This window comes from Ascaphus truei, unplaced genomic scaffold, assembly GCF_040206685.1.
Source record: "Ascaphus truei isolate aAscTru1 unplaced genomic scaffold, aAscTru1.hap1 HAP1_SCAFFOLD_1190, whole genome shotgun sequence".
Taxonomy (NCBI): Eukaryota; Metazoa; Chordata; class Amphibia; order Anura; family Ascaphidae; genus Ascaphus; species Ascaphus truei.
Window position 1 is genome coordinate 1 of NW_027454060.1, and position 106,316 is coordinate 106,316.

Sequence of the window (106,316 nt, forward strand, 5' to 3'; positions counted from 1 at the left end):
TCAGGCCCATCTGACATCACATGATCAGTGACCAATTAGAGAATTTGTAGCAGACAAAAAAACTACAGTGCCCATGAAGCTTTGCTGCAAACTCATCCTGGAGTTCAAGAGTTTACAATGATTGATGTCTTACAACTGGGAGTGAGACAAATTGTAACAAAAACTAAATGTATCTATTCTGCTTATTGTAATGTCAGTGTGTGTGTCTGAGGTCCAGGGATATGTCATTTAATTGTGTGTGTGTGTGTGTGTGTGTGTGTGTGTATGTGTGTGTGTCATCTTAAATCAATCTATTCTTAACAAATAAAAATATTTTACATGTACTAATTCTCTAATTTCTTTTAATTCACTATGAATTGACTGAATTATTTTAGTATTTTTCTCTCCGCTCTTAATTATTGCTTAATTATATATTTTTTCATGTTTGTGGTTCTGAATCCACACATTAGGAAGTATAGACAGTTGCTTTCTTTCTTTCTTGCTTTCTTGCTCTCTTGCACTCTTGCACTCTTGCACTCTTGCACTCTTGCACTCTTGTGGAGAGGGAGTGGCTCAGTGAGTAAAAGACACTGAGTGGCACTGAGAGTTTGAAGCCTGGGGCCTGGTTCAATTCCTGGTGTCAGATCCTTGTGACCTTGGGCAAGTCACTTTATCTCCCTGTGCCTCAGGCACCAAAAACATAGATTGTAAGCTCCATGGGGCAGGGACCTATATTATATTATTATAAATTATATTATTGAGCATTTCCCATTTTAAATGCAAAATTACTAACTAATATGTTTTTCTCCTTGTGCTATGAAATGCCTTATTTGAATCCAAAACTCATTGTATGAGGATAGACGCCATTGATTTTTCTTTCATTATTGCACATATGAATGTACAGCTGCAGCAGCAGCGGCCTTTATTCGAACACTTCACGCTGTGTATACTTCAGAATACCCATGTAGTGGCACGTGATCTCTTCCAACCTTCCCGCCTTATCACCCACTATCACTGCTTACTGAATAGCAGTAGGCATTAAGTGCTTGATAAGTGGCTTATGAACGCTTACTGCATAGGCGTGTGTGTGTGTCTGTGTCTATCTGAGGTACTGAGATACAGTAGGTCATTTAATTGTGTGTGTGTGCATGTACAAACTAAAAAAAAGTAACAGTGTTATTATAGCAATTACCAGTGTTACAAATATAGAAGTGCAAATAGCTAAAATGTAAGGAATCTACCGTTTTTTTTAAAAAAGGGGGGGACTATTCCATTGTGCATTTCACTTAATGTGACTTATTACCTTGCAATTAGATTTCTAGATATCTCTTGTATTTTCTAGGGTTACTCTTTGGGAGTATGTGTGAGAGCAAGAGACGGGTTGAGTGAAAGAAATAGAGTGGGAGTCAGGGTGAAAAAATGGAGAGAAGGGAAAGTGAGAGAGAAGGGAATGTGAGATAGAAGGGAAAATGAGAGAGAAGGGAGAGGGAGAGAGAAGGGAGAGGGAGAGAGAGCAGAGGTAAAGAGTGGTGTTTAAAGCGGGGGCAGTTTTAGTCGGGGAAGTAAGGCAAGGGTCATATCGAGAGAGATAAAGGGGGAGTGAGTGATAAAGGGAGAGAGAAAGGGGGAGAGAATGAGCTCTTAAAACAGGACTGCTTTAATGTTTTTAAAGCCTAAGAAATCAGATCAACATACACTGAAAATGAAGGATTTTTTAAAACCGATCGAATTGGCAGAACCAGACTGAAACAGCTTCGTACAAAGCCTTTTTAGATACAGATTGGACATGCGAGAAGGGCTTGCAGCATAGCAAACCATGCCAATTCGCATCTAGAGTGCTCTTTCGAAGTGATTTGTCTCACTTCAGAGTTTCTAGACTAGGCCGCAAAATCCTTTACGGTGTACAGGAAAAAAGAGACATAAAATACCAAGTCTATTTCAAAACAATGAATGCAACTTAAAGACTCAACATATCTGGCTGATGAATGCAAGGGTTAAACCTGGGAATACTATATTTTCAGTGTGACATGACCCTATTAAGATGCATTTCTCAAGGTTTACAAGTTACTGTATGGTTATTTTGCTGTTTAAAGTTTTTCTACCTTTTTTTGTTTAATTTCTTGAAATTACCTATGTACTGGTAGGAAGATAAATGTTTGAACAGGGGTTCTCAACTCCAGTACTCAAGCCTGTCCAACAGGTCAGGTTTTCAGGATATCCCACCTTAAGCACATGTGGTTCCATCAGGGGCTCAGTTTTCAACCAAGCCTCTGATTGAGCCAAGATATATGACACATATTACTAATGCAGGAATAAGTCATCAGAAATAGGCCCCTTGTTCAAAACAATATAACCATTTTCTCCTGGGATGTTGGAAGCATTAATATGCCTGATGACGCCATATGCTGGGCACAATGACCGAGATAGCAGCTGAGAGAAAGAGCAGAGAATGTAATAGTGTTTAAAATTGTTTCCCAATAGCTCAGATATAGCGATCAGTGAAAGAACAGTGTCCCATCAGCAGTGGCTGGACTGGATGTCTTGCTCACAAGTGCTATGTAATGTGGAAAAATGTTGCACACCAAAAATCAAAATAAATCTGAGATACTAATACCAGTGGGAGTCCGAGTGAAAAAATGGAGAGAAGGGAGAGTGAGAGAGAAGGGAGCGAGAAGGGAGTGGGAGAGGGAGAAGAGGTAGAGAGAGGTGATTAAAGATTGATTAGTTTGAGTCAGGGGAAGTGAGGCAAGGGTCATATAGAAGGAGATAAAGGGGGAGTGAGTGATAAAGGGAGAGAGAAAAGTTGAGAGATAAAGGGGGAGAGAATGAGCACTAAAAACAGGACTGCTATAACGTCTTGAAAGCCTAAGAAATCAGATCAACATACATAGACCTGAAAATGGAGGATTTTTTAAACCGATCGAATTGGCAGAACCAGACTGAAACAGCTTCTTATCAGCCGTCTACCACTGAGATGTATATTCTTTCAGTGGTAGAGAATGTATCATACCCTCCATTAGCAGTGTCTGATTACAATGGCTGCAGTGAAAGAAGTTAGGGTTAGGGTATCCTGAAAACCTGGCCTGTTTGCGGCTCTCGAGGACTGGAACTGTGCAGGCCTGGCTTACAGCATAGCAAAGTAGGCCAATTCACATAAAGAGAGCTATTTAGAAGTGGTTTGCCTCACTTCAGAGTTACTAGAATAGGCCACAAAATCCTTTGCGGTGTACTGGAAAAAAGAGGCATAACATACCAAGGCTGCCATCTTTTAATATTACAAGGTTACTAGATGCTCTGCAGAATTTTATAAATGCAGTAATTAATTGAAGCCAACTAAAGTGTCACTAATTTTAAATATCTTGGCATTTGGTTTCACTCCCATTTAAAATTTGAGTTGCATATTGATAATCTGACATCCAAAATCATTGCCAAACTGGGTGTACTTTATAGGAACAAATCCTCCCTAGGCCAAGGTGCATGATGGGTTAACTTTTGTATCTTACAGACATGCTTAAATGTAGTTAGTACTGCATTGCTGTGAACAGGACACATAGTGGAAAGTTACCTTAATTAAGAGAAACTCTCCAGAGTTGTATGGGAGTCTCCTGGGCCCTCCCCTAGGTCATGCTTATAGTGCCAGCAACGCGACTGGCGAAGTGACGGGTGACGTCACCTGCGAAAGTTATAATTTAACTTTCGGGGATGTCGCTGGCGACATGGGCATTGATTGGTTCAGAGGCTGTCACATGTGGCGACAGCCTCTGAAAAATCTGATTTCCCCAGCTCCAAATTTTGAGTCGCCAGCGTTACTCCCGTCGCGTCGCACTTACTATAAGCGCTGCCTAACTGGGATGTATACTGAATGCCTGGATGTGTTCTCTGACACATTTGTACAGCAGAGAAATGTGCCAGACTCTCAACTGTGGCAAAGCTGATAGTATACTCAGGACTGCGTGCAGTAAAAATTGATCACATAATAGCAACTATTGGGAGTCCCCTGGTTGTTGATGACATCATGAGCGCTATCCTGAGTGCTATCCTGAGTGTCATAGAATGCTGAAATATATCCAAAGCTATGTATCCAATAAATTGAGCAGAAAGAGATAGGGGAAACTGTCCAAGCATTGCTGGAGTCAGAGGTAATATGGACCGCAGCCAGTTTGTTCAACTATCTGGGCTGTGGAAATACCAGATGGGTAGTGTAGGGTGGCTGTGCACTGTAGAACCCTAAACACAGTTGTGCCACTGTTGTTCGCTGACATCGCTGACGTAGTTACTTTGGTGGAACATATGCTGTGAAGTATGTATATACAATTATACCAAGGTACAAAAATAGGAGAATGAGAAAAGGAACATAGAGTAGTACGTCTTTGGCTAAGAGAAGAAGAAACCACTTGATTGTCTCTCTCTCTCTCTCTCTCTTTTTATATATATATAAAAATATAAAAAAGTGTAAAATGGGGGGGTTTGCGAGGTGTGAAATAGGCCTTGCAACACTACCATTTGAGTAAAAGTTGTGCCCTAAAAAAAATGTCATGGTAGGTGTGCTATGGGGTAGGGAGGGGGGCCTGATCCTTGCATTTGTCCTGGGCCCCAAGATTTCTGCTGGCGGCCCTACTGACAAGGGATTCCTCAAATTGGGCCCAGCAGAAGCTACTTCCCAAGCAAGCAATTGCCTTTTTATATTATTTGTTCTGCTTTTTACTATTACCAGTATATATATGTAACATCGCCAAAAGAAGGGTCGTGCGGTCACTGCTGTATTTCATCTCCTGTCTGCACCGCTGATAAGAGGCATAGAGGAATTTGTGAGGGCGGACCCTCGCTCTCGCAGAGGGGAGGGGTTTGATGTCTGTCTGTGTGTGTGTGTGTGTGTGTGAGAGGGAGAGAGAGAGTGTGTGTGTAAGAGGGAGAGTGTGTGTGTGTGTGTGTGTGTGTGTGTGTCACCCACCCTGTTTCCCTCTGTCTCACTTTCTGTCGCCCTCTGTCTCACTTTCTGTCACCCTCTGTCTCACTTTCTGTCACCCTCTGTTTCCCCCTGTCACCCTCTGTCTCACCCTGTCACCCTCTGTCTCACCCTGTCACCCTGTGTCACACCATGTCACCCATTTTCTCCCTGTCAACCTCTGTATCTCTCGGTATCACCCTGTCATTCTCTGTCTCACCCTGTCACCCTCTGCCTCACCCTGTCACCCTCTGCCTCACCCTGTCACCCTCTGCCTCACCCTATCTCACACACTCTCTGTGTCTCACACACTCTCTGTGTCTCACACACTCTCTGTGTCACACACACACGCACACTCTCTCTGTTTCACACACACACTCTTAACAAGGACTAATTGTAGTATAATGTAATACAATAAATAAACATGTCAAAAACGAATGTTGTTCTTACTAGGAATTTATTCAATTTTTTTTAAAGCGGGCCTGGGGCGGGGCTAGGTGATGAGTAGATTTTTTTGTTCAGCGAGTAGATTTTTGGGTGATTTGTCAACCACAATATATATATATATATATATATATATATATATACAGTGCTCGACAAACCCGGTCGCCCACTCGCCAGGTGCGAACGGAAATTGGCCCGTGGCCAGCTACTTTTCCCCCCTGCTCTGCGCAAATTTTAAAAAAATTAAAAAAAAAAAATAACAAAAAAAATATCCTCCTGGCTGATTGGCCAATTGGTCGTGACGCGGAATGGAGCCCTTCTCTGCAGGGGTAATGGCTTCTCCTCGCGCGCGCGGTCCGTCTCCGTCTCCTGCCCGCGCTTCCCTCCTCATCCCCTCCAGTCTCCGCTCCTGTCGGGCAAGAGATGACAGCAGGGGATTTCTCCCCCCATCTCCCCCCCCCCCCCCTGCCCCGCTTGCCCTCCGGTTCTGCTCCTGTCCCTGTGGCTGCTCGCGCGGGGCAGGAGATGACAGTGGGCGATGTTCCCCCGTCCCGGTTGCCCTACGGTCCCCGCTTTCCCCCAGTGCCAGTGGCTGCTCCCGATGCCAGCAGGGGTGTTCCCCTCAGTCCCCGTGGCTGTCTCCGCTTCCCCACCCCCCCACAAATTTAAAAAAATAAATAAATAACAAAACAAAATATTTTCCTGGCTGATTGGCCGTGACGCGGTCGTGACGCGGAATGGAGCCCTTCTCTGCAGGGGTAAGTAATGGCTGCTCCTCGCGTGCGCGGTCCCTGTCTCCTGCTCGCGCTTCCCTTCTCATCCCCTCAGTCTCCGCTCCTGTCCCCGTGGCTGCTCGCGCGGGGCAGGAGATGACGGCAGGGGATTTCCCCCCCACCCGGGGATTTCCCCCCCACCCGGGGATTTCCCCCCCACCCACTCCCCGGTCCCGCTTGCCCTCCGGTTCCACTCCTGTCCCCGTGGCTGCTCGCGTGGGGCAGGAGATGACAGCGGGGAATGTTCCTCCCCCCAAACCTGCTTCCCCTTTGGTCTCCGCTCCTGTCCCCGTGGCTGCTCGCGCGGGGCAGGGGATTTCCCCCCCCTGTCCCGCTTGCCCTCCGGTTCCACAGAGTGTGTGTGTATGAGAGTGTGTGTGTGTGTGTGTGTGTGTATGTATGAGAGAGAGTGGTGTGTGTGTGTGTGTGTGTGTATGTATGAGAGAGAGTGGTGTGTGTGTGTGTGTGTGTGTGTGTGTGTGTGTGTGTGTGTGTGTGTGTGTGTGAACGTGTAGGACACCAAAGGTACCCCCCACCCCACCCAGTCAGTCATCCCCCCACCCAGTCAGTCATCCCCCCACCCCACTCAGTCAGTCATCCCCCCATCCCACCCAGTCAGTCATCCCCCCATCCCACCCAGTCATCCCCCCATCCCACCCAGTCAGTCATCCCCCCACCCCACCCAGTCAGTCATACTCCCCCCCACCCAGTCAGTCATACTCCCCCCCACCCAGTCAGTCATACCCCCCCCAGTCAGTCATACCCCCCCACCCAGTAAGTCATACCCCCCCCACCCAGTCAGTCATACCCCCTCAGTCAGTCATACCCCCCACCCAGTCAGTCATACCCCCCCAACCAGTCAGTCATAACCCCCCCCACCCAGTCAGTCATACCCCGCCCACCCAGTCAATCATACCCCCCCCACCCAGTCAAACATACCCCCCCACCCAGTCAGTCATACCCCCCCAGTCAGTCATACCCCCCCACCCAGTAAGTCCCCCACCCAGTCAGTCATACCCCCTCAGTCAGTCAGTCATACCCCCCCAACCAGTCAGTCATACCCCCCCAACCAGTCAGTCATACCCCGCCCACCCAGTCAATCATACCCCCCCCACCCAGTCAATCATACCCCCCCCACCCAGTCAAACATACCCCCCCACCCAGTCAGTCATACCCCCCCAGTCAGTCATACCCCCCCACCCAGTAAGTCCCCCACCCAGTCAGTCATACCCCCTCAGTCAGTCAGTCATACCCCCCCAACCAGTCAGTCATACCCCCCCAACCAGTCAGTCATACCCCCCCAACCAGTCAGTCATAACCCCCCCCACCCAGTCAGTCATACCCCGCCCACCCAGTCAATCATACCCCCCCCACCCAGTCAATCATACCCCCCCCACCCAGTCAAACATACCCCCCCACCCAGTCAGTCATACCCCCCCAGTCAGTCATACCCCCCCACCCAGTAAGTCCCCCACCCAGTCAGTCATACCCCCCACCCAGTCAGTCATACCCCCCCACCCAGTAAGTCATACCCCCCCCACCCAGTCAGTCATACCCCCTCAGTCAGTCATACCCCCCACCCAGTCAGTCATACCCCCCACCCAGTCAGTCATACCCCCCACCCAGTCAGTCATACCCCCCCACCCAGTCAGTCATAACCCCCCCACCCAGTCAGTCATAACCCCCACCCAGTCATACCCCCCCACCCAGTCAATCATACCCCCCCCCACCAAGTCAAACATACCCCCCCACCCAGTCAGTCATAACCCCCCCCACCCAGTCAGTCATAACCCCCCCCACCCAGTCAGTCATACCCCCACCCAGTCATACCCCCCCACCCAGTCAATCATACCCCCCCCCACCAAGTCAAACATACCCCCCCACCCAGTCAGTCATAACCCCCCCCACCCAGTCAGTCATAACCCCCCCACCCAGTCAGTCAGTCATACCCCCCCACCCAGTCAGTCACCCCCCACCCAGTCAGTCATCCCACCCCCCTGCCCAGTCACCCCACCCAGTCAGACAGTCAGTAATCCCCACCCAGTCAGTCAGTAATCCCCACCCAATCACCCACCCAGTCACCCCACCCAATCACCCACCCAGTCACCCCACCCAATCACCCACCCAGTCACCCCACCCAATCACCCACCCAGTCACCCCATCACCCCACCCAGTCACCCCATCACCCCACCCAGTCACCCCATCACCCCACCCAGTCTCCCATCACCCCACCCAGTCACCCCATCCCCCCACAGTCACCCTCTCTCCGTCTCTCACCCTCTCTCTCTCCCTCTGTCTCTCCCTCTCTCTCTCCCTCTCACCCTCTCTCTCACCCTCTCTCCGTCTCTCTCTCACCCTCTCTCGGTCTCTCTCTCACCCTCTCTCCGTCCTCTCTCACCCTCTCTCCGTCTCTCTCTCACCCTCTCTCCGTCTCTCTCTCACCCTCTCTCCGTCTCTCTCTCACCCTCTCTCCGTCTCTCTCTCACCCTCTCTCCGTCTCTCTCTCACCCTCTCTCCGTCTCTCTCTCACCCTCTCTCCGTCTCTCTCTCCGTCTCTCTCTCACCCTCTCTCCGTCTCTCTCTGTCTCACCCTCTCTCTGTCTCACCCTCTCTCTGTCTCACCCTCTCTCTGTCTCACCCTCTCTCTGTCTCACCCTCTCTCTGTCTCACCCTCTCTCTGTCTCACCCTCTCTCTGTCTCACCCTCTCTCTGTCTCACCCTCTCTCTGTCTCACCCTCTCTCTGTCTCAAAATCTGGATCTGGATATTTTATTTACCCTGTATATCTTAACTGCCTATACTACACCGAAATAACCTATACTGCTTTCTTCCAGATCTGACTCAAGCTTCACACAGAAGACATTGGAATCCCCCGTAACCCAGAAGACAGGTAGGGAACACATCCCCTCCAATGTATAACATTGCGGGAATGAGATACCTGGACATTGAGGGTCTGCGGATCAGGTAAGATCCCAGGTGGGATTGCTGCTTTAAACATTCTGAAGCGGGGGCATCCAGGCACTAGTTAAGGGGTGCAGGAAACTAGTCATTCACATCTGGCTTTTTTTTCTAGATTCGACATTTATACACACACATACACACACACAAAACAAGGACTAATTGTAGTATAATGTAATACAATAAATAAACTTATGTCAAAAACGAATGTTCTTACTAGAAATGTATTAAATTTATTTCATTTATGGTTTTTTTTAAATGCGGGGCTGGGGGCGGGATTAGAGGCGGGGTTGGGGGCGGGACTAGAGGCGGGACTAGGTGGCGAGTAGATTTTTTGGTTCGGCGAGTAGATTTTTGGGTGATTTGTCAAGCACTGTATATATATATATATATATATATATATATATATATATATATATATGTAAGGGGGCCACTCCCGGCTTCCCTGATGTTCCTTTGCCCCTTGCCTTACCCCTGTGGCAGTGGGGGAAGGGGATGGCGACTTTTCCCAGTTGGCGCCGCTATCTGTGCCGGCGCCGTCGGGGGCCCTGATGCTCGAGCATGCGCAGATAGCCACAGCGGCCATGTTGTGTTTGGTGCGAGGTTCGTGCAATACGCAGAGGTTGGCAAGGGTAGTGGTGGCCATTACAAGTGTACAGGAGATCTGGTAGGTTGCGCAGGTGCAGTTATGTGTAGCGGTGGCCACTACAGCTTTGCACAGGTGCAGTAGAGACCGCGCACACAGTCCCCATAGGAAAGAGGTTCTGAGTGGACTACATCCCCCAGCAGCCTCTGGTGAATGCCCTATGTTCCCTGTCACCTGCAACCAACCAGCCACTGAGACTTGCAGATTCTCTGCAGCAGGGAATTTGATACATTGTTTTGTGCAGTCAGGAAGCAGACTGGGAAGCACGTGAGTGAGTGAGACTTAGGGGACAAAGGGGGAAAGAAGGTGGGCAGAGAGCTGCGAGATTCTGCCCTAGGCCAGAAATCCCCAGGCTAGAGTTGAGGCCCTGACTTCCCACTAGTGAGGGTGGGTGGTCACAGGGACAGGCCCTAGTACAGGAACCTGTCACTTTAGAGAGAGAGAGAAGTGAAGGAAGCAGAGACTGTCGCAGCACCATTACAGAGGTTTAGGATCAGACCTCTTCAAGCACAGCAGCAACCAACCGGGTGGGATCGCCCTGGAAGGTAACCCTGACGTATCTTCACCGTCGGATCCTTTGCGAAGTCTGTTTGCAGGTCCTAGCGCTGGAGCGCTCGGCAGGTAACATCCATAAGTGCACCAACTATAAATCAGTACATAGTGGCTGTGCAGTCACACACACACATACCTTATTTTGGGGGTGGGGTTGTGGTGTGGGGAGTTGGACATGGTGTGGGTACACGGTGAGGGGTTGCATCCTGCGAGACACGTGAGTTACTGTGTCTCCTAGAAGAGAGACACTTAATGTATGACATGCATAGTTATGTTACTGTTAGAAAAGTCACTGTTCTTTTATATGCTGTGTGCGTGATATTATATTATTGTCCTGTGAGGAACAACTCCCGCTCTGCTTGGAGCCATCACAGGTGGAGGCGCTGCACCATATAGTATTGTTCAGGAGGATACACCCCAGGCTCTCATTGGCGGAGGCTCAGGCCTCCTGTGAGCCTCACAGGTAAAGCACCACACTGGGTAATACATATAGCTCCCCTCACATGCACCCTATCTGCGATTGGGTGGGGGAATATGGGTTACATACAGTACCGACATATCTTATTGCAACAAATACCGGCGGCATGCCGGGATCTGCCCCAGCTGCCGCCAGTAATGCACGCGCGCCGCCGCGTTCCCCCACTCACCCCCCCTCCTCATCGCGCGCAATTTGCACACCCTTCCGGACCCCTGTACCCCTTCTGCTCTGCCCCTCTGCTTCCCCGTACCCCCGCTTACCTTAATTTGATGTCCAGGGGTGTCGGGGAAGCCTGGGGAAGCCGGGGAAGACGGGGAAGCCGGGCGCGCATGTGACTGTGACGTCACAGTGCGCCGCCACGCGCCGCGGCTACCCGCTTCCCAGCCTCATACAGCCAGCGGCATTTGCTCGAATAAGAGCTGCCGCTGCTGTATATATATTATATATATATAGTTCCGACACACTTTATTCGAGTGTGGCCGGTACCGCAAGCCGGGAGATTTCCCGGCTTGCTAGTGGCCGCCCCTCGGCGTGCCGCGCGTCATAGACGCGCGGTCACACGTCTTCGGGAGCGTGCGCCCCCTGCACGCGCGTCCAGGGGCTCCCCGAGGGAGCCCTGGTGTCCCGCGATCGCGGGACAGCGGCAGGGGGTTCCGGGGGACCCGGCGGACCCGGCAGCGGTAGGGAGAGCGCCCCGATCGGAGGGCGCTCTTCCGCTGCTTCGGCGCGCGCCCGTCACTCTCGGGCGCGCGCCAGGCTACTGCTGCGGCCAAGAACGGGCAAATGCTCGATTAAACTTGGCCGCAGCAGTATATATATATATATATATATATATATATATATATATATATATATATATATATATACTTATTATTAGGCTATAACTGCAGCACTGATTATTGTGCTACCTAGTTCTTGTTGGTTCTTAATAGATTGCTATGAGGGATATTGTTATATGCACTTATGATATAATACACCTCATTTAGCAATCAGGACGCCACACTCCATATATTTTAGCACCCTCCCCATCAGTTACATATGTTGCTGGTACCATGGTTTTTTACCTCACTACTTCTTATTGGGACTCACACTGGTACTGTCATTTAGCGCATGAATATTTATTTTGTTCTAACAAAATTAACACAGTATAGGAAAATATGCATTTGTCAGAGGGAAAGGCCAATAATCTGGAGTCAGGTCACCCTAATGTATATTAAAAATAAACACAGGCCTGTCTGATACTCCCTGATATTATAAAGTAAAGAGGCCACTCTATAATAAATATTTACACAGGCCTTTTTAAGTCTGTCCCTAATAATCTGTAATCAGGAGGTCATTATAAGTGTTAAAACAGTAGTGGTACTGTGATATTAAAGTGACAATCCCATACAAGTTTAATTCAGCCCAAATCCACACAATAATGTTAATAAATGCATTATAAATATCACATGACCATATGTATACTGGCTTAGTTCATGGCTGTGTTATTACATCATTACATGTGTAATTAAATCCGTGACATTCTCAGGCTCCCCCCTTCTGTGACAATCATACAGCCGGGCCGTTACATTGCAACACACTAATCCCGCCCCTAGTGACATCACGTGATCAGTAACCAGTCAGAGAAGCTAGCAGGCAAAGAACTACATTTCCCACAATGCACCTCGTGGAGTGTGGCTAGCAGCTACACCTTCTCTCACTAGTTTGTCTCCTGCGAGCTTCCGTACACAGCGTCTTGTTAGAGTGGGGCGTGGACATGTGTAAACTTCAATGGTGGGAAAATGAGACAGTTTTAGCTGCTAGCTGAGCAGTGGTACAGCGCTCTGTAGAAGGCGCTCTCAGTCGGGTGAGTGATTTTTCAATGTGTGTGTTTATTTTATTTCATTTCTCATTTTACTTTCACTTTAAGTACTGCTGTGAGCCGATTCCTCCATTGAAGGAGGAGCTATGAGGCCAACCTATCACAGCTACTGTACCATCTTCAGTTGCTTTCAGTATACTGATTAATCCACGGCACAGAATATGCAACTTCAAATACATCTATCAACTGTCTATATGTTAAGCCCCCGGACAAGCAAGTGGTGAAACATGCATGTCAGGACTTGTCTGTCTCATCTAGGATGTGGTGGTGATCTCAGCTGTTTCTCCTTCTCTCCGCTGAATCTTGCAGTCTGTGCTCCAAGCAACCCTGGGAGCATGTGCTGAGACTCACTCTCCCTGAACCTACGAGCAGTTAAGCTGTGGATATCTGCTACCACTCTGCTGGACACTTTGCTGTACACTCAGGACTGGTCTAAGTACTTTTGCTACCTATTTTGGCTTGTTAGTTATATCTGCCAATTTTTTGCTCATCTGTGTGTTTCATATCTATAGGCTTGGATCATATTACTAACTTATATAATTAACTTATTCATTTCCTTGCTTGTTAGTTATACACTAGTTTCATACAAGCACTTCACACAGGGGGCTTCAACTTAGGTAGTACTTGACCGGCCGGTCTGAGTGTTCTCATTTCCATATATTTCTTGCCTCTACACTTTATTTACACACTTTGTACTTATTACTGCAGTGTAGCATTTTTCCCCACACCTTAAGGTTCAGTTTATAACAGCTTTGTAGGTCACCACTGCTCCTCATTTTAACCATTTATGTGTATGTGATTAATAAACCTTTATTGATACAATTTGTGTATGTTAGAGTGCTATTCAGGGGATTATTTTTTTCTGTGTTAGTTTTCATATATATGTGTGTGTGTGTGTGTGTGTGTATATATGTATATATTTATGTATATATATTTGTGTGTGTGTGACCTTGGGCAAGTCACTTCATATCCTCTGTGCCTCAGGCACCAATGTCATAGATTGTAAGCTCTATGGGGCAGGGACTTGTGTCTGCAAAATGTCTCTGTATAGCGCTACGTAAAACTAGCAGCGCTTTAAAAGAACATGCTGTTATTATTATTATATATAAATGTGTATGTATTTATTTATATAGCACTATTAATGTATATAGCGTTTCACAGTAGTAATACATGTGAAAATCCTATAAATAACAAATACAAATATCAGGTCATGGGAATAAGTGATTTGGACATAAAAGTAACATTTCGGAAGTGTGGACAACTAATACATCTTGTAGATTGCCTTTACAGTGTGATGTCATTGATTCAGTAGATTGTGTGCAGACCAGGACTGCAGTACAGTGTCACTCACATGGATGACTTGCGTGGTAGAAGCTCAAGAACAAGGATGTCAAACTCCAGTCCTCGAGGGCAGCAAACAGGCCAGGTTTTCAGGATATCCCTACTGAAAACCTGGCCTGTTTGGGACCCTCGAGGACTGGAGTTTGACATGCATGCTCTAGACGGAGCACAGCTGTGGGTGGGAGGTGGATTTGCTTTGCATCAAATGGTTTGGAGCAAGGTTTATTGTATGTATTATCATAATAACAATGCAATGCTTAACTTTTATTTCAGGAGGGATGACTGCAGAACAGAAGTGAATATTGAAGCCATGTGTTCCTTTTCTTGCAAAAGAGAAAATTTGAAGGACAGTTGAACAGAATGAAAATTACTACACAGAGACAGATAAGCAATGTGTATATTTCTCATTTACCATTTAGTATTTGTCGTTTTATTGACTCCACACAATCCGGCTGCTACGGGTTTCACATTGAACATTTTCATCTCTACTCTACCCCTTCCTGTGATCTGAACCATGCAAGTTTTCATTGATTCAATACATCATGAGTAGAGTGTGGCTACAGTATGAAGTAAAGACCCAAGGACCACATCTACTACCATTCATAACAAGAACATGTGCAGTAGCGCACAGCTGCAGTTCTATGTGATTGTTATGAAAGGTTGAGGTGGTTCAATTCTATGAATCTGGAGTGGGATGGATCCTGTTTGCATCACATGGTTTCATCTAGGCCAGTAGATTATATAACTCTCAGTACAGGTTACACATGGCATCAGTATTAGTGATGTAAAGAGGAGGAAAGCTTCAATGTGGAGAACAATGCCAAGTAATGTTGAAGTTACTCCTTTTACCATTTACTTGGTCAGTCTGTACTGTCTACTCCCCACACAGCTGCTAAGGATCTTCCATTTTAAATACTTTCACCTCCTATTCTGCACTGCTTTGCTGCCCATTATTCAGAGATGCGTTCCAGTCATGTTTACCACTCTGAATCTCTCTGCAGTCATTGGTTCAGCACATCATGGGTAGAGCATGGCTACAGATACAGTCCATAGTCCATAATATTGCATTAAAACATAGAATATCACTTAATTTCCAAAAGATTCAGTGATGCTGATAATGCAGAATCTCACAACATTTCCCATCATAATGCCATAATGCACCAGAGGAAGAAATAATCCTTGCTATATCTGTACATTGTGTGACGTATTACCTCCATGACCATTGATAGCAAGTACATCTTCTGTATAGAGCGGCTGTGTTATGATGCAGTTATTGATCATCATTGACATAATCACAAGAATCTTATGCAAAGGGAAATTGTCCGCAGCGAAGTGAGATGTGTGCCTGTTTTAAGTCCTCCAGCTTAACGCCCCTACACCTCCCACTACACAGACATACTTACTTATGCATACACTGACATCTGGCATACCTACACACACCCCAGGGCCACTTCCTTCCCCTGATGTCAGGGAGAGGATGGGCATGCAGAGTGCAGTAAGTCTCCACGTTACTCTGGCCAACAGTCTTGGCCTACCCCCAGCATCTGTCACCCACAACATCTGTTCCCTCCTTGTAAAGTGCTGAACTATCTCACCTGGGTCAGTGCTATAGCTGATCACAGTGCCCGATCATGATGTCACTGTGACAGGCAGCAGTGCAGATTGACCGGTCAATCAATGCAGTGCCGCACCATATGCACTAAATGAGATTTTCGTGCCCCCTGTCAGGTTACTCCCTGGGCAGTGACCCTGCTCACCCCCTCCCCTAGTTCCACCTCTGACCACAATTATCTCTCTTGGAGAGTGTAGCAAATTGGTGTTGGTGGAATCTCACCTCTGCCATGCATGGTCACAATCTGGGCACAGGACCCAAATAGTGGGCAATGTGGCACTTCTTACAGTAGAGAATAAGTAACTATATTCTTTACTTGTGTATTGAGGACCTTATTTGCATTAAAATTCAGTCCCCATGGGACCAAGACTTTCTGGCTTACTGAACAAAGTGGAATTGTTTCGTAGAGGGTGGAGAATTGTATTTTATCTGAAATTACCCCCTCTGCACAAAATACAAACAATTATACACATACATGTACCTTGTGGAAGTTGTTGCCCTCTATCTTCCTGTGGTCTCTCCCTGTTTCTCACCGTGCCTCCTCCCATTTCCTTGCACCTCTGCGTCTCCGCATATATCCCTATACTCAGAGCCGGCTCCGGTCAGTGACATGGGATGCCCAAATATGAGCATATCCATACATGGGCATCCATGCCACTGACCGGAGCCCACTCTGTTGCGGATATGGAGAGAGACTGGGAGATTTACATCCCCTTATAATTCATATGGTGCATAGTACCGGCACGTATTGTTTTACCGTTACTGTGTACCTTCCTACTTTCACACTGGTACAGTATGTGCTGCAGTGGGACTGAGAGGGATATATTGGTAACACATAGTTATTGTTGGGGGAATTCAATCCATTTTGAAAATAGTAATGCAATGTTTTATACTTTTTTTTTTGCAGTAATGAAGAATGAAAAAGTTCTGTTAAAATTGAATTGGAGGTGAACTGGAATCATCATCAACTCTGCACCAGTGTGAATTGATGTTCTTTAATGTTCTGATAAGGTACATGCAACATCTCTTCCTCAACCCCTGCACCACTCTCTGCCTCTTGCCTCTCTCTCTCCACCTCCCTGCTAAGCGTATTAACCTATCTAATGTAATCCACATTCCATGTCTCACTTTACTCTTCACTTCTCACGTGCCCTCTGGAATGTCTGCTCTCTGACTAACAAGGTCTATTTGTACATGACCTCTTCTGCTCTCATCATCCACCACTTCTCATTCCCCTCACCCCTGTCCTACTCGATACCTCAGCTTAATTGAACTCTCTCCTCTGACATCTACCCTTATCTCTAACCTCTCCTCACTTTCTGCTTAAACTAACTATCTTGTTAACTTTTACAATGCTATCATCTCCTCCTCCTCCCTCCTCCCTCCTCCATTATATATTTATATGCCCCTTCTAGGCTCTGACACACTCATCCCTCTAAGGCCATGATTATCATGGGCACATGCTTGGTCATCCACAGTGCGTGCGAGCGATGCAGAGCCGCCTCGGACCTCAGTGCAGGGATTGCTGCATACCCCAGCATCTGTCACCCACAAACAATACACACACTAATACTCCCCACAATACACACTATAATACCTCCTCAATACTAATCTCCCCAATAATATTATAGCTCCAAACACAATATACACAACACCCTTACACAAGATACACAATCTAGTACTCTCCTCTGCACCTCTACACACAATATAATACTCCCACACACACAATATACACACTACCCTCCTACCCCCATAAAATACAACCAATAATACACACACACTTTGTGGATGTTGGGACCAGCTCCCGGCATGCACCAGTGAAAGAGAGAGGCCAGCAGAAGCTCGGAAGAACTCCCTCTCTCCATCCGTGCCTCCCTCCGTTTCCCATCTTCTCCCTGTCTGTTTCCCTCCCTTTCCTTGCATCTCCCTGCGTCTTTACGTATACCCAGTCAGTGACGGCTCTGGTCACGTGATGCCTTAATATGGGCTTATCCATATATGTTCATCCACGTCACTAATGTGATGCCCGCACTGTTGCGGAGCTGGTACTTACGACGCGCACTTATTGTTTTATCAGTACTGCGTACCTGACTCTACCGGCCTACTTTCAACACTAGTACAATAAGTGCTTCACTACGAGTGAGTGGGGAATATTGGCATCACACAGTCACTGTTGAATATGCCATTCAATCCATTTTGAAAATAGTAATGCAATGTGGTTTTGTTTTGTTTGCTTTTTGCAGTAATGAAGAATGGATAAGTTATATTAAAATTAAATTGGAGGGGAACTGGATTCAGCATTTCATCATGAACTCTGCACTTTTGAGAATTTACCTTCTTGAATGCCCTGAGAGGTACACGCAACTTTAAGACTATAATCTGCTGTGCAAGCTTTCGTGCTATACCTCCCCCTCAGGTTTTGATTTATACATTTGCTCCCTCAAGTCATGTCCTCTAATATTTGAAAGCTCTCTCCTAGCATTTTCTCTCTACCACAGAACGTCATCCCAATGTAACCTCTCTCTTGTTCTCTCTGCTTGCTGTTTCCTCACTTTTCTGTTAAACTTTTCTAATTTCTCTAACTTCCACACTCCTGCTTTTATCCACATGTTCTCCTCTTTCCTTCCCCTACCTTTGCATGTGTCTACACACTGCACCATTTGTACAGACCTCTATTGCAGCTATTTCTGCACTGCTCAATGAAAAGCACTCATGTACATCCTATTCTCTGCGCCCCCTCTCTCTGCGCCCCCTCTCTCTCTGCGCCCCCTCTCTCTCTGCGCCCCCTCTCTCTCTGCGCCCCCTCTCTCTCTGCGCCCCCTCTCTCTCTGCGCCCCCTCTCTCTCTGCGCCCCCTCTCTCTCTGCGCCCCCTCTCTCTCTGCGCCCCCTCTCTCTCTGCGCCCCCTCTCTCTCTGCGCCCCCTCTCTCTCTGCGCCCCCTCTCTCTCTGCGCCCCCTCTCTCTCTGCGCCCCCTCTCTCTCTGCACCCCCTCTCTCTCTGCACCCCCTCTCTCTGCGCCTATCTTTCTCATTCTCTCTACGTCCCTCTCTCTCTACATAGAGCTATCTCTGTCTCTCTCTACACCTATCTCTGTGTCTCCTTCTATGTTTGCTGATGTGTGGGATATCTCTTATAATCTTGAACCTGCTCATATACACATCGGGTCTCCCTGCCTCTGCCTCCCTGCTAAGAGTGTTAACCTATCTAATGTAATCCACATTCCTTTCCTTACTTTTCTCTTCCCTTCTCCTATGCCATCTGGAATGCCCGTTCTCTGACTAACAAGGCTCTAGTTGTACATGACCTCTTCTGCTCTCATCATTCACAATCAGTCATTCCCCTCACCCCATCTTACCTGTCCCACTGATTTTCCTCTGCTTAATTAAACTCTCCTCTGACATCTACTCTAACCTCTCTGCTCTCTCTCTCTCTTTCTGCTTAAACTGACAATCTTATTAACTCTTACAATGCTATCCTCTATATGCCCCTTCAAGCTCTGACACACACGTCCCTCTAACCCACACCCTTGGCTAAATTCCCAAACATGTTCATCACACTTCCACTCACTGTTCTTAATGCCTATGAAGGAAATCTCACACTTGATGTTTGATTTTTCTACAGTAAAAATGTCTCCAGTCCTGTATAAAGCTGCTCTCTGGGGCCAAACCACACTACTTTTTTTTCCACATTCATCAACACACAAATTTAATTTACGCTGTCTTTTTTCCCCTGTATTTGACTCCCTCCACTAACCTTCTTCTCACACTTGCCATCCTTCCTTCACTTCTCCTCAAGCATTTGACTACTTCAGAGGCAAGGTGGATGCCACCCACAAGGAGATTCCTTCTGTCCCTTCCCCCTTCTCTCCTTCTACCTAATTCTCCTTCTGCATTTGACTCCTTTTCTTCTCTTACAGAGCTGGAAGCTAATCATCTTCTCTTCTCCCTCTACCACATGCCCTCTAGATCGTATCCCCTCACACCTTACTGCATCTCTTAGTCCCCACTCTCACCCACATCTTCAAGTCCTCGCTATTCTCTGGCTCTTTACCCTCTTACTTTAAGCCTGTAGTGGTCACCCTTTTCTCAGAAACAACCTACACCCTATGTGCCTTACTAACTACCGCCCTATATCCCTCCTGCTGTTTGTCTCCTAATTGCTAGAATGTCAACATTCTTAAATCACATGCCCTCCTGGATCCTTTACAACCTGCCTTTCGTACAGCTCGTTCTACAGACTGTGCTTAAAGCAAATTCCCAAGGTCACTTTTCCCTACTAATCCTACTTGATCTATCTGCTGCGTTTGATGCTCTCAATCACTCTCCTCCTTCATATTCTAAACTCTCTCTTGGTATCCGTAACACAGTTCTATCCTGGTTTTCATCATAACTTTCCTGTCACACATTCTCCATCTCTGTTGCTAACATGTCTTCGTCTTCTATTGATCTGTCTGTGGGTATACATCAGGGCTCTGTTCTGAGATCTCTCTTTCTCTCTACATACTATCATTTGGTGACCTCATCAACTCTTTGTGACAATCCTATAAATAACAAATACAAATATCAGGTCATGGGAATAAGTGATTTGGACATAAAAGTAACATTTCGGAAGTGTGGACAACTAATACATCTTGTAGATTGCCTTTACAGTGTGATGTCATTGATTCAGTAGATTGTGTGCAGACCAGGACTGCAGTACAGTGTCACTCACATGGATGACTTGCGTGGTAGAAGCTCAAGAACAAGGATGTCAAACTCCAGTCCTCGAGGGCAGCAAACAGGCCAGGTTTTCAGGATATCCCTACTGAAAACCTGGCCTGTTTGGGACCCTCGAGGACTGGAGTTTGACATGCATGCTCTAGAAGGAGCACAGCTGTGGGTGGGAGGTGGATTTGCTTTGCATCAAATGGTTTGGAGCAAGGTTTATTGTATGTATTATCATAATAACAATGCAATGCTTAACTTTTATTTCAGGAGGGATGACTGCAGAACAGAAGTGAATATTGAAGCCATGTGTTCCTTTTCTTGCAAAAGAGAAAATTTGAAGGACAGTTGAAGAGAAGGAAAATTACTACACAGAGACAGATAAGCAATGTGTATATTTCTCATTTACCATTTAGTATTTGTCGTTTTATTGACTCCACACAATCCGGCTGCTACGGGTTTCACATTGAATATTTTCATCTCTACTCTACCCCTTCCTGTGATCTGAACCATGCAAGTTTTCGTTGATTCAATACATCATGAGTAGAGGGTGGCTACAGTATGAAGTAAAGACCCAAGGACCACATCTACTACCATTCATAACAAGAACATGTGCAGTAGCGCACAGCTGCAGTTCTATGTGATTGTTATGAAAGGTTGAGGTGGTTCAATTCTATGAATCTGGAGTGGGATGGATCCTGTTTGCATCATATGGTTTCATCTAGGCCAGTAGATTATATAACTCTCAGTACAGGTTACACATGGCATCAGTATTAGTGATTTAAAGAGGAGGAAAGCTTCAATGTGGAGAACAAAGCCAAGTAATGTTGAAGTTACTCCTTTTACCATTTACTTGGTCAGTCTGTACTGTCTACTCCCCACACAGCTGCTAAGGATCTTCCATTTTAAATACTTTCACCTCCTATTCTGCACTGCTTTGCTGCCCATTATTCAGAGATGCGTTCCAGTCATGTTTAGCACTCTGAATCTCTCTGCAGTCATTGGTTCAGCACATCATGGGTAGAGCATGGCTACAGATACAGCAAGCTATTATTATTTTACCGGCTGATCATCCATAATATTGCATTAAAACATAGAATATCACTTAATTTCCAAAAGATTCAGTGATGCTGATAATGCAGAATCTCACAACATTTCCCATCATAATGCCATAATGCACCAGTGGGAGAAATAATCCTTGCTATATCTGTACATTGTGTGACGTATTACCTCCATGACCATTGAGAGCAAGTACATCTTCTGTATAGAGCGGCTGTGTTATGATGCAGTTATTGATCATCATTGACATAATCACAAGAATCTTATGCAAAGGGAAATTGTCCGCAGCGAAGTGAGATTTCAGCCCCCAAACGTCTGTAATATTAATGCAATGTCTTACTTTTGTTGCAGTGAACACTGAAGAGACGGATCTACTACAACACTGTACAGGATGAGCATACGCTACAAGCAGCAAAATGATCTTGCAGTTGACAGTATGTTGTTCTGGTAATGTGCACAATTATTATTTATGGGCTACACACCACAGTGCTGGACATATTCTGTTAACTTCAACTCTACTCCTAACATGGAGATGTCTTCCTGGTGTTACTGATTCAGTACATCATATGCACAGTGTGGTTATGATATGATGGATTGATTTAATGAACCCACCAACCAATGATGACATCTGCATCATCTTCTGTAAAGTGCAGCTACAGCATGATATTATCAGCATTTGGTGCGGTATAATCAGAGGTATCTATGTGCTTTTGTGCCTGTTTTAAGTCCTCCAGCTTAACGCCCCTACACCTCCCACTACACAGGCATACTTACTTATGCATACACTGACATCTGGCATACCTACACACACCCCAGGGCCACTTCCTTCCCCTGATGTCAGGGAGAGGATGGGCATGCAGAGTGCAGTAAGTCTCCACGTTACTCTGGCCAACAGTCTTGGCCTACCTCCAGCATCTGTCACCCACAACATCTGTTCCCTCCTTGTAAAGTGCTGAACTATCTCACCTGGGTCAGTGCTATAGCTGATCACAGTGCCCGATCAGGATGTCACTGTGACAGGCAGCAGTGCAGATTGACCGGTCAATCAATGCAGTGCCGCAACATATGCACTAAATGAGATTTCCGTGCCCCCAGTCAGGTTACTCCCTGGGCAGTGACCCTGCTCACACCCTCCCCTAGTTCCACCTCTGATCACAATTATCTCTCTTGGAGAGTGTAGCAAATTGGAGTTGGGGGAATCTCACCTCTGCCATGCATGGTCACAATCTGGGCACAGGACCCAAATAGTGGGCAATGTGGCACTTCTTACAGTAGAGAATAAGTAACTTTATTCTTTACTTGTGTATTAAGGACCTTATTTGCATTAAATTCAGTCCACATGGGACCAAGACTTTCTGGCTTACTGAACAAAGTGGAATTGTTTCGTAGAGGGTGGAGAATTGTATTTTATCTGAAATTACCCCCTCTGCACAAAATACAAACAATTATACCCATACAAGTACCTTGTGGAAGTTGTTGCCCTCTATCTTCCTGTGGTCTCTCCCTGTTTCTCACCGTGCCTCCTCCCATTTCCTTGCACCTCTGCGTCTCCGCATATATCCCTATACTCAGAGCCGGCTCCGGTCAGTGACATGGGATGCCAAATATGAGCATACCCATATATGGGCATCCATGCCACTGACCGGAGCCCGCTCTGTTGCGGATATGGAGAGAGACTGGGAGATTTACATCCCCTTATAATTCATATGGTGCATAGTACCGGCACGTATTGTTTTACCGGTACTGTGTACCTTCCTACTTTCACACTGGTACAGTATATGCTGCAGTGGGACTGAGAGGGATATATTGGTAACACATAGTCATTGTTGGGGGAATTCAATCCATTTTGAAAATAGTAATGAAATGTTTTTTACTTTTCTTTTTTTTCAGTAATGAAGAATGAAACATTTCTGTTAAAATTGAATTGGAGGTGAACTGGATTCATCATCAACTCTGCACCAGTGTGAATTGATGTTCTTTAATGTTCTGATAAGGTACATGCAACATCTCTTCCTCAACCCCTGCACCACTCTCTGCCTCTTGCCTCTCTCTCTCCACCTCCCTGCTAAGCGTATTAACCCATCTAATGTAATCCACATTCCATGTCTCACTTTACTCTTCACTTCTCACGTGCCCTCTGGAATGACTGCTCTCTGACTAACAAGGTCTATTTGTACATGACCTCTTCTGCTCTCATCCACCACCTCTCATTCCCCTCACCCCTGTCCTACTCGATACCTCAGCTTAATTGAACTCTCTCCTCTGACATCTACCCTTATCTCTAACCTCTCCTCACTTTCTGCTTAAACTAACTATCTTGTTAACTTTTACAATGCTATCATCTCCTCCTCCCTCCTCCTCCTTCCTCCTCCCTCCTCCATTATATATATACCCCTTCTAGGCTCTGACACACTCATCCCTCTAAGGCCATGATTATCATGGGCACATGCTTGGTCGTCCACAGTGCGTGCGAGCGATGCAGAGCCGCCTCGGACCTCAGTGCAGGGATTGCTGCATACCCCCAGCATCTGTCACCCACAAACAATACACACACTAATACTCCCCACAATACACACTATAATACCTCCTCAATACTAATCTCCCCAATAATATTATAGCTCCAAACACAATATACACAACACCCTTACACAAGATACACAATCTAGTACTCTCCTCTGCACCTCTACACACAATATAATACTCCCACACACACAATATACACACTACCCTCCTACCCCCATAAAATACAACCAATAATACACACACACTTTGTGGATGTTGGGACCAGCTCCCGGCATGCACCAGTGAAAGAGAGAGGCCCGCAGAAGCTCGGAAGAACTCCCTCCATCCGTGCCTTCCTCCGTTTCACATCTTCTCCCTGTCTCTCTCCCTCCCTTTCCTTGCATCTCCCTGCGTCTTTACGTATACCCAGTCAGTGACGGCTCTGGTCACGTGATGCCTTAATATGGGCTTATCCATATATGTTCATCCACGTCACTAATGTGATGCCCGCACTGTTGCGGAGCTGGTACTTACGACGGGCACTTATTGTTTTATCAGTACTGCGTACCTGACTCTACCGGCCTACTTTCAACACTAGTACAATATGTGCTTCACTACGAGTGAGTGGGGAATATTGGCATCACACAGTCACTGTTGAATATGCCATTCAATCCATTTTGAAAATAGTAATGCAATGTGGTTTTGTTTTGTTTGCTTTTTGCAGTAATGAAGAATGGAAAAGTTATATTAAAATTAAATTGGAGGGGGACTAGATTCAGCATTTCATCATGAACTCTGCACTTGTGAGAATTTAACTTCTTGAATACCCTGACAGGTACACGCAACATTAAGACTATAATCTGCTGTGCAAGCTTTCGTGCTATACCTCCCCCTCAGGTTTTGATTTATACATTTGCTCCCTCAATTCATGTCCTCTAATATTTGAAAGCTCTCTCCTAGCATTTTCTCTTTACCACAGAACGTCATCCCAATGTAACCTCTCTCTTGTTCTTTCTGCTTGCTGTTTCCTCACTCCTCTGTTAAACTTTTCTAATTTCTCTAACTTCCACACTCCTGCTTTTATCCACATGTTCTCCTCTTTCCTTCCCCTACCTTTGCATGTGTCTACACACTGCACCATTTGTACAGACCTCTATTGCAGCTATTTCTGCACTGCTCAATGAAAAGCACTCTTTAATATCCTATTCTCTGTGCCCCCTCTCTCTGCGCCCCCTCTTTTGGCGCCTCCTCTCTCTGCGCCCCCTCTCTCTGCGCCTATCTGTCTCATTCTCTCTACGTCCCTCTCTCTCTACATAGAGCTATCTCTGTCTCTCTCTACACCTATCTCTGTGTCTCCTTCTATGTTTGCTGATGTGTGGGATATCTCTTATAATCTTGAACCTGCTCATATACACATCGGGCCTCCCTGCCTCTGCCTCCCTGCTAAGAGTGTTAACCTATCTAATGTAATCCACATTCCTTTCCTTACTTTTCTCTTCCCTTCTCCTATGCCATCTGGAATGTCCGTTCTCTGACTAACAAGGCTCTAGTTGTACATGACCTCTTCTGCTCTCATCATTCACAATCAGTCATTCCCCTCACCCCATCTTACCTGTCCCACTGATTTGCCTCTGCTTAATTAAACTCTCCTCTGACATCTACTCTAACCTCTCTGCTCTCTCTCTCTTTCCGCTTAAACTAACAATCTTATTAACTCTTACAATGCTATCCTCCTATCTATATGCCCCCTCTAGGCTCTGACACACTTGTCCCTCTAGCCCACACCCTTGGCTAAATTCCCAAACATGTTCATCACACTTCCACTCGCTGTTCTTAATGCCTATGAAGGAAATCACACAATTGATATTTGATTTTTCTACAGTAAAAATGTCTCCAGTCCTGTATAAAGCTGCTCTCTGGGGCCAAACCACACTACTTTTTTTTCACATTCATCAACACTCAAATTTAATTTACGCTGTCTTTTTTTCCCTGTATTTGACTCCCTCCACTAACCTTCTCCTCACACTTGCCATCCTTCCTTCACTTCTCCTCAAGCATTTGACTACTTCAGAGGCAAGGTGGATGCCACCCACAAGGAGATTCCTTCTGTCCCTTCCCCCTTCTCTCCTTCTACCTAATTCTCCTTCTGCATTTGACTCCTTTTCTTCTCTTACAGAGCTGGAAGCTAATCATCTTCTCTTCTCCCTCTACCACATGCCCTCTAGATCGTATCCCCTCACACCTTACTGCATCTCTTAGTCCCCACTCTCACCCACATCTTCAATTCCTCCCTATTCTCTGGCTCTTTACCCTCTTACTTTAAGCCTGTAGTGGTCACCCTTTTCTCAGAAACAACCTACACCCTATGTGCCTTACTAACTACCGCCCTGTATCCCTCCTGCTGTTTGTCTCCTAATTGCTAGAATGTCAACATTCTTAAATCACATTCCCTCCTGGATCCTTTACAACCTGCCTTTCGTACAGCTCGTTCTACAGACTGTGCTTAATGCAAATTCCCAAGGTCACTTTTCCCTACTAATCCTACTTGATCTATCTGCTGCGTTTGATGCTCTCAATCACTCTCCTCCTTCATATTCTAAACTCTCTCTTGGTATCCGTAACACAGTTCTATCCTGGTTTTCATCATAACTTTCCTGTCACACATTCTCCATCTCTGTTGCTAACATGTCTTCGTCTTCTATTGATCTGTCTGTGGGTATACATCAGGGCTCTGTTCTGAGATCTCTCTTTCTCTCTACATACTATCATTTGGTGACCTCATCAACTCTTTGTGACAATCCTATAAATAACAAATACAAATATCAGGTCATGGGAATAAGTGATTTGGACATAAAAGTAACATTTCGGAAGTGTGGACAACTAATACATCTTGTAGATTGCCTTTACAGTGTGATGTCATTGATTCAGTAGATTGTGTGCAGACCAGGACTGCAGTACAGTGTCACTCACATGGATGACTTGCGTGGTAGAAGCTCAAGAACAAGGATGTCAAACTCCAGTCCTCGAGGGCAGCAAACAGGCCAGGTTTTCAGGATATCCCTACTGAAAACCTGGCCTGTTTGGGACCCTCGAGGACTGGAGTTTGACATGCATGCTCTAGAAGGAGCACAGCTGTGGGTGGGAGGTGGATTTGCTTTGCATCAAATGGTTTGGAGCAAGGTTTATTGTATGTATTATCATAATAACAATGCAATGCTTAACTTTTATTTCAGGAGGGATGACTGCAGAACAGAAGTGAATATTGAAGCCATGTGTTCCTTTTCTTGCAAAAGAGAAAATTTGAAGGACAGTTGAAGAGAAGGAAAATTACTACACAGAGACAGATAAGCAATGTGTATATTTCTCATTTACCATTTAGTATTTGTCGTTTTATTGACTCCACACAATCCGGCTGCTACGGGTTTCACATTGAATATTTTCATCTCTACTCTACCCCTTCCTGTGATCTGAACCATGCAAGTTTTCGTTGATTCAATACATCATGAGTAGAGGGTGGCTACAGTATGAAGTAAAGACCCAAGGACCACATCTACTACCATTCATAACAAGAACATGTGCAGTAGCGCACAGCTGCAGTTCTATGTGATTGTTATGAAAGGTTGAGGTGGTTCAATTCTATGAATCTGGAGTGGGATGGATCCTGTTTGCATCATATGGTTTCATCTAGGCCAGTAGATTATATAACTCTCAGTACAGGTTACACATGGCATCAGTATTAGTGATTTAAAGAGGAGGAAAGCTTCAATGTGGAGAACAAAGCCAAGTAATGTTGAAGTTACTCCTTTTACCATTTACTTGGTCAGTCTGTACTGTCTACTCCCCACACAGCTGCTAAGGATCTTCCATTTTAAATACTTTCACCTCCTATTCTGCACTGCTTTGCTGCCCATTATTCAGAGATGCGTTCCAGTCATGTTTAGCACTCTGAATCTCTCTGCAGTCATTGGTTCAGCACATCATGGGTAGAGCATGGCTACAGATACAGCAAGCTATTATTATTTTACCGGCTGATCATCCATAATATTGCATTAAAACATAGAATATCACTTAATTTCCAAAAGATTCAGTGATGCTGATAATGCAGAATCTCACAACATTTCCCATCATAATGCCATAATGCACCAGTGGGAGAAATAATCCTTGCTATATCTGTACATTGTGTGACGTATTACCTCCATGACCATTGAGAGCAAGTACATCTTCTGTATAGAGCGGCTGTGTTATGATGCAGTTATTGATCATCATTGACATAATCACAAGAATCTTATGCAAAGGGAAATTGTCCGCAGCGAAGTGAGATTTCAGCCCCCAAACGTCTGTAATATTAATGCAATGTCTTACTTTTGTTGCAGTGAACACTGAAGAGACGGATCTACTACAACACTGTACAGGATGAGCATACGCTACAAGCAGCAAAATGATCTTGCAGTTGACAGTATGTTGTTCTGGTAATGTGCACAATTATTATTTATGGGCTACACACCACAGTGCTGGACATATTCTGTTAACTTCAACTCTACTCCTAACATGGAGATGTCTTCCTGGTGTTACTGATTCAGTACATCATATGCACAGTGTGGTTATGATATGATGGATTGATTTAATGAACCCACCAACCAATGATGACATCTGCATCATCTTCTGTAAAGTGCAGCTACAGCATGATATTATCAGCATTTGGTGCGGTATAATCAGAGGTATCTATGTGCTTTTGTGCCTGTTTTAAGTCCTCCAGCTTAACGCCCCTACACCTCCCACTACACAGGCATACTTACTTATGCATACACTGACATCTGGCATACCTACACACACCCCAGGGCCACTTCCTTCCCCTGATGTCAGGGAGAGGATGGGCATGCAGAGTGCAGTAAGTCTCCACGTTACTCTGGCCAACAGTCTTGGCCTACCTCCAGCATCTGTCACCCACAACATCTGTTCCCTCCTTGTAAAGTGCTGAACTATCTCACCTGGGTCAGTGCTATAGCTGATCACAGTGCCCGATCAGGATGTCACTGTGACAGGCAGCAGTGCAGATTGACCGGTCAATCAATGCAGTGCCGCAACATATGCACTAAATGAGATTTCCGTGCCCCCAGTCAGGTTACTCCCTGGGCAGTGACCCTGCTCACACCCTCCCCTAGTTCCACCTCTGATCACAATTATCTCTCTTGGAGAGTGTAGCAAATTGGAGTTGGGGGAATCTCACCTCTGCCATGCATGGTCACAATCTGGGCACAGGACCCAAATAGTGGGCAATGTGGCACTTCTTACAGTAGAGAATAAGTAACTTTATTCTTTACTTGTGTATTAAGGACCTTATTTGCATTAAATTCAGTCCACATGGGACCAAGACTTTCTGGCTTACTGAACAAAGTGGAATTGTTTCGTAGAGGGTGGAGAATTGTATTTTATCTGAAATTACCCCCTCTGCACAAAATACAAACAATTATACCCATACAAGTACCTTGTGGAAGTTGTTGCCCTCTATCTTCCTGTGGTCTCTCCCTGTTTCTCACCGTGCCTCCTCCCATTTCCTTGCACCTCTGCGTCTCCGCATATATCCCTATACTCAGAGCCGGCTCCGGTCAGTGACATGGGATGCCCAAATATGAGCATACCCATATATGGGCATCCATGCCACTGACCGGAGCCCGCTCTGTTGCGGATATGGAGAGAGACTGGGAGATTTACATCCCCTTATAATTCATATGGTGCATAGTACCGGCACGTATTGTTTTACCGGTACTGTGTACCTTCCTACTTTCACACTGGTACAGTATATGCTGCAGTGGGACTGAGAGGGATATATTGGTAACACATAGTCATTGTTGGGGGAATTCAATCCATTTTGAAAATAGTAATGAAATGTTTTTTACTTTTCTTTTTTTTCAGTAATGAAGAATGAAACATTTCTGTTAAAATTGAATTGGAGGTGAACTGGATTCATCATCAACTCTGCACCAGTGTGAATTGATGTTCTTTAATGTTCTGATAAGGTACATGCAACATCTCTTCCTCAACCCCTGCACCACTCTCTGCCTCTTGCCTCTCTCTCTCCACCTCCCTGCTAAGCGTATTAACCCATCTAATGTAATCCACATTCCATGTCTCACTTTACTCTTCACTTCTCACGTGCCCTCTGGAATGACTGCTCTCTGACTAACAACGTCTATTTGTACATGACCTCTTCTGCTCTCATCCACCACCTCTCATTCCCCTCACCCCTGTCCTACTCGATACCTCAGCTTAATTGAACTCTCTCCTCTGACATCTACCCTTATCTCTAACCTCTCCTCACTTTCTGCTTAAACTAACTATCTTGTTAACTTTTACAATGCTATCATCTCCTCCTCCCTCCTCCTCCTTCCTCCTCCCTCCTCCATTATATATATACCCCTTCTAGGCTCTGACACACTCATCCCTCTAAGGCCATGATTATCATGGGCACATGCTTGGTCGTCCACAGTGCGTGCGAGCGATGCAGAGCCGCCTCGGACCTCAGTGCAGGGATTGCTGCATACCCCCAGCATCTGTCACCCACAAACAATACACACACTAATACTCCCCACAATACACACTATAATACCTCCTCAATACTAATCTCCCCAATAATATTATAGCTCCAAACACAATATACACAACACCCTTACACAAGATACACAATCTAGTACTCTCCTCTGCACCTCTACACACAATATAATACTCCCACACACACAATATACACACTACCCTCCTACCCCCATAAAATACAACCAATAATACACACACACTTTGTGGATGTTGGGACCAGCTCCCGGCATGCACCAGTGAAAGAGAGAGGCCCGCAGAAGCTCGGAAGAACTCCCTCCATCCGTGCCTTCCTCCGTTTCACATCTTCTCCCTGTCTCTCTCCCTCCCTTTCCTTGCATCTCCCTGCGTCTTTACGTATACCCAGTCAGTGACGGCTCTGGTCACGTGATGCCTTAATATGGGCTTATCCATATATGTTCATCCACGTCACTAATGTGATGCCCGCACTGTTGCGGAGCTGGTACTTACGACGGGCACTTATTGTTTTATCAGTACTGCGTACCTGACTCTACCGGCCTACTTTCAACACTAGTACAATATGTGCTTCACTACGAGTGAGTGGGGAATATTGGCATCACACAGTCACTGTTGAATATGCCATTCAATCCATTTTGAAAATAGTAATGCAATGTGGTTTTGTTTTGTTTGCTTTTTGCAGTAATGAAGAATGGAAAAGTTATATTAAAATTAAATTGGAGGGGGACTAGATTCAGCATTTCATCATGAACTCTGCACTTGTGAGAATTTAACTTCTTGAATACCCTGACAGGTACACGCAACATTAAGACTATAATCTGCTGTGCAAGCTTTCGTGCTATACCTCCCCCTCAGGTTTTGATTTATACATTTGCTCCCTCAATTCATGTCCTCTAATATTTGAAAGCTCTCTCCTAGCATTTTCTCTTTACCACAGAACGTCATCCCAATGTAACCTCTCTCTTGTTCTTTCTGCTTGCTGTTTCCTCACTCCTCTGTTAAACTTTTCTAATTTCTCTAACTTCCACACTCCTGCTTTTATCCACATGTTCTCCTCTTTCCTTCCCCTACCTTTGCATGTGTCTACACACTGCACCATTTGTACAGACCTCTATTGCAGCTATTTCTGCACTGCTCAATGAAAAGCACTCTTTAATATCCTATTCTCTGTGCCCCCTCTCTCTGCGCCCCCTCTTTTGGCGCCTCCTCTCTCTGCGCCCCCTCTCTCTGCGCCTATCTGTCTCATTCTCTCTACGTCCCTCTCTCTCTACATAGAGCTATCTCTGTCTCTCTCTACACCTATCTCTGTGTCTCCTTCTATGTTTGCTGATGTGTGGGATATCTCTTATAATCTTGAACCTGCTCATATACACATCGGGCCTCCCTGCCTCTGCCTCCCTGCTAAGAGTGTTAACCTATCTAATGTAATCCACATTCCTTTCCTTACTTTTCTCTTCCCTTCTCCTATGCCATCTGGAATGTCCGTTCTCTGACTAACAAGGCTCTAGTTGTACATGACCTCTTCTGCTCTCATCATTCACAATCAGTCATTCCCCTCACCCCATCTTACCTGTCCCACTGATTTGCCTCTGCTTAATTAAACTCTCCTCTGACATCTACTCTAACCTCTCTGCTCTCTCTCTCTTTCCGCTTAAACTAACAATCTTATTAACTCTTACAATGCTATCCTCCTATCTATATGCCCCCTCTAGGCTCTGACACACTTGTCCCTCTAGCCCACACCCTTGGCTAAATTCCCAAACATGTTCATCACACTTCCACTCGCTGTTCTTAATGCCTATGAAGGAAATCACACAATTGATATTTGATTTTTCTACAGTAAAAATGTCTCCAGTCCTGTATAAAGCTGCTCTCTGGGGCCAAACCACACTACTTTTTTTTCACATTCATCAACACTCAAATTTAATTTACGCTGTCTTTTTTCCCCTGTATTTGACTCCCTCCACTAACCTTCTCCTCACACTTGCCATCCTTCCTTCACTTCTCCTCAAGCATTTGACTACTTCAGAGGCAAGGTGGATGCCACCCACAAGGAGATTCCTTCTGTCCCTTCCCCCTTCTCTCCTTCTACCTAATTCTCCTTCTGCATTTGACTCCTTTTCTTCTCTTACAGAGCTGGAAGCTAATCATCTTCTCTTCTCCCTCTACCACATGCCCTCTAGATCGTATCCCCTCACACCTTACTGCATCTCTTAGTCCCCACTCTCACCCACATCTTCAATTCCTCCCTATTCTCTGGCTCTTTACCCTCTTACTTTAAGCCTGTAGTGGTCACCCTTTTCTCAGAAACAACCTACACCCTATGTGCCTTACTAACTACCGCCCTGTATCCCTCCTGCTGTTTGTCTCCTAATTGCTAGAATGTCAACATTCTTAAATCACATGCCCTCCTGGATCCTTTACAACCTGCCATTCGTACAGCTCGTTCTACAGACTGTGCTTAAAGCAAATTCCCAAGGTCACTTTTCCCTACTAATCCTACTTGATCTATCTGCTGCGTTTGATGCTCTCAATCACTCTCCTCCTTCATATTCTAAACTCTCTCTTGGTATCCGTAACACAGTTCTATCCTGGTTTTCATCATAACTTTCCTGTCACACATTCTCCATCTCTGTTGCTAACATGTCTTCGTCTTCTATTGATCTGTCTGTGGGTATACATCAGGGCTCTGTTCTGAGATCTCTCTTTCTCTCTACATACTATCATTTGGTGACCTCATCAACTCTTTGTGACAATCCTATAAATAACAAATACAAATATCAGGTCATGGGAATAAGTGATTTGGACATAAAAGTAACATTTCGGAAGTGTGGACAACTAATACATCTTGTAGATTGCCTTTACAGTGTGATGTCATTGATTCAGTAGATTGTGTGCAGACCAGGACTGCAGTACAGTGTCACTCACATGGATGACTTGCGTGGTAGAAGCTCAAGAACAAGGATGTCAAACTCCAGTCCTCGAGGGCAGCAAACAGGCCAGGTTTTCAGGATATCCCTACTGAAAACCTGGCCTGTTTGGGACCCTCGAGGACTGGAGTTTGACATGCATGCTCTAGAAGGAGCACAGCTGTGGGTGGGAGGTGGATTTGCTTTGCATCAAATGGTTTGGAGCAAGGTTTATTGTATGTATTATCATAATAACAATGCAATGCTTAACTTTTATTTCAGGAGGGATGACTGCAGAACAGAAGTGAATATTGAAGCCATGTGTTCCTTTTCTTGCAAAAGAGAAAATTTGAAGGACAGTTGAAGAGAAGGAAAATTACTACACAGAGACAGATAAGCAATGTGTATATTTCTCATTTACCATTTAGTATTTGTCGTTTTATTGACTCCACACAATCCGGCTGCTACGGGTTTCACATTGAATATTTTCATCTCTACTCTACCCCTTCCTGTGATCTGAACCATGCAAGTTTTCGTTGATTCAATACATCATGAGTAGAGGGTGGCTACAGTATGAAGTAAAGACCCAAGGACCACATCTACTACCATTCATAACAAGAACATGTGCAGTAGCGCACAGCTGCAGTTCTATGTGATTGTTATGAAAGATTGAGGTGGTTCAATTCTATGAATCTGGAGTGGGATGGATCCTGTTTGCATCATATGGTTTCATCTAGGCCAGTAGATTATATAACTCTCAGTACAGGTTACACATGGCATCAGTATTAGTGATTTAAAGAGGAGGAAAGCTTCAATGTGGAGAACAAAGCCAAGTAATGTTGAAGTTACTCCTTTTACCATTTACTTGGTCAGTCTGTACTGTCTACTCCCCACACAGCTGCTAAGGATCTTCCATTTTAAATACTTTCACCTCCTATTCTGCACTGCTTTGCTGCCCATTATTCAGAGATGCGTTCCAGTCATGTTTACCACTCTGAATCTCTCTGCAGTCATTGGTTCAGCACATCATGGGTAGAGCATGGCTACAGATACAGCAAGCTATTATTATTTTACCGGCTGATCATCCATAATATTGCATTAAAACATAGAATATCACTTAATTTCCAAAAGATTCAGTGATGCTGATAATGCAGAATCTCACAACATTTCCCATCATAATGCCATAATGCACCAGTGGGAGAAATAATCCTTGCTATATCTGTACATTGTGTGACGTATTACCTCCATGACCATTGAGAGCAAGTACATCTTCTGTATAGAGCGGCTGTGTTATGATGCAGTTATTGATCATCATTGACATAATCACAAGAATCTTATGCAAAGGGAAATTGTCCGCAGCGAAGTGAGATTTCAGCCCCCAAACGTCTGTAATATTAATGCAATGTCTTACTTTTGTTGCAGTGAACACTGAAGAGACGGATCTACTACAACACTGTACAGGATGAGCATACGCTACAAGCAGCAAAATGATCTTGCAGTTGACAGTATGTTGTTCTGGTAATGTGCACAATTATTATTTATGGGCTACACACCACAGTGCTGGACATATTCTGTTAACTTCAACTCTACTCCTAACATGGAGATGTCTTCCTGGTGTTACTGATTCAGTACATCATATGCACAGTGTGGTTATGATATGATGGATTGATTTAATGAACCCACCAACCAATGATGACATCTGCATCATCTTCTGTAAAGTGCAGCTACAGCATGATATTATCAGCATTTGGTGCGGTATAATCAGAGGTATCTATGTGCTTTTGTGCCTGTTTTAAGTCCTCCAGCTTAACGCCCCTACACCTCCCACTACACAGGCATACTTACTTATGCATACACTGACATCTGGCATACCTACACACACCCCAGGGCCACTTCCTTCCCCTGATGTCAGGGAGAGGATGGGCATGCAGAGTGCAGTAAGTCTCCACGTTACTCTGGCCAACAGTCTTGGCCTACCTCCAGCATCTGTCACCCACAACATCTGTTCCCTCCTTGTAAAGTGCTGAACTATCTCACCTGGGTCAGTGCTATAGCTGATCACAGTGCCCGATCAGGATGTCACTGTGACAGGCAGCAGTGCAGATTGACCGGTCAATCAATGCAGTGCCGCAACATATGCACTAAATGAGATTTCCGTGCCCCCAGTCAGGTTACTCCCTGGGCAGTGACCCTGCTCACACCCTCCCCTAGTTCCACCTCTGATCACAATTATCTCTCTTGGAGAGTGTAGCAAATTGGAGTTGGGGGAATCTCACCTCTGCCATGCATGGTCACAATCTGGGCACAGGACCCAAATAGTGGGCAATGTGGCACTTCTTACAGTAGAGAATAAGTAACTTTATTCTTTACTTATGTATTAAGGACCTTATTTGCATTAAATTCAGTCCACATGGGACCAAGACTTTCTGGCTTACTGAACAAAGTGGAATTGTTTCGTAGAGGGTGGAGAATTGTATTTTATCTGAAATTACCCCCTCTGCACAAAATACAAACAATTATACCCATACAAGTACCTTGTGGAAGTTGTTGCCCTCTATCTTCCTGTGGTCTCTCCCTGTTTCTCACCGTGCCTCCTCCCATTTCCTTGCACCTCTGCGTCTCCGCATATATCCCTATACTCAGAGCCGGCTCCGGTCAGTGACATGGGATGCCCAAATATGAGCATACCCATATATGGGCATCCATGCCACTGACCGGAGCCCGCTCTGTTGCGGATATGGAGAGAGACTGGGAGATTTACATCCCCTTATAATTCATATGGTGCATAGTACCGGCACGTATTGTTTTACCGGTACTGTGTACCTTCCTACTTTCACACTGGTACAGTATATGCTGCAGTGGGACTGAGAGGGATATATTGGTAACACATAGTCATTGTTGGGGGAATTCAATCCATTTTGAAAATAGTAATGAAATGTTTTTTACTTTTCTTTTTTTTCAGTAATGAAGAATGAAACATTTCTGTTAAAATTGAATTGGAGGTGAACTGGATTCATCATCAACTCTGCACCAGTGTGAATTGATGTTCTTTAATGTTCTGATAAGGTACATGCAACATCTCTTCCTCAACCCCTGCACCACTCTCTGCCTCTTGCCTCTCTCTCTCCACCTCCCTGCTAAGCGTATTAACCCATCTAATGTAATCCACATTCCATGTCTCACTTTACTCTTCACTTCTCACGTGCCCTCTGGAATGACTGCTCTCTGACTAACAAGGTCTATTTGTACATGACCTCTTCTGCTCTCATCCACCACCTCTCATTCCCCTCACCCCTGTCCTACTCGATACCTCAGCTTAATTGAACTCTCTCCTCTGACATCTACCCTTATCTCTAACCTCTCCTCACTTTCTGCTTAAACTAACTATCTTGTTAACTTTTACAATGCTATCATCTCCTCCTCCCTCCTCCTCCTTCCTCCTCCCTCCTCCATTATATATATACCCCTTCTAGGCTCTGACACACTCATCCCTCTAAGGCCATGATTATCATGGGCACATGCTTGGTCGTCCACAGTGCGTGCGAGCGATGCAGAGCCGCCTCGGACCTCAGTGCAGGGATTGCTGCATACCCCCAGCATCTGTCACCCACAAACAATACACACACTAATACTCCCCACAATACACACTATAATACCTCCTCAATACTAATCTCCCCAATAATATTATAGCTCCAAACACAATATACACAACACCCTTACACAAGATACACAATCTAGTACTCTCCTCTGCACCTCTACACACAATATAATACTCCCACACACACAATATACACACTACCCTCCTACCCCCATAAAATACAACCAATAATACACACACACTTTGTGGATGTTGGGACCAGCTCCCGGCATGCACCAGTGAAAGAGAGAGGCCCGCAGAAGCTCGGAAGAACTCCCTCCATCCGTGCCTTCCTCCGTTTCACATCTTCTCCCTGTCTCTCTCCCTCCCTTTCCTTGCATCTCCCTGCGTCTTTACGTATACCCAGTCAGTGACGGCTCTGGTCACGTGATGCCTTAATATGGGCTTATCCATATATGTTCATCCACGTCACTAATGTGATGCCCGCACTGTTGCGGAGCTGGTACTTACGACGGGCACTTATTGTTTTATCAGTACTGCGTACCTGACTCTACCGGCCTACTTTCAACACTAGTACAATATGTGCTTCACTACGAGTGAGTGGGGAATATTGGCATCACACAGTCACTGTTGAATATGCCATTCAATCCATTTTGAAAATAGTAATGCAATGTGGTTTTGTTTTGTTTGCTTTTTGCAGTAATGAAGAATGGAAAAGTTATATTAAAATTAAATTGGAGGGGGACTAGATTCAGCATTTCATCATGAACTCTGCACTTGTGAGAATTTAACTTCTTGAATACCCTGACAGTTACACGCAACATTAAGACTATAATCTGCTGTGCAAGCTTTCGTGCTATACCTCCCCCTCAGGTTTTGATTTATACATTTGCTCCCTCAATTCATGTCCTCTAATATTTGAAAGCTCTCTCCTAGCATTTTCTCTTTACCACAGAACGTCATCCCAATGTAACCTCTCTCTTGTTCTTTCTGCTTGCTGTTTCCTCACTCCTCTGTTAAACTTTTCTAATTTCTCTAACTTCCACACTCCTGCTTTTATCCACATGTTCTCCTCTTTCCTTCCCCTACCTTTGCATGTGTCTACACACTGCACCATTTGTACAGACCTCTATTGCAGCTATTTCTGCACTGCTCAATGAAAAGCACTCATGTACATCCTATTCTCTGCGCCCCCTCTCTCTGCGCCTCCTCTCTCTGCGCCTCCTCTCTCTGCGCCTATCTGTCTCATTCTCTCTACGTCCCTCTCTCTCTACATAGAGCTATCTCTGTCTCTCTCTACACCTATCTCTGTGTCTCCTTCTATGTTTGCTGATGTGTGGGATATCTCTTATAATCTTGAACCTGCTCATATACACATCGGGCCTCCCTGCCTCTGCCTCCCTGCTAAGAGTGTTAACCTATCTAATGTAATCCACATTCCTTTCCTTACTTTTCTCTTCCCTTCTCCTATGCCATCTGGAATGTCCGTTCTCTGACTAACAAGGCTCTAGTTGTACATGACCTCTTCTGCTCTCATCATTCACAATCAGTCATTCCCCTCACCCCATCTTACCTGTCCCACTGATTTGCCTCTGCTTAATTAAACTCTCCTCTGACATCTACTCTAACCTCTCTGCTCTCTCTCTCTTTCCGCTTAAACTAACAATCTTATTAACTCTTACAATGCTATCCTCCTATCTATATGCCCCCTCTAGGCTCTGACACACTTGTCCCTCTAGCCCACACCCTTGGCTAAATTCCCAAACATGTTCATCACACTTCCACTCGCTGTTCTTAATGCCTATGAAGGAAATCACACAATTGATATTTGATTTTTCTACAGTAAAAATGTCTCCAGTCCTGTATAAAGCTGCTCTCTGGGGCCAAACCACACTACTTTTTTTTCACATTCATCAACACTCAAATTTAATTTACGCTGTCTTTTTTTCCCTGTATTTGACTCCCTCCACTAACCTTCTCCTCACACTTGCCATCCTTCCTTCACTTCTCCTCAAGCATTTGACTACTTCAGAGGCAAGGTGGATGCCACCCACAAGGAGATTCCTTCTGTCCCTTCCCCCTTCTCTCCTTCTACCTAATTCTCCTTCTGCATTTGACTCCTTTTCTTCTCTTACAGAGCTGGAAGCTAATCATCTTCTCTTCTCCCTCTACCACATGCCCTCTAGATCGTATCCCCTCACACCTTACTGCATCTCTTAGTCCCCACTCTCACCCACATCTTCAATTCCTCCCTATTCTCTGGCTCTTTACCCTCTTACTTTAAGCCTGTAGTGGTCACCCTTTTCTCAGAAACAACCTACACCCTATGTGCCTTACTAACTACCGCCCTGTATCCCTCCTGCTGTTTGTCTCCTAATTGCTAGAATGTCAACATTCTTAAATCACATTCCCTCCTGGATCCTTTACAACCTGCCTTTCGTACAGCTCGTTCTACAGACTGTGCTTAATGCAAATTCCCAAGGTCACTTTTCCCTACTAATCCTACTTGATCTATCTGCTGCGTTTGATGCTCTCAATCACTCTCCTCCTTCATATTCTAAACTCTCTCTTGGTATCCGTAACACAGTTCTATCCTGGTTTTCATCATAACTTTCCTGTCACACATTCTCCATCTCTGTTGCTAACATGTCTTCGTCTTCTATTGATCTGTCTGTGGGTATACATCAGGGCTCTGTTCTGAGATCTCTCTTTCTCTCTACATACTATCATTTGGTGACCTCATCAACTCTTTGTGACAATCCTATAAATAACAAATACAAATATCAGGTCATGGGAATAAGTGATTTGGACATAAAAGTAACATTTCGGAAGTGTGGACAACTAATACATCTTGTAGATTGCCTTTACAGTGTGATGTCATTGATTCAGTAGATTGTGTGCAGACCAGGACTGCAGTACAGTGTCACTCACATGGATGACTTGCGTGGTAGAAGCTCAAGAACAAGGATGTCAAACTCCAGTCCTCGAGGGCAGCAAACAGGCCAGGTTTTCAGGATATCCCTACTGAAAACCTGGCCTGTTTGGGACCCTCGAGGACTGGAGTTTGACATGCATGCTCTAGAAGGAGCACAGCTGTGGGTGGGAGGTGGATTTGCTTTGCATCAAATGGTTTGGAGCAAGGTTTATTGTATGTATTATCATAATAACAATGCAATGCTTAACTTTTATTTCAGGAGGGATGACTGCAGAACAGAAGTGAATATTGAAGCCATGTGTTCCTTTTCTTGCAAAAGAGAAAATTTGAAGGACAGTTGAAGAGAAGGAAAATTACTACACAGAGACAGATAAGCAATGTGTATATTTCTCATTTACCATTTAGTATTTGTCGTTTTATTGACTCCACACAATCCGGCTGCTACGGGTTTCACATTGAATATTTTCATCTCTACTCTACCCCTTCCTGTGATCTGAACCATGCAAGTTTTCGTTGATTCAATACATCATGAGTAGAGGGTGGCTACAGTATGAAGTAAAGACCCAAGGACCACATCTACTACCATTCATAACAAGAACATGTGCAGTAGCGCACAGCTGCAGTTCTATGTGATTGTTATGAAAGGTTGAGGTGGTTCAATTCTATGAATCTGGAGTGGGATGGATCCTGTTTGCATCATATGGTTTCATCTAGGCCAGTAGATTATATAACTCTCAGTACAGGTTACACATGGCATCAGTATTAGTGATTTAAAGAGGAGGAAAGCTTCAATGTGGAGAACAAAGCCAAGTAATGTTGAAGTTACTCCTTTTACCATTTACTTGGTCAGTCTGTACTGTCTACTCCCCACACAGCTGCTAAGGATCTTCCATTTTAAATACTTTCACCTCCTATTCTGCACTGCTTTGCTGCCCATTATTCAGAGATGCGTTCCAGTCATGTTTACCACTCTGAATCTCTCTGCAGTCATTGGTTCAGCACATCATGGGTAGAGCATGGCTACAGATACAGCAAGCTATTATTATTTTACCGGCTGATCATCCATAATATTGCATTAAAACATAGAATATCACTTAATTTCCAAAAGATTCAGTGATGCTGATAATGCAGAATCTCACAACATTTCCCATCATAATGCCATAATGCACCAGTGGGAGAAATAATCCTTGCTATATCTGTACATTGTGTGACGTATTACCTCCATGACCATTGAGAGCAAGTACATCTTCTGTATAGAGCGGCTGTGTTATGATGCAGTTATTGATCATCATTGACATAATCACAAGAATCTTATGCAAAGGGAAATTGTCCGCAGCGAAGTGAGATTTCAGCCCCCAAACGTCTGTAATATTAATGCAATGTCTTACTTTTGTTGCAGTGAACACTGAAGAGACGGATCTACTACAACACTGTACAGGATGAGCATACGCTACAAGCAGCAAAATGATCTTGCAGTTGACAGTATGTTGTTCTGGTAATGTGCACAATTATTATTTATGGGCTACACACCACAGTGCTGGACATATTCTGTTAACTTCAACTCTACTCCTAACATGGAGATGTCTTCCTGGTGTTACTGATTCAGTACATCATATGCACAGTGTGGTTATGATATGATGGATTGATTTAATGAACCCACCAACCAATGATGACATCTGCATCATCTTCTGTAAAGTGCAGCTACAGCATGATATTATCAGCATTTGGTGCGGTATAATCAGAGGTATCTATGTGCTTTTGTGCCTGTTTTAAGTCCTCCAGCTTAACGCCCCTACACCTCCCACTACACAGGCATACTTACTTATGCATACACTGACATCTGGCATACCTACACACACCCCAGGGCCACTTCCTTCCCCTGATGTCAGGGAGAGGATGGGCATGCAGAGTGCAGTAAGTCTCCACGTTACTCTGGCCAACAGTCTTGGCCTACCTCCAGCATCTGTCACCCACAACATCTGTTCCCTCCTTGTAAAGTGCTGAACTATCTCACCTGGGTCAGTGCTATAGCTGATCACAGTGCCCGATCAGGATGTCACTGTGACAGGCAGCAGTGCAGATTGACCGGTCAATCAATGCAGTGCCGCAACATATGCACTAAATGAGATTTCCGTGCCCCCAGTCAGGTTACTCCCTGGGCAGTGACCCTGCTCACACCCTCCCCTAGTTCCACCTCTGATCACAATTATCTCTCTTGGAGAGTGTAGCAAATTGGAGTTGGGGGAATCTCACCTCTGCCATGCATGGTCACAATCTGGGCACAGGACCCAAATAGTGGGCAATGTGGCACTTCTTACAGTAGAGAATAAGTAACTTTATTCTTTACTTGTGTATTAAGGACCTTATTTGCATTAAATTCAGTCCACATGGGACCAAGACTTTCTGGCTTACTGAACAAAGTGGAATTGTTTCGTAGAGGGTGGAGAATTGTATTTTATCTGAAATTACCCCCTCTGCACAAAATACAAACAATTATACCCATACAAGTACCTTGTGGAAGTTGTTGCCCTCTATCTTCCTGTGGTCTCTCCCTGTTTCTCACCGTGCCTCCTCCCATTTCCTTGCACCTCTGCGTCTCCGCATATATCCCTATACTCAGAGCCGGCTCCGGTCAGTGACATGGGATGCCCAAATATGAGCATATCCATATATGGGCATCCATGCCACTGACCGGAGCCCGCTCTGTTGCGGATATGGAGAGAGACTGGGAGATTTACATCCCCTTATAATTCATATGGTGCATAGTACCGGCACGTATTGTTTTACCGGTACTGTGTACCTTCCTACTTTCACACTGGTACAGTATATGCTGCAGTGGGACTGAGAGGGATATATTGGTAACACATAGTCATTGTTGGGGGAATTCAATCCATTTTGAAAATAGTAATGAAATGTTTTTTACTTTTCTTTTTTTTCAGTAATGAAGAATGAAACATTTCTGTTAAAATTGAATTGGAGGTGAACTGGATTCATCATCAACTCTGCACCAGTGTGAATTGATGTTCTTTAATGTTCTGATAAGGTACATGCAACATCTCTTCCTCAACCCCTGCACCACTCTCTGCCTCTTGCCTCTCTCTCTCCACCTCCCTGCTAAGCGTATTAACCCATCTAATGTAATCCACATTCCATGTCTCACTTTACTCTTCACTTCTCACGTGCCCTCTGGAATGACTGCTCTCTGACTAACAAGGTCTATTTGTACATGACCTCTTCTGCTCTCATCATCCACCACCTCTCATTCCCCTCACCCCTGTCCTACTCGATACCTCAGCTTAATTGAACTCTCTCCTCTGACATCTACCCTTATCTCTAACCTCTCCTCACTTTCTGCTTAAACTAACTATCTTGTTAACTTTTACAATGCTATCATCTCCTCCTCCCTCCTCCTCCTTCCTCCTCCCTCCTCCATTATATATATACCCCTTCTAGGCTCTGACACACTCATCCCTCTAAGGCCATGATTATCATGGGCACATGCTTGGTCGTCCACAGTGCGTGCGAGCGATGCAGAGCCGCCTCGGACCTCAGTGCAGGGATTGCTGCATACCCCCAGCATCTGTCACCCACAAACAATACACACACTAATACTCCCCACAATACACACTATAATACCTCCTCAATACTAATCTCCCCAATAATATTATAGCTCCAAACACAATATACACAACACCCTTACACAAGATACACAATCTAGTACTCTCCTCTGCACCTCTACACACAATATAATACTCCCACACACACAATATACACACTACCCTCCTACCCCCATAAAATACAACCAATAATACACACACACTTTGTGGATGTTGGGACCAGCTCCCGGCATGCACCAGTGAAAGAGAGAGGCCCGCAGAAGCTCGGAAGAACTCCCTCCATCCGTGCCTTCCTCCGTTTCACATCTTCTCCCTGTCTCTCTCCCTCCCTTTCCTTGCATCTCCCTGCGTCTTTACGTATACCCAGTCAGTGACGGCTCTGGTCACGTGATGCCTTAATATGGGCTTATCCATATATGTTCATCCACGTCACTAATGTGATGCCCGCACTGTTGCGGAGCTGGTACTTACGACGGGCACTTATTGTTTTATCAGTACTGCGTACCTGACTCTACCGGCCTACTTTCAACACTAGTACAATATGTGCTTCACTACGAGTGAGTGGGGAATATTGGCATCACACAGTCACTGTTGAATATGCCATTCAATCCATTTTGAAAATAGTAATGCAATGTGGTTTTGTTTTGTTTGCTTTTTGCAGTAATGAAGAATGGAAAAGTTATATTAAAATTAAATTGGAGGGGGACTAGATTCAGCATTTCATCATGAACTCTGCACTTGTGAGAATTTAACTTCTTGAATACCCTGACAGGTACACGCAACATTAAGACTATAATCTGCTGTGCAAGCTTTCGTGCTATACCTCCCCCTCAGGTTTTGATTTATACATTTGCTCCCTCAATTCATGTCCTCTAATATTTGAAAGCTCTCTCCTAGCATTTTCTCTTTACCACAGAACGTCATCCCAATGTAACCTCTCTCTTGTTCTTTCTGCTTGCTGTTTCCTCACTCCTCTGTTAAACTTTTCTAATTTCTCTAACTTCCACACTCCTGCTTTTATCCACATGTTCTCCTCTTTCCTTCCCCTACCTTTGCATGTGTCTACACACTGCACCATTTGTACAGACCTCTATTGCAGCTATTTCTGCACTGCTCAATGAAAAGCACTCTTTAATATCCTATTCTCTGTGCCCCCTCTCTCTGCGCCCCCTCTTTTGGCGCCTCCTCTCTCTGCGCCCCCTCTCTCTGCGCCTATCTGTCTCATTCTCTCTACGTCCCTCTCTCTCTACATAGAGCTATCTCTGTCTCTCTCTACACCTATCTCTGTGTCTCCTTCTATGTTTGCTGATGTGTGGGATATCTCTTATAATCTTGAACCTGCTCATATACACATCGGGCCTCCCTGCCTCTGCCTCCCTGCTAAGAGTGTTAACCTATCTAATGTAATCCACATTCCTTTCCTTACTTTTCTCTTCCCTTCTCCTATGCCATCTGGAATGTCCGTTCTCTGACTAACAAGGCTCTAGTTGTACATGACCTCTTCTGCTCTCATCATTCACAATCAGTCATTCCCCTCACCCCATCTTACCTGTCCCACTGATTTGCCTCTGCTTAATTAAACTCTCCTCTGACATCTACTCTAACCTCTCTGCTCTCTCTCTCTTTCCGCTTAAACTAACAATCTTATTAACTCTTACAATGCTATCCTCCTATCTATATGCCCCCTCTAGGCTCTGACACACTTGTCCCTCTAGCCCACACCCTTGGCTAAATTCCCAAACATGTTCATCACACTTCCACTCGCTGTTCTTAATGCCTATGAAGGAAATCACACAATTGATATTTGATTTTTCTACAGTAAAAATGTCTCCAGTCCTGTATAAAGCTGCTCTCTGGGGCCAAACCACACTACTTTTTTTTCACATTCATCAACACTCAAATTTAATTTACGCTGTCTTTTTTTCCCTGTATTTGACTCCCTCCACTAACCTTCTCCTCACACTTGCCATCCTTCCTTCACTTCTCCTCAAGCATTTGACTACTTCAGAGGCAAGGTGGATGCCACCCACAAGGAGATTCCTTCTGTCCCTTCCCCCTTCTCTCCTTCTACCTAATTCTCCTTCTGCATTTGACTCCTTTTCTTCTCTTACAGAGCTGGAAGCTAATCATCTTCTCTTCTCCCTCTACCACATGCCCTCTAGATCGTATCCCCTCACACCTTACTGCATCTCTTAGTCCCCACTCTCACCCACATCTTCAATTCCTCCCTATTCTCTGGCTCTTTACCCTCTTACTTTAAGCCTGTAGTGGTCACCCTTTTCTCAGAAACAACCTACACCCTATGTGCCTTACTAACTACCGCCCTGTATCCCTCCTGCTGTTTGTCTCCTAATTGCTAGAATGTCAACATTCTTAAATCACATTCCCTCCTGGATCCTTTACAACCTGCCTTTCGTACAGCTCGTTCTACAGACTGTGCTTAAAGCAAATTCCCAAGGTCACTTTTCCCTACTAATCCTACTTGATCTATCTGCTGCGTTTGATGCTCTCAATCACTCTCCTCCTTCATATTCTAAACTCTCTCTTGGTATCCGTAACACAGTTCTATCCTGGTTTTCATCATAACTTTCCTGTCACACATTCTCCATCTCTGTTGCTAACATGTCTTCGTCTTCTATTGATCTGTCTGTGGGTATACATCAGGGCTCTGTTCTGAGATCTCTCTTTCTCTCTACATACTATCATTTGGTGACCTCATCAACTCTTTGTGACAATCCTATAAATAACAAATACAAATATCAGGTCATGGGAATAAGTGATTTGGACATAAAAGTAACATTTCGGAAGTGTGGACAACTAATACATCTTGTAGATTGCCTTTACAGTGTGATGTCATTGATTCAGTAGATTGTGTGCAGACCAGGACTGCAGTACAGTGTCACTCACATGGATGACTTGCGTGGTAGAAGCTCAAGAACAAGGATGTCAAACTCCAGTCCTCGAGGGCAGCAAACAGGCCAGGTTTTCAGGATATCCCTACTGAAAACCTGGCCTGTTTGGGACCCTCGAGGACTGGAGTTTGACATGCATGCTCTAGAAGGAGCACAGCTGTGGGTGGGAGGTGGATTTGCTTTGCATCAAATGGTTTGGAGCAAGGTTTATTGTATGTATTATCATAATAACAATGCAATGCTTAACTTTTATTTCAGGAGGGATGACTGCAGAACAGAAGTGAATATTGAAGCCATGTGTTCCTTTTCTTGCAAAAGAGAAAATTTGAAGGACAGTTGAAGAGAAGGAAAATTACTACACAGAGACAGATAAGCAATGTGTATATTTCTCATTTACCATTTAGTATTTGTCGTTTTATTGACTCCACACAATCCGGCTGCTACGGGTTTCACATTGAATATTTTCATCTCTACTCTACCCCTTCCTGTGATCTGAACCATGCAAGTTTTCGTTGATTCAATACATCATGAGTAGAGGGTGGCTACAGTATGAAGTAAAGACCCAAGGACCACATCTACTACCATTCATAACAAGAACATGTGCAGTAGCGCACAGCTGCAGTTCTATGTGATTGTTATGAAAGGTTGAGGTGGTTCAATTCTATGAATCTGGAGTGGGATGGATCCTGTTTGCATCATATGGTTTCATCTAGGCCAGTAGATTATATAACTCTCAGTACAGGTTACACATGGCATCAGTATTAGTGATTTAAAGAGGAGGAAAGCTTCAATGTGGAGAACAAAGCCAAGTAATGTTGAAGTTACTCCTTTTACCATTTACTTGGTCAGTCTGTACTGTCTACTCCCCACACAGCTGCTAAGGATCTTCCATTTTAAATACTTTCACCTCCTATTCTGCACTGCTTTGCTGCCCATTATTCAGAGATGCGTTCCAGTCATGTTTACCACTCTGAATCTCTCTGCAGTCATTGGTTCAGCACATCATGGGTAGAGCATGGCTACAGATACAGCAAGCTATTATTATTTTACCGGCTGATCATCCATAATATTGCATTAAAACATAGAATATCACTTAATTTCCAAAAGATTCAGTGATGCTGATAATGCAGAATCTCACAACATTTCCCATCATAATGCCATAATGCACCAGTGGGAGAAATAATCCTTGCTATATCTGTACATTGTGTGACGTATTACCTCCATGACCATTGAGAGCAAGTACATCTTCTGTATAGAGCGGCTGTGTTATGATGCAGTTATTGATCATCATTGACATAATCACAAGAATCTTATGCAAAGGGAAATTGTCCGCAGCGAAGTGAGATTTCAGCCCCCAAACGTCTGTAATATTAATGCAATGTCTTACTTTTGTTGCAGTGAACACTGAAGAGACGGATCTACTACAACACTGTACAGGATGAGCATACGCTACAAGCAGCAAAATGATCTTGCAGTTGACAGTATGTTGTTCTGGTAATGTGCACAATTATTATTTATGGGCTACACACCACAGTGCTGGACATATTCTGTTAACTTCAACTCTACTCCTAACATGGAGATGTCTTCCTGGTGTTACTGATTCAGTACATCATATGCACAGTGTGGTTATGATATGATGGATTGATTTAATGAACCCACCAACCAATGATGACATCTGCATCATCTTCTGTAAAGTGCAGCTACAGCATGATATTATCAGCATTTGGTGCGGTATAATCAGAGGTATCTATGTGCTTTTGTGCCTGTTTTAAGTCCTCCAGCTTAACGCCCCTACACCTCCCACTACACAGGCATACTTACTTATGCATACACTGACATCTGGCATACCTACACACACCCCAGGGCCACTTCCTTCCCCTGATGTCAGGGAGAGGATGGGCATGCAGAGTGCAGTAAGTCTCCACGTTACTCTGGCCAACAGTCTTGGCCTACCTCCAGCATCTGTCACCCACAACATCTGTTCCCTCCTTGTAAAGTGCTGAACTATCTCACCTGGGTCAGTGCTATAGCTGATCACAGTGCCCGATCAGGATGTCACTGTGACAGGCAGCAGTGCAGATTGACCGGTCAATCAATGCAGTGCCGCAACATATGCACTAAATGAGATTTCCGTGCCCCCAGTCAGGTTACTCCCTGGGCAGTGACCCTGCTCACACCCTCCCCTAGTTCCACCTCTGATCACAATTATCTCTCTTGGAGAGTGTAGCAAATTGGAGTTGGGGGAATCTCACCTCTGCCATGCATGGTCACAATCTGGGCACAGGACCCAAATAGTGGGCAATGTGGCACTTCTTACAGTAGAGAATAAGTAACTTTATTCTTTACTTGTGTATTAAGGACCTTATTTGCATTAAATTCAGTCCACATGGGACCAAGACTTTCTGGCTTACTGAACAAAGTGGAATTGTTTCGTAGAGGGTGGAGAATTGTATTTTATCTGAAATTACCCCCTCTGCACAAAATACAAACAATTATACCCATACAAGTACCTTGTGGAAGTTGTTGCCCTCTATCTTCCTGTGGTCTCTCCCTGTTTCTCACCGTGCCTCCTCCCATTTCCTTGCACCTCTGCGTCTCCGCATATATCCCTATACTCAGAGCCGGCTCCGGTCAGTGACATGGGATGCCCAAATATGAGCATACCCATATATGGGCATCCATGCCACTGACCGGAGCCCGCTCTGTTGCGGATATGGAGAGAGACTGGGAGATTTACATCCCCTTATAATTCATATGGTGCATAGTACCGGCACGTATTGTTTTACCGGTACTGTGTACCTTCCTACTTTCACACTGGTACAGTATATGCTGCAGTGGGACTGAGAGGGATATATTGGTAACACATAGTCATTGTTGGGGGAATTCAATCCATTTTGAAAATAGTAATGAAATGTTTTTTACTTTTCTTTTTTTTCAGTAATGAAGAATGAAACATTTCTGTTAAAATTGAATTGGAGGTGAACTGGATTCATCATCAACTCTGCACCAGTGTGAATTGATGTTCTTTAATGTTCTGATAAGGTACATGCAACATCTCTTCCTCAACCCCTGCACCACTCTCTGCCTCTTGCCTCTCTCTCTCCACCTCCCTGCTAAGCGTATTAACCCATCTAATGTAATCCACATTCCATGTCTCACTTTACTCTTCACTTCTCACGTGCCCTCTGGAATGACTGCTCTCTGACTAACAAGGTCTATTTGTACATGACCTCTTCTGCTCTCATCATCCACCACCTCTCATTCCCCTCACCCCTGTCCTACTCGATACCTCAGCTTAATTGAACTCTCTCCTCTGACATCTACCCTTATCTCTAACCTCTCCTCACTTTCTGCTTAAACTAACTATCTTGTTAACTTTTACAATGCTATCATCTCCTCCTCCCTCCTCCTCCTTCCTCCTCCCTCCTCCATTATATATATACCCCTTCTAGGCTCTGACACACTCATCCCTCTAAGGCCATGATTATCATGGGCACATGCTTGGTCGTCCACAGTGCGTGCGAGCGATGCAGAGCCGCCTCGGACCTCAGTGCAGGGATTGCTGCATACCCCCAGCATCTGTCACCCACAAACAATACACACACTAATACTCCCCACAATACACACTATAATACCTCCTCAATACTAATCTCCCCAATAATATTATAGCTCCAAACACAATATACACAACACCCTTACACAAGATACACAATCTAGTACTCTCCTCTGCACCTCTACACACAATATAATACTCCCACACACACAATATACACACTACCCTCCTACCCCCATAAAATACAACCAATAATACACACACACTTTGTGGATGTTGGGACCAGCTCCCGGCATGCACCAGTGAAAGAGAGAGGCCCGCAGAAGCTCGGAAGAACTCCCTCCATCCGTGCCTTCCTCCGTTTCACATCTTCTCCCTGTCTCTCTCCCTCCCTTTCCTTGCATCTCCCTGCGTCTTTACGTATACCCAGTCAGTGACGGCTCTGGTCACGTGATGCCTTAATATGGGCTTATCCATATATGTTCATCCACGTCACTAATGTGATGCCCGCACTGTTGTGGAGCTGGTACTTACGACGGGCACTTATTGTTTTATCAGTACTGCGTACCTGACTCTACCGGCCTACTTTCAACACTAGTACAATATGTGCTTCACTACGAGTGAGTGGGGAATATTGGCATCACACAGTCACTGTTGAATATGCCATTCAATCCATTTTGAAAATAGTAATGCAATGTGGTTTTGTTTTGTTTGCTTTTTGCAGTAATGAAGAATGGAAAAGTTATATTAAAATTAAATTGGAGGGGGACTAGATTCAGCATTTCATCATGAACTCTGCACTTGTGAGAATTTAACTTCTTGAATACCCTGACAGGTACACGCAACATTAAGACTATAATCTGCTGTGCAAGCTTTCGTGCTATACCTCCCCCTCAGGTTTTGATTTATACATTTGCTCCCTCAATTCATGTCCTCTAATATTTGAAAGCTCTCTCCTAGCATTTTCTCTTTACCACAGAACGTCATCCCAATGTAACCTCTCTCTTGTTCTTTCTGCTTGCTGTTTCCTCACTCCTCTGTTAAACTTTTCTAATTTCTCTAACTTCCACACTCCTGCTTTTATCCACATGTTCTCCTCTTTCCTTCCCCTACCTTTGCATGTGTCTACACACTGCACCATTTGTACAGACCTCTATTGCAGCTATTTCTGCACTGCTCAATGAAAAGCACTCTTTAATATCCTATTCTCTGTGCCCCCTCTCTCTGCGCCCCCTCTTTTGGCGCCTCCTCTCTCTGCGCCCCCTCTCTCTGCGCCTATCTGTCTCATTCTCTCTACGTCCCTCTCTCTCTACATAGAGCTATCTCTGTCTCTCTCTACACCTATCTCTGTGTCTCCTTCTATGTTTGCTGATGTGTGGGATATCTCTTATAATCTTGAACCTGCTCATATACACATCGGGCCTCCCTGCCTCTGCCTCCCTGCTAAGAGTGTTAACCTATCTAATGTAATCCACATTCCTTTCCTTACTTTTCTCTTCCCTTCTCCTATGCCATCTGGAATGTCCGTTCTCTGACTAACAAGGCTCTAGTTGTACATGACCTCTTCTGCTCTCATCATTCACAATCAGTCATTCCCCTTACCCCATCTTACCTGTCCCACTGATTTGCCTCTGCTTAATTAAACTCTCCTCTGACATCTACTCTAACCTCTCTGCTCTCTCTCTCTTTCCGCTTAAACTAACAATCTTATTAACTCTTACAATGCTATCCTCCTATCTATATGCCCCCTCTAGGCTCTGACACACTTGTCCCTCTAGCCCACACCCTTGGCTAAATTCCCAAACATGTTCATCACACTTCCACTCGCTGTTCTTAATGCCTATGAAGGAAATCACACAATTGATATTTGATTTTTCTACAGTAAAAATGTCTCCAGTCCTGTATAAAGCTGCTCTCTGGGGCCAAACCACACTACTTTTTTTTTCACATTCATCAACACTCAAATTTAATTTACGCTGTCTTTTTTTCCCTGTATTTGACTCCCTCCACTAACCTTCTCCTCACACTTGCCATCCTTCCTTCACTTCTCCTCAAGCATTTGACTACTTCAGAGGCAAGGTGGATGCCACCCACAAGGAGATTCCTTCTGTCCCTTCCCCCTTCTCTCCTTCTACCTAATTCTCCTTCTGCATTTGACTCCTTTTCTTCTCTTACAGAGCTGGAAGCTAATCATCTTCTCTTCTCCCTCTACCACATGCCCTCTAGATCGTATCCCCTCACACCTTACTGCATCTCTTAGTCCCCACTCTCACCCACATCTTCAATTCCTCCCTATTCTCTGGCTCTTTACCCTCTTACTTTAAGCCTGTAGTGGTCACCCTTTTCTCAGAAACAACCTACACCCTATGTGCCTTACTAACTACCGCCCTGTATCCCTCCTGCTGTTTGTCTCCTAATTGCTAGAATGTCAACATTCTTAAATCACATGCCCTCCTGGATCCTTTACAACCTGCCTTTCGTACAGCTCGTTCTACAGACTGTGCTTAAAGCAAATTCCCAAGGTCACTTTTCCCTACTAATCCTACTTGATCTATCTGCTGCGTTTGATGCTCTCAATCACTCTCCTCCTTCATATTCTAAACTCTCTCTTGGTATCCGTAACACAGTTCTATCCTGGTTTTCATCATAACTTTCCTGTCACACATTCTCCATCTCTGTTGCTAACATGTCTTTGTCTTCTATTGATCTGTCTGTGGGTATACATCAGGGCTCTGTTCTGAGATCTCTCTTTCTCTCTACATACTATCATTTGGTGACCTCATCAACTCTTTGTGACAATCCTATAAATAACAAATACAAATATCAGGTCATGGGAATAAGTGATTTGGACATAAAAGTAACATTTCGGAAGTGTGGACAACTAATACATCTTGTAGATTGCCTTTACAGTGTGATGTCATTGATTCAGTAGATTGTGTGCAGACCAGGACTGCAGTACAGTGTCACTCACATGGATGACTTGCGTGGTAGAAGCTCAAGAACAAGGATGTCAAACTCCAGTCCTCGAGGGCAGCAAACAGGCCAGGTTTTCAGGATATCCCTACTGAAAACCTGGCCTGTTTGGGACCCTCGAGGACTGGAGTTTGACATGCATGCTCTAGAAGGAGCACAGCTGTGGGTGGGAGGTGGATTTGCTTTGCATCAAATGGTTTGGAGCAAGGTTTATTGTATGTAGTAACATAATAACAATGCAATGCTTAACTTTTATTTCAGGAGGGATGACTGCAGAACAGAAGTGAATATTGAAGCCATGTGTTCCTTTTCTTGCAAAAGAGAAAATTTGAAGGACAGTTGAAGAGAAGGAAAATTACTACACAGAGACAGATAAGCAATGTGTATATTTCTCATTTACCATTTAGTATTTGTCGTTTTATTGACTCCACACAATCCGGCTGCTACGGGTTTCACATTGAATATTTTCATCTCTACTCTACCCCTTCCTGTGATCTGAACCATGCAAGTTTTCGTTGATTCAATACATCATGAGTAGAGGGTGGCTACAGTATGAAGTAAAGACCCAAGGACCACATCTACTACCATTCATAACAAGAACATGTGCAGTAGCGCACAGCTGCAGTTCTATGTGATTGTTATGAAAGATTGAGGTGGTTCAATTCTATGAATCTGGAGTGGGATGGATCCTGTTTGCATCATATGGTTTCATCTAGGCCAGTAGATTATATAACTCTCAGTACAGGTTACACATGGCATCAGTATTAGTGATTTAAAGAGGAGGAAAGCTTCAATGTGGAGAACAAAGCCAAGTAATGTTGAAGTTACTCCTTTTACCATTTACTTGGTCAGTCTGTACTGTCTACTCCCCACACAGCTGCTAAGGATCTTCCATTTTAAATACTTTCACCTCCTATTCTGCACTGCTTTGCTGCCCATTATTCAGAGATGCGTTCCAGTCATGTTTACCACTCTGAATCTCTCTGCAGTCATTGGTTCAGCACATCATGGGTAGAGCATGGCTACAGATACAGCAAGCTATTATTATTTTACCGGCTGATCATCCATAATATTGCATTAAAACATAGAATATCACTTAATTTCCAAAAGATTCAGTGATGCTGATAATGCAGAATCTCACAACATTTCCCATCATAATGCCATAATGCACCAGTGGGAGAAATAATCCTTGCTATATCTGTACATTGTGTGACGTATTACCTCCATGACCATTGAGAGCAAGTACATCTTCTGTATAGAGCGGCTGTGTTATGATGCAGTTATTGATCATCATTGACATAATCACAAGAATCTTATGCAAAGGGAAATTGTCCGCAGCGAAGTGAGATTTCAGCCCCCAAACGTCTGTAATATTAATGCAATGTCTTACTTTTGTTGCAGTGAACACTGAAGAGACGGATCTACTACAACACTGTACAGAATGAGCATACGCTACAAGCAGCAAAATGATCTTGCAGTTGACAGTATGTTGTTCTGGTAATGTGCACAATTATTATTTATGGGCTACACACCACAGTGCTGGACATATTCTGTTAACTTCAACTCTACTCCTAACATGGAGATGTCTTCCTGGTGTTACTGATTCAGTACATCATATGCACAGTGTGGTTATGATATGATGGATTGATTTAATGAACCCACCAACCAATGATGACATCTGCATCATCTTCTGTAAAGTGCAGCTACAGCATGATATTATCAGCATTTGGTGCGGTATAATCAGAGGTATCTATGTGCTTTTGTGCCTGTTTTAAGTCCTCCAGCTTAACGCCCCTACACCTCCCACTACACAGGCATACTTACTTATGCATACACTGACATCTGGCATACCTACACACACCCCAGGGCCACTTCCTTCCCCTGATGTCAGGGAGAGGATGGGCATGCAGAGTGCAGTAAGTCTCCACGTTACTCTGGCCAACAGTCTTGGCCTACCTCCAGCATCTGTCACCCACAACATCTGTTCCCTCCTTGTAAAGTGCTGAACTATCTCACCTGGGTCAGTGCTATAGCTGATCACAGTGCCCGATCAGGATGTCACTGTGACAGGCAGCAGTGCAGATTGACCGGTCAATCAATGCAGTGCCGCAACATATGCACTAAATGAGATTTCCGTGCCCCCAGTCAGGTTACTCCCTGGGCAGTGACCCTGCTCACACCCTCCCCTAGTTCCACCTCTGATCACAATTATCTCTCTTGGAGAGTGTAGCAAATTGGAGTTGGGGGAATCTCACCTCTGCCATGCATGGTCACAATCTGGGCACAGGACCCAAATAGTGGGCAATGTGGCACTTCTTACAGTAGAGAATAAGTAACTTTATTCTTTACTTGTGTATTAAGGACCTTATTTGCATTAAATTCAGTCCACATGGGACCAAGACTTTCTGGCTTACTGAACAAAGTGGAATTGTTTCGTAGAGGGTGGAGAATTGTATTTTATCTGAAATTACCCCCTCTGCACAAAATACAAACAATTATACCCATACAAGTACCTTGTGGAAGTTGTTGCCCTCTATCTTCCTGTGGTCTCTCCCTGTTTCTCACCGTGCCTCCTCCCATTTCCTTGCACCTCTGCGTCTCCGCATATATCCCTATACTCAGAGCCGGCTCCGGTCAGTGACATGGGATGCCCAAATATGAGCATACCCATATATGGGCATCCATGCCACTGACCGGAGCCCGCTCTGTTGCGGATATGGAGAGAGACTGGGAGATTTACATCCCCTTATAATTCATATGGTGCATAGTACCGGCACGTATTGTTTTACCGGTACTGTGTACCTTCCTACTTTCACACTGGTACAGTATATGCTGCAGTGGGACTGAGAGGGATATATTGGTAACACATAGTCATTGTTGGGGGAATTCAATCCATTTTGAAAATAGTAATGAAATGTTTTTTACTTTTCTTTTTTTTCAGTAATGAAGAATGAAACATTTCTGTTAAAATTGAATTGGAGGTGAACTGGATTCATCATCAACTCTGCACCAGTGTGAATTGATGTTCTTTAATGTTCTGATAAGGTACATGCAACATCTCTTCCTCAACCCCTGCACCACTCTCTGCCTCTTGCCTCTCTCTCTCCACCTCCCTGCTAAGCGTATTAACCCATCTAATGTAATCCACATTCCATGTCTCACTTTACTCTTCACTTCTCACGTGCCCTCTGGAATGACTGCTCTCTGACTAACAAGGTCTATTTGTACATGACCTCTTCTGCTCTCATCATCCACCACCTCTCATTCCCCTCACCCCTGTCCTACTCGATACCTCAGCTTAATTGAACTCTCTCCTCTGACATCTACCCTTATCTCTAACCTCTCCTCACTTTCTGCTTAAACTAACTATCTTGTTAACTTTTACAATGCTATCATCTCCTCCTCCCTCCTCCTCCTTCCTCCTCCCTCCTCCATTATATATATACCCCTTCTAGGCTCTGACACACTCATCCCTCTAAGGCCATGATTATCATGGGCACATGCTTGGTCGTCCACAGTGCGTGCGAGCGATGCAGAGCCGCCTCGGACCTCAGTGCAGGGATTGCTGCATACCCCCAGCATCTGTCACCCACAAACAATACACACACTAATACTCCCCACAATACACACTATAATACCTCCTCAATACTAATCTCCCCAATAATATTATAGCTCCAAACACAATATACACAACACCCTTACACAAGATACACAATCTAGTACTCTCCTCTGCACCTCTACACACAATATAATACTCCCACACACACAATATACACACTACCCTCCTACCCCCATAAAATACAACCAATAATACACACACACTTTGTGGATGTTGGGACCAGCTCCCGGCATGCACCAGTGAAAGAGAGAGGCCCGCAGAAGCTCGGAAGAACTCCCTCCATCCGTGCCTTCCTCCGTTTCACATCTTCTCCCTGTCTCTCTCCCTCCCTTTCCTTGCATCTCCCTGCGTCTTTACGTATACCCAGTCAGTGACGGCTCTGGTCACGTGATGCCTTAATATGGGCTTATCCATATATGTTCATCCACGTCACTAATGTGATGCCCGCACTGTTGCGGAGCTGGTACTTACGACGGGCACTTATTGTTTTATCAGTACTGCGTACCTGACTCTACCGGCCTACTTTCAACACTAGTACAATATGTGCTTCACTACGAGTGAGTGGGGAATATTGGCATCACACAGTCACTGTTGAATATGCCATTCAATCCATTTTGAAAATAGTAATGCAATGTGGTTTTGTTTTGTTTGCTTTTTGCAGTAATGAAGAATGGAAAAGTTATATTAAAATTAAATTGGAGGGGGACTAGATTCAGCATTTCATCATGAACTCTGCACTTGTGAGAATTTAACTTCTTGAATACCCTGACAGGTACACGCAACATTAAGACTATAATCTGCTGTGCAAGCTTTCGTGCTATACCTCCCCCTCAGGTTTTGATTTATACATTTGCTCCCTCAATTCATGTCCTCTAATATTTGAAAGCTCTCTCCTAGCATTTTCTCTTTACCACAGAACGTCATCCCAATGTAACCTCTCTCTTGTTCTTTCTGCTTGCTGTTTCCTCACTCCTCTGTTAAACTTTTCTAATTTCTCTAACTTCCACACTCCTGCTTTTATCCACATGTTCTCCTCTTTCCTTCCCCTACCTTTGCATGTGTCTACACACTGCACCATTTGTACAGACCTCTATTGCAGCTATTTCTGCACTGCTCAATGAAAAGCACTCTTTAATATCCTATTCTCTGTGCCCCCTCTCTCTGCGCCCCCTCTTTTGGCGCCTCCTCTCTCTGCGCCCCCTCTCTCTGCGCCTATCTGTCTCATTCTCTCTACGTCCCTCTCTCTCTACATAGAGCTATCTCTGTCTCTCTCTACACCTATCTCTGTGTCTCCTTCTATGTTTGCTGATGTGTGGGATATCTCTTATAATCTTGAACCTGCTCATATACACATCGGGCCTCCCTGCCTCTGCCTCCCTGCTAAGAGTGTTAACCTATCTAATGTAATCCACATTCCTTTCCTTACTTTTCTCTTCCCTTCTCCTATGCCATCTGGAATGTCCGTTCTCTGACTAACAAGGCTCTAGTTGTACATGACCTCTTCTGCTCTCATCATTCACAATCAGTCATTCCCCTTACCCCATCTTACCTGTCCCACTGATTTGCCTCTGCTTAATTAAACTCTCCTCTGACATCTACTCTAACCTCTCTGCTCTCTCTCTCTTTCCGCTTAAACTAACAATCTTATTAACTCTTACAATGCTATCCTCCTATCTATATGCCCCCTCTAGGCTCTGACACACTTGTCCCTCTAGCCCACACCCTTGGCTAAATTCCCAAACATGTTCATCACACTTCCACTCGCTGTTCTTAATGCCTATGAAGGAAATCACACAATTGATATTTGATTTTTCTACAGTAAAAATGTCTCCAGTCCTGTATAAAGCTGCTCTCTGGGGCCAAACCACACTACTTTTTTTTTCACATTCATCAACACTCAAATTTAATTTACGCTGTCTTTTTTTCCCTGTATTTGACTCCCTCCACTAACCTTCTCCTCACACTTGCCATCCTTCCTTCACTTCTCCTCAAGCATTTGACTACTTCAGAGGCAAGGTGGATGCCACCCACAAGGAGATTCCTTCTGTCCCTTCCCCCTTCTCTCCTTCTACCTAATTCTCCTTCTGCATTTGACTCCTTTTCTTCTCTTACAGAGCTGGAAGCTAATCATCTTCTCTTCTCCCTCTACCACATGCCCTCTAGATCGTATCCCCTCACACCTTACTGCATCTCTTAGTCCCCACTCTCACCCACATCTTCAATTCCTCCCTATTCTCTGGCTCTTTACCCTCTTACTTTAAGCCTGTAGTGGTCACCCTTTTCTCAGAAACAACCTACACCCTATGTGCCTTACTAACTACCGCCCTGTATCCCTCCTGCTGTTTGTCTCCTAATTGCTAGAATGTCAACATTCTTAAATCACATGCCCTCCTGGATCCTTTACAACCTGCCTTTCGTACAGCTCGTTCTACAGACTGTGCTTAAAGCAAATTCCCAAGGTCACTTTTCCCTACTAATCCTACTTGATCTATCTGCTGCGTTTGATGCTCTCAATCACTCTCCTCCTTCATATTCTAAACTCTCTCTTGGTATCCGTAACACAGTTCTATCCTGGTTTTCATCATAACTTTCCTGTCACACATTCTCCATCTCTGTTGCTAACATGTCTTTGTCTTCTATTGATCTGTCTGTGGGTATACATCAGGGCTCTGTTCTGAGATCTCTCTTTCTCTCTACATACTATCATTTGGTGACCTCATCAACTCTTTGTGACAATCCTATAAATAACAAATACAAATATCAGGTCATGGGAATAAGTGATTTGGACATAAAAGTAACATTTCGGAAGTGTGGACAACTAATACATCTTGTAGATTGCCTTTACAGTGTGATGTCATTGATTCAGTAGATTGTGTGCAGACCAGGACTGCAGTACAGTGTCACTCACATGGATGACTTGCGTGGTAGAAGCTCAAGAACAAGGATGTCAAACTCCAGTCCTCGAGGGCAGCAAACAGGCCAGGTTTTCAGGATATCCCTACTGAAAACCTGGCCTGTTTGGGACCCTCGAGGACTGGAGTTTGACATGCATGCTCTAGAAGGAGCACAGCTGTGGGTGGGAGGTGGATTTGCTTTGCATCAAATGGTTTGGAGCAAGGTTTATTGTATGTAGTAACATAATAACAATGCAATGCTTAACTTTTATTTCAGGAGGGATGACTGCAGAACAGAAGTGAATATTGAAGCCATGTGTTCCTTTTCTTGCAAAAGAGAAAATTTGAAGGACAGTTGAAGAGAAGGAAAATTACTACACAGAGACAGATAAGCAATGTGTATATTTCTCATTTACCATTTAGTATTTGTCGTTTTATTGACTCCACACAATCCGGCTGCTACGGGTTTCACATTGAATATTTTCATCTCTACTCTACCCCTTCCTGTGATCTGAACCATGCAAGTTTTCGTTGATTCAATACATCATGAGTAGAGGGTGGCTACAGTATGAAGTAAAGACCCAAGGACCACATCTACTACCATTCATAACAAGAACATGTGCAGTAGCGCACAGCTGCAGTTCTATGTGATTGTTATGAAAGATTGAGGTGGTTCAATTCTATGAATCTGGAGTGGGATGGATCCTGTTTGCATCATATGGTTTCATCTAGGCCAGTAGATTATATAACTCTCAGTACAGGTTACACATGGCATCAGTATTAGTGATTTAAAGAGGAGGAAAGCTTCAATGTGGAGAACAAAGCCAAGTAATGTTGAAGTTACTCCTTTTACCATTTACTTGGTCAGTCTGTACTGTCTACTCCCCACACAGCTGCTAAGGATCTTCCATTTTAAATACTTTCACCTCCTATTCTGCACTGCTTTGCTGCCCATTATTCAGAGATGCGTTCCAGTCATGTTTACCACTCTGAATCTCTCTGCAGTCATTGGTTCAGCACATCATGGGTAGAGCATGGCTACAGATACAGCAAGCTATTATTATTTTACCGGCTGATCATCCATAATATTGCATTAAAACATAGAATATCACTTAATTTCCAAAAGATTCAGTGATGCTGATAATGCAGAATCTCACAACATTTCCCATCATAATGCCATAATGCACCAGTGGGAGAAATAATCCTTGCTATATCTGTACATTGTGTGACGTATTACCTCCATGACCATTGAGAGCAAGTACATCTTCTGTATAGAGCGGCTGTGTTATGATGCAGTTATTGATCATCATTGACATAATCACAAGAATCTTATGCAAAGGGAAATTGTCCGCAGCGAAGTGAGATTTCAGCCCCCAAACGTCTGTAATATTAATGCAATGTCTTACTTTTGTTGCAGTGAACACTGAAGAGACGGATCTACTACAACACTGTACAGAATGAGCATACGCTACAAGCAGCAAAATGATCTTGCAGTTGACAGTATGTTGTTCTGGTAATGTGCACAATTATTATTTATGGGCTACACACCACAGTGCTGGACATATTCTGTTAACTTCAACTCTACTCCTAACATGGAGATGTCTTCCTGGTGTTACTGATTCAGTACATCATATGCACAGTGTGGTTATGATATGATGGATTGATTTAATGAACCCACCAACCAATGATGACATCTGCATCATCTTCTGTAAAGTGCAGCTACAGCATGATATTATCAGCATTTGGTGCGGTATAATCAGAGGTATCTATGTGCTTTTGTGCCTGTTTTAAGTCCTCCAGCTTAACGCCCCTACACCTCCCACTACACAGGCATACTTACTTATGCATACACTGACATCTGGCATACCTACACACACCCCAGGGCCACTTCCTTCCCCTGATGTCAGGGAGAGGATGGGCATGCAGAGTGCAGTAAGTCTCCACGTTACTCTGGCCAACAGTCTTGGCCTACCTCCAGCATCTGTCACCCACAACATCTGTTCCCTCCTTGTAAAGTGCTGAACTATCTCACCTGGGTCAGTGCTATAGCTGATCACAGTGCCCGATCAGGATGTCACTGTGACAGGCAGCAGTGCAGATTGACCGGTCAATCAATGCAGTGCCGCAACATATGCACTAAATGAGATTTCCGTGCCCCCAGTCAGGTTACTCCCTGGGCAGTGACCCTGCTCACACCCTCCCCTAGTTCCACCTCTGATCACAATTATCTCTCTTGGAGAGTGTAGCAAATTGGAGTTGGGGGAATCTCACCTCTGCCATGCATGGTCACAATCTGGGCACAGGACCCAAATAGTGGGCAATGTGGCACTTCTTACAGTAGAGAATAAGTAACTTTATTCTTTACTTGTGTATTAAGGACCTTATTTGCATTAAATTCAGTCCACATGGGACCAAGACTTTCTGGCTTACTGAACAAAGTGGAATTGTTTCGTAGAGGGTGGAGAATTGTATTTTATCTGAAATTACCCCCTCTGCACAAAATACAAACAATTATACCCATACAAGTACCTTGTGGAAGTTGTTGCCCTCTATCTTCCTGTGGTCTCTCCCTGTTTCTCACCGTGCCTCCTCCCATTTCCTTGCACCTCTGCGTCTCCGCATATATCCCTATACTCAGAGCCGGCTCCGGTCAGTGACATGGGATGCCCAAATATGAGCATACCCATATATGGGCATCCATGCCACTGACCGGAGCCCGCTCTGTTGCGGATATGGAGAGAGACTGGGAGATTTACATCCCCTTATAATTCATATGGTGCATAGTACCGGCACGTATTGTTTTACCGGTACTGTGTACCTTCCTACTTTCACACTGGTACAGTATATGCTGCAGTGGGACTGAGAGGGATATATTGGTAACACATAGTCATTGTTGGGGGAATTCAATCCATTTTGAAAATAGTAATGAAATGTTTTTTACTTTTCTTTTTTTTCAGTAATGAAGAATGAAACATTTCTGTTAAAATTGAATTGGAGGTGAACTGGATTCATCATCAACTCTGCACCAGTGTGAATTGATGTTCTTTAATGTTCTGATAAGGTACATGCAACATCTCTTCCTCAACCCCTGCACCACTCTCTGCCTCTTGCCTCTCTCTCTCCACCTCCCTGCTAAGCGTATTAACCCATCTAATGTAATCCACATTCCATGTCTCACTTTACTCTTCACTTCTCACGTGCCCTCTGGAATGACTGCTCTCTGACTAACAAGGTCTATTTGTACATGACCTCTTCTGCTCTCATCATCCACCACCTCTCATTCCCCTCACCCCTGTCCTACTCGATACCTCAGCTTAATTGAACTCTCTCCTCTGACATCTACCCTTATCTCTAACCTCTCCTCACTTTCTGCTTAAACTAACTATCTTGTTAACTTTTACAATGCTATCATCTCCTCCTCCCTCCTCCTCCTTCCTCCTCCCTCCTCCATTATATATATACCCCTTCTAGGCTCTGACACACTCATCCCTCTAAGGCCATGATTATCATGGGCACATGCTTGGTCGTCCACAGTGCGTGCGAGCGATGCAGAGCCGCCTCGGACCTCAGTGCAGGGATTGCTGCATACCCCCAGCATCTGTCACCCACAAACAATACACACACTAATACTCCCCACAATACACACTATAATACCTCCTCAATACTAATCTCCCCAATAATATTATAGCTCCAAACACAATATACACAACACCCTTACACAAGATACACAATCTAGTACTCTCCTCTGCACCTCTACACACAATATAATACTCCCACACACACAATATACACACTACCCTCCTACCCCCATAAAATACAACCAATAATACACACACACTTTGTGGATGTTGGGACCAGCTCCCGGCATGCACCAGTGAAAGAGAGAGGCCCGCAGAAGCTCGGAAGAACTCCCTCCATCCGTGCCTTCCTCCGTTTCACATCTTCTCCCTGTCTCTCTCCCTCCCTTTCCTTGCATCTCCCTGCGTCTTTACGTATACCCAGTCAGTGACGGCTCTGGTCACGTGATGCCTTAATATGGGCTTATCCATATATGTTCATCCACGTCACTAATGTGATGCCCGCACTGTTGCGGAGCTGGTACTTACGACGGGCACTTATTGTTTTATCAGTACTGCGTACCTGACTCTACCGGCCTACTTTCAACACTAGTACAATATGTGCTTCACTACGAGTGAGTGGGGAATATTGGCATCACACAGTCACTGTTGAATATGCCATTCAATCCATTTTGAAAATAGTAATGCAATGTGGTTTTGTTTTGTTTGCTTTTTGCAGTAATGAAGAATGGAAAAGTTATATTAAAATTAAATTGGAGGGGGACTAGATTCAGCATTTCATCATGAACTCTGCACTTGTGAGAATTTAACTTCTTGAATACCCTGACAGGTACACGCAACATTAAGACTATAATCTGCTGTGCAAGCTTTCGTGCTATACCTCCCCCTCAGGTTTTGATTTATACATTTGCTCCCTCAATTCATGTCCTCTAATATTTGAAAGCTCTCTCCTAGCATTTTCTCTTTACCACAGAACGTCATCCCAATGTAACCTCTCTCTTGTTCTTTCTGCTTGCTGTTTCCTCACTCCTCTGTTAAACTTTTCTAATTTCTCTAACTTCCACACTCCTGCTTTTATCCACATGTTCTCCTCTTTCCTTCCCCTACCTTTGCATGTGTCTACACACTGCACCATTTGTACAGACCTCTATTGCAGCTATTTCTGCACTGCTCAATGAAAAGCACTCTTTAATATCCTATTCTCTGTGCCCCCTCTCTCTGCGCCCCCTCTTTTGGCGCCTCCTCTCTCTGCGCCCCCTCTCTCTGCGCCTATCTGTCTCATTCTCTCTACGTCCCTCTCTCTCTACATAGAGCTATCTCTGTCTCTCTCTACACCTATCTCTGTGTCTCCTTCTATGTTTGCTGATGTGTGGGATATCTCTTATAATCTTGAACCTGCTCATATACACATCGGGCCTCCCTGCCTCTGCCTCCCTGCTAAGAGTGTTAACCTATCTAATGTAATCCACATTCCTTTCCTTACTTTTCTCTTCCCTTCTCCTATGCCATCTGGAATGTCCGTTCTCTGACTAACAAGGCTCTAGTTGTACATGACCTCTTCTGCTCTCATCATTCACAATCAGTCATTCCCCTTACCCCATCTTACCTGTCCCACTGATTTGCCTCTGCTTAATTAAACTCTCCTCTGACATCTACTCTAACCTCTCTGCTCTCTCTCTCTTTCCGCTTAAACTAACAATCTTATTAACTCTTACAATGCTATCCTCCTATCTATATGCCCCCTCTAGGCTCTGACACACTTGTCCCTCTAGCCCACACCCTTGGCTAAATTCCCAAACATGTTCATCACACTTCCACTCGCTGTTCTTAATGCCTATGAAGGAAATCACACAATTGATATTTGATTTTTCTACAGTAAAAATGTCTCCAGTCCTGTATAAAGCTGCTCTCTGGGGCCAAACCACACTACTTTTTTTTTCACATTCATCAACACTCAAATTTAATTTACGCTGTCTTTTTTTCCCTGTATTTGACTCCCTCCACTAACCTTCTCCTCACACTTGCCATCCTTCCTTCACTTCTCCTCAAGCATTTGACTACTTCAGAGGCAAGGTGGATGCCACCCACAAGGAGATTCCTTCTGTCCCTTCCCCCTTCTCTCCTTCTACCTAATTCTCCTTCTGCATTTGACTCCTTTTCTTCTCTTACAGAGCTGGAAGCTAATCATCTTCTCTTCTCCCTCTACCACATGCCCTCTAGATCGTATCCCCTCACACCTTACTGCATCTCTTAGTCCCCACTCTCACCCACATCTTCAATTCCTCCCTATTCTCTGGCTCTTTACCCTCTTACTTTAAGCCTGTAGTGGTCACCCTTTTCTCAGAAACAACCTACACCCTATGTGCCTTACTAACTACCGCCCTGTATCCCTCCTGCTGTTTGTCTCCTAATTGCTAGAATGTCAACATTCTTAAATCACATGCCCTCCTGGATCCTTTACAACCTGCCTTTCGTACAGCTCGTTCTACAGACTGTGCTTAAAGCAAATTCCCAAGGTCACTTTTCCCTACTAATCCTACTTGATCTATCTGCTGCGTTTGATGCTCTCAATCACTCTCCTCCTTCATATTCTAAACTCTCTCTTGGTATCCGTAACACAGTTCTATCCTGGTTTTCATCATAACTTTCCTGTCACACATTCTCCATCTCTGTTGCTAACATGTCTTTGTCTTCTATTGATCTGTCTGTGGGTATACATCAGGGCTCTGTTCTGAGATCTCTCTTTCTCTCTACATACTATCATTTGGTGACCTCATCAACTCTTTGTGACAATCCTATAAATAACAAATACAAATATCAGGTCATGGGAATAAGTGATTTGGACATAAAAGTAACATTTCGGAAGTGTGGACAACTAATACATCTTGTAGATTGCCTTTACAGTGTGATGTCATTGATTCAGTAGATTGTGTGCAGACCAGGACTGCAGTACAGTGTCACTCACATGGATGACTTGCGTGGTAGAAGCTCAAGAACAAGGATGTCAAACTCCAGTCCTCGAGGGCAGCAAACAGGCCAGGTTTTCAGGATATCCCTACTGAAAACCTGGCCTGTTTGGGACCCTCGAGGACTGGAGTTTGACATGCATGCTCTAGAAGGAGCACAGCTGTGGGTGGGAGGTGGATTTGCTTTGCATCAAATGGTTTGGAGCAAGGTTTATTGTATGTATTATCATAATAACAATGCAATGCTTAACTTTTATTTCAGGAGGGATGACTGCAGAACAGAAGTGAATATTGAAGCCACGTGTTCCTTTTCTTGCAAAAGAGAAAATTTGAAGGACAGTTGAAGAGAAGGAAAATTACTACACAGAGACAGATAAGCAATGTGTATATTTCTCATTTACCATTTAGTATTTGTCGTTTTATTGACTCCACACAATCCGGCTGCTACGGGTTTCACATTGAATATTTTCATCTCTACTCTACCCCTTCCTGTGATCTGAACCATGCAAGTTTTCGTTGATTCAATACATCATGAGTAGAGGGTGGCTACAGTATGAAGTAAAGACCCAAGGACCACATCTACTACCATTCATAACAAGAACATGTGCAGTAGCGCACAGCTGCAGTTCTATGTGATTGTTATGAAAGGTTGAGGTGGTTCAATTCTATGAATCTGGAGTGGGATGGATCCTGTTTGCATCATATGGTTTCATCTAGGCCAGTAGATTATATAACTCTCAGTACAGGTTACACATGGCATCAGTATTAGTGATTTAAAGAGGAGGAAAGCTTCAATGTGGAGAACAAAGCCAAGTAATGTTGAAGTTACTCCTTTTACCATTTACTTGGTCAGTCTGTACTGTCTACTCTCCACACAGCTGCTAAGGATCTTCCATTTTAAATACTTTCACCTCCTATTCTGCACTGCTTTGCTGCCCATTATTCAGAGATGCGTTCCAGTCATGTTTACCACTCTGAATCTCTCTGCAGTCATTGGTTCAGCACATCATGGGTAGAGCATGGCTACAGATACAGCAAGCTATTATTATTTTACCGGCTGATCATCCATAATATTGCATTAAAACATAGAATATCACTTAATTTCCAAAAGATTCAGTGATGCTGATAATGCAGAATCTCACAACATTTCCCATCATAATGCCATAATGCACAAGTGGGAGAAATAATCCTTGCTATATCTGTACATTGTGTGACGTATTACCTCCATGACCAATGAGAGCAAGTACATCTTCTGTATAGAGCGGCTGTGTTATGATGCAGTTATTGATCATCATTGACATAATCACAAGAATCTTATGCAAAGGGAAATTGTCCGCAGCGAAGTGAGATTTCAGCCCCCAAACGTCTGTAATATTAATGCAATGTCTTACTTTTGTTGCAGTGAACACTGAAGAGACGGATCTACTACAACACTGTACAGGATGAGCATACGCTACAAGCAGCAAAATGATCTTGCAGTTGACAGTATGTTGTTCTGGTAATGTGCACAATTATTATTTATGGGCTACACACCACAGTGCTGGACATATTCTGTTAACTTCAACTCTACTCCTAACATGGAGATGTCTTCCTGGTGTTACTGATTCAGTACATCATATGCACAGTGTGGTTATGATATGATGGATTGATTTAATGAACCCACCAACCAATGATGACATCTGCATCATCTTCTGTAAAGTGCAGCTACAGCATGATATTATCAGCATTTGGTGCGGTATAATCAGAGGTATCTATGTGCTTTTGTGCCTGTTTTAAGTCCTCCAGCTTAACGCCCCTACACCTCCCACTACACAGGCATACTTACTTATGCATACACTGACATCTGGCATACCTACACACACCCCAGGGCCACTTCCTTCCCCTGATGTCAGGGAGAGGATGGGCATGCAGAGTGCAGTAAGTCTCCACGTTACTCTGGCCAACAGTCTTGGCCTACCTCCAGCATCTGTCACCCACAACATCTGTTCCCTCCTTGTAAAGTGCTGAACTATCTCACCTGGGTCAGTGCTATAGCTGATCACAGTGCCCGATCAGGATGTCACTGTGACAGGCAGCAGTGCAGATTGACCGGTCAATCAATGCAGTGCCGCAACATATGCACTAAATGAGATTTCCGTGCCCCCAGTCAGGTTACTCCCTGGGCAGTGACCCTGCTCACACCCTCCCCTAGTTCCACCTCTGATCACAATTATCTCTCTTGGAGAGTGTAGCAAATTGGAGTTGGGGGAATCTCACATCTGCCATGCATGGTCACAATCTGGGCACAGGACCCAAATAGTGGGCAATGTGGCACTTCTTACAGTAGAGAATAAGTAACTTTATTCTTTACTTGTGTATTAAGGACCTTATTTGCATTAAATTCAGTCCACATGGGACCAAGACTTTCTGGCTTACTGAACAAAGTGGAATTGTTTCGTAGAGGGTGGAGAATTGTATTTTATCTGAAATTACCCCCTCTGCACAAAATACAAACAATTATACCCATACAAGTACCTTGTGGAAGTTGTTGTCCTCTATCTTCCTGTGGTCTCTCCCTGTTTCTCACCGTGCCTCCTCCCATTTCCTTGCACCTCTGCGTCTCCGCATATATCCCTATACTCAGAGCCGGCTCCGGTCAGTGACATGGGATGCCCAAATATGAGCATATCCATATATGGGCATCCATGCCACTGACCGGAGCCCGCTCTGTTGCGGATATGGAGAGAGACTGGGAGATTTACATCCCCTTATAATTCATATGGTGCATAGTACCGGCACGTATTGTTTTACCGGTACTGTGTACCTTCCTACTTTCACACTGGTACAGTATATGCTGCAGTGGGACTGAGAGGGATATATTGGTAACACATAGTCATTGTTGGGGGAATTCAATCCATTTTGAAAATAGTAATGAAATGTTTTTTACTTTTCTTTTTTTTCAGTAATGAAGAATGAAACATTTCTGTTAAAATTGAATTGGAGGTGAACTGGATTCATCATCAACTCTGCACCAGTGTGAATTGATGTTCTTTAATGTTCTGATAAGGTACATGCAACATCTCTTCCTCAACCCCTGCACCACTCTCTGCCTCTTGCCTCTCTCTCTCCACCTCCCTGCTAAGCGTATTAACCCATCTAATGTAATCCACATTCCATGTCTCACTTTACTCTTCACTTCTCACGTGCCCTCTGGAATGACTGCTCTCTGACTAACAAGGTCTATTTGTACATGACCTCTTCTGCTCTCATCATCCACCACCTCTCATTCCCCTCACCCCTGTCCTACTCGATACCTCAGCTTAATTGAACTCTCTCCTCTGACATCTACCCTTATCTCTAACCTCTCCTCACTTTCTGCTTAAACTAACTATCTTGTTAACTTTTACAATGCTATCATCTCCTCCTCCCTCCTCCTCCTTCCTCCTCCCTCCTCCATTATATATATACCCCTTCTAGGCTCTGACACACTCATCCCTCTAAGGCCATGATTATCATGGGCACATGCTTGGTCGTCCACAGTGCGTGCGAGCGATGCAGAGCCGCCTCGGACCTCAGTGCAGGGATTGCTGCATACCCCCAGCATCTGTCACCCACAAACAATACACACACTAATACTCCCCACAATACACACTATAATACCTCCTCAATACTAATCTCCCCAATAATATTATAGCTCCAAACACAATATACACAACACCCTTACACAAGATACACAATCTAGTACTCTCCTCTGCACCTCTACACACAATATAATACTCCCACACACACAATATACACACTACCCTCCTACCCCCATAAAATACAACCAATAATACACACACACTTTGTGGATGTTGGGACCAGCTCCCGGCATGCACCAGTGAAAGAGAGAGGCCCGCAGAAGCTCGGAAGAACTCCCTCCATCCGTGCCTTCCTCCGTTTCACATCTTCTCCCTGTCTCTCTCCCTCCCTTTCCTTGCATCTCCCTGCGTCTTTACGTATACCCAGTCAGTGACGGCTCTGGTCACGTGATGCCTTAATATGGGCTTATCCATATATGTTCATCCACGTCACTAATGTGATGCCCGCACTGTTGCGGAGCTGGTACTTACGACGGGCACTTATTGTTTTATCAGTACTGCGTACCTGACTCTACCGGCCTACTTTCAACACTAGTACAATATGTGCTTCACTACGAGTGAGTGGGGAATATTGGCATCACACAGTCACTGTTGAATATGCCATTCAATCCATTTTGAAAATAGTAATGCAATGTGGTTTTGTTTTGTTTGCTTTTTGCAGTAATGAAGAATGGAAAAGTTATATTAAAATTAAATTGGAGGGGGACTAGATTCAGCATTTCATCATGAACTCTGCACTTGTGAGAATTTAACTTCTTGAATACCCTGACAGGTACACGCAACATTAAGACTATAATCTGCTGTGCAAGCTTTCGTGCTATACCTCCCCCTCAGGTTTTGATTTATACATTTGCTCCCTCAATTCATGTCCTCTAATATTTGAAAGCTCTCTCCTAGCATTTTCTCTTTACCACAGAACGTCATCCCAATGTAACCTCTCTCTTGTTCTTTCTGCTTGCTGTTTCCTCACTCCTCTGTTAAACTTTTCTAATTTCTCTAACTTCCACACTCCTGCTTTTATCCACATGTTCTCCTCTTTCCTTCCCCTACCTTTGCATGTGTCTACACACTGCACCATTTGTACAGACCTCTATTGCAGCTATTTCTGCACTGCTCAATGAAAAGCACTCTTTAATATCCTATTCTCTGTGCCCCCTCTCTCTGCGCCCCCTCTTTTGGCGCCTCCTCTCTCTGCGCCCCCTCTCTCTGCGCCTATCTGTCTCATTCTCTCTACGTCCCTCTCTCTCTACATAGAGCTATCTCTGTCTCTCTCTACACCTATCTCTGTGTCTCCTTCTATGTTTGCTGATGTGTGGGATATCTCTTATAATCTTGAACCTGCTCATATACACATCGGGCCTCCCTGCCTCTGCCTCCCTGCTAAGAGTGTTAACCTATCTAATGTAATCCACATTCCTTTCCTTACTTTTCTCTTCCCTTCTCCTATGCCATCTGGAATGTCCGTTCTCTGACTAACAAGGCTCTAGTTGTACATGACCTCTTCTGCTCTCATCATTCACAATCAGTCATTCCCCTCACCCCATCTTACCTGTCCCACTGATTTGCCTCTGCTTAATTAAACTCTCCTCTGACATCTACTCTAACCTCTCTGCTCTCTCTCTCTTTCCGCTTAAACTAACAATCTTATTAACTCTTACAATGCTATCCTCCTATCTATATGCCCCCTCTAGGCTCTGACACACTTGTCCCTCTAGCCCACACCCTTGGCTAAATTCCCAAACATGTTCATCACACTTCCACTCGCTGTTCTTAATGCCTATGAAGGAAATCACACAATTGATATTTGATTTTTCTACAGTAAAAATGTCTCCAGTCCTGTATAAAGCTGCTCTCTGGGGCCAAACCACACTACTTTTTTTTCACATTCATCAACACTCAAATTTAATTTACGCTGTCTTTTTTTCCCTGTATTTGACTCCCTCCACTAACCTTCTCCTCACACTTGCCATCCTTCCTTCACTTCTCCTCAAGCATTTGACTACTTCAGAGGCAAGGTGGATGCCACCCACAAGGAGATTCCTTCTGTCCCTTCCCCCTTCTCTCCTTCTACCTAATTCTCCTTCTGCATTTGACTCCTTTTCTTCTCTTACAGAGCTGGAAGCTAATCATCTTCTCTTCTCCCTCTACCACATGCCCTCTAGATCGTATCCCCTCACACCTTACTGCATCTCTTAGTCCCCACTCTCACCCACATCTTCAATTCCTCCCTATTCTCTGGCTCTTTACCCTCTTACTTTAAGCCTGTAGTGGTCACCCTTTTCTCAGAAACAACCTACACCCTATGTGCCTTACTAACTACCGCCCTGTATCCCTCCTGCTGTTTGTCTCCTAATTGCTAGAATGTCAACATTCTTAAATCACATTCCCTCCTGGATCCTTTACAACCTGCCTTTCGTACAGCTCGTTCTACAGACTGTGCTTAAAGCAAATTCCCAAGGTCACTTTTCCCTACTAATCCTACTTGATCTATCTGCTGCGTTTGATGCTCTCAATCACTCTCCTCCTTCATATTCTAAACTCTCTCTTGGTATCCGTAACACAGTTCTATCCTGGTTTTCATCATAACTTTCCTGTCACACATTCTCCATCTCTGTTGCTAACATGTCTTCGTCTTCTATTGATCTGTCTGTGGGTATACATCAGGGCTCTGTTCTGAGATCTCTCTTTCTCTCTACATACTATCATTTGGTGACCTCATCAACTCTTTGTGACAATCCTATAAATAACAAATACAAATATCAGGTCATGGGAATAAGTGATTTGGACATAAAAGTAACATTTCGGAAGTGTGGACAACTAATACATCTTGTAGATTGCCTTTACAGTGTGATGTCATTGATTCAGTAGATTGTGTGCAGACCAGGACTGCAGTACAGTGTCACTCACATGGATGACTTGCGTGGTAGAAGCTCAAGAACAAGGATGTCAAACTCCAGTCCTCGAGGGCAGCAAACAGGCCAGGTTTTCAGGATATCCCTACTGAAAACCTGGCCTGTTTGGGACCCTCGAGGACTGGAGTTTGACATGCATGCTCTAGAAGGAGCACAGCTGTGGGTGGGAGGTGGATTTGCTTTGCATCAAATGGTTTGGAGCAAGGTTTATTGTATGTATTATCATAATAACAATGCAATGCTTAACTTTTATTTCAGGAGGGATGACTGCAGAACAGAAGTGAATATTGAAGCCATGTGTTCCTTTTCTTGCAAAAGAGAAAATTTGAAGGACAGTTGAAGAGAAGGAAAATTACTACACAGAGACAGATAAGCAATGTGTATATTTCTCATTTACCATTTAGTATTTGTCGTTTTATTGACTCCACACAATCCGGCTGCTACGGGTTTCACATTGAATATTTTCATCTCTACTCTACCCCTTCCTGTGATCTGAACCATGCAAGTTTTCGTTGATTCAATACATCATGAGTAGAGGGTGGCTACAGTATGAAGTAAAGACCCAAGGACCACATCTACTACCATTCATAACAAGAACATGTGCAGTAGCGCACAGCTGCAGTTCTATGTGATTGTTATGAAAGGTTGAGGTGGTTCAATTCTATGAATCTGGAGTGGGATGGATCCTGTTTGCATCATATGGTTTCATCTAGGCCAGTAGATTATATAACTCTCAGTACAGGTTACACATGGCATCAGTATTAGTGATTTAAAGAGGAGGAAAGCTTCAATGTGGAGAACAAAGCCAAGTAATGTTGAAGTTACTCCTTTTACCATTTACTTGGTCAGTCTGTACTGTCTACTCTCCACACAGCTGCTAAGGATCTTCCATTTTAAATACTTTCACCTCCTATTCTGCACTGCTTTGCTGCCCATTATTCAGAGATGCGTTCCAGTCATGTTTACCACTCTGAATCTCTCTGCAGTCATTGGTTCAGCACATCATGGGTAGAGCATGGCTACAGATACAGCAAGCTATTATTATTTTACCGGCTGATCATCCATAATATTGCATTAAAACATAGAATATCACTTAATTTCCAAAAGATTCAGTGATGCTGATAATGCAGAATCTCACAACATTTCCCATCATAATGCCATAATGCACAAGTGGGAGAAATAATCCTTGCTATATCTGTACATTGTGTGACGTATTACCTCCATGACCAATGAGAGCAAGTACATCTTCTGTATAGAGCGGCTGTGTTATGATGCAGTTATTGATCATCATTGACATAATCACAAGAATCTTATGCAAAGGGAAATTGTCCGCAGCGAAGTGAGATTTCAGCCCCCAAACGTCTGTAATATTAATGCAATGTCTTACTTTTGTTGCAGTGAACACTGAAGAGACGGATCTACTACAACACTGTACAGGATGAGCATACGCTACAAGCAGCAAAATGATCTTGCAGTTGACAGTATGTTGTTCTGGTAATGTGCACAATTATTATTTATGGGCTACACACCACAGTGCTGGACATATTCTGTTAACTTCAACTCTACTCCTAACATGGAGATGTCTTCCTGGTGTTACTGATTCAGTACATCATATGCACAGTGTGGTTATGATATGATGGATTGATTTAATGAACCCACCAACCAATGATGACATCTGCATCATCTTCTGTAAAGTGCAGCTACAGCATGATATTATCAGCATTTGGTGCGGTATAATCAGAGGTATCTATGTGCTTTTGTGCCTGTTTTAAGTCCTCCAGCTTAACGCCCCTACACCTCCCACTACACAGGCATACTTACTTATGCATACACTGACATCTGGCATACCTACACACACCCCAGGGCCACTTCCTTCCCCTGATGTCAGGGAGAGGATGGGCATGCAGAGTGCAGTAAGTCTCCACGTTACTCTGGCCAACAGTCTTGGCCTACCTCCAGCATCTGTCACCCACAACATCTGTTCCCTCCTTGTAAAGTGCTGAACTATCTCACCTGGGTCAGTGCTATAGCTGATCACAGTGCCCGATCAGGATGTCACTGTGACAGGCAGCAGTGCAGATTGACCGGTCAATCAATGCAGTGCCGCAACATATGCACTAAATGAGATTTCCGTGCCCCCAGTCAGGTTACTCCCTGGGCAGTGACCCTGCTCACACCCTCCCCTAGTTCCACCTCTGATCACAATTATCTCTCTTGGAGAGTGTAGCAAATTGGAGTTGGGGGAATCTCACCTCTGCCATGCATGGTCACAATCTGGGCACAGGACCCAAATAGTGGGCAATGTGGCACTTCTTACAGTAGAGAATAAGTAACTTTATTCTTTACTTGTGTATTAAGGACCTTATTTGCATTAAATTCAGTCCACATGGGACCAAGACTTTCTGGCTTACTGAACAAAGTGGAATTGTTTCGTAGAGGGTGGAGAATTGTATTTTATCTGAAATTACCCCCTCTGCACAAAATACAAACAATTATACCCATACAAGTACCTTGTGGAAGTTGTTGCCCTCTATCTTCCTGTGGTCTCTCCCTGTTTCTCACCGTGCCTCCTCCCATTTCCTTGCACCTCTGCGTCTCCGCATATATCCCTATACTCAGAGCCGGCTCCGGTCAGTGACATGGGATGCCCAAATATGAGCATATCCATATATGGGCATCCATGCCACTGACCGGAGCCCGCTCTGTTGCGGATATGGAGAGAGACTGGGAGATTTACATCCCCTTATAATTCATATGGTGCATAGTACCGGCACGTATTGTTTTACCGGTACTGTGTACCTTCCTACTTTCACACTGGTACAGTATATGCTGCAGTGGGACTGAGAGGGATATATTGGTAACACATAGTCATTGTTGGGGGAATTCAATCCATTTTGAAAATAGTAATGAAATGTTTTTTACTTTTTTTTTTGCAGTAATGAAGAATGAAAAAGTTCTGTTAAAATTGAATTGGACGTGAACTGGATTCAGCATTTCATCCTCAACTCTGCACCAGTGTGAATTGACGTTCTTTAATGTTCTGACAAGGTACATGCAACATCTCTTCCTCTACCCCTACACCACCCTCTGCCTCTTGCCTCTCTCTCCACCTCCCTGCTAAGCGTATTAACCCATCTATTGTAATCCACATTCCTTGTCTCACTTTACTCTTCCCTTCTCACGTGCCCTCTGGAATGTCTGCTCTACGACTAACATGGTCTATTTGTACATGACCTCTTCTGCTCTCATCATCCACCACTTCTCATTCCCCTCACCCCTGTCCTACTCGATACCTCAGCTTAATTGAACTCTCTCCTCTGACATCTACCCTTATCTCTAACCTCTCCTCACTTTCTGCTTAAACTAACTATCTTGTTAACTCTTACAATGCTATCATCTCCTCCTCCCTCCTCCTCCATCATCTATATGCCCCTTCTAGGCTCTGACACACTCATCCCTCTAAGGCCGTGATTATCATAGGCACACGCTTGGTCGTCCACAGTGCGTGCGAGCGATGCAGGGCCTCCCCGTTGCCTCGGACCTCAGTGCAGGGATTGCTGGAGCGACAGGCATGCGCTAACTTTGCCTTCTGTTGCGTGCTTACTATAGACGCAGCCTAACCCATGCATTGGTTAAATTCACAAGCACGCTCTCATCACACTTCATCACATCACACTGCTGCTCTTAACACCTATGGAGGAAATCTCACAGTCTGATTTTCTACACTAAACCTTTGTCCTGTTCTGTAAAACTCTGCTCCTTTTTTTAAGGTCAAACACTACTTTTTCCTCACTCATCAACACTCCAATTTCATTCACACTGTCTTCTATGTATTTGAGTCCCACCACTGACTTTCTCCTCCCACTTAACATCCATCCTTTATTTCTCCTCAAGCCTTTGCTCACTTGAGGCAAGGTGGATGCCATCCACAAGTAGATTCGTTCTCTCCCTTCCCCCTCTCTCTTTTTCTATCTAGATCTCATTGCACTCTTGACTCCTTTTCTCCTGTCACAAAGCTGGAACCTGATCTTCTCTTCTCCCTCTACCACATGCCCTCTCAATCCTATATTCTCACTCTCACCCACATCTTCAATTCCTCCATATCCTTTGGCTCTTTCAACTCTTCCTTTTAAGCATGCAGTGGTCACCCCTATTCTCAAAAATAACCTTGACCTTGTGTGAATTTCTAACTATCGCCCTGTATCCGTCCTACCATTTGCCTCCTAATTGCTAGAACGTCTTGTGATCTCCCGTTTGATCAACATTCTTAAATCACATGCTCCTCTGGGCCCTTCACAATCTGCCTTTCCCAATGTAACCAATTATGTACATAAAGAAAATTCCCAAGGTCCATTTTACTTACTAATCCTGCTTGATCTCTCTTCTGCTTTTGATACTGTCAATCACTCTTCTCATTCATATTCTAAACTCTTTCTTCGTATCCGCAGCAAACTTATATCCTGGTTTTCATCATACTTCTCCATCACACATTCTCCATCTCTGTTGCTAACGTGTCTTTGTCTCCTGTTGTTTTGTCTGTTGGTATACCTCAGGACTCTGTTCTGGGACCTCTCTCACTACATACTATCACTAGTTGACCTTATCAACTATTTTGGCCCTTGATATCATCTCTATGCAGATGATACACACACCTATCCACCCTACCGTCACTCCTGCAATTTAGTTCCTAGTTTCGGGTGGCCTCCTGGCTATATCCTCCATGGATGACACTCTTCTGCCTTAAACCTAATGTCTAAAACTGAGCTCCTCATATTTCCCCCTAAATCTGGCCTAATATCACCTTTCTCCATCGCAGTAAACAGTACTACCATCATCCTGTCATGAAAGCACATTGCCTAGGAGTAACATTTGACTCTTCCCTTTCCATCTTCATTCACGACACTGGCTAAAGTTTGTTGATTCTTTCTCTGTAATATTTCCAAGATTTGCCCTTTTCTCTGTCAATCTACTGCTAAAACGCCAATGCATGCCCTTATCGTATGGGTTAACATACTGCTAACAGGGCTCCCTGCTTCACAACTTTCTCATTTGCAATCTATCCAAAACTCTGCTGCTTGAATAATTTCCCTTTCTCCCACAACAGTATCTGCTCATCTCCTCCTCCTCCTTAAATCCCTCTCCTTGCTTCCCATCAAGTTTCAGATCACCTACAAAGTTCTCCTCCTTACCTTTTTGTTAAGGTTCTCTATTAGTGGTGTACCGAGTACCCGGCGTTACCCGACACATTTCCAGCTACCCGGACATTACTCGAAACCGGCCACTGAGAAGTGGACTTGGCCGGGTAATACCCGGCGTCGGGTAATACCCGGCGTCGGGTAATGTCAGGGCAGCTGGAAATAATCTTTTATACTTACCTTTCCTAAGACATCTAGGATCAGCAGCAGCAGTCCTCTGATGTTGGCAGCATCAGAGGTGTCTTCACCTGGCGGGGGGAGCTGCAGGAATCACTTCCACAGCACCGAAGCAGGTAAGCTGTGTCTGTGAGCCTGCAGCTCCCCCGCCAGCTGAAGACACCACAGATGCTGCCACCGTCACAGGACTGCTGCTGATCCTAGATGTCACCGCCACCCGGAAGGTAAGTGCCAAACCGTGTACCCGACCGGGTAGAACCTTTCATTTTGGCCGGGTACCCGTTACCCATTTTTTTATAGTTGAGGACCCAGTCCAACACTATTCTCTATTCATCTGCTCCTTCCTACATATCATCTTTGGTCTCGTTATGCCCTTCCTCGTCTCCTAAGCTCTACTAATAACTGTCTCCATTATACTTCTTACACCTCTACTGCGCACTCGCTCTCTTGCCTGAAACCCTTTCCCATCAATTTACCTGTGAAACTCACACACACTCAGTATATGCCAACATACCCTCTTCCACCCACATTTAAGATCAACCTAAAAATTCACAACTTAAATGAAGCATTTCAATAGCTTTTACTCGTTGCTACTGTCACTCATTCAGTCACTAACTATTGTTCCCAAGAAGTGCTTTATACTACAGTACCCACCATTAAGGACAAGCATTGTCATCTACTGCACTTGTTCCCCCACCTGTTGTCTCTCTGTAAGTCTCCTTACATTTCTCTTAGATTGTAAACTACCCAGGACAGGGATTTACTTTCCTATTGTCTGTTTTTGTTTGTTGAACTTATTGTATAATAATTTCCTGTACTTTTTGGTCTCTCTTGTAAAGCGCTGAGTACACAATGGGTGGTATATAAATAGAGATATATGCAGAGTCTAGAGACAAGGCACACGTGTATAGGTAGCTACAGTTTATCCGGGACCGTATGCATCCTTGAAGTGCCTGTCCCAGTTATTTTCTATTGATTGCAATGTAGGAGTGTCTGTCCTGTCTTATTTTTTTTATTATTATTATCATTATTATTATTATATATACAAAGATATATACAAAGATTGTTTCCTGTCGTTAGCATGACATTGTGTGACACAGTGTGATGTCATTGATTCAGTAGATTGTGTGCAGACCGGGACTGCAGTACAGTTTCACTGACATGAATAACTTGTGTGGTAGAAGCTCTAGAAGGAGCACAGCTGTGGGAGGGAGGTGGATTTGCTTTGTATCACATGGTTTGGAGCAAGGTTCATTGTATGTATCGTCAATAATAATTATAATAATAATAATGCAATGCTTAACTTTTTTATTTCAAGAGGAAAGACTGCAGAACAGAAGTGAATATTGAAGCCATGTGTTCATTTTCTTGCAAAATAGAAAATTGAAGGACAGTTGAAGAGGAGGAAAATGACTACACAGAGACAGATAAGCAATGTGTATATTTCTCATTTAGTATTTGTCGTTTTATTGACTCCAAAAAATCCGGCTGCTAAGGGTTTCGCATTGGACATATTCACCTCTACTCCACCCCTTCCTGTGATCTGTACCATGCAGATTTTTGTTGATTCAATACATCATGAATAGAGTGTGGCTACAGTATGAAGTACTGACCCAAGGACCACATCTACTACCATTCATAACAAGAACATGTGCAGTAGCGCACTGTTATTGCTATGAAAGGTTGAGGTGGTGCAATCATATGAATCTTGAGTGGGAGGGATCCTGTTTGCATCATTTAATTTGATCTAGGCCAGTAGAGTATATAACTCTCAGTACAGGTTACATATGGCATCAGTATTAGTGATTTAAAGAACAGAAAAACAGGAGTGGAGAACAAAACCAAGTAATGTTGAAGTTACTACTTTTTACTATTTACTTGGTCAGTCTGTACTGTCTACTCCCCACACAGCTGCTAAGGGTTTCCATTTGAGATACATTCACCTTCTACTCTGCACTACTGTGCTACCCTCTATTCAGAGATGAGTTCAAGTCATGTTTACCACTCTAAATCGCTCTGCAGTCATTGATTCAGCACATCATGGGTAGAGCATGGCTATAGATACAGCAAGCTTTATTTTACCCTAATATTGCATCAAAAAATAGAATATCACTCAGTTTCCTACAGATTTACTGATGCTGATAATGCAGAATCTCACCCTCCCATCATAATACACCAGAGGAAGAAATAATCCTTGCTATATATGTACATTGTGTGACATATTGCCTCCATGACCATTGATGGCAAATACATATTCTGTATAGAGCAGCTGTGTTATGATGTAGTTGTTATTGATCATCATTGAGATATAATCACAAGAATCGTATGCAAAGGGAAACTGTCATTAGCATAGTGGGATTTCAGCCCCCAAACTTCTGTAATATTAATGCAATGTCTTACTTTTATTGCAGTGAACACCGAAGAGACGGATCTACTACAACAGCAAAATGATCATGCAGTTGACAATGTTGTTCTGGTAATGTGCACAATTATTATGTATGGGCTCCACACCACAGTGCTGGACATATTTTGTTAACTTCAACACTACCCCTACCATGGAGATGTCTTCCTGTGATTGGTGTTACTGATTCAGTACATCATATGCACAGTGTGGCTATTATATGATGGATTGATTTAATGAACCCACCAAACACTGATGACATCTGTATCATCTTCTGTAAAGTGCATCTACAGCAGGATATTATCAGCATTTGGGGTGATATAATCAGAGGCATCTATGTGCTTTTGTGCTGGGTAAAGTCCTCCAGCTGAACCGCCCCCCGCCACCCACCCCCCTACACCTCCTGCCACACAGGCAAACTTACTTACACACACAGCACACTTACTTATGCACACTGACACTTGGCATACCTACACACACACACCCCACAGCCACTGGCATGCATGCAGAGTCCTGGGCATGCAGGATGGGCATGCAGAGTACAGAATATCTCCACCTTGCTCTGGCCCGTACTCTTGGCCTACCCCCAGCATCTGTCACCCACAACCTCTGTTCCCTCCCTGTAAATTGCTGCACTAACACACCTTGGTCAGCGCTGCAACCGATCACAGCACCGGATCATGTCACTGTGATAGGAAGCAGTGCTAATTGACCGGTCAATCAATGCCACGTGGCAACATACGCACCAAAAGAGATTTCCATGCCCCCTGACAGGCTACTCCCTGGGCAGTGACCCTGCTCATCTTCCACCTCTGATCACAATATTCTCTCTTGGAGAGTGTAGCAAATTGGAGTTGGGGGAATTTCACCTCTGCAGTGCATGTAGAGTCCTGTATGCAGAGTACAGAAAGTCTCCACCTTAGTCTGGCCCGTACTCTTGGCCTACCCACAGCATCTGTCACCCACAAATAATACATACACTAATACTCCCCACAATACACACTTTAATACCACCTCAATAATAATCTCCCCAATAATATTATAGTCTTAAACACAATATACACAATACCCCCTAACACAAGATACCCAATCTAACACTCTCCTCTGCACCTCAACATAATATACACACTATAATACCCTACACACAATATAATACTCCCACACACACACAATATACACACTATCCTCCTACCGCCATAAAACACAACCAATAATACACACACACTTTGTGGATGTTGGGACCAGCTCCTTGCATGCACCAGTGAAAGAGAGAGGCCTGCCATCCGTGCCTCCCTCCGTTTCCCATCTTCTCCCTGTCTCTCTCCCTCCCTTTCTTTGCATCTCCCTGCATCTTTGCGTATACCCAGTCAGTGACGGCTCCGGTCACGTGATGCCTTAATATGGGCTTATCCATATATCTGTTGCAGAGATGGAGAGAGACCTGGAGATTTTACATTTCCTTATAATTCATATTGGTACTTAGTACGGGCACTTATTGTTTTATCAGTACTGGGTACCTGACCGTACTGGCCTACGAGTGAGAAGGCAATATTGGCATCACACAGTTACTGTTGAATATGTCATTCAATCCATTTTGAAAATAGTAATGCAATGTGGTTTTGTTTTGTTTGCTTTTTGCAGTAATGAAGAATGAAAAAGTTATATTAAAATTAAATTGGAGGGGAACTGGATTCAGCATTTCTTCATGAACTCTGCACTTGTGAGCATTGACCTTCTTGAGTGCCCTGACAGGTACACGCAACTTTAAGACTATAATCTTCATCAACTGCTGTGCAAGCTTTCGTGCTATACCTCCCCCTCCGGTTTTGATTTATACATTTGCTCTCTCAATTCATGTCCTCTAATATCTGGAGGCTCTCTCCTAGCATTTCTCTCTACCACAGCACGTCATCCCAATGTAACCTCTCTCTTGTTCTTTCTGTTTACTGTTTCCTCACTGCTCTGTAAAACTTTTCTAATTTCTCTAACTTCCACACTCCTGCTTTTATCCACATGTTCTATACACTTTCCTTCCCCTACCTTTGCATGTGTCTACACAAAGCACCATTTGTACAGACCTCTATTGCAGCTATTTCTGCACTGCTCAATGAAATGCTCTCCTGCACATCCTATTCTCTTCCACCTTCCCTCATTCTCTACGCCCCCCTCTCAAAGCCCCCTCTCTCTATGTCTCCTCTCTCTACGCCTATCTGTCTCATTCTCTTGATGCCCTTCTCTCTCTACATATCCCTATCTCTGTCTCTCTCTACACCTATCTCTGTGTCTCCTTCTATGCTCGCTGATGTTGGGGGATATCTCTTATAATCTTGGACCGGCTCATATACACATCAGGCCTCCCTACTAAGAGTGTTAACCTATCTAATGTAATCCACATTCCTTTCCTTACTTTTCTCTTCCCTTCTCCTGTGCCCTCTGGAATGTCCACTCTTACTAACAAGGCTCTAGTTGTACATAACCTCTTCTGCTCTCATCAGTCACAATCAGTCATTCCCCTCACCGCATCTTACCTGTCCCACTGATTTGCCTCTGCTTAATTAAACTCTCCTCTGACATCTACTCTAACCTCTCTTCTCTCTTCTCTCTCTGCTTAAACTAACAATCTTATTAACTCTTACAATGCTATCCTCCTATCTATATGCCCCCTATAGGCTCTGACACACTCATCCCTCTAACCCACACCTTTGGCTAAATTCCCAAACACACTCATCACACTTCCACTCGCTGTTCTTAATACCTACGGAGGAAATCTCACACTTTGTTTGATTTTTCTACAGTAAAAATGTCTCCTGTCCTGTATAAAGCTGCTCTCTAGGGCTAAATACACTACTTTTTTCCACACTCATCAACACTCAAATTTAATTTACGCTGTTTTTTTCTCTGTATTTGACTCCCTCCACTGACCTTCTCCTCCCACTTGCCATCCTTCCTTCACTTCTCCTCAAGCATTTGACTACTTCAGAGGCAAGGTGGATGCCACCCAAAAGGAGATTCCTTCTGTCCCTTCCCCCTTCTCTCCTTCTACCCAAATCTCCTTCTGCACTTGACTCCTTTTCTTCTCTTACAGAGCTGGAAGCTAATCATCTTCTATTCTCCCTCTACCACATGCCCTCTAGATCGTATCCCCTCACACCTTACTGCATCTCTTAGTCCCCACTCTCACCCACATCTTCAATTTCTCCCTATTCTCTGGATTTTTGCCCTCTTACTTTAAGCCTGTAGCGGTCACCCTTTTGTCAGAAACAAACTACACCCTATGTGCCTTACTAACTACCGCTCTGTATCCCTCATGCTGTTTGCCTTCTAATTGCTAGTGTCAACATTCTTAAATCACATGCCCTCCTGGATCCTTTACAACCTGCCTTTCGTACAGCACGTTCTACAGACTGTGCTTAAAGCTAATTCCCAAGGTTTTTCCCTACTAATCCTACTTGATCTATCGGCTGCGTTTGATGCTCTCAATCACTCTCCTCCTTCATATTCTAAACTCTCTCTTGGTATCAGTAACAAAGTTCTATCCTGGTTTTCATCATAACTTTCCTGTCACACATTCTCCATCTCTGTTGCTAACATGTCTTCGTCTTCTATTGATCTGTCTGTGGGTATACATCAGGTCTCTGTTCTGAGATCTCTCTTTCTCTCTACATACTATCATTTGGTGACTTCATCAATGCTTTTGGCCTTAGATATAATCTCTATGCGGATGATACACACACAAATCTATCCACCCCTGTTCTCACTCCTGCAATCCAGTCTCTACTCTTGGGTTGTCTCCTGGCTATATGCTCATGGATGGCACTCCACTGCCTTAAACTTAATGTCTAAAACTGGGCTCATATTATCCCCTTTCTCCATCACAGTAAACAGTACTACCATCTATCTTGTCATCAAACATGTTGCATAGGAGTAACATTTGGCTCTTCAATTCCATCTCTATTCACATGCACGGCTATGGGTAAAATGTGTTGCCTCTTTCTCTGTAATATTGCCAAGATCTTCCCTTTCCCCTCTCAACCTACTGCTAAAACTCCAATGTATACTGTTATCCTATAGGTTATTTTAACATACTACTAACAGGCCTCCATGCTTCACAACTTTCTCCTATGCAAAACTCTGCTGCTTGAATTATCTCACTTTCTTCCACAACAGTCTCTGCTCATCTCCTTAAATCCCTGTCCTGGCATCCCATCAAGTTTTTGTATCACCTACAAAGTTCTCCTCCTTACCTTTTTGTTAAGGCTCTCCATTAATCTGCTCCTTCTTGCATATCATCTTTGATCTCTCGTTATGCCCTTGCTTGTCTCTTGCACTATAACCATAACTGTCTCCTGTAAACTTCTTTCACCTCTACTGTTCTCTCACTTGCCTGAAACCATTTTCCATCACTGCACCGTACATGTGAAACTTCCTCACACTCAGTATATGCCAACATAACCTCTTCCACCCACATGTAAGACCAATCTTAAAATTCACGACTTAAATCAAGCATTTCAAAAACTTTGACTCGTGGCTACTGTCCCACACCCACAGTCACTGCTAACAACTATTGTTCCCAAGATGTGCTTTCTACTAATTGTACCCACCATTAAGGACAAGCATTGTCATCTACTGCACTTCTTCCCCCAACTGCTGCCTCTCTTTAAGTCTTCTAACATTTCTATTAGATTGTAAAGTTCCCAGGGCAAGGATTTACTTTCCTATAATCTGTTTTTATTTGTCGCACTTATTTTTTAATTATTTTTCCCCTCTCCCCTAATGATATACATATAGGTTTTCCTGTCATTTGCATGACAGAGTTATTATGGTTAACTATTGCATCATGTAGACTGCCTTTTCAGTGTGATGTAATTGATTCAGTACTTTGTGTGCAGACTGTGACTGCAGTACAGTGTCACGAACATTAATGACTTGTGTGGTAGAAGCTCTAGAAGGAACACAGCTATGGGAGGGAGGTGGATTTACTTTGGATCACATGGTTTGGCGCAAGGTTCATTGTATGTATGATCATAACCATGCAATGCTTAACTTTTATTTCAGGAGGGAAGAACAGTGAATATTGAAGCCATGTGTTTCTTTTCTGTCAGAAGAGAAATTTTGAAAGACAGTTGAAGAGGAGGAAAATGACTACACAGAGACAGATAAGCAATGTGTATATTTCTCATTTAGTATTTGTCGTTTTGTTGACTCCACACAATCCAGCTGCTAAGGGTTTCGCATTGGACATATTCCCCTCTACTCTACCCTTCCTGTGATCTGTACCATGCAGGTTTTTGTTGATTCAATACATCATGAGTAGAGTGTGGCTGCTGTATGAAGTATTGACCCAAGGACCACATCTACTACCATTCATAACAAGAACATGTGCAGTAGCGCACTGCTGTAGTTCTATGTGTTTTATTAAAGGTTGAAGTGGTGCAATCATATGAATCTGGAGTGGGATGAATCCTGTTTGCATCATATGGTTTCATCTAGGCCAGTAGAGTATATCTCTCAGTACAGGTTACACATGGCATCAGTAGTAGTGATTTAAAGAACAGAAAAAACAAGAGAAACTTCAATGTTGATAACAAAGCCAAGTAATGTTGAAGATACTCCTTTAACTATTTATTTGATCAGTCTGTACTGTCTACTCCCCACACAGCTACTAAGTCTTCCATTTGAGATACATTCACCTCCTACTCTGCACTGCTGTTCTGTCCTCTATTCAGAGATGAGTTCCAGTCATGTTTACCACTCTGAATCACTCTGCAGTCATTGATTCAGCACATCATGGGTAGAGCATGGCTACAGATACAGTAAGCTTTATTTTACCGGCTGATCATCCATAATATTGCATTAAAACATAGAATATTACTCAGTTTCCAAAAGATTCAGTGATGCTAATAATGCAGAATCTTACAACACATCCCATCATAATGCACCAGAGGAAGAAATAATCCTTGCTACACTACCGACACGTTTTATTGAAGCACGGCTAGCACCGCAAGCCGGGGGATGCCCCGGCGTGCTAGCCGCACTCCCTCAGCGTGCCGCGCATCACCGATGCACGGTCACGCGTCATCGGGTGCCTGCGCCCCCTGCACGCGCGTCCAGGGCTCCCCGAGGGAGCACTGGTGTCCCGCGATGTGGGGGACAGCGGCAGGGGGTTCCGGGGGACCCGACGGACCCGGCAGCGGAAGGGAGAAAGCCCCGATCGGAGGGCGCTCCTCCGCTGCTTCGGCGTGCGCCCGGCACCCTCCGGCGCGTGCCAGGTTACTGCTGCGGCCAAGAACGGGCAAATGCTCGAATAAACTCGGCCGCAGCAGTATATCTGTACATTGTGTGACGTTTGGCCTCCATGACCATTGATAGCAAATACATATTTTGTATTGAGCGGCTGTGTTATGATGTAGTTGTTATTGATCATCATTGAGATATAATCACAAGAATCTTATGCAAAGGGAAAATGTCTGCAGCATAGTGGGATTTCAGCTCCCAAACTTCTGTAATATTAATGCAATGTCTTACTTTTATTGCAGTGAACACTGAAGAGACGGATCTACGACAACACTGCACAGGACAAGAGCAAACACTACAAGCAGCAAAATGATCTTGCAGTTGCAAGTATGTTCTGTAATGTGCACAATTATTATTTATGGGCTACACACCACAGTGCTGGACATATTCTGTTAACTTCTACCCCTACCATGGAGATGTCTTCCTGTGATTGATTCAGTACATCATATGCACAGTGTGGCTATGATATGATGGATGGATTTAATGAACCCACCACCCACTGACATCTGCATCATCTTCTGTAAAGTGCAGCAGGATATTATCAGCATTTGGGGTGGTATAATCTGGGGCATCTATGTGCTTTTGTGCCTGGATAAGTTCCTCCAGCTGAACCACCCCCCTATACCTGCCACACAGGCATACTTACAGAGCACACTTACTTATGCACACTGACACTTGGAATACACACACACACACACACACAGACACTGTCATGCATGCAGTGTCCTGTATGCAGAGTACAGAAAGTCTCCACCTTACTCTGGCCCGTACTCATGGCCTATCCCCAGCATCTGTCATCCACAACCTCTGTTCCCTCCCTGTAAAGTGCTGCACTAACACACCTGGGTCAGCGCTGCAGCTGATCACAGTGCCGGATCATGATGTCAATGGGATAGGCAGCAGAGCTGATTGACAAGTCAATCAATGCAGCTCCGCAATATATGCACCAAAAGAGATTTCTGTACCCCCTGTCAGGCTACTCCCTGGGCAGCGACCCTTCTCACCCCTCTCATTCCACCTCTGATCACAATAATCTCTCTTGGAGTGTGTAGCAAATTGGAGTTGGGGGAATCTCACCTCTGTAGTGCATGGTCACAATCTGGGCACTGTACCCAAATATTGGGCAATGTGGCACGTCTTACAGTAGAGAATAGAATAAGTAACTATATTCTTTACTTGTGTATTAAGGAACTTATTTGCAATAAAAATTCAATCCACCTGGGACCAAGACTTTCTGGTTTTCTGAACAAAGTGGAATTGTTTTCCTATAATTTTATATTCTCTGAAATGTAACATCACAATAAAGTACTCCTATTTTTTTCCTTTGTGCTTTTTTATGGACTATTCCTTTATGTATTTCACTTAATGGGACTAATTACCTTACAATTAGATTTCACTTGTATTTTCTTGGGTTACTCTTTGGAATTTCTCTCTGTGTTCATTTATACTATCTTATTTAGAGCAGTCTTTGCCATTGGACCCCATTTCTTGCCAGAGAGATCTGTAACACAGAGTATTGAAGAGAGTACAGAACAGTGGTGAAGTAGATTTTTATGCTTCTAGGCAGCCTCCCTTCTCACCATGTATTCTGCCCCCGACGGTCTCTTGCACTGCTCCCTCCTACACCCACTCTCCTCACTCTTCCCTCCCCTCCCCGCTATCACTCAATGACCCCCTCTCATTCAATCCTGCTCCCTTACTCCCCCCTCACTCATTCTTCCTTCTGCACACACAATCCTCCCGAATATCACTCCCAAACAACACACACACTAATTCTCCCCACAATACACACTATAATACCTCCTTGTGACGATAGCTTCCACAGGCTTACACTGGCGACACACTTTATTCGAGCTCGGCTAGTCCCACGAATTCGGGTATACCCGGGTGTATTGAGGTTTGTGACTGTTTTCTGCCCGAGTGCATTGAGTTATTTTCCAGCAGGGATTGAAGCATTTTATTCCCGCTGACTGCAATACTGCACAGTACATATATATATACTGCATTACAATTCATGAATTTATGCCATCTGGTAGACACGCGAAGCATTGCAGCCTATTAAATCCTAATCATTATCATTTAACAGATCAGCCGCCCATCAGCCAGGCATGAACCCAGGCTGGGAAGGCAAATGCAACGGGGCTTGTCAGAGGTGAGGAGCGGCGCATTCCAGGTATCTGCCAGGTACATACCGGGTATTTGCTCGAATAAAGTGTGTCGGTGCAGTATTAATATTACACAAAAATAATTGGGTTTGAACTGAACGAGGCTTAAGATATAATAAATTGTATTTATTCCTTAGAATATAGGTGAACACAACAGATAATACAGTAACGAACAAGAAGTACACTTACTTAAGGGTTGGGGAATGAGAAGTATGATGTAGCATTTCTTTCAGCAGTGAGGAAATCATTCAGGTGATATCAGGTAACCATATCAGCAAACGAAGACAAAGGATATATGGGTGGACAGCAGTTTATAAACCATTCTCCTTCTATTCTTAACCTTAAGCACAGGGGATTGGTTTACAATTACCTCCAGCCACTCACTAACGTGGGAAAGCATTCTGACCCATGCCCCCCTGCTAGTTGGCACATGCGCAGTAGAACTCTGGGGGTCTCATTTCTGAAGCCCCACATTTACGTCAGGAATGCCAGACAGTCTACCATTTGGAGTTCTGGCAGGAAAACCTTTGTTGAAAGGTGTTAACTGGAACACTTAAGACCTGCCCTGGTTTGGGCTTCGGATAAACAGTGAGGGTGATAAAACTCTTTGAACAGCACTTAAATCCTAGACATAGCGGCGTCCCCAGGGCCATCTGCTACCTTATGGCCCAAAAGGATCTCTTCTGGGTCTTTGTCCATACCTTAAGATACACTATTAAGCATAAAACATAAACGTATTAAAATATCCGGTTCCGTTAGGTTTAGCAGGTCCAAACTTCCCAGTTCGCATTGCCAGAACTGGGACACCATATGGTCCAAAAAGCGACTTGCTACGACCTAAGAAACCGGAGTTACACCAATGCACATTAAATCATTTTAATACAAAAATCTCCATTGAAAAAGAAATCTCAGCTTTTCACTAAATCCCCATTGAAAACAACGGGCAGCTCCGCCATAGACTTTCAATGGTAAATCGCCGCCATTGAAGTCAATGGGGGTTTTCTGCCATTGAAGTTTATGGGAAAAGTCCCGAACTTCAAGGGGGTCCATACTCCGTCGGGTTGGTCCAAGCGGGTCAAGGATGGTTCTGCAGCGATGCCGGAGCAGTGGCTAAAGATACCCCAAACCCTGATCCGCTGAACCCTCCGGAACCGGAGATATGGATTCCTAAAATTCAGCATTTCTCACTTAGTCATTTTTCTGAGCCGTTTCTGCCGCCGCCGGCAAAGCCTATGGCGCGACCCGCTCTATCTGGTTCGACCCTTATCGGGGGTCCAGGATTCGGGGACCCGGTGGTGGTCGAGTGGGGGGACGCTTAGGAACTAGGGGCAAAAAGAATTTTATCCCTAGGTGCCCTAAAACAGTTTATTTCCCCGCTAATTGACGTTGAACTTGACCCAGTGATTTTAGCTCTTTTGAAGGACATTGTATCCGCTTTGCGGTTTGCGGTCTGGACGGCAGCCAACTAGGTTACCTCGAGGCATCTCCATTGAAGTCAATGAGCCCATTGACTTTCAATGGGAAACCGCCGCTCTCCCTCTCGGACGCCACCTGCTGGTCACTACAGGAAACAGGACGAAAACAGCACAAATTCCTATTGAAATGCATTGAGCCCTAATGGCGGCCAATGGGGACCTGCAAAATGGTGCCCGAAAAGGCGGGAAACTTACACAAAGAGCTATAATCATTAAAGAATTATTAACCCTTGTGCTCCCGGATGGATTCTAGTGTGTGTGATGCAAACACTGAGTAACCAGACATTACAATGGAACAGGGGAAAATACATTTACATGTCATAACAAGGGTTAAATCACATTTCTGGACCTCAGCCCAGTTAACCCCTTGTCTCCCTGGTGCGGTCAGGGGTGGCCAAATGGGGTGCAACCCCTTTAATACCGGGCCACCCCCTCTCTCCCTCTACACCTCCCCTTCTTAATGAGTGTCCTGTGGCCCACTGGCCCTGACGGGGAGTGGGGCACTGCTGGCACCATTAATGAATTCAGTCTCAGAGGGATAGTCCTGGCGTGAAAGTCCATCAGCATTGCTGTTTTCACTACCCTTTTTGTGCTGAATGGTGAATTCAAATTCTTGCAAAGCCAAGCTCCATCTCAGCAGTTTGGCATTTTCCCCTGATACCCTCTGTAGCCAGCTCAGGGGATTGTGGTCGGTAATGACCGTGAAAGCCCTCCCATAGACATAGGGCTGGAGCTTTTTGAGTGCCCACACAATGGCCAAGCACTCCTTTTCAATGGTGGCATATGCCACCTCCCTGGGGAGCAGTTTGCGACTGAGATACACCACAGGGTGCTCTTTGCCGTCGTCCCCCACCTGGCTCAACACAGCCCCCACACCAAAGTCTGAGGCATCAGTCTGAATAAGAAAATGCTTGGTATAATCTGGGACAGCCAGGATGGGGGCCTCAGCAAGTGCAGCTTTCAGTGCCTGGAAAGCAGTTTCACAGGCAGGAGACCAGGTAATAAGCACAGGCAGTTGCTTCTTAGTCAGATCAGTCAGGGGTTTGGCCACGGCACTGTACTGTGGGACAAATTTCCTGTAGTACCCTGCGGTGCCCAAAAAGGCCATGACCTGTTTCTTGGTTTTTGGAACAGGCCACTGAACTATGGCTTCTACCTTGGCTGGCTCTGGCTTGAAATGCCCTCCACCCGCCCTAAGTACAGGACTTCTGCCATACCTACCATACACTTAGTGGGTTTTAAGGTAAGCCCAGCCTCCCTGATTCTATCCAGCACCGCAGCTACATGTCCTATGTGGGATTCCCAGGAATTACTAAAGACAGCAATGTCATCTAAGTAAGCCCTGGCATAGCTCTGCATCCCTTCCAGTAACCTATTGACCAGGCGTTGGAAGGTAGCCGGGGCATTCTTCATCCCAAATGGCATCACCAAAAACTCATAGAGGCCACTTGGAGTGATGAATGCTGACTTCTCCCTAGCCTCCAGGGTCAGGGGAATCTGCCAGTAGCCTTTGCTCAGATCCATGGTGGTCAGATACTTTGCCCCCGCGAGTTCATCTAGTAACTCATCCATGCGGGGCATGGGGTAAGCATCTGACACCGTCCCAGCATTGAGCAACCGGTAGTCCACACAAAACCGGGTGGTTTTGTCCTTCTTAGGCACTAGGACTACTGGACTTGCCCAAGGGCTCTGGGACGGAGTAATTACCCCTAGGGTCAGCATCTCCTCAATCTCTCTCTCCATACTTGTCTTGACCTCTGCTGACACTCTATAAGCGTGCTTATGCAGAGGCTGCAGGTCCCCTGTGTGTACTGGGTGTTTGGTGAGATGTGTGGTCCCTGGCATGTCAGTGAAGAGGGCGCTATACTGAGCTAGCATGTCCCTGGCTTCTCCCTTCTGCCTAGCACTCAACTGTGCCCCGATCTCTACCTGCTCAACAGTGTTTCCTTGCTTTGCCTCCCCTAGGAGATCAGGCAGAGCATTGCTCGCCGGATCCTCCAGCAGTGGGCTACAAATGGCCATTACTGCTCCCATACTCGGTGCTCTGTATTCCTTTAACATATTAATGTGATATGTCTTGTGCCTCTCAGGCGCTACCTGTACAACATAGTTGCACTCATTCACCTTTCGGATAACCGGGTACGGTCCCGACCAGGCAGCCATCAGCTTGTTCTCCCGAGTGGGTTTGAGAACAAGCACCTGCTGTCCTGGGATGAATTCTCTGCTACGGGCCTGCTGGTCATACCATTGCTTCTGCTTGGTCTGAGCAGCCCTGAGGTGGTCCTGGGCCACCCCCATAAGCATCTCTAACCGGTCTCTGAGATCTACTACATACTGGATCACTGAAGCATCAGTAGCAGTAGTCTCCCCCTCCCATCCCTCACGGAAGAGGTCCAGAGGTCCACGTACCCTGCGGCCATATAGTAGCTCGAAGGGGGAGAAGCCTGTAGATTCTTGCGGTACCTCTCGGTATGCAAACAGCAAGTGCTGCAGGTGAATCTCCCAGTCTTTCCCCTCCGCCTCTATAAAGGTCCGAAGCATCTGCTTCAGGGTACCATTAAACCTCTCACATAATCCGTTTGTTTGGGGATGGTAAGGGGTAGTGCGCTGGTGCTGTACACCGCAGGCATCCCAGAGACAATGTAACAGTTCACTCATGAACTGCGACCCCTGATCAGTTAGGATCTCACTAGGGAAACCTACCCTAGCAAAAATGTTCAGCAAAGCTGCTGCCACTGTCTTGGCACTTATGGTGCCCAGCGCTACCGCCTCAGGGTACCGGGTGGCAAAATCCACCACCGTGAGGATGTAGTACTTCCCTGACCTGCTAGGAATCATGAGGGGTCCTATCAGGTCCATCGCTACCTTCTGGAAGGGTTCCCCTATTATCGGTAGGGGTCTCAGGGGTGCCTTCACACGGTCGCCCGCCTTACCTACTCGCTGGCAGGCATCACAGGAGCGGCAGAAATCAGCCGCATCCCTGGATGCCCCCGGCCAGAAATAACGCTGCAATAACCGGGCTCGCGTTCTGGTGACCCCCTGATGTCCCGCTAACGGAATAGAGTGAGCTACCCGTAACAATTGCTGTCGGTACCCCTGGGGTACTACTAGCTGTCGCTTACCGGTCAATCCCTTCTCTATTCTCGGGTTCCCTTCTTCTCTGTATAGGAGTCCCTTATGCCATAGGCAGTGCTCAGTGCCCTCCCCTGCCTGAGATTCGGACGCCCGAAGTCTCACGCCGGCCAGGGTAGGGTCTGCCTTCACTGCCTCCCTAAACTGGGCTCCTAAATCTGCCCCCCCCCCAGACATGTCATTGTCAGGGGAAGGGGACACGGTAAGGGGGAACAGTAAGTCAGCCTGTGGTTGCAACTGATCCTGGCTTACCTCCCTGGGCTCCTCTGTGCCCTCCGCTAACGTTGGTCCCAAAGGCTGGGGGACTGGGGTGGCCACCGCCGACATTGCCGCGGTCTGGCTCCGGGTAACCGCCGCCACTGCAGCGGGCTGGGGCACACGGTCGTAGGTGCAGGTCATCGGTCCCAGGTCATTGCCCAAAAGAATTTCAGCATCCAAACCTGGTAAAACCCCCACCTCCCGCACACCCTTGCCCACCCCCCAATCCAAAAAAATGCGGGCCACCTGCAGGAAACGTGGCTCTCCGTCAGCCACAGTGATCTGTATCCCAGGGCCTGGGATCAATTCCTCTGACCGGACCATATCAGGTCGGACCAGGGTCACTGCAGCTCCTGAATCAAGTAAGCCAACTGCTTGCCGGTCACCGACTGTGACCGGGGTGAGATGCTTGCTCCTGCCGTCCGTCTGCTGCAGGTCTGCGCTGTGATGTCCTCCGCTCCTGGCTGTAGGCACTGAAGAAACCGGGGTAGGGGTGACATGGGACGTCTCGCTGGGAGTTGTTTCCATGACCGGTCCTGGTTCTTTGGTGGAAGCCACCCGCACGCGGGCTACCGGCTTTGCAGCTGGGGTGCGTTGCCCTCGATAGGGTCCGTTGGAACGCAGGGGTTCCGGGCAATCTGGTCTGATGTGACCAGTGCTGTTGCAATTGTAGCACCGGCGCTCATGCCGGAGCTCTCCCGCCTTCTGTGACCCGCTGCCCGCAGGCGGCTTTTGGGTCCACTGGGGGGTACTCACAGCTTTCTTGGCCGGCGCCGGTGGGGTTACCGCTTTGGCTGGTACCTTGGCGGTCATCTGGGACCGGCTGACCACATAGTCATCTGCCATCCTCGCCGCCTCGGTGTAGGTCTTGGGCTTTTTATCATACACAAAAGCCCTCACCGCCGGCGGGCACTGCTGCATGAGCTGCTCCTGAAAGATGAGGTCCAGCAGGCGTTGGTAAGTCTTGGCCTCAGAGCCCTCCACCCAGTGTAACCCATACAAAGCCATGCGGGTCACATAAGTGACATAGGTCTCCTGAGGGTGCCTCTCCTCCAGCCGGAACTTACCCCGGTAAGCTTCAGGGGTAAAACCATGCTGAAACAGCAAAAGTTCTTTCAGGTGGTCATAGTCATCAGCAAACTCCTCTGTAAGCGCCATCAAAGTCTGTTTAGCCAAGCTGGAGAGTAGCGGGTCCAGGCGTGCAACCCTATGCTGGGGAAGCACCCCGTACCGCCGGCACTGCGTTTCAAAGTTCCTTAGAAACATGTCAATCCGATCAGTGCCCTCCACATACTTGGTGAGACTGTGCTTGTCCAGTTGGAGTCCATCTCTGGGGGGTCGGACCGGGGGGCAATAAGCGGGTCTGTTCATTGCCATAGAGATAAACGTTAGGGTTAGGGTTAGGGTTATAGGGGAATACGAAAATTTAGGTATGTGACTCATTTGGGTACTAACCAATCAGAGAAGAGTTAGGGTTGAAAGTTAGGGTTGAAAGTTAGGGTTGAAAGTTAGGGTTGAAAGTTAGGGTTGACACTTAGGATTATTTTTCTATTTTTGTTTGGCCCAGGGTTATAGGGGAATACGAAAATTTAGGTATGTGACTCATTTGGGTACTTACCAATCAGAGAAGAGTTAGGGTTGAAAGTTAGGGTTGAAAGTTAGGGTTGACACTTAGGATTATTTGTCTATTTTTGTTTGGCCCAGGGTTATAGGGGAATACGAAAATTTAGGTATGTGACCCATTTGGGTACTAACCAATCAGAGAAGAGTTAGGGTTGAAAGTTAGGGTTGAAAGTTAGGGTTGAAAGTTAGGGTTGAAAGTTAGGGTTGACACTTAGGATTATTTTTCTATTTTTGTTTGGCCCAGGGTTATAGGGGAATATGAAAATTTAGGTATGTGACTCATTTGGGTACTAACCAATCAGAGAAGAGTTAGGGTTGAAAGTTAGGGTTGAAAGTTAGGGTTGACACTTAGGATTATTTTTCTATTTTTGTTTGGCCCAGGGTTATAGGGGAATACGAAAATTTAGGTATGTGACTCATTTGGGTACTAACCAATCAGAGAAGAGTTAGGGTTGAAAGTTAGGGTTGAAAGTTAGGGTTGAAAGTTAGGGTTGAAAGTTAGGGTTGACACTTAGGATTATTTTTCTATTTTTGTTTGGCCCAGGGTTATAGGGGAATACGAAAATTTAGGTATGTGACTCATTTGGGTACTAACCAATCAGAGAAGAGTTAGGGTTGAAAGTTAGGGTTGAAAGTTAGGGTTGAATGTTAGGGTTGACACTTAGGATTATTTTTCTATTTTTGTTTGGCCCAGGGTTATAGGGGAATACGAAAATTTAGGTATGTGACTCATTTGGGTACTAACCAATCAGAGAAGAGTTAGGGTTAGGGTTAGGGTTAGGGTTATAGGGGAATACGAAAATTTAGGTATGTGACTCATTTGGGTACTAACCAATCAGAGAAGAGTTAGGGTTGAAAGTTAGGGTTGAAAGTTAGGGTTGAAAGTTAGGGTTGACACTTAGGATTATTTTTCTATTTTTGTTTGGCCCAGGGTTATAGGGGAATACGAAAATTTAGGTATGTGACTCATTTGGGTACTAACCAACCAGAGAAGAGTTAGGGTTGAAAGTTAGGGTTGAAAGTTAGGGTTGAAAGTTAGGGTTGAAAGTTAGGGTTGACACTTAGGATTATTTTTCTATTTTTGTTTGGCCCAGGGTTATAGGGGAATACGAAAATTTAGGTAAGACTCATTTGGGTACTAACCAATCAGAGAAGAGTTAGGGTTGAAAGTTAGGGTTGAAAGTTAGGGTTGAAAGTTAGGGTTGAAAGTTAGGGTTGAAAGTTAGGATTATTTTTCTATTTTTGTTTGGCCCAGGGTTATAGGGGAATACGAAAATTTAGGTATGTGACTCATTTGGGTACTAACCAATCAGAGAAGAGTTAGGGTTGAAAGTTAGGGTTGAAAGTTAGGGTTGAAAGTTAGGGTTGACACTTAGGATTATTTTTCTATTTTTGTTTGGCCCAGGGTTATAGGGGAATACGAAAATTTAGGTATGTGACTCATTTGGGTACTAACCAATCAGAGAAGAGTTAGGGTTGAAAGTTAGGGTTGAAAGTTAGGGTTGAAAGTTAGGGTTGAAAGTTAGGGTTGACACTTAGGATTATTTTTCTATTTTTGTTTGGCCCAGGGTTATAGGGGAATACGAAAATTTAGGTATGTGACTCATTTGGGTACTAACCAATCAGAGAAGAGTTAGGGTTGAAAGTTAGGGTTGAAAGTTAGGGTTGACACTTAGGATTATTTTTCTATTTTTGTTTGGCCCAGGGTTATAGGGGAATACGAAAATTTAGGTATGTGACTCATTTGGGTACTAACCAATCAGAGAAGAGTTAGGGTTGAAAGTTAGGGTTGAAAGTTAGGGTTGAAAGTTAGGGTTGACACTTAGGATTATTTTTCTATTTTTGTTTGGCCCAGGGTTATAGGGGAATACGAAAATTTAGGTATGTGACTCATTTGGGTACTAACCAATCAGAGAAGAGTTAGGGTTGAAAGTTAGGGTTGAAAGTTAGGGTTGAAAGTTAGGGTTGACACTTAGGATTATTTTTCTATTTTTGTTTGGCCCAGGGTTATAGGGGAATACGAAAATTTAGGTATGTGACTCATTTTGGTACTAACCAATCAGAGAAGAGTTAGGGTTGAAAGTTAGGGTTGAAAGTTAGGGTTGAAAGTTAGGATTATTTTTCTATTTTTGTTTGGCCCAGGGTTATAGGGGAATACGAAAATGTAGGTATGTGACTCATTTGGGTACTAACCAATCAGAGAAGAGTTAGGGTTGAAAGTTAGGGTTGAAAGTTAGGGTTGAAAGTTAGGGTTGACACTTAGGATTATTTTTCTATTTTTGTTTGGCCCAGGGTTATAGGGGAATACGAAAATTTAGGTATGTGACTCATTTGGGTACTAACCAATCAGAGAAGAGTTAGGGTTGAAAGTTAGGGTTGAAAGTTAGGGTTGAAAGTTAGGATTATTTTTCTATTTTTGTTTGGCCCAGGGTTATAGGGGAATACGAAAATGTAGGTATGTGACTCATTTGGGTACTAACCAATCAGAGAAGAGTTAGGGTTGAAAGTTAGGGTTGAAAGTTAGGGTTGAAAGTTAGGGTTAGGGTTAGGGTTAGGGTTAGGGTTATAGGGGAATACGAAAATTTAGGTATGTGACTCATTTGGGTACTAACCAATCAGAGAAGAGTTAGGGTTGAAAGTTAGGGTTGAAAGTTAGGGTTGAAAGTTAGGGTTGAAAGTTAGGGTTGAAAGTTAGGGTTGAAAGTTAGGGTTGACACTTAGGATTATTTTTCTATTTTTGTTTGGCCCAGGGTTATAGGGGAATACGAAAATTTAGGTATGTGACTCATTTGGGTACTAACCAATCAGAGAAGAGTTAGGGTTGAAAGTTAGGGTTGAAAGTTAGGGTTGAAAGTTAGGGTTGACACTTAGGATTATTTTTCTATTTTTGTTTGGCCCAGGGTTATAGGGGAATACGAAAATTTAGGTATGTGACTCATTTGGGTACTAACCAATCAGAGAAGAGTTAGGGTTGAAAGTTAGGGTTGAAAGTTAGGGTTGAAAGTTAGGGTTGAAAGTTTGGATTATTTTTCTATTTTTGTTTGGCCCAGGGTTATAGGGGAATACGAAAATGTAGGTATGTGACTCATTTGGGTACTAACCAATCAGAGAAGAGTTAGGGTTGAAAGTTAGGGTTGAAAGTTAGGGTTGAAAGTTAGGGTTGAAAGTTAGGGTTGACACTTAGGATTATTTTTTTATTTTTGTTTGGCCCAGGGTTATAGGGGAATACGAAAATTTAGGTATGTGACTCATTTGGGTACTAACCAATCAGAGAAGAGTTAGGGTTGAAAGTTAGGGTTGAAAGTTAGGGTTGAAAGTTAGGGTTGAAAGTTAGGATTATTTTTCTATTTTTGTTTGGCCCAGGGTTATAGGGGAATACGAAAATGTAGGTATTTGACTCATTTGGGTACTAACCAATCAGAGAAGAGTTAGGGTTGAAAGTTAGGGTTGAAAGTTAGGGTTGAAAGTTAGGGTTAGGGTTAGGGTTAGGGTTAGGGTTATAGGGGAATACGAAAATTTAGGTATGTGACTCATTTGGGTACTAACCAATCAGAGAAGAGTTAGGGTTGAAAGTTAGGGTTGAAAGTTAGGGTTGAAAGTTAGGGTTGAAAGTTAGGGTTGAAAGTTAGGGTTGACACTTAGGATTATTTTTCTATTTTTGTTTGGCCCAGGGTTATAGGGGAATACGAAAATTTAGGTATGTGACTCATTTGGGTACTAACCAATCAGAGAAGAGTTAGGGTTGAAAGTTAGGGTTGAAAGTTAGGGTTGAAAGTTAGGGTTGAAAGTTAGGGTTGACACTTAGGATTATTTTTCTATTTTTGTTTGGCCCAGGGTTATAGGGGAATACGAAAATTTAGGTATGTGACTCATTTGGGTACTAACCAATCAGAGAAGAGTTAGGGTTGAAAGTTAGGGTTGAAAGTTAGGGTTGAAAGTTAGGGTTGAAAGTTAGGGTTGACACTTAGGATTATTTTTCTATTTTTGTTTGGCCCAGGGTTATAGGGGAATACGAAAATTTAGGTATGTGACTCATTTGGGTACTAACCAATCAGAGAAGAGTTAGGGTTGAAAGTTAGGGTTGAAAGTTAGGGTTGAAAGTTAGGGTTGACACTTAGGATTATTTTTCTATTTTTGTTTGGCCCAGGGTTATAGGGGAATACGAAAATTTAGGTATGTGACTCATTTGGGTACTAACCAATCAGAGAAGAGTTAGGGTTGAAAGTTAGGGTTGAAAGTTAGGGTTGAAAGTTAGGGTTGAAAGTTAGGGTTGAAAGTTAGGATTATTTTTCTATTTTTGTTTGGCCCAGGGTTATAGGGGAATACGAAAATGTAGGTATGTGACTCATTTGGGTACTAACCAATCAGAGAAGAGTTAGGGTTGAAAGTTAGGGTTGAAAGTTAGGGTTGAAAGTTAGGGTTAGGGTTAGGGTTAGGGTTAGGGTTATAGGGGAATACGAAAATTTAGGTATGTGACTCATTTGGGTACTAACCAATCAGAGAAGAGTTAGGGTTGAAAGTTAGGGTTGAAAGTTAGGGTTGAAAGTTAGGGTTGAAAGTTAGGGTTGAAAGTTAGGGTTGAAAGTTAGGGTTGACACTTAGGATTATTTTTCTATTTTTGTTTGGCCCAGGGTTATAGGGGAATACGAAAATTTAGGTATGTGACTCATTTGGGTACTAACCAATCAGAGAAGAGTTAGGGTTGAAAGTTAGGGTTGAAAGTTAGGGTTGAAAGTTAGGATTATTTTTCTATTTTTGTTTGGCCCAGGGTTATAGGGGAATACGAAAATGTAGGTATGTGACTCATTTGGGTACTAACCAATCAGAGAAGAGTTAGGGTTGAAAGTTAGGGTTGAAAGTTAGGGTTGAAAGTTAGGGTTAGGGTTAGGGTTAGGGTTAGGGTTAGGGTTATAGGGGAATACGAAAATTTAGGTATGTGACTCATTTGGGTACTAACCAATCAGAGAAGAGTTAGGGTTGAAAGTTAGGGTTGAAAGTTAGGGTTGAAAGTTAGGGTTGAAAGTTAGGGTTGAAAGTTAGGGTTGACACTTAGGATTATTTTTCTATTTTTGTTTGGCCCAGGGTTATAGGGGAATACGAAAATTTAGGTATGTGACTCATTTGGGTACTAACCAATCAGAGAAGAGTTAGGGTTGAAAGTTAGGGTTGAAAGTTAGGGTTGAAAGTTAGGGTTGAAAGTTAGGGTTGACACTTAGGATTATTTTTCTATTTTTGTTTGGCCCAGGGTTATAGGGGAATACGAAAATTTAGGTATGTGACTCATTTGGGTACTAACCAATCAGAGAAGAGTTAGGGTTGAAAGTTAGGGTTGAAAGTTAGGGTTGAAAGTTAGGGTTGAAAGTTTGGATTATTTTTCTATTTTTGTTTGGCCCAGGGTTATAGGGGAATACGAAAATGTAGGTATGTGACTCATTTGGGTACTAACCAATCAGAGAAGAGTTAGGGTTGAAAGTTAGGGTTGAAAGTTAGGGTTGAAAGTTAGGGTTGAAAGTTAGGGTTGACACTTAGGATTATTTTTTTATTTTTGTTTGGCCCAGGGTTATAGGGGAATACGAAAATTTAGGTATGTGACTCATTTGGGTACTAACCAATCAGAGAAGAGTTAGGGTTGAAAGTTAGGGTTGAAAGTTAGGGTTGAAAGTTAGGGTTGAAAGTTAGGATTATTTTTCTATTTTTGTTTGGCCCAGGGTTATAGGGGAATACGAAAATGTAGGTATGTGACTCATTTGGGTACTAACCAATCAGAGAAGAGTTAGGGTTGAAAGTTAGGGTTGAAAGTTAGGGTTGAAAGTTAGGGTTAGGGTTAGGGTTAGGGTTAGGGTTATAGGGGAATACGAAAATTTAGGTATGTGACTCATTTGGGTACTAACCAATCAGAGAAGAGTTAGGGTTGAAAGTTAGGGTTGAAAGTTAGGGTTGAAAGTTAGGGTTGAAAGTTAGGGTTGAAAGTTAGGGTTGAAAGTTAGGGTTGACACTTAGGATTATTTTTCTATTTTTGTTTGGCCCAGGGTTATAGGGGAATACGAAAATTTAGGTATGTGACTCATTTGGGTACTAACCAATCAGAGAAGAGTTAGGGTTGAAAGTTAGGGTTGAAAGTTAGGGTTGAAAGTTAGGGTTGAAAGTTAGGGTTGACACTTAGGATTATTTTTCTATTTTTGTTTGGCCCAGGGTTATAGGGGAATACGAAAATTTAGGTATGTGACTCATTTGGGTACTAACCAATCAGAGAAGAGTTAGGGTTGAAAGTTAGGGTTGAAAGTTAGGGTTGAAAGTTAGGGTTGAAAGTTAGGGTTGACACTTAGGATTATTTTTCTATTTTTGTTTGGCCCAGGGTTATAGGGGAATACGAAAATTTAGGTATGTGACTCATTTGGGTACTAACCAATCAGAGAAGAGTTAGGGTTGAAAGTTAGGGTTGAAAGTTAGGGTTGAAAGTTAGGGTTGACACTTAGGATTATTTTTCTATTTTTGTTTGGCCCAGGGTTATAGGGGAATACGAAAATTTAGGTATGTGACTCATTTGGGTACTAACCAATCAGAGAAGAGTTAGGGTTGAAAGTTAGGGTTGAAAGTTAGGGTTGAAAGTTAGGGTTGAAAGTTAGGGTTGAAAGTTAGGATTATTTTTCTATTTTTGTTTGGCCCAGGGTTATAGGGGAATACGAAAATGTAGGTATGTGACTCATTTGGGTACTAACCAATCAGAGAAGAGTTAGGGTTGAAAGTTAGGGTTGAAAGTTAGGGTTGAAAGTTAGGGTTAGGGTTAGGGTTAGGGTTAGGGTTATAGGGGAATACGAAAATTTAGGTATGTGACTCATTTGGGTACTAACCAATCAGAGAAGAGTTAGGGTTGAAAGTTAGGGTTGAAAGTTAGGGTTGAAAGTTAGGGTTGAAAGTTAGGGTTGAAAGTTAGGGTTGAAAGTTAGGGTTGACACTTAGGATTATTTTTCTATTTTTGTTTGGCCCAGGGTTATAGGGGAATACGAAAATTTAGGTATGTGACTCATTTGGGTACTAACCAATCAGAGAAGAGTTAGGGTTGAAAGTTAGGGTTGAAAGTTAGGGTTGAAAGTTAGGGTTGAAAGTTAGGGTTGACACTTAGGATTATTTTTCTATTTTTGTTTGGCCCAGGGTTATAGGGGAATACGAAAATTTAGGTATGTGACTCATTTGGGTACTAACCAATCAGAGAAGAGTTAGGGTTGAAAGTTAGGGTTGAAAGTTAGGGTTGAAAGTTAGGGTTGAAAGTTAGGGTTGACACTTAGGATTATTTTTCTATTTTTGTTTGGCCCAGGGTTATAGGGGAATACGAAAATTTAGGTATGTGACTCATTTGGGTACTAACCAATCAGAGAAGAGTTAGGGTTGAAAGTTAGGGTTGAAAGTTAGGGTTGAAAGTTAGGGTTGAAAGTTAGGGTTGACACTTAGGATTATTTTTCTATTTTTGTTTGGCCCAGGGTTATAGGGGAATACGAAAATTTAGGTATGTGACTCATTTGGGTACTAACCAATCAGAGAAGAGTTAGGGTTGAAAGTTAGGGTTGAAAGTTAGGGTTGAAAGTTAGGGTTGAAAGTTAGGGTTGACACTTAGGATTATTTTTCTATTTTTGTTTGGCCCAGGGTTATAGGGGAATACGAAAATTTAGGTATGTGACTCATTTGGGTACTAACCAATCAGAGAAGAGTTAGGGTTGAAAGTTAGGGTTGAAAGTTAGGGTTGAAAGTTAGGGTTGAAAGTTAGGGTTGACACTTAGGATTATTTTTCTATTTTTGTTTGGCCCAGGGTTATAGGGGAATACGAAAATGTAGGTATGTGACTCATTTGGGTACTAACCAATCAGAGAAGAGTTAGGGTTGAAAGTTAGGGTTGAAAGTTAGGGTTGAAAGTTAGGGTTGAAAGTTAGGATTATTTTTCTATTTTTGTTTGGCCCAGGGTTATAGGGGAATACGAAAATGTAGGTATGTGACTCATTTGGGTACTAACCAATCAGAGAAGAGTTAGGGTTGAAAGTTAGGGTTGAAAGTTAGGGTTGAAAGTTAGGGTTGAAAGTTAGGATTGAAAGTTAGGATTGAAAGTTAGGGTTGACACTTAGGATTATTTTTCTATTTTTGTTTGGCCCAGGGTTATAGGGGAATACGAAAATTTAGGTATGTGACTCATTTGGGTACTAACCAATCAGAGAAGAGTTAGGGTTGAAAGTTAGGGTTGAAAGTTAGGGTTGAAAGTTAGGGTTGACACTTAGGATTATTTTTCTATTTTTGTTTGGCCCAGGGTTATAGGGGAATACGAAAATTTAGGTATGTGACTCATTTGGGTACTAACCAATCAGAGAAGAGTTAGGGTTGAAAGTTAGGGTTGAAAGTTAGGGTTGAAAGTTAGGGTTGACACTTAGGATTATTTTTCTATTTTTGTTTGGCCCAGGGTTATAGGGGAATACGAAAATTTAGGTATGTGACTCATTTGGGTACTAACCAATCAGAGAAGAGTTAGGGTTGAAAGTTAGGGTTGAAAGTTAGGGTTGAAAGTTAGGGTTGAAAGTTAGGATTATTTTTCTATTTTTGTTTGGCCCAGGGTTATAGGGGAATACGAAAATTTAGGTATGTGACTCATTTGGGTACTAACCAATCAGAGAAGAGTTAGGGTTGAAAGTTAGGGTTGAAAGTTAGGGTTGAAAGTTAGGATTATTTTTCTATTTTTGTTTGGCCCAGGGTTATAGGGGAATACGAAAATTTAGGTATGTGACTCATTTGGGTACTAAGCAATCAGAGAAGAGTTAGGGTTGAAAGTTAGGGTTGAAAGTTAGGGTTGACACTTAGGATTATTTTTCTATTTTTGTTTGGCCCAGGGTTATAGGGGAATACGAAAATTTAGGTATGTGACTCATTTGGGTACTAACCAATCAGAGAAGAGTTAGGGTTGAAAGTTAGGGTTGAAAGTTAGGGTTGAAAGTTAGGGTTGAAAGTTAGGGTTGACACTTAGGATTATTTTTCTATTTTTGTTTGGCCCAGGGTTATAGGGGAATACGAAAATGTAGGTATGTGACTCATTTGGGTACTAACCAATCAGAGAAGAGTTAGGGTTGAAAGTTAGGGTTGAAAGTTAGGGTTGAAAGTTAGGGTTGAAAGTTAGGATTATTTTTCTATTTTTGTTTGGCCCAGGGTTATAGGGGAATACGAAAATTTAGGTATGTGACTCATTTGGGTACTAACCAATCAGAGAAGAGTTAGGGTTGAAAGTTAGGGTTGAAAGTTAGGGTTGAAAGTTAGGGTTGAAAGTTAGGGTTGAAAGTTAGGGTTGAAAGTTAGGGTTGACACTTAGGATTATTTTTCGATTTTTGTTTGGCCCAGGGTTATAGGGGAATACGAAAATTTAGGTATGTGACTCATTTGGGTACTAACCAATCAGAGAAGAGTTAGGGTTGAAAGTTAGGGTTGAAAGTTAGGGTTGAAAGTTAGGGTTGAAAGTTAGGGTTAGGGTTAGGGTTAGGGTTATAGGGGAATACGAAAATTTAGGTATGTGACTCATTTGGGTACTAACCAATCAGAGAAGAGTTAGGGTTGAAAGTTAGGGTTGAAAGTTAGGGTTGAAAGTTAGGGTTGACACTTAGGATTATTTTTCTATTTTTGTTTGGCCCAGGGTTATAGGGGAATACGAAAATTTAGGTATGTGACTCATTTGGGTACTAACCAATCAGAGAAGAGTTAGGGTTGAAAGTTAGGGTTGAAAGTTAGGGTTGACACTTTGGATTATTTTTCTATTTTTGTTTGGCCCAGGGTTATAGGGGAATACGAAAATGTAGGTATGTGACTCATTTGGGTACTAACCAATCAGAGAAGAGTTAGGGTTGAAAGTTAGGGTTGAAAGTTAGGGTTGAAAGTTAGGGTTGACACTTAGGATTATTTTTCTATTTTTGTTTGGCCCAGGGTTATAGGGGAATACGAAAATTTAGGTATGTGACTCATTTGGGTACTAACCAATCAGAGAAGAGTTAGGGTTGAAAGTTAGGGTTGAAAGTTAGGGTTGAAAGTTAGGGTTGAAAGTTAGGATTATTTTTCTATTTTTGTTTGGCCCAGGGTTATAGGGGAATACGAAAATTTAGGTATGTGACTCATTTGGGTACTAACCAATCAGAGAAGAGTTAGGGTTGAAAGTTAGGGTTGAAAGTTAGGGTTGAAAGTTAGGGTTGAAAGTTAGGGTTGAAAGTTAGGGTTGACACTTAGGATTATTTTTCGATTTTTGTTTGGCCCAGGGTTATAGGGGAATACGAAAATGTAGGTATGTGACTCATTTGGGTACTAACCAATCAGAGAAGAGTTAGGGTTGAAAGTTAGGGTTGAAAGTTAGGGTTGAAAGTTAGGGTTGAAAGTTAGGGTTGAAAGGGTTAGGGTTAGGGTTAGGGTTAGGGTTATAGGGGAATACGAAAATTTAGGTATGTGACTCATTTGGGTACTAACCAATCAGAGAAGAGTTAGGGTTGAAAGTTATGTTTGAAAGTTAGGGTTGAAAGTTAGGGTTGAAAGTTAGGGTTGAAAGTTAGGATTATTTTTCTATTTTTGTTTGGCCCAGGGTTATAGGGGAATACGAAAATTTAGGTATGTGACTCATTTGGGTACTAACCAATCAGAGAAGAGTTAGGGTTGAAAGTTAGGGTTGAAAGTTAGGGTTGAAAGTTAGGGTTGACACTTTGGATTATTTTTCTATTTTTGTTTGGCCCAGGGTTATAGGGGAATACGAAAATTTAGGTATGTGACTCATTTGGGTACTAACCAATCAGAGAAGAGTTAGGGTTGAAAGTTAGGGTTGAAAGTTAGGGTTGAAAGTTAGGGTTATTTTTCTATTTTTGTTTGGCCCAGGGTTATAGGGGAATACGAAAATTTAGGTATGTGACTCATTTGGGTACTAACCAATCAGAGAAGAGTTAGGGTTGAAAGTTAGGGTTGAAAGTTAGGGTTGAAAGTTAGGGTTGAAAGTTAGGATTATTTTTCTATTTTTGTTTGGCCCAGGGTTATAGGGGAATACGAAAATTTAGGTATGTGACTCATTTGGGTACTAACCAATCAGAGAAGAG

General features: G+C 44.0%; 2 long non-coding RNA genes across 4 annotated transcripts; both read left to right on the top strand.

The window, feature by feature from the left end:
• Window positions 1–12,894: 12,894 nt before the first annotated feature.
• On the top strand, window positions 12,895–37,760 carry LOC142475362 (uncharacterized). The gene is made up of 14 exons (XR_012790895.1): window positions 12,895–13,071; window positions 14,250–14,369; window positions 16,496–16,599; window positions 17,832–17,942; window positions 20,563–20,684; window positions 21,703–21,798; window positions 23,242–23,345; window positions 24,578–24,688; window positions 28,227–28,322; window positions 29,767–29,870; window positions 31,103–31,213; window positions 34,752–34,847; window positions 36,292–36,395; window positions 37,628–37,760. It is a non-coding gene; the product is annotated as an uncharacterized LOC142475362 (long non-coding RNA).
• A 2,364-nt stretch (window positions 37,761–40,124) lies between these two features.
• On the top strand, window positions 40,125–87,895 carry LOC142475363 (uncharacterized). 3 transcript variants are annotated; one of them, XR_012790897.1, is made up of 20 exons: window positions 40,125–40,243; window positions 41,262–41,357; window positions 42,802–42,905; window positions 44,141–44,251; window positions 46,650–46,769; window positions 47,790–47,885; window positions 49,330–49,433; window positions 50,669–50,779; window positions 57,198–57,308; window positions 63,727–63,837; window positions 67,377–67,472; window positions 68,917–69,020; window positions 70,256–70,366; window positions 73,905–74,000; window positions 75,443–75,554; window positions 79,197–79,314; window positions 80,290–80,354; window positions 81,921–82,031; window positions 85,335–85,444; window positions 86,816–87,895. It is a non-coding gene; the product is annotated as an uncharacterized LOC142475363 (long non-coding RNA). The 3 variants fall into 3 exon arrangements; XR_012790898.1 differs by lacking the exon at window positions 46,650–46,769 and adding an exon at window positions 66,237–66,356; XR_012790896.1 differs by lacking the exon at window positions 46,650–46,769.
• Window positions 87,896–106,316: the final 18,421 nt, after the last annotated feature.